Source organism: Zootermopsis nevadensis, unplaced genomic scaffold (assembly GCF_977971745.1).
Source record: "Zootermopsis nevadensis isolate Lab colony 2312 unplaced genomic scaffold, Znev_1.0 Znev_ptg000019l, whole genome shotgun sequence".
Lineage (NCBI taxonomy): Eukaryota > Metazoa > Arthropoda > Insecta > Blattodea > Termopsidae > Zootermopsis > Zootermopsis nevadensis.
In genome coordinates, this window is record NW_028259151.1 from 11,471,305 (window position 1) to 11,590,798 (window position 119,494).

The 119,494-nt window shown below is 39.8% G+C and overlaps 1 protein-coding gene and 1 pseudogene across 4 annotated transcripts; both read left to right on the forward strand.

Moving 5' to 3' along the window:
* Positions 1-6,705: 6,705 nt before the first annotated feature.
* Positions 6,706-15,040, forward strand: LOC147873397 (uncharacterized). Of its 3 annotated transcripts, none has more exons than XM_087351358.1 (5): positions 6,706-7,147; positions 7,494-7,569; positions 8,069-8,154; positions 8,955-9,154; positions 11,745-15,040. In XM_087351358.1, the coding sequence occupies exons 1-4, from the start codon at positions 7,105-7,107 to the stop codon at positions 9,125-9,127; spliced, it is 378 nt and encodes a 125-aa protein (XP_087207484.1). In that variant the 5' UTR covers positions 6,706-7,104; the 3' UTR covers positions 9,128-9,154; positions 11,745-15,040. The 3 variants fall into 3 exon arrangements, with proteins under 3 accessions (XP_087207484.1, XP_087207485.1, XP_087207483.1); XM_087351359.1 differs by having other exon boundaries at positions 6,744-7,147; positions 12,116-15,040; XM_087351357.1 differs by lacking the exon at positions 11,745-15,040 and having other exon boundaries at positions 6,756-7,147; positions 8,955-10,114.
* A 5,749-nt stretch (positions 15,041-20,789) lies between these two features.
* LOC147873398 (peroxisomal multifunctional enzyme type 2-like) lies at positions 20,790-61,280 on the forward strand (annotated as a pseudogene). The gene is made up of 24 exons (XR_015535876.1): positions 20,790-22,184; positions 34,308-34,391; positions 34,914-35,051; positions 35,447-35,591; positions 36,043-36,170; positions 36,399-36,521; positions 36,910-37,109; positions 37,498-37,558; positions 37,632-37,795; positions 39,100-39,221; positions 39,400-39,572; positions 39,978-40,135; positions 40,883-41,044; positions 43,491-43,632; positions 43,986-44,081; positions 44,509-44,671; positions 46,007-46,114; positions 51,405-51,834; positions 52,423-52,572; positions 53,057-53,154; positions 53,986-54,206; positions 54,568-54,776; positions 55,312-55,525; positions 57,714-61,280. The product of XR_015535876.1 is annotated as a peroxisomal multifunctional enzyme type 2-like (transcript).
* Positions 61,281-119,494: the final 58,214 nt, after the last annotated feature.

The following is a 119,494-nucleotide window of genomic DNA, read 5'->3' on the forward strand; positions in this document are numbered from 1 at the left end:
CCCCCAAAATATTAATCCATAAGACACCACAGAGTGGAAATAAGCAAAGTAAACTAGCTTTATAGTATCTATTGTCATGGGTGGTATGACTGTTCTGATGGCAAGGCACGCAGAGCTTAATTAGGGAATAATATACTCAGTGTGCTTCTTTCAATCTGAGGTGTTGTCAACTTGTAAGCCAAGGAAATTGTTTGTTTCAACTTCCGCGATTAATTTCTCATCACCGTAACCTCTCCTTTTGCCTCTGTACGTAGGTACATGCACATTCACAACATTCCCTAGGGTGGAATGCTCTCCTCGGGAGCTTACAGAGTTGTTCACGCCGACATTGTGGGTGCCCCGGCATATTCCTGCAGGCAGTCCACATCCCTTCTGTACTCACGTTTTCGGGCGTATGCATTGTGCAGTGTTGATGGTTGTCGTTCCGTGCGCCGTGATGTCCGCTCGCTTGCTCTGTGTTGGGGTACTGTAGTATGTATTTTCATTAATGTTCTAGGACACCGGCCATGCCGTCATCATGAAGTTACCTGCTTCAGTTCCCTCTGGGTGTTCTGTTTGACAAGGCTGGGGTGAAGAACCAGAACGATATTGGCCGCAGTTAGATGACCTGTTACTGGCGAGTAAAACCTCTGTGTTGTGCCCCTGACACGAGATAGGGCGTTGGACCAACATTTCTCAAAGAGAGAGCATATTAATTGGCTCACAAAGTGCAGCGTATGTATAGAGCTACAATAACTGGATGTGAGTGAGTGAGTGTGTGTGTCTGTCTGTTCATAAGAGGCACCAGTACAAGAAGTAGGACACTGTCTTCTGACTTCATATCACAAAGAATATTAACTGGATGAATATTCGGAATATGTACCAAGTTGGAAGAGGAATACTTTTTCTGCCAAGCAACGGTAATGCTCTGACAGAGGCTGACTGCATGTTGGATGTTTGTTCTTACGTGTCTAATCCCCTGTATGTCTATGAACGGCATTCCCCCCCGCCCCCATTTCAGATTAATTATTTGAATAAGCAGGAGGCACCCATTAGATAAAATAAGTTGGCATGAGATTGTTCCATTTCAGACGCCTTTGCCTCCAATGTCTGTGAAAGTGGCCCCTTGAGATTCTAGATTTCTTGTGTATCTTACACCTTTCCTGGTATATTGCAGGAGGAGTGCACCAACACTAGACAGACTGATATCCGAGAGAAGACCGCTTGTGTCCCCGATGGTTGGCCGTCCTGTTGCTGAGTGCGTACATGGAGAAGAGGACTGAATGCAGCGTGTAAATTTTGTGTGCCTCTGGAGAGGTGGTGGAGTTTTCTGTTATTTAACCCATTGACAAGGGCTTGCTCTGTTGTGGTAATTGTGTTGCAAGTGTGATAGCAACTTAGATATGAATCATGTGAACGTGTAAGGTGTGGATGTCTAGTTATGTGTGTGGGGTGTTCTACGGAGTGTAGTAAAATAGTAGAAATGTCGGCCGCAATCACATTGCGTTGATAAGAGTCTGCTTCATAGTGTGGTGGCCAACACATCTCGGAATGAGAGAGAGTTTGTCATGTGTGACAGGCTGTAAGTTGCAGGTGCTCTTGGCTTTGGCCGCAGCTTGTCACCAAAGATGTGATTCCTCTTCCTGGAAAGAATATGTTATTTCGTTTTATCTGCTTCATCCCATTTCACATTCTCAGTTCAAGCTAATGCCACAGGAAGATCCTCAAAACGTCGGTAATTCTGCATCTGTTCGGAAGCAGATGGGGGGGCTCTGCAGTTTCACTCGTTTAGGAAGTGCGGTGATGAAGATCTCTGGCATAGCTATACCGGACAGTCTTGATAATAGTGGATGTCCGTTCTCTGACCCAGGAGGGCTTTAAAAGTGTGCTGACCACGCATTACTTAGTTTGTATTTTCTCTATGTAAATCTGTAAAGAGATGTCAAAGCGGGAGGTAACGGGAATACTTGGTGATCATCACCGAGAGGGAGTTTCCAAACAGTCGTTAACGGGAGATGCGCAATAGCAGTTGTCCTATGATCGAAAAGTGTGACTTGCCAGTGATGAGATTGCTTTTTGTAAGTTAGGTAAGTGCAATGAGTTTTATGGATTGTGTGTGTTTTTCTGCAAGTGGTTTTCAGCGAATATTGCCGGCATTAATTTTGTTGGTAGTGTATTAAGTGTTGATTGCTGCATGTGCCAAAATGAAGTCTGACGAAGGGAAGTTGGTGTTGTTGAAGTACGGTCACCAGTGGGCTGGGTCGTTGGGTGTGTTATAGATGCTCGTGAAGTACAACCTGGTGGCAGAGGGGCTGTGTAGTGGCGACATATGCAATAATCGTTTATAGTGCTTCGTTCATTGAGCTGTAGTTTACGAAATCCCACCTGTTTTTATAAATGATGGAAGATATTTAGGTTATGGAAATGTTTATTAGTTGGTGTCTTATAGGTGATGTTGGTCGTACTTTTCAAATGACTCAGCTCGCGAGACGTTTTCGCCCTTCTGCAAAATTACTTGTGAGAAATTATCGCGCAGGGAGAATGTCGGTGCTGAATTTGCGTGATGTCTTGAGTGCCAACATGAAATGTGACGAGGATAAGTTCGTGTTGGAAAGGACGTGGACGATTTCACTGGGTGATTTATAGGTAGACGTGCAGGTATTCAAGAGTTGTGTCTGGTATCAATCTGAGCAGTAACATAACGGCGACCGACAGGTTATGTGACAAATGTGCCCTAGGATGTAGGCGATGTAGATGCAAATTGTGGGCTACTTGTTTCATAGTGCTAAGTTGATTGAGCTGTAGTTTATTGGGTGTGGTTGGATCCATAAATTATTTTATGATTTTTGAGGTTATGGAAGTGATTGGTAGTTGGTTTCTTATAGGCGAAGTTGGTAGCTCGTTTCGCCTTAATTTTTTTCTTTACTTCCTGTCCTTTTAAAGGAGAAGATGTGTCACTAATTGTATTCACGGAATAAAGTTTGAGGTCCTCATAATTTTACAGTGTTTGGAGTGGTATTTCAGTCAGCATTTGGTTCGGCAGTGCCGTGTAGTGTTTGCGGACGGGCATGTACCTCAGGTGTATTGTCGGTAGATGGTGCGCACATATTGGTCATTGAATATCCCTCATGCTCCGCCGGTGGCGGGATGTGTTCGCTGTTTTTCAGACGTTGCCGTCCCTGCGTGCGAGAAAATGGCGCAGCTCCTCTGCTGTTATTGTTTACTTCGGACGGCGTGATGGTAGGATGCATGGCCAGTCGAGTGCAGCTTTACTCTCTTATATTTCCAATGCTTGCAAGTTTATTTGAACTGATGTTTGTCATCTTTCTCCTGTGTGAAGTACGTAAAGTGGGAAATATTTTGGTTGCACGAAAGGCCGGATTAGTTGCCAGTAGGTTATTAATGTGGTGTAGAGTGCCTTCGTAGTAAGAATTAATACTGGTCTCTCAATGCGGATGTTTATTTCTGTACATGGTTTTGTTTCAGGTAGGCGTGAATGCAAGCATATGGGATACTTCAGCCGTTATGCAGTTTCGAGTCCATCATTACTACGGAGGTAGCAAGACTTTGCCCCGGTAGCTGACATGACCACTGTGCATGATGGACACAATTCATCAGTCGATGCGGTTGGGATGACCCACAGACTCGTGGTGGCAGCCTCTGTTTTTGTGACTTGCATGTGGAAATTCAGTAGCTGTTGATTTAAATTTGTGCAAGAGCTTATCGCAGTGAAGAAGCTAGAAGTAAGCAGCTAGGGTTACAGGTTGTAATGTTGGTTATGTGGCCACCACACCACACCACACCACACCACAGTTGCCCACTTTTGATTCCTAGTGACCAAGTATGGGGTGTTCGTAGCATGCCTCACAATGCCACAAGGAAGACCTCAGGCCCTCGTGCGATTATATACCTTGCTTTCCGAGGAGGTGTACTGTTATAGATTTAGTGGGAGTGCCTAGTCTGTCTCAAAGAGGAGTTTGAGATCAGGGGATGTGCTGAGTAGCAACTTTCATGTGAACTGTAGCTGTAGTGTGTGTTTACTGGCATCAACCAAGACATGGAGGACCAATTTGTCTGAATATCAGTGTTTCAGAAGATCAGTTGTGTGCGTGATGGGGAAGCAGCTTTTTTGGAGTTGGAGATGTGAAGAACGAGACAGAACGAAGCACCTGGAGTGTTTGTTACTTGGATAAGGAATTGCATTATTCAGGTATGTTAGAGAGTAGAGTTTGTTTGCATTCCATAGATCCTTCTTAGGAGTAATCCAAAGGATGCAGTACAAGTCATTTCATACAATAAACATAAACTTCAGGACTTCATTCAATATACGTAAACCTCGGTACTTTTGACACAATTACAAGAACGTGTTTCACATATGAATGTACATAACCTTCAGATTTTGCAATTCAAGTATGAAAGCTAATTTCAGTGCAGGCTTGAATACATTTATATCACAATTTAGAGTTTTAATTGTTGGTTGGTGATTATTAAATAACTTGACACGTGTAAAGTACACTCCTCTTTGACATTTAGCAGGGTTTACATCTTGTAATTAAATTATGTACATCTGTATTTCTTTTAAAATTATCCAACTTTTCCACCACAAATGATAGCAAGCAGAGTATAAATTCCCTTGCAAGTGGAAGTATATTAAATTTACGAAATAATTCTCTACAAGGTAAGCTGCTTTTGACACCTGCCATTGTTGTGATTATTTTCTTTTGCATGTAAAAAGCCTTATTACTGTCTGTTGAATTCCCCCAAAATATTAATCCATAAGACACCACAGAGTGGAAATAAGCAAAGTAAACTAGCATTATAGTATCTATTGTCATGGGTGGTATGACTGTTCTGATGGCAAGGCACGCAGAGCTTAATTAGGGAATAATATACTCAGTGTGCTTCTTCCAATCTGAGGTGTTGTCAACTTGTAAGCCAAGGAAATTGTTTGTTTCAACTTCCGCGATTAATTTCTCATCACCGTAACCTCTCCTTTTGCCTCTGTACGTAGGTACATGCACATTCACAACATTCCCTAGGGTGGAATGCTCTCCTCGGGAGCTTACAGAGTTGTTCACGCCGACATTGTTGGTGCCCCGGCATATTCCTGCAGGCAGTCCACATCCCTTCTGTACTCACGTTTTCGGGCGTATGCATTGTGCAGTGTTGATGGTTGTCGTTCCGTGCGCCGTGATGTGCGCTCGCTTGCTCTGTGTTGGGGTACTGAAGTATGTATTTTCATTAATGTTCTAGGACACCGGCCATGCCGTCATCATGAAGTTACCTGCTTCAGTTCCCTCTGGGTGTTCTGTTTGACATGGCTGGGGTGAAGAACCAGAACGATATTGGCCGCAGTTAGATGACCTGTTACTGGCGAGTAAAACCTCTGTGTTGTGCCCCTGACACGAGATAGGGCGTTGGACCAACATTTCTCAAAGAGAGAGCATATTAATTGGCTCACAAAGTGCAGCGTATGTATAGAGCTACAATAACTGGATGTGAGTGAGTGAGTGTGTGTGTCTGTCTGTTCATAAGAGGCACCAGTACAAGAAGTAGGACACTGTCTTCTGACTTCATATCACAAAGAATATTAACTGGATGAATATTCGGAATATGTACCAAGTTGGAAGAGGAATACTTTTTCTGCCAAGCAACGGTAATGCTCTGACAGAGGCTGACTGCATGTTGGAATTGCATTATTCAGGTATGTTAGAGAGTAGAGTTTCTTTGCATTCCATAGATCCTTCTTAGGACTAAACCATGGGATGCAGAGCAAGTCATTTCATACAGTAAACATAAACTTCAGGACTTCATTCAATATACTTTTGACACAATTACAAGAACGTGTTTCACATATGAATGTACATAACCTTCAGATTTTGCAATTCAAGTATGAAAGCTAATTTCAGTGCAGGCTTGAATACATTTATATCACAATTTAGAGTTTTAATTGTTGGTTGGTGATTATTAAATAACTTGACACGTGTAAAGTACACTCCTCTTTGACATTTAGCAGGGTTTACATCTTGTAATTAAATTATGTACATCTGTATTTCTTTTAAAATTATCCAACTTTTCCACCACAAATGATAGCAAGCAGAGTATAAATTCACTTGCAAGTGGAAGTATATTAAATTTACGAAATTATTCTCTATAAGGTAAGCAGCTTTTGACACCTGCCATTGTTGTGATTATTTTCTTTTGCATGTAAAAAGCCTTATTAGTGTGTGTGATAAGGAATTGCATTATTCAGGTATGTTAGAGAGTAGAGTTTGTTTGCATTCCATAGATCCTTCTTAGGAGTAATCCAAAGGATGCAGTACAAGTCATTTCATACAATAAACATAAACTTCAGGACTTCATTCAATATATGTAAACCTCAGTACTTTTGACACAATGCAAGGACGTGTTTCACATGTGAATGTACATAACCTTCAGATTCTGCAATACAGGTATTAAAAAAAATTACAAATTAATATACATAAACCTCAGAATTTTAAATAGAAATGCAAAACCACTTTAAATATAGATTATAGATATACATAAAACTGAAGAAATTTCAGCAGAGGTGAATTAAACTGCAGAATGGAAAGTGTGAGTGATGAGGTGACCTCTCAATGCACGCTTGAACACCTTTAAATCATTTAGAGTTTAAATTTTTGGTGGAAGATTATTAAATAACTTGGTACGCGTATAGTACGTTCCTTTTTGACGTTTATTAGGGTTAGCATAGACTATACAAAAATTATATGCTTGTAGTTAATTTTTATTTCAGTGTTGTTGAGATTTGTCAAACTTGTTTCCACTTGCAAAATAAAAGTCTAGGTGTCCATGAAACCCAAAGTTTCTGGAAATAAATATGACATGCGCCCTGATGTGGAGAAAAGGTGTTTAGAGTATTACAGTAAGTGCAGTACGTGAAAGTATTATAACAATGCCGCATGGAAGTTACTGTAACTAAAACATTTGACTTCCCTTACTCGTTATAACTTGAAACTGTTGGTTGTGTTTTCCAGTTCGTGGAGACAGCATCTAGTGCTCAGAAGTCAAGCACGACGGATCCGTTCTACCGTCGTCAGTGCTGGGAAATAATTTGCTGTTTCTTGGTGGCATCCCTGAATTTTAATGATGATGAGAATAGAGTGCAGCAGCTGTTCTCCTGTCCAAGGTATATAAGAGCAGTTGGAGGCAGTCTATGAGGCACTGTTATAGATTTTTCTCTGAGCACCCAGAACTCATCATTTACTGGTACAGTGAGCCCGTTAGAGGCTGTATCACAATTAGTTTGGGTTTAGTATCCTGTCAGTACCAGGAGGCTTCTACAAGTAATGTATTTCTTTGTCATATCATAAACCCAGATTTCCCATTTGCTCTGTGCCTCTTACATCAGTTGCTGATTTAGGAAGCAGCAACTGCATTGGCCACTGCTGTGACCATTGAACATTAGGATGTGAGTGTAATTGTCTTTACTCATTGTGATTCGCTGTTGCAGTTTTGATGATCCACATGTGGAGATCTCCGCAGTCCATGGGATTCCGTACAGATTGCAGGACAAGCAAGCCAGAGCCACTCACCAGATGGCAGTCACAGGTAAGTTCATCCATTTGAGTAAATTGTTTAATAAACTTCTTTTCTGAATTACAATGCCATTATTGAAAGAAGAAGACCTTTTTTCCTGAAAGGTAGCAAATGGTTTTAATGAAATGAAGAACTTGTCTATTTCTTCTATTGAGACTACAAAGAAACAATGAAGAACGTGATTTTTCTTTGCCAGTGTAAGGAACCACATTTTGAGGCTGACCTCCACATAGTTCTATAATTGAGAATGCATGGAGTTTACCTCCATGCTCCCACTGCCTCACGGCATGGCGCTTAGTCACAAGGATAACTTCAGCTGATATAGCGAACCATTAAATGTTTGAAAACCATAATCGGTGTTGGTTTTCTGTAAGTCCAAGTGGTGTTAGAACCCAAAGACCACTGTGAGAACCTGAAATCTCTCTTAAAACCACATTTAGTATGTGAACTTGTTGAAAGCGTCTGCTTCATATCTGGAAAAGCCAGTAAGGCCTGTTGTGTATGTTGGTAGGAGTGTTTGTTGCTGCAGCCATGAAAGAGTTATGACGGTGTTCCTTGTGTGTCACTACACAATGGTGGCGATATCACAGGAAGCTGGTGAGTTCAGTTTTATAAATTTAGATTGTTCAACATTGAAACAATTTATATTACTGATGGTGAAGTTTCCATCTTTGCTTCCAGAAGGCATTATAAAGTGGCATTACTGATGGTGATATGGAAAATAAATCTAATTGATACGGCTACCTCTTGCCCCTTGTCGGTTGAATTCACCTTAGTAGTAGAAGTGCTACAGATGTTGGCTGTGTTGTAGTGGCTTGCCATTTCTTAATCTTTCATTTACGTCCTTTCTTCATGACATCAAAACAGGCGAACCTGAAGGGCATGGGCCCTTCTGGTGTTTATAGACTCCCTCGCTGTCATAACGGGGCATGAGGAGAGGGAGCCGTGTAAGCCGGGACACCTCGGCTCCAAACAGACGGCAAGCGAACTGTTCGTAAAATATCCACTGAATCAGTGGCAAGGGAAGTTGCGTGGGTCTGACGTGATGTGTGTGAGTTGTAGAGTTTGTAGTTGCAGTATTATGACGTGTGGAATAATGGCCCACTTGGCGAATGTTTTAAATTTGCTGGGGGGGAGGAAAAAAAGGCTCCAGTATGAATCTGTAAGCGAGGGAGTTCAGAATTTGTCAGGTCGCTGGTTGTGACCCGTATTTAAAGTTAACTTGTGAATGGGTTTGTAATGAACTTGACAGAATTTGTCTTCTGAAAATGGAAGGTGCTTGTTCATTGGCTAAGGTAGGAGTGTTAACTGCTTGGTGAAGTAAAACTGTGTGTTCTTAGAAGAGTGTGATGTCTTGATTTCTTGAATGTGAATGTATTTTCTCTTTCTGGGAGTAGCAGATTACGAGAAACAGAATGATCCTTCAGATTGTACTGAGCACCACGTGACCTGCGTACTGCTAGCCAGAGAAGCGTTGAAGTACGTGCGGCAACAGTTGGCAGACCGACTTGATGTCAGAAGATTAAACCTGCTGGGACAAAGAAGGAACCTCGTATCCGCAAGAAACTGATATCAGTCTGAACCAGGCATTCGTTGTGTGAGTACATGAGCATTAGAATGTATTTGATGCGGTTGTCATGTGAGAGAGATGAGTCTGTCCAATTTTATTAGGTACTTTAGATGTTGTGAACTTAAATGTGAGATTTGATATGTTGAAAGACCTATGTGCGGTGAGAGATTGGCATAATTGCAGTATCTGTGGTATGCTAGAGACATTCATGATTCTCTAGTGAATATATTGTTCATAGGACATCGAAATTGGAGGTTAGGTGTAGCTTGTAGATGAGGGTGGTGACTATTTGTGATAAGGTTTTGTTACACGTGAGATGTGTGCAGTGCTGAGGAGCCTTTAATGTGGTCTGTTTACTAATTAATAAGTGAGCATTTGCCAGTGTAAGTAATTTAGTTTTGTGCACAGTGAGCGGAGCTGCCGGGATATTTTCTGTGTTTGTGCTTAATTTTAGAGTTTGCTGTGTTGAGCAAGGGGATCGGTTACAAAACTTGTAAGTTTGGGGTGTGGTGTTTGTTATGAATTTGGATTTGCTTGCAAAAATGGAGATGACTGTCAGAGGTTCCATTTATTTGAGACTTAACCATAAGTTGAGAGTTGTCAGGTGTCAGTCTCATGGACATGTGATGAGGCTCAGTATTACTTCTGGTATATTCCGTGGTTGTTGGTGGGGTAAGGGGATTTGCATTAGGATCGAGGAGTGGTGTGGTTGGTTGGAACCAAGTATAGAAAGGCAGTGCCACTTATGTGGGTCACAATGTACCAGTGGTGGTGTTCGTCAGGATTGTTATTTTATGTCTGTAAAATGGTTGTGAAGAGTTCTTGGCTTAGGAAAGACTAATTTGTTAGTGTTGTCAGTCAGAGTGTTCCTTAGGAAGAATGTAGAGATTGTGTTTTTGTGTGTGTGAGAGAGAGACAGGCTGAAGTTATTGACCATTTAGTTTGGTTAAAGATTGTTGACCTGGAAATGAAATGATATATGATGTCTGTTTGGTGTTCGTTGACCACCTTGGCTGCTCCCTCATAAATATATTTTTACATAACCCCTCCTTCCTCTCATCTTGGGCTCCCATATCGCACCCACGAAAACCCTCAGTTATTTTTTAGAGGGCAGAAATCAGGAAGGAAATGCATACAATACGAAACCCGTGTCTCCCCTCCATTCATTTCTAGAACTTATTACTACTGTAAGAATCCGTGCTGAAATGGAAGGGAGGGGACTTTAAGTGGTACAGCTCTTTTGCAGGATGTTTGTTAAAATATTAGATGTTCGAGCCGTCTGTGAGTGAAGATTCCTTTGCGTATGATTCTTGGAGGTAGAACGTAGCTTTGTTTGTTGCACGTTTTATTGATCTTGTTATTGGGTAGTCAATCAACATACGATTATGATGTTGAAGGGGTCCCGGGATCTTAATAAACATTGTGACCACAATCAGAAATTCTCGTGTAGACATGCTGGCAATTCCGTAATCAGCGTGCACTAAAACTCATCTCGTAAAACTGTTTATTGACGTAATGTCAGATACAAAATATTGTTTTGTAGAATTGCTTTCTTTATTTTGTTGTGTTTCTACTTGTTACATTGAGAGTGCTGCTGCTGGTGTCATGGAGAGATGTTTCCTCAAAGTAAGAAATTTTTGGTGGCTCCTTTACTTAGTGGGGAATCCCCACGTCCATATTACAGAATGTCTAAGTATTTGCGACCGGGTAGGTGGCCCCAGCACCCTGCCAGTTTCTTTAGCACTTACAGTCATCCTTCCATCATGTTATGTGAATTGGGTGTGGAGCGAGAGAGAGAAGGCAGGCAGTTGTCTTCTGGCAAACTGCTGCTTCTGTAATTGCTGGAAATGTGACCATACGAGTAACCAAGACTTTGAATAAAAATCTGCCCCAAGATGTGGGCGTAGGTGTGCGGATTGTTTTAAAAAGGGTAGCAGAAAAATTGAACGTAGTTTAGCGTAATGAATGGCGCGTTGCTTTGGTTAACAAGGAAATGATCATTTGTTTACCGTAACTGAAACAAATTATTTACGAACACACAGTCACGAAGGTCATATTGAACGGCTTTTCGCGTTTGCTTTACTTCATCGTTTTGTCGTCTGATTTGACTTCGTTTGTCCCCACCATTTTCCTACGTGATACGACCATAATTCGTTGCGTTGGATACGTTACTGGGCGGGGGAAAAGGGTCCCTTTGTAATTTATGAAAGTGACATTTGACAACTTGCCGAAGTGTAGCCTAGAACGTTTGTACATTGGCCGACAGAATTCGTGTATTTCTACATTGATTTGAGGTCTTGTTCGTCCTCGTAATCGTTAAAAAACAACTCGGCTCAATTTGAATACTAAGAAAAGTGTTAAAACTAGCTACTACATGTTTGTCCAGGAAGGCACTGATGTTTTGTAGTTGGTAGTATAGCCAGTATGATCTGAGTTTTTATCCATTTTTGTTGTCTGGATTTGGAAACAGTTATTATTGAAATATGATATTGTGTAATATTACCAGTTAGGATTCCAGTGAGACAGATTAGATGTTTGGAAGAAGAAGATGACAATAATGATGACAGTAATTGCAGTAAACTTGTCTTCGCGATGTGTGTGTTACTTTTTTTTTCAGAATTGTCACCTTTACTCAGAACACCTGATGTGATCTGGATATGCCATTCTGGTCGCTGCGGTGTGACAGCAGATAGGTTGCGGTGTTTAAATATCAGTGTTGTAATGCAGTTTGGAATAAGCAGGGTTCCTAATGACGTAGGATGTGGAAAGAGGCAACTCCATTCTGAATGAATCTGGTTACATGTGGAATGTCACGGACATAGCACTTTGGAATTTCCTGGAAACTCGGCTATGCTGTCAGAGGAATTTTGCACTTATCTTCATCCAAGATTGTTTCCTTCCACACAAAAGACTGAGCTACGCCGCAGTTTAAAATATAAGGTGACATTTTCATTGATCTGTCTTTTACACGAACATTTGTCATTTCAGAGTTGGTGACCATGAAATAATGACTTTTTGTACAGACTGGATGCAGCGGCTTGTTATCGTTTAGGTTCATTTGTAACAAGGTAAATGTTAGGTGGAAGGAATATGTTGTTTGTGGCAATTCTTACTAATATAGAATATCACAATTTCTTATCTTATACAAGAATTATTAAGAAATCTGTCAAACTGCCCTCCACTCTTTCCATTTTAGTTTTGATTAGATCGATCATTGCTGGTGGACGTCGTGGTCTCTTACAATTGAACAAAGTTTGAGGTAAGGGATTCCTATTTATTATTATTGTTCATCACATTTAATGTTTTCATCTGCATTTTTGAACTCGTGTACGAGAATTAGACTTGTCTTCTTTTTAACACAATTTCAATTAACATTAGATTGACTTGTGTGTGTTCACGGCAACATTGATAATAAAAGAATATTCCAGTAGGCAATTAACTTTTTACAATTTTAAAGGAATTAAACGTGTTTCGTGGCCCAGAATCTTAATAAAAATATGTTGATGCTAAGAAGTGGGGTACATATTCTGAATAATAATTCTAACACTTTACAATTCCTGATACATCGACATTATTAAAGCGTTTTAGGGAACTCTGAAGAATTTTTATTTCGGATTTAGAAGCCTAATTATCTACGAATCTCCCTCTCATTATCTCCCTACATCAGCAGATTAAATCCGGGGAATGTTTGCTATTATTGAGTGCAAAGTATTTATGGGTGCAAAACGTGGTCTTTCACTTTGAGGGAGGAACATAGACTGAGGGGCTCTGAGAACAGAGTGTTGAGGAAGATGTTTGGACCCAAAACGGGAGTGGGACAGATAAGAGAGAAAAATACTTGACGAGCAACTCACCCGATGTTGTTAGGGTGAGTTGAGTGTTTACAAGGCCTGAAGGGAGGAGACCTCGGCGTAGGTCGCAGGATAACATTAAGATGGATCTTAGGGAGACTCGATGTAGCGAATTGGCTTTCCGAACACGATAATGAATCTTCTGGTTCAGTAAAGGAAGTGGGATGTTCTTTGACAAGCCGAGAACCATAGAATATCTTGCTCATTGCAGGTTGAGAGTAGCGTGATGTAGGCCCGATCTGCGCATGCGTTAGAACGACTTTGAGATTTTGTGACTGTTCCCAACTGTAATTCTCGCGTTCATTTGATAAATTTAAATGACGTATTGTGCTCTTGGTTTATATAAACGTGTAACTTAGGCAGGAAAGTCCTTAATCATGTAAGCTCTTACGCACTTTTACTTCTACAGAGAGAGAAGAACTCGAAAATTTTATGCTTATGAAAAGGCGTAACCTTCTTTTTCCAAAATTTGTTTGTTAACTGCCCGGTTCTGCAACAAAGGTCGCATAATTTCTGTGGCATGTTTTTGTAAACCTTGACAAAGATGGCTTACTACATCGGCGAGCGGGAGGTCATTGCCCCGATCAGCTGGTAATGCCGCATGTGTTAGTAAATGACGTCATAGCCTCGCGTCACACCCAGGACAGAACAGGACTCTGAAGCCACGGATAGAGCGAGCGATACAATCCCATGTCAGCAGATGCGAGTCGAGAGACCGACGGAAACAAGGCCATGAGAATAAAGCCTCAGTGGGAGACCCGGAAGGGGCGAGGGAGCCATCTCAAGCGTGCGCCGTGGATCATAAAGCATCAAGGATTGGACTGCGAGACGCGGGATCAACATTTCTAGATCAACGATCACGCAGGTTATGAACTGGCCGTGACACCAAATGAGACTCGAGTCCATGCCTACCGATTCGCTAAGCTAATTAAGAATCCCTGAGACAACCCATCAAAACCCCTAAAAATCCCACCAGCTACGTCGCTCTCCGGGATGGGACGCAGTGTGCGACCAGCCACGTCGTAGCGGACGCCGCGATGTACGCGACAGACATTAAGGAGGCTAATAAGTCCTTTGAAAGTGTGACAAAGTTCAAATACTTGGGAAAAACAATAACGATTCAAAATGATGCTCACGAGGAAGTTAGGAGGAGATTAAATTCCGGAAATGCTCGCTACTTCTCAGTTCAAAATATTTTGTCTTCCCGTCTGATTTCTAAGAACCTGAAGATTAAAGTATACAAAATACTAATTTTGCCTGTTGTGTGGTATGGGTGCGAAACATGGTCAATTTCGTTGACATTACTGTGTTGAATATTTCGGGCACAAACCTGGGTCCACATTTTCGCCTTCCGCTGTTATGTTATGGCAGTGAGCGTCAGTGTGGACCCGGCTTTAAGAGGCCGAGAAGTGAAAATGAAACTTAAAGATAAAAAGAAGAAGAAGAAGGCAGAGCTAAGACTCGAGAACAAGTGTCCATATCCAGAAAATCATTCCGTACCGAGCATATTTTATTAGCCACGTGATCTAATTAGAGGTTTGTGGCGACTATTACCGATTGGGTACAAGAATGCTTTGTGGGGTGGAGTTATTTTATCACGTGCTCGTGACTGATTTTCAAAAGACATGCGTAATTTAGAATTTAAAAAGAACCGGTTATGACGACAGGCGTTTTACTTCTGTACGCTGTCAGAACTTTCGTTCACTGTTTAACGTTCAAATGCGGCAAGCAAACTTTTTAAATTTTGGGACTTTACTGAGTTACGATGCAACTGACCATGAATGCAGAATGCAACGTGCGTGTTATTTCAACAATTTTAGCGTTCCTGAATTTCTTGTCACAGTGAACTTACTAAAACTGCAGCTGTGGTAGCTTGCTTGGTGACACACGCTATGCGACTCCACCCCCATTTAAAAGAAGGTTGAGCTGAAACAGGGTGTTTCATGTTAATTGTCGTTGAAATAAAATTTACTGTGCGTTAGATGTATAACACACCTCTTTCGATCTTTACTTTTTATGTATTAGGGGATGGTTATTCATGTAATAAATGTTTCGAACCCCCTCTGAGCTTAAGATTATGGCAGAGCAGATCTCTATCTATCTACCTGTCCGAAAGTCCATCCACCTGTCTTTATTATCCAGAGTTTCCGCATAAAACACAGTAACTAAGTACAACAGCAGAGCATACAGGCTTGGATTCAAACCAGTAACCTGCCGAGTACGAACCCCATTCCACAGCGCCCAGTTCCCAAGCCGCGCGTCGATGCCTGTTCGTTGCTTGGTTCTCAGCGTCAATAACAAATATAATGCTCCATGCGCTGTGATCTAATAGGGCAAACCACGGAAGTCTAGAATACTTTTCCAGAAGTCAGATTTCTTGAATAGCCCAGCGACTATTACGTTGTCAAGAAGCATTCTGTTCTATAGTTTGTTTCGCAGTCAAATCTAGAGCTCATAACGTGACGAGAACAGTCCTAATGTATTTGAATACATTTATACAAAGACTGAATAATGGCTACAGATTTTCATGAAGCTAAACCTACGATGGCTCAATTTTGTGGGCCCTCAGATTTTAATTGGGAAACTTGGATGTTTCCAAGTTAATGTATGTTCAATAATTCTCTTGTGTTTGGATTATTTACGACGCGAAACTTGGTCAGTGGCATTTATGCAGTGTCACAAACGCCTACATTTTGCGTTTTGGACGAATGCTTTGTGTTGAAAAGCATGAAACATTGGGTACTTGGCTAGTAACAGCGGACATAGCGTGGGAACCGCGGCGCGCCATTTGCTTGTCTGGTCTCTGACGTCACTTACCCCAGGTTAAATTTTATATAATTTTATGTGTGTCGAACTTTAAAACCCAAATAATAGGCGTACTAAATATATTTAGTGGCGTCTGCACTTATTATTTTGATCATTAAATGCCGTCCATTTGTTAGATTTAGCTTTAACCGTCACAGGATGTCAGGTGGGGTGACATCTTACGGGCGAAATCGCTCTTCATTTTTTTAATCGCGTAGCATCAGAGAGCCATTAGCCTTCGTAAGGGTGAGACGTGAGCCTGCCTGCAGTCTATCTTGGCCTACAGCGTACGAATCTGGTATTGTAGAATAAGCAACTAGTGTCCATAAGTTGTATTAAATAGTTTACGTGAAATTAATTGTGATTTCGTATTAATAGAGACAAATTAAATGTTTTCGGACACTTCCAAAAGCTACTTCACTTTTCTTTGTATAGTTGGATAAAAAGTAGTTCGTGGTGTGTGCAAATTAGGTCGTGTGAAACAATGAAGAAGTGTTCACTAAAAACGTCGTAACAGTTTCGTGATTTGAAATAACTTCGACTTTGATTTCACGTTGCTCGGTCAACAATTGCAAAATCATTATTCACGATATTCATTCCAACATGGAAAATTACGTGCGAAGTTGGTAGCCATTATGGCGTCTTTTTGCGATGTAGAAATATTAAATATTCAAGTCATTCAGAAATGAAGAACTTTTCCAAAATATTAAATTTGTTTGCCGACTTTTGAGCACGTACACAAAATTACTGCTGACCAGTGGCTTTGTAATCCGCGTAGCCTATAGGAACTGTACCGAGTACACATTAATATGAATAATTAATTAGTTGCAAAAGTGGTAGACATTTTGATTTTTCCGACATGAATATTCAAGCTGATCTGAATTATATTACATATTAATAATGAATGAGTTTTGCAAAGTTTCTAGAAGTTTCTCTTCAAAATTCTGGCGAACGTTTGGGAATCAAATTACTGTAGGACATTAATTGTTGATTGTCATTCTTATGATTTAGTCTAAAAATTCAGTGGTCCCATTGTAAAGTTATTGTCGTAGTTTCATGAAAATAATTTTAAATGCACTTGAGGAGATACTTAAATAATTATTGTGATAATATTATGTCAGTTCGGTTTCATATAAATTGATGAGTACATTTCAGTCAAATAGGGTTACGATGCACTCAGATGTCATTGCTAATATTAAATAGTTTTGTTTTCATATTTATAATCAGCTATTTACATGTGACATTACCGTAAAATGACCTCGCTCGGCTCACTGCTTGTTGCATCCGGAAGGCTCTCGGATAGATTCCCGAGCTGGTACAGAAGGTTTCGTGTTTTTATCCAGTTTCTCAGCGCATAACTAGTCACTGTGTCTTATATTATACTTTATTTTCGAAGCTGCAAAATGATGTGAGCACTAATGTACCAAAGTTAAGTCGTGGGCAATTCTTTTGCTGATCCTGGGATTTGGGATTCGTGCAATAGAATGACGGACAATTGTCTTCCTGTGATTAAATGAAAAAGTTAATTACACTTGAGAAATGTGAAATTCATTTCTTAGGATGTCTGCACCATTCCACCCCTTCAAACTACGTTACATTTTATCTTTACGTCGACACGTTAAATGATTTGTTACATCTTTGCAGCTTTTCCTGTACTCTCGCGTAAAATATTCCCATTATCCATAGAGTCAGGAATTCTTCCACTATTTCATCTTCCAGGATAGGAAACCATGAACACTTTTCATCTCCTCGTAAACTCCCGTCGTTTGTTCTACTTAGGCTACGAAGTCTAAACTGCAGTGCGTTTAAAAAGTTCGGTTCATTGTGTTCAGAATTTGTACAAAACTTGAAACATGTTCGCCTGCACCAACAAATTATTCCCCATTATAGCCAAGGTTCTTGGATTGTGACTGAGTAAGAGCAGTAACTGTCAAATCCGCTGACGTCACGTAAATTAAACATTGATATAAAGTTATTTGATGGCAGACTCCACACACGAATCGTACAAATTATCATTCTTTCTGCATGACTAACTCACTAATAAACCTAATAATTCTTTCCTTCTGTGTGCATGGCCGGCGAACACTAACTTTTCATGATTTGTACGTTCTCGTGTGCCCCTGCCATCCGTTGCTTCTTTGAATGTAGACAAATTTTAAATTTCGTTTCGTGAAAGAGCTTAAGAATGAACTTCAGTCGAAATCACGACAGTAAATAAATGGGACCAAAGGCGTCCCCACTCACAAATTCAAGGAATATTATAAAGAGTAGTATGATAATATTAAAAATGTCGCTAAATATGTTACTTGTGATGGGTAGTTGGACAGAACCTTCTATTTAATGTGTTTTGTTCTGAAGTTTCGGTCAGGATTACCACAGTGAAGTTTGCAAATGTTGAACACAGCTTCCATATCAGGTGTTATGTTATCCTGACATATCAATAAGAGCTCTTAATTAATTTACATCTCGACGCTGAGGCTCTCTGTCCCTGTTCCAACTTCTCGATTCTCTTCCACGTCTTCATACATTACAACGTTCTCTGGAAATTCACTGCCACAAAAGAACACGGAAGTTAATTCTCGTCACCAGAAAAACCGAAATTCTACTCCTAGTCCGAACCATTTAACTTAAATTCGGATCTTAACTCCGTTTTAATAATATTCTCCTCCACTCCGAGGCCCCTTAGCTCGTGTCACGTGTTTCCGTGTCAAAGTTTTCTGCTAGGTTTCAAATTCCTTGGGCGTGGCCTTCTTGATGTAATCACAGGAAAGAATAAAATAAATGAAACTCCTTCAACTGATACATCGTTGTTATATCATCATGCTTCGAGTCGAGAATAATTTCAGTTATTGTAGAGTATGAACTTATGTAGGCGTTGCCTTAGTTTTCTAATTTGTTCTGTGCTAGAAAAGATGATTCCATGGACCCGGAATCAAAACTTTAAATAATTCATTTTGACCAAACATCGGACGGCCGTCTTCGCTATGTGAAACTGAATAAAATCACGAAACCAAGCAAAGAGGAGGTTTTTGATCAGAGGAGCTTATGAATGCAACCAGTGGTGGACGGAGCACGGAAAACCAAAACTGTTTTGTTATTGTTAAATTGAGATTTGCAGACATCAGCAACAAATCTTTTTAAAATTGGTTGTCTGTCCATTGAAGAGCCTCCCCCCCCCCACAGCTTATATTTTATACGCAACGTGTTATGTATGCTGTCTAAATGCCCAGCCAATCGTAACCATATTGATTTGTTTATGGCTGTGATGTTCTCACACTAAAAGGCCATGTTACACGATCATATAACTTGCCGAATTCGATGGCGCACGCATTCATCGCGAACTAACAGACATGTCGAAATTTCGTAGTTATATCGCGCGGTGTATTACAGGCAGGCAGGCTCTGGTCATTGCGGTAAGATTTTCGATAAACCAGGAAATATAAGAGAATATTTGCTCGTCAGGGATTTCGAAGTGTTTAGTGTTTAGTGTTCAGTAAAGATTGGCTCAGAGTTTCGAAAGAGTGTAAAGTCTGTGTGTGAGTGAAGCGGCCCTCTGAGTATTTGTGGTTGTGTTGTGTTGTGTTGTGCCAGCGAGAGACTTCGAACCAGGGACCATGGCAAGAGGAGCAACGCGCAAACAGTAAAGTTAAGAGAAAAAACCAGTGTCGGCCGAACCCCTAGTGGACGAGGACCCATCCGCTGGAGGATGGGCTGGGTGCTCGCGGCAGATCTTGTACGCCATAGCATAGGCACGGTCTTATCAGAGCAGCCAGGCCCCAGGTTGCCAACGATAACCACGTCGGTCCGTGCCAGGCAACTTGTATTTGACGCGGCGCCCGCCACGACTGAGGGCATGTTAGGTTAAGGTCAAGTTGGCAACCCTGTGCACTTTATACTTTTTTTATAGTTTGTAAGTGTCCTCCCTGCCCTCCCCGATAGGTGCCCAAGTTAGGTCGCGTGCACTTAGCTTTTGTGTCCATGGCAATGGACGTTCAGTTAGGAGGGTTTGATATTTCTGTGTGTTTTTTTTTTATCACAGGGTGCACAACTTGACAGGTTCGGTCGGCACGACCAATGAAATCAATGCGAGAAGGAGAGACAGACAAAAAGAACTTTTGCATTCTCTTCCTGTGAACAAATCGCATTGCAAGGAAAAAGATTCAGTAAAGCCAAAATACGTATTTTGGTTCTTCAGTCTTTCGCTTCAGTGCTGAAAGATTTGTCTGAATCTGTAAGGTTATTTATTGTCAGGAATTCTGAAGAGAAATATTATGTTTTGTTGTGTGTTTTATTCTGTGAACTGAATTACAGGTTATTCGACGTTAGAGAAAGACATCGATTGTGTTTTTTCTTAAGAAAGCGTAATTCAGCGTTATCGAACGCAGATCAGTTACACGAACATTTTGCGTTTCGTTTGTCCGCGAGAATCGCGGAATTGGCGCCGGAGTTAGGATTTTGCACGACGAAAACTTCGCCGACGTAATAACGCGCTTTGGTTTGAACAAATTAGGAGTTTCGTGTGTTGTTCCGGGCCGCGAATCCGTGTCGCTGTTATTTTTTTCAGGAAGGCGAACTCCTTGCACGGGCGTAAAGGTAAGTGACAGAATAAAGGTGGGTGAGAGGTTCGACGTTGTTTGGTCCTCGTTTCCGACGTTTCGTTCTTCGATTCAGTGAACCGTCATTCCAGCGCGACAAATCTGAATTTCGTGTTCTCGTTTCATTTCCGATCTTATTGCGACGTCGTAAAAGCTCGATAAATTTTAGTCCGCGTTTTCGTTCGCCGAAGTGGATGGCCTGCAGTCGTGTCGCTTCGAAGTTGCGCTTGTCAAAACGGACAACTGCAATGAGCAATCATAAATGGCTACTGAACTCTGCGCATGCGCACAGCAGAAGAGATGAGTCACGGAGTCAACGAACAGCACAGGTAAGTTTTCTGAGTTCGTGTTCTTACTTCCAATGTATGATTGTTGAGCCGTTCTTACAGAAGTCGTTTTGTTTGTTTGTTTGTTTGTTACAGGTCCCGCTCATTTCCTGTGCCTCAACGTGGCGAGCGGGTGAAACAAAGAACGATGCACGCCCGAAATTGGTTTTAGGTTTTACTTTGACGGAAATCCGTCCATTTTGGTCACACTGTTTCGTCTGTGTGCGGTTATGATTCGTGATTTGCCCAAGTTAATTGTCCTTTAAACGTTTCAATGTTATTTCGCGTCGCCTATTGACACGTGTTCGTCTGTCTTATTTTCTCCAGGTTGTGAGGATTTGAATAGGAGAGTCGACTTATGCACATAAGTGACGTGGAAATTATAATGGAAATGTCCGGGCAGTATTTTACGAAGTTGTGATTCATCGATTTTGATTAACATGGTTCGGGTAATTTGGACAATTACTCGCGGACGGATACGATGAGACTAATGGGTGGTCTTTAAAAAACACAGACGAGGGGGATTGTTTTGGTTTCTTAATTGTGACACTCTGTGGCACTTATAAAAGTGTCAATTATTTGCTTTCATGAATGTACAGAATTGAAAAATTTGACAGGGTGACCAAAAATGCTCGGAATGATGAAAGAACGTTTTGATATTTTGGCCAAGCAACGGAAGTGTGATGATACAAACTTCTGTTAAACCTCTGTTGTGTGACCACAGAGTTGTATTCGTGAATCTGGTAATTTAGAAATTATGGGGATGCATCGTTCCTTGGCCAAACAGGATGAACCTGATAATTTTAAATAATTTCCTGGTCACCAAGCCCTCGTTCACAGCTTCAAATGCATTCAGTATTTAGCTTTTCAAGAAGTTCCCTCTTACAAATCCTGCCATTTCAGTCTGAACCTGTAACCTAGCAACCTTAAATTTATTTTCATGTTAGCGATGTCACGTGTTGAATGTTAACCGAAGAGATTTTCTGAATCTTTCCGAAATTATTCACGTGTCTGTAGTAATAGCAGTGCCTGGATCCAGTTTCTGAAATTTAATGTCTGAAATATTCATTATTATAATAATTTCTCTAACTATACATGAGTCACTTAACTCGACTTTTATCACAAGAATACTTTTAACATTTGCCTTAACGTCACGTATAAGAATTGTGGAATGGAGGGCTTAATGTTCATCAAAAGGTTTCAGGTAACTCGTGTCATCACTAGCTCAATTTGAATTTTGACATTCTGTGAAAATGATGTACGTAAATCTGTGATTTATCGGAAGGTACTACGCTTGCAGGTACCTGGAGGAACTAACAAAAACCAGGACAGCTCATCCGCAGTCCAATTCTTGAGCACAGGACGTCCAGAACACAGAGCAGAGGGGCTACGCCTTCAACAATTCATCATCACGAAGTTTTGTTGTTAACTTGATGCATGTTTTTGGATATTTCCTGGGGATTGAGACGAGCTGCATCCAGTGAGTTTTTCTAGTGTTACAGGATACTGTAAGCAGAGCCAGCGTCTGAAATGTTGTTTTTTTAAAAAAAAATATATTTGTTTCGAAAGTGCAATTAGCCTCTTTACCGTCCAGTAAAATGTTAATTTTAACTTTGTCCAGTTAACACAATTTATTCCAGCAGTATCAATACAAATCACATTAAAATTACGCAGTTTATAATATTTATCTTTAGAGTAAATTAAATGTAAAAATACCTTCACGGCGACTACCAAAAACACGTAATTAAAACCGAGCGCCTTACTCCAGACTCCTCCCAGTTCCACAAGAGGCGCCACCATCACCTCGTTTTCATCTCGTGCTACCAAGGTCTCCTACGTCGCACTCGCATAGCAAATTGTGATGAGCATTGACTATTATATTAGGAGCAAACCTTCGTGTGTTTTTAAACATAATTCTCGTGTGTTCTAATTGTGGTGCAATGTATTCAGTACAGCTGTTTCTCTGTCGTTCAATATCCTAGAAACAAAGCGAGCTCCTGAAACGCTGAGCGATGGATGAACACAAATCTTAGTACTTAGTACATCGTATTTGATTCTGTGTAAATGTTGTTTTGAAATTGATGTTGCTAAAACTTCTGTCACTATTTACGAGATAAATTGTTAGTATTAACTGAAATTATGAATTGTAAAATGGTATAAAAGATACTGGACTGAGAGCTGTGTTTTAAGTCCACCTGACGTCATATTTTCAGGGGCTTAAAATGTCGCCTTTGATACATTTCATTGCCTCATCTTTATCAATTCCTCGTGGCGTCTGTTTCGATTCTGTCTCTGAGAGTTTGTTTCTGTTTTGTGCGGTCGAAATTGGAACTCCATTACGACAACGGAATCATCCAAATTCGAAAGAGTTCAGAGAAAGTTTCGTGCTTTGTGCCACGGTAATTACGAATGCATTTTAGTTACAGTAAATATCTCAGGCGGCGTCTTGATGACTTCCCTTTTCAATTCGTTTAAGAACAAAATTAGCTTTTTCCGTGTTTGATTTTGCTTTTGTCCTGACCTCTGTACATTTACGGTTAGTCTCAATTTCAAGGTCAGAGGCGTACTGCGTGTTTTTGTGCAGTAATTAAAGTTAAGATTCATCCGCGAAAGACTTGCTCGTGTTGTGTTGGTGGACGTGTATTCGCGTTACTAGACTTCTATGTTACTTTTATTAGATTCGATGTAAAACAGGGCAATTGATAGTACGAATTAAAATAAATGTATGCTTATAAAAAATCCGGACAATTTGTGACCGAATGTCAAAGTATCATAACAATTATGCACTGTCGTCTTCGTTACTTCAATGCAACACGAATATTCAAAATAATAACGTGTAAAATTTACTGCGATGTAACTTAATGAAGCTTCTACAAAGTACAGTCAAATAATTAAATAAATTTAGAGCGTGATGGAGCACGTACACACAGACGTAGTGTTCCGTGCTCCGTGACCGGAGAAACCTAAATGGAGAACAGCCCGTTAAATCGGAAAATGTTGTGGGAGATTTGTCGCCTGTTACGAGAAAAGCTTTGACCTTGGTAGTGCGCGCAGAGCATAAGGAAAATGTTTTCTCAGCTAGAATACGTTCTCACGGCGGGGAGTACGAAGACGCCCGTCTTCAGCGTTGTAGCGCCGCGAAGTCTGGTAGGAGGTCCCTCCTGCCTCCATCATCACGTCGTCTTATCGCCCTGACGATGGAGGCATCAAGCAGCGTCGGTTTGAAGCCACAGATTTACAACCCTCAGACTTCTACAGAGGTCAGAACTGCCGAGGTCAAATCTTTCGCCGTGAGTCAGGAATAATATGCATAGCAGATCGTTACAGATTGCACCGTCCTTTAATTACGAGTCGTAGTTCGTAAGTTTTTCTACGCACTTATTAAGTAGCTGAGCGTTGCCACGTTCAGCGCTGATTAGATCGCTATAGCCCTTATGTCCGGATCCCCTGTTTTCAGTGCACGTGCATCGTGTCTCAAGGTCCCCTCCCCGTCCTCCCCTGCGCCTCATCGTGGGAAATTGCAGGTGTCCGGAGTCTTTTTCTGTAACTTGTTTGTCAACTTGTTTTTCACCTGAAAATAAATAACTAAAGCCTCAGCTGAGGCGATCTTTAATTAAACCCCGTGAACCCAGCAAAAGAGTCTCATAAATCCCTTCATCGAACCCAAACCCACCTTGGCAACAATCTACAAAGAAGAAGGGAACTGTTTCACAACCTCTTCAAATGCCGTGCTTTCAGTTAACAGATGTGTTTATTTATTCACGGTATTTTTAGGTATTTTAATGAATAAGCACAAAATATTACCACAAAATACACAAAATTGAATTTCGTTAAGGCACATACAGAGTAACAGGAAAATGATACAGCTCTAATCAAAGGGGGAACTCAATTCATGTTTCCGAGATAAAATCAAATACAGAATCAGCTTAACAGATCGTAAGCCGGGCCTGAAAGAAGACTTCACGTCTTATAACTGCCTCGAACCTGGACAATACCTCACCAGAATGCGCCACTAACCAGGACGTGGTTAACATAACACATCATTTATTCCGGCCCGAGTCCATTGTGTTACAAGACAGAACAGTTTCATTTCTTCGAGGACACCAGCAGAATCTAAAGTTCTCACGGCGGTAAGAACGAAATTTCTTTCGTTCTGGATTGACCACTGATCGGCGCTGCAACCAAGGACACAGTCGTCATCCTCCACCTTTCCTTCCTCAAGCGCAGAAAAATCAATAACGTCCCGAAGTTCCTCGTCCGCCAGATGGCAGGAGAATGTTGATGTAGACCATGCACGCAGCTAGTTTCAGCTCGCAGACACAGATAGCGCGCGTGTCAACACTTCCACTTCCTGTTCGTACAGCGGATGTAATGGCGACGTATATTAATTTGCACGTGTTTAACCATAAGCATAATTCACTATGGCGTGTAATTAGCAAATGGTCATTTTTGGTCCAACAACACAAAGTTTATTCGCGGGAAATCTGTTGTCTCGTCTCAGTAAATAAAGAAATTAATTAATGCCAGACGGCATGACAAAATATCCAAAAGACAGTCGCCTTCCTTTGAATTTTAAGTTAATATTCTTTAACGATGCCATTTTATAATGACTCAACTTTTCGGTTCATAATTAATATATGATATAATGATTACCAGCCCATGAATATTGGTCATCTGGAGAGAACTTTTGACTGTGAAAGAGGCTTAGAGCCTGCCACTTCAAAACCATCGTCAGTACGGGCTTCTACTGCACATTTTTCACATAACCGGAAATCTTCTAGAACTATCTAAACAAAAGACGGGAGTCTAACGAAGGTTTATTGCGATTACATTCCAAATTCTTTTGCACTAAAAGGGCTATAAGCTGTGTCTATTTCTTGTTCCTACTTTTTAATTTCTGTTTTGCATGGATCAGAGTCCTTCATCGGAATCCGATAGCAACTTACTCACTCAAGAAATCCACCGCCTTTCATTGAATCCAAAGGTTCATCACCGCCTTCACAAGATTATCCTTATTCAAATTCAACCCACTCTCTAACATTTAACTTCATTACAATCCATTTTAATATTATCCTTCAACTTACTCTTATGTTTCATGGTAAATTTAAAGTGACATAGAAGATGCTGTAGAATTTACTTTTTCTTACAATCTCTGATTGGTTAATTAGGTTAATGGACCTATAATAACTTCACCTAGATTCTAGGTTGTCCCCAGACATTGTGGCAAAGGGAAGGAAACCCCCGTCCTGCCAAGAATTGAAGCCCGAACGCCCAGTTCGTAGCTAGTAGCCTGAAAGAGGCCCCAATCCGGATTGACGGAGGCGTTACTTATATACTTTGTATATCATCTTGGAAATTCAGCGGACGCCGACTTCCTTATGAGCTCGGCGTAAACCGTAGTCAGAAATGTGGGGCGTAAGCGATGCCTTTTCTATTTGTGTAACTTTTCTTTTGAATTCGAATCGTTTCATTGGAAAACAGAGACAGATAACGGCGAACGAATAAAATGTACGGAGAAGAAACAGGGAAGGAGAATAGGAAAAGATGGAGCTGAAACAAGAGGGAACACAATAATAATTGTGATGTTACCTCTCGTTCCATGTGTGGATTTTCCACGGATCTGCGTTCTGACATTCGACAACCGAAACCTCCCAATAGCCGCGATGTACGCGACAGACATTAAGGAGGCTAATAAGTCCTTTGAAAGTGCGACAAAGTTCAAATACTTGGGAAAAACAATAACGATTCAAAATGATGCTCACGAGGAAGTTAGGAGGAGATTAAATTCCGGAAATGCTCGCTACTTCTCAGTTCAAAATATTTTGTCTTCCCGTCTGTTTTCTAAGAACCTGAAGATTAAAGTATACAAAATACTAATTTTGCCTGTTGTGTGGTATGGGTGCGAAACATGGTCAATTTCGTTGACATTACTGTGTTGAATATTTCGGGCACAAACCTGGGTCCACATTTTCGCCTTCCGCTGTTATGTTATGGCAGTGAGCGTCAGTGTGGACCCGGCTTTAAGAGGCCGAGAAGTGAAAATGAAACTTAAAGATAAAAAGAAGAAGAAGAAGGCAGAGCTAAGACTCGAGAACAAGTGTCCATATCCAGAAAATCATTCCGTACCGAGCATATTTTATTAGCCACGTGATCTAATTAGAGGTTTGTGGCGACTATTACCGATTGGGTACAAGAAGACTTTGTGGGGTGGAGTTATTTTATCACGTGCTCGAGGCTGATTTTCAAAAGACATGCGTAATTTAGAATTTAAAAAGAGCCGGTTATGACGACAGGCGTTTTACTTCTGTACGCTGTCAGAACTTTCGTTCACTGTTTAACGTTCAAATGCGGCAAGCAAACTTTTTAAATTTTGGGACTTTACTGAGTTACGATGCAACTGACCATGAATGCAGAATGCAACGTGCGTGTTATTTCAACAATTTTAGCGTTCGTGAATTTCTTGTCACAGTGAACTTACTAAAACTGCAGCTGTGGTAGCTTGCTTGGTGACACACGCTATGCGACTCCACACCCTCGACCCCCCATTTAAAAGAAGGTTGAGCTGAAACAGGGTGTTTCATGTTAATTGTCGTTGAAATAAAATTTACTGTGCGTTAGATGTGTAACACACCTCTTTCGATCTTTACTTTTTATGTATTAGGGGATGGTTATTCATGTAATAAATGTTTCGAACCCCCTCTGAGCTTAAGATTATGGCAGAGCAGATCTCTATCTATCTACCTGTCCGAAAGTCCATCCACCTGTCTTTATTATCCAGAGTTTCCGCATAAAACACAGTAACTAAGTACAACAGCAGAGCATACAGGCTTGGATTCAAACCAGTAACCTGCCGAGTACGAACCCCATTCCACAGCGCCCAGTTCCCAAGCCGCGCGTCGATGCCTGTTCGTTGCTTGGTTCTCAGCGTCAATAACAAATATAATGCTCCATGCGCTGTGATCTAATAGGGCAAACCACGGAAGTCTAGAATACTTTTCCAGAAGTCAGATTTCTTGAATAGCCCAGCGACTATTACGTTGTCAAGAAGCATTCTGTTCTATAGTTTCTTTCGCAGTCAAATCTAGAGCTCATAACGTGACGAGAACAGTCCTAATGTATTTGAATACATTTATACAAAGACTGAATAATGGCTACAGATTTTCATGAAGCTAAACCTACGATGGCTCAATTTTGTGGGCCCTCAGATTTTAATTGGGAAACTTGGATGTTTCCAAGTTAATGTATGTTCAATAATTCTCTTGTGTTTGGATTATTTACGACGCGAAACTTGGTCAGTGGCATTTATGCAGTGTCACAAACGCCTACATTTTGCGTTTTGGGCGAATGCTTTGTGTTGAAAAGCTTGAAACATTGGGTATTTGGCATAAAATGAATTAATGGTTTCATCATCGCACTCAGCTGTGCTGATGCAGTGAAAGGTTTCGACGGACTGGACTCGTAGGTCGATTGAATCTGGTGTCAGAGTTGCAATATTAAGACGAAAATTCTCCGGGATGTCGCGCCGTATAATACAGTAGAAACTGGCCGACGTTTCAGAGGTGCTTACTTCCTGCATCATTGGGCACTCATCGCCCTGATGATGGTAGGTAATAAGCACCTCTGAAACGTCGGCCAGTTTCTACTAGATTACTTGCCGCTGTGAGAAGCTGAAATCTCACTTACAGCAAGGATGTTTCTGGCAAAGTGACAACTTGCAAGATCAAGAAGGAGATGGGGGATACCATTTTGGTTGGTTTTATGGAAATAAGTTGCGAGTACGTGGACTGGATCCGTGTGGCTTGGCACTGGGACAGACGGAGGATTCTGTTAAAGGCCTGCTTCGTGTTCGGCAGGTCCCGGATTCAAATCTCGGCTCAGAGCCCGGCTATCTCAGCCCCTCCAGGCAAATTCCGGGATGGTACCGTAAATTAGGCCACGACCGCTTCCTTCCACATCCTTTCTAATTCATTATTCATTGTCTTCCTCTCATTCGACGCTGTGTAATCCGTTGAATTGTAAAAAGATAATCACGAGGAGGTTTTATCATTATCGCAGCTGCGTCGTCTCACGCACGGCTCTGCCTGATTTCCGCTGGCCTTGACCTAAGTAATTGGTTCACGCGGCGATTTCTTGCTTCAGGCAGGATCCGGTACGAGAGCTCGTGGCAGAATTTCCTGAAGAGGACGTCTGCATTTTATGGCTGTCGACACGATCACTGTGATGGAAAAGTTCTCTTATCACGGAATGTTAAACTGCAGGTCGTGTCTCAAATATTTTTAGATGCATTTAACTCTTTGAAGCACAGTGGTAACTATATGTACCACCTGCAGTTATATTTATGGGGTCTTCTTAAGGTACAATTTGGCTGCACGCGACAGAGACGGACTCATCGCAGCTTCCCGCCACTCACTTTTGAGGTGACGACCGAGACATGCGGCAAAGTGTTTGTTTTGTTGAGACGCGTGCACATATTCTGTGAAAAATGAGTATAAAAATGCTTCTAAAAAGGTTACTCGAAGAAGAAGAAGAAGAAGATGTGTTGCTGTGTTATTTGTTGCGAAAGAAAGAAAGAAAGAAAACCTACGAGTTCAATATTCAAAACCAGACGCGAAGAAGGGTCTTTCTGTCTGTTAATAAAGAATCATTTATCATTAGAAGAAGAAAGTTTCAGGAGTTATTTCAGATTGAATCAAAAGCAGTTTGGTTACGCACTGAGTTTAATAGGAAAAACATACAAACAACAAAAACTGTCGCTCACGTTACGGTTAAGTTTCTTATATTGTATTATTACTAATTATGTCACAAATGTAATGACAATTGTCTTCATTCTGTGATGTTGGTTGGTTCGGGGGTCGAGGCAGTTCTTATAGGAGAATGTGCTGATACCTCAGATGAACTTGGGTTGGACATCCCATGTTGCTCCTCGCATATCCATCTGAATCACTTCATAGTGACTTAAAATGTTAGCTTGTATTTTCAAACGTGGAGCCTTTACGTGGTTCCCAAATGAAGCAATTTCGTCTTCAATTTCTGTATCAGTGTTGGCACTTAACTGTTGCACGAGATTATCAAGAATATCATCATGATTGTTGTTGCGTCTTTTTCGTCGTGGAGGCTGTGGTACAGAGGACTGCGATGCTTCATCTGGACAACCTTCGCTGTTTTCAGTCCGAGTCTCAAACTGTGCGTTTGCCGCTGAATCTGACTCAACATTAGATGCAGTAGGTCTTTCTGTTGAAACCGGTTCTAAGAATTGGAGTCTCTTGAAAAAATCCCACTTAGAATTTTTCGGTGGTGCAGCTGATCCGGTTGACATTTTTCTTTTGCGTTTAAATCGATTGTATGAATCCCGTATATACTTCCAGCGTTTTCTACAGTCTCCATATGAAATGAGAAAATACGCCCATTTTCGTGTGCGTGTTCTTTGTGTACGATATCACTTATTGAGTGATTGACAATTTTTTCCCTTCAGATTTATGGCGACTGGCGAAAGTTACGCTTCACTATCGTTTGCTTACCGTATATCAGCGCGTCATATTTCACCAATCGTGAAAGAGGTTCTTAGGTGTCTAAGAAACAAGTTGGTACCTCAACTCATGCCTGAACCTACGCAACGAGAGTTTCAACGCATTTCAAACGAATTTTGGATAAAATGGAATTTTCCGAACGCCGTTGGAGCCAATCTCTTTCAACTACAAAGCTTTCTTTTCTATCGTTCTTTTAGCCATCGTGGACGCTAATTACAAGTTTATTGCGGTCGACGTCGGTGCATATGGCAAAGAAGGTGATTATTGGAAATAACTTTAATCTTCCGGGTCCTGAGTGCCTTCCGGGAACCATTTCTAACTTTCAGGCGAAGCATCGGGTCTCGACGCGTATCTGATGAAGTTGCAAAGAATGACGTAACTGAACAGACATTCAATTATCGCCTTTGTCGTGCCGCAAGGGTATCGGAAAATGCATTTGGGTTGATTTGCCAAGTATTTTGAGTGTTTTATACACACATAAACATTTTGCCGGAGACATGTGATGATTTGATATTAGTCGCCTGTTACGCGATGGATTCCTAGTAAAAATCTGGAAAAACTTTCTATCACTTCAGTAATGACGTGGAAACAACGCCACCAAACACGCACTCCTTATCTCGAGCAGGAGGCGAGATAAGAGAAGAGTTGAGAAAATATCTCATGTCAGACGCTGGTGCAGTTTCTAGGGAAGTAGATCGCAAAAACCTGGTAATAATCCATTCATTGCATGACGTGTTTAAATCTAGAAGACGTTATATTGTATTATAAAAACGCAAACAACTAACCACTTTTGTCTAATTAGGCGAGCTTCGGGATTTAGAGGGTTAAGTCTGGCATTTATGAAAGCGACAGTGAACTTATGAGTCCTGCAAATTTCGTGACTGTCAGGCATCGAGCAGGACCCCGTTCCTTGGCGTATAAAAATGTATTCTGTGAAAGTTAAGTTGCCACCACGCCCCGCAGTAAAGCTGACAACCGATTTCAGACTACGTTGCCGATAACTGGGTTACACCGAACGCCTATTGATTGCAGCATCCTTGGCGATGTAAAAGTCTGACCAGAACGAGCTGCATGGAGCAGAGTCCATCTTCAGCCCTCGGTCGGTCGGCTAGTCAAATTCTGAACGAAATTCTTATCTCCTTATAACGCAGTTTCCTCCTCGCTCTTGTCACTTCATCCGTCTCGGGTCCAGATATTACCCTCAGCGCTCTCTTCTCAGACACCCCGAGTCTGTGTTTTCGCTTGAAGTGAAAGACCGGGTTTCACACCCATACAAAACAGTAGGAAACATTCGTTGTTAGAGAGGAGACGGGAAACAGAAGATTGTGAACTGCGGGCGGGAGAATGTGAAGGTGCGTCGTGCAGTTGTAATACGCTTGGAAGTGCCTGAGGTAAAGTTGGTAATCGGCTTCCTCAGACGTTGGTAGTATTTCGTAGGATTGGCGGGCAGATTGAAATAGCTGAAGGTTGTCAGTTTGTAGATAATAATATGAAGAGTTTTATTCAGTCTCAAGACAAGATCAAGTTCACGCGCCCTGGGACCATGAAGTTTATGTATAATATCGAAGAAGGTGGCGTGATGTCATTCTCTTTATGAGTGCGACCTCACACGTGATCTCGTTACAGGCGATGACATCATAAGGAAACTGTTATCACAGGAGGCGTTGCGAGCTGTGAGGGCGCTCTCATATTACATCTGCTTAATCTCAATACGTGGAACTTACACAGTGTCTGAATTTAATTCGGATGGAGTTCGGACCTCAGCTTCTGGGGAATGCGGTGATGATCCTTCGCGGAAGTGTAGGCAACTGTCAGTTGCTCGAGAGACGTGCTAATTCCTTTCTTGTAGCTCCTGAGAAATGCCGCCAGTCGTTTTTCTGGGTCTCTCCGACTGTCGGTTGTTTCCATGGAGACGGTTCCCTGACCTTGACCGCTATTTGTGATCTGGCCTTCGGCGTTGTGCGAGGGCTGGGCCTGCCAAAGAATTACGGAATGTTGGTCGTTCGCTTAATAACTCGCCCTGCTCGATTAATCCAGACCCGGGGACTAACAGGAATCTTTACTCGAATTTACCGCGGGCCGGCGAGGGAAGTAGGTTGTGTGGATAAAGCTGGCTCAGGAGGAGAATGCCCCGCGTAGCGAACTTTCGGGTTGCTGCCCTCAACAGCGCTGAACGGATTTTGATGAAACTGAACGCGAACTGGCGTCGGTAGGCATCGCTTCGGGAAATTCTCCGCTCCACATTTAGCTCATCTCTGGTTTTCAGAGTTCACTTGGCAAATGTTCACATTCGCTGGCTTCATATTTTAGGGTAACAAGTTTGAATCCACGAAGTCATTGTCATTATCGGAGATAGAATTGAAGTTGCTCAAAATCTGCCACCACGCGAGATCCGACATACAGACAATTGTCTCAGTTCCTTGCCCACGTAAAACCGACGTTTCGGGAACAAACCCTGAAGATGGGGACAGAGTTTGTTCCCGAAACGTCGGTTTACTACGGTAACCAGTTGATTATGTGTAATAAAATTGTTTGTATCTTGTGAATCACACAAAACATCATATTTGAATGGTTAGTACTCCTGCTACATGTTTGGCAGGTCCTGGGTTCAGATCTTGGCCTGCAGACTGGCTATCGTGACGAAGGCTTGTTGTGGTTTTCCTCAGTCCCTCCAGAAAATGCTTGGATAGTTCCTTAAATTAGGCCATGATCACTTCTGTCCACATGTTTTCCAATTCTCTGTTTACTATCATCCTCTCACTCGACATTATAAAGTCTCAGCTAGTGACAGCATCGTTAAATAAAGTATAAATAAATTGTGAGTCACATGAAGATGGCTGCCTTCTGGGTTGTAGCATTACAACACAGAAAACGAGTCATATTCGTACTCGCCACTGTGAGAACCTCAATTCTTACTGTGACTCGCATGCTTTTGTTGTGCTGTAACTTTGTGTGCCTGAAACTCGGGACTGTCAGTGTGATGGTATGAGATAAGAAATTCATGAACATGTGTCTGCACGACCTTGAATTTTAAGACATCCCATCTTACTAGTGACATCTTATAAATTGATCTGAAGTTGTCACTGACATGAAATCCCACAGTCTTGGACTGGGGACATTAAAATATCATAGTAATTTATAAAAAATACATTTAACACTGCTTTAGCTTTATTCAGCTTTCAGTATCACATTTAATTTTCATTGTTGCAATTTGCATGCTCTTTCCTAATGTTCTTCAGTAAGACACATCCTAGTTGCTGATTTAACTTCCTTGTGTAGAGCAGATGCTCATGGGAAAAGAGTGTGAAGATGACAGCGTTGTGGGATATTGCGCAGTGTAGTGTAATATAAATTGACACCATTATTAGGCGATCTCTCTGGTGATGAAGGCAGTAAGCATATTCCCCTTGTTACTTCATGCTTTTAAGTTAGTCATGTTTCTTTTCTGTATTAATAACATAGGCAGGAAAACTGTGACATGAGTTAAGAAAAATAAAAGCAGTAAGTACAGTTTCTATGGGATATTATGATACAATGTATAAAATGTGAAAGTAGGGCAAGGAAATATCTCAATTTGGGAACTCTACATTCAGACAGGTAAAATGCCATTTGTTGCTTTCGAACATTTTCGCTAGATCTACTGATACTATTGGTAGCACTGCATTAATCTAAATATATCGATATGGGAAAGAATGACTAGCGAAATTGCGTCGATCACTTTCGTAACCTGTTTTGAAGTACAGTACATATTTCTTGTACAGAGGTTTTGCAGTTATGTCAGACAGCAGACTGGCCGTATCTGATGCGAAGGTCTGAAAAAACAAGCACACAAACTGTGATGATCTCGTGGTAGTGGATTGTGTCTTGGAGTCTACGACTAGACAGCGGCGGATTTATCGTACGTAGTAAGATTTAGCAATTTGTGCGTTGTATTATAATTTTAACGGTTACATTATTTCTTGACGATGACTTCGCAGTTATACACACGAAAGTAAACAAGGTACGAAGTACTGGTTAATCTTGCACTTGTACTACCTTATCCGTGTGTTTGGTCACGTAACTTCGTCTTGTTTCAGGTTCGGACTTCTGTAGGGCCCTATTAAGCATGACAGATCTGCGATTCGATGGCCGAGTGGTTGTAGTTACAGGAGCTGGTGCAGGTGATTATCGTACACGAAAATAATGTTTGTGCCTGATCGCTTTTCTAGTATGCAAGACTTTCTTTCGGAAATATTTAATTCTTGTCGAAATTATTTTAGGTTATCGTTCTTGTCTTCGCGGTTTCAGCTTCATTAATGACTATATTGTACAAAAAAAATATAGTTCTTTCCCTCATTTGTTAAGACAAAAATATGAAATTGAAGGGTGTGGGCTGCTACAACAGTATGTTTCCAGTTTTAATTGTACCAGTTTGTGTGTGTCCATTTCCATGGATAAAAGTTGTCATGATAATATTAAAGTATGATGAGACTCCACATGCCATGTGATGTGTGCACTGCAGAGGTGAGTTAATACCCTTCTCTTTTATCATTTGTCTGTTTCCATTGTCTCATAATCGTATTAATCATGGCATTTGCTTACAACTTCTTGCAATGAACAGTTCTGTGTGTCGTTTCACCCACTTATCATTTCTTGTGTGCCAGTTCCTCATAATTCTGACCAGCCATGACTTTATGTTTCAGGCCTGGGTAAAGCATATGCCCTGCTGTTTGCGGAGCGTGGAGCATCAGTTGTGGTGAATGACCTTGGTGGTGGTCGCCATGGCGATGGGAAGAGTAGCAGTGCAGCAGACAGTGTTGTAGAAGAGATCCGGCACAAAGGTGGGTTTAGTGCATTATGATGCTTGTTGGCTGCTACTGCATTCGCATGTAAGTTTCTTGTTTGTCCTCTCACCTCTTCTCTTTCTCCTTCCTTCTTACAAACTGCTTTCTGCAGAGACTAATTCTGAAAGAGTTAAAATTCACAAGCGTCTATTCTCATTGTGGTTCTGACCAGTTTCAAGAGACTGTCCATGGCATTTGCCTAGAGAGGCTGAGGAAAACCTTGACAAATACTGTCTGCTATGCCAAGCTGTTTTGTCTGTTGTTGATTTTGTATAGGAGGCCAAAAGAAAAGGGACTATGGTAGATTTCTTGAGTTCAGGGATGGTTTTGCATGCTTTTTTGTCTAGTTACTAGTGCTGTTGAGGTTTAATGATCATTTGTTACTGTTGCAGGCTTAATTCAGGACGTACACCTAACAGGTGCTTTCAAGGCAACTCGAGCCGCGTGGCCTCACTTCCGTAAACAAAAGTATGGACGTGTCATTGTGACATCCTCCAATTCTGGTCTATATGGGAACTTTGGGCAGGCAAACTACAGGTCGGTGTTAGTGACACTTCAGTATATTTATCTTTCATAGGATTGATCATTTGTATAATGTGTGCGTGATATCTTGGACATTAATCTGTTCTGCTTTGAATATCTTTGGGATTTAAAAGTATTAATTACAATACACCCCTCCCCCCGCCTATGAAATATTGATTTAACATTCTGGTTATTTATAAAAATAAAAGTTTGTCTTTGGTTGCCAGAAATGGTAGAAACTGTTTTCCCCCACAGTTCCTCAAGACAGATGCTGGGTTAGTGTGTTATATAACCGAGGGTCACTTCTACATCCTCTCCAGTTCGTCATTCACCGTCGCTCTTCCTTTCAGGACTGTGTAATTCGTGCGGCTGAAAAGTTGTTCTCAAATAAGAAAGTTGGTGTGAGCGATGGCCGCTTTATGCATTTCTTGGGAGGAGTCCATGTATGTTTTTTTTATGGTTGCAGTGCTGCCAAGATGGGGCTGGTTGGTCTGAACAATACGTTAGCGATAGAGGGCAGGAAGGACAACATCCACTGCAATGTGATTGTGCCAACTGCGGCATCCCGGCTTACTGAAGACATCCTGCCACCTGGTGGGTGCTGCTGATACTAAAGCCTGACAGTGTGTCACTTCTGTTTACAATAAATGAACATCAAAATGATGCAAACAGTGCATTTTGGAAGTATATTCACCCTTTTGTCATATTATCAGTTGTAATAAATAGTTCATGTTTTGGAGATCTGTTATCAGCAGTTTTTAATATTGTCTCATGATTATAAACACTAATGTGATACTGATAAGTCACTTGTTTGTTGCACAGATTTCTTTGCGCAGCTGCGCCCAGAGCTGATTGCGCCAGTCGTCACGTGGCTGTGTCACGAATCCTGTGAGGAGACTGGCTCCATCATCGAGTCTGCTGCTGGCTGGGCAGGAAAATGTAAGGGTCAGTGGCACCCCTGTTCGGAATATGCTCGATGCCTGTAACGACACCACTGGTTCTGAGTCATGTGATGCCGTCCAAAACAGGACTGCATTTCATTAGGGTCATGAAGGTTGGGTCTGTTGTTGCTCTTTCAGTGAAATGCAGAAATGATTTTTTCACTGCAAATCACAATCGTAGATAAGTCGCAGAATCTGCATGTGGACTTCCGTAGATGTGTCAACAGCGGTAGAATGACCGGATTCATGTTTCAAGGGTCCTGATTTCAGTGAGACAGCTTGGAATAGCCATGAAGCGCAGTAATGATAGACAAGCAGAGAACCGTTTACCTCCCGTGCTGAGTGTCGGCAGAACTTTCCATCAGGATGCGTTCTTGTCTGACAACCTTCAGGTTATCTGGTGCGTTCACCGGGCGGCCTGCTGCGTGCACAGATGAATGAGCTGGTGACGCCAGAGGCTGTACGTGAGAACTGGGGCAAGGTGACAGATATGTCTGCTGCCGTTAAATTGGAGTCCATCCAGGAGGCATCTGGTACCCTGATGACCGTTCTGGAGCAGATGAAGTCGAACTCTGGGCTTTCTTCTGATGGCGTGAGTTATGACTCGATGTAGTTTTTTGCATATGCTTTCAGATAGTAATTCTTCAAGTTACCCCTGTGTCTAAGCACCATCCAGTGGAGGTGTATAGAGGGAGTGTAGTATAAGACGTATGAATGAGCAGAATTAATTTTGTTTATTGTGTACAGGATTTTAGCCCGTCGCCATAATTGTAGTACGTGGTTTACGTTACTTCAGTTGTGGCTTACGCCACTGGAGGTCCAGTATTTTGTTAAATGAGGTGTACATTAGTTTTGGCAATGGCTGGTGCTGCCATCCAAGTATTGATGGTGGCTAATCTTTGTGCAGACTTGAACTTCTTTTGTCTTCTTGGTGACACTTATTCTGTGAACATGGTTTAAGGTCCTGATTTCCTTTCCAGAAGAGTGTTGTGACAAAGTTCCAATACACTCCTCATGACCTGATCCTGTATGCACTGGGAGGTGAGTAATGTGCCCTTATGTGCGTGTGTTTGTGACAGTGTGACAGACAAGTAATGTGTTTGTTTTATTGCAGTTGGTAGCACTGTGACCAACCCAAGTGACCTGAGATTCCTGTATGAAGGCCACGCAGACTTCTCTGCGTTGCCGACGTTCCTCGTGTTGCAAGGCGTGTCTGCCGTGATGGAGTCTAGTGTTACTGCTGAGGTGTTCAGTGGCAGGGATTTCAATCCTGCCAGGGTAAGTGAGGTTATGTCTTGATAAGCAGACTCTTTTGAGGATAACCGCAAGGTTCAGCATCGGTCATTTCGAAGCCTGCCTTCGGATGCAACCCTGAGCCACCTCACAATCTTCTTGCTGTGTTTTCATCTCTGTATGTGCATTTCTTGCCTTCGCAGCTGAACATGTCCATATATCTTAACGCAAGGCACATTTTACTGCCTGTGCTTTGTCTATTACGAATATAATAGCCAGTCTCCATCGCACTTGACTTGTTTAGTTCACTGTACATGCAGTGAGGAAGAAATTAAAAGTCTGCTGGTCCTCATGGAATGAAAGCAGATCCAGCTTCTGCAAAAATAATACTGCAGTGAGTTGTTTTTCTGTTCAGTGCAACGGAGGATCATTCAGGTCGTATTCTATGCTAGTGAAGTTGTAATTGAGCAGTGTGGTGTGGACTCGGGGAATGCTTGCTATCATTCAGTCCAAAATGTTTTGTCCTCTCATCTCACATCAAGAAAACTAAAGATACAAAAGTTGTGCTGTATGGGTCTCCCACTTTGAGGGAGGAACATAGATTGAGGGTCTTTGAGAACAGAGTGTTTAGGATATTTCGACCTAAGAGGCAGGAAGAAAATTGCATTATGAGCTTCACGGACTGTACCCCTCACTTGATACTGTTAGGGCGATTAAATCGAGGAGGATAAGACGGGCGGGACATGCGGAACGCATTGTGGAGGGGTGGGGTGTTTACAAGATATTGGTTAGAAGGCCTGAAGGGAGGAGATTGTGGGTGAGACATTGGCGTAGGTGGGATGGCGTTAAGATGGACCTTTGGGAGATAGGAATCTATGGAGCAAACTGGATGCAGCTGGCTCAGGTTAGTCTTATGGCAGGCTTTTGTTAACTCAGTGATGAACCTTTGGCTTCTATAAAGAAAGTGTTCTATTTTTTAAGAAGCCAAGTATACAGTCAGTTTTTCAAAGAATATCCTGCACCATAGAGAGAGTGAGGATAGAATTCACACTGATTCAGTTAGCTGCACAGAGTGTAGATGCTTCCCACTGGCATGCCACTCGGTCATGTAAACAAATGACAGTATTCAGTTGTTTTTGCAGATATATCATAAAGTATTTCTTTCTTTCTTTCCACTAAATGGATTCGAGAAGTTCTGCTAACTTAAAGATAGTTCAGTGGTTTTGACGTAGAGACTGATTGGATTATGAACCTTAGGGTTGCTGATGAGGCACAAAGGAATGAGAAACGATTGAGTACATAATTGGAGTTGACTGAGGAGGATCGTGTTGCTGCTATGTTGCCAGATGTTGCATGGTGAGCAGTACTTGGAGGTTCTGCGTCCCATCAACAGTTGAAGGGACTCTTGAGGTGCACTGCAAGGTGGTGGATATGTTGGACAAGGGATCCGGGACTGTTGTGCTGGTGGAAGGTGAGATAAAATTGTGCAGTATGATCATTCCATTTGTAACTTCTGTCAACTTGGTTCGTGCAGTCGTAACGTGTCTCTTTTTCTTTGATCTGTCTAGGCTAGGGGGAATATAAGTGGTTTAAAAGTCTAGTCTTCAAGGTGATACAAATTCAGTTGCTGTCTGTTGTCATTATTGCAGTGGAGACATTTGATGAAAGTGGTGAGAAGGTGGCACAGTCCCTGCTGACAACATTTGCTGTTGGAATGAAGGGTGTTACAGACAAGCGTACTTCACCCTATGATGTGCCAACAGCAGAACCACCAAAGCGGATTCCTGATTTGTCTGTTGAGCAACACACGTCTCTTGATCAGGTCAGAATAGAGGGAAGCATATGTTACGTGTGAGGCTCTTTGGTTATTTTTCTTTGGGGGGGGGGGGGGGGGGGGGGTGTGAATGTAACTTTTCTTATTCTGTGTATGTATTTTTAGTTTCTTCTGTCAGTAGTACTAACATGTAAAATATGGAGAAGAAGCACAATCTAATTAAGATCTTGACATATTTGTGGTGATAGAGCTTTGTAAAATGTGCATCCTTAAGATTATTTGATGTAGACTGAAAATGCTGACTGCTTTGAATCTGCACTTATTGCTGTGTGTGAAAATTATGACTAATGAAACACTGCAGCTAAGTCTGTAGAATTTAGTATGGAGAGAGATCATAAACACACCTACAAATTAATTGTCAATGTTTCTTCACTTCAACATTATTTCCTGCAGGCTGCACTCTACCGACTGTCTGGAGACCGCAACCCACTTCACATTGACCCGAATGTGGCTGCATTTGGTGGATTTGATCGGCCCATCCTGCACGGTCTGTGTTCGCTGTCCTACAGCATTATGCGGATAATGATCCAACCAAATTCAAAGCCATAAAGGTGTGTAATAGAAACATCTCTTTTTGGGGCTTTCCTATTTTCACATTCTCATGATAACATTCCAGCACCCTCTTTCTGTTGTTCTATGGATTGTTTGTGTTCACAGCATTTTTCACTTGCCTCTTCCGTGTCTGATGTACAGTTCAGTTGATGTCAGTCATTGTACTTTCTTATTCTTTCCACATGCTTTCCTATTTTCTCGCATCCCTGTTGGAATACTTCATAACCGTGACTCCCATTCACAGTGGATATGTTAAGGGAGGCCTATGGTAAGTAAAAAAATATTCATGTGAAGCATGGTGCAATGGTGTGGCTTGATAGTAGATTTCTAAGTTGTAATTCCGGAGGACTGTTCATAACATTTTACCATTTCAGTCTCTTTTTTTTAACTTTATCATCTTGTTGCTTTGTAAGTTCTTTGTACTTTTTTTCCATCAGAGAGATTGTTAAATATGATGTTATTTCATGAATCTGTTTCATTTTCAGAGGTTATATAGCATCAGATAGAATGAGAGGATAATGAATGGGTATGAATTTGGAAAGGGGCAGTAATATTAATTTTCATGTTACTATGCTGGAAGTTCTTTGGAGGGACTGAGGAGAACTCTGATTAGCCTGAGAAGGATAGTCAGAAACTGGACTGAGATGCAACCTGATATCCCCATTAATATGGTTTAGATCGTTGCACTACACAGGCCATCAGAGTGTGAGGGTATGAAGAAAATGATGACTGTCACTGGTTTACAGGCTCGGTTCAGCAAGCCGGTTATCCCTGGGCAGACACTACAGACTGACATGTGGCAACAGGGGAACCGTATCCACTTTCAGACCAAGGTGAAAGAGACGGGGAGCGTGGTGATATCTGGCGCATATGTCGATCTCACCGAGGCATCCGTCCCGCAGCACAAGGTACGTTTTTGTGGCTGACTGATGGGCCAAGATCATCTTTGATTATGGTTGTTCTGCTGGTGAGAAATTTCGTTGCTGCTGGCCTTTCGTCACGTTCACATAATTCTGCCCTTATGCTCTGTCATGAGCTGGTTGAGTCCTATCTATCTCTTCACATCATATTTCTCTAAGGTGCATTTTAGTAATGTCTGTGTGTGTGTGTAGATCTCCCAAGTACTGTTTTCCTTTCAGCTTTTCCAATGAAATTTTTGTGTCAAATTTCATGTCTACGCAGTGGAAATAAAAAGTCACACATATTGCAGGTTCCTCACAGAAAAATGCAATTTGATTATGCAGTACACTGCTACTAAACAAGACGAAGCATTTGAGCTGTGTTGTTTGAATGTAAAGCTTACTTAATATAAATGTACATTTTGATGTAAATTCTGTAATTGTGTGTTGGAGAATGTTTAATTTAGTGTGGGTTTAATGAGCCAAATATAAGATTTAAGTCTGGATTTTTAGTAAAATGATAAGAAAGCTCTGATGGGCAGGGCATACAGCATGCATGAGCAAGACATGAAATGAGTACAGAATTTTGTGTGGAAAACCTGAGGGAAGAGATGGCTTCAGAGACCAACTCATAGATGGGAGTGTAATATTAAAATGGTTCTTTAAAATACTGGGTGTTAGGTTGTGGATTGTGTTCAAGTGGTTCAAGATAAGTCCATGAGGCAGGCCTGAGCTGTGTGGTGTTTGTGCCTACAGATTGCAAGTTGTGTTTATAATCGATATAAAGTGTAACTGATATTCTGTTATCTTGTGATAACCTGCATTGTTCAGCCTAGCAATTTCTTACTCTCAGTGACAAGGTTATGTTTCCTTTTTGTTAAGATCCCAAACATTACAGCATTGCTAGTATCACATCTTCAGTAAGATCCATTTTAACCCTTTAAAGCTGAGTTGTAACTGTATGTACCACCTGCTGTAACAGTCATTATCTCTGCATTTTGCCCACAGAATATATAATGTGGGTTTTATATTGCTCTCAGAATAAACAGTAATTTATTTCTCTAAGCAGCATTAACTAGTTTAGTGTTGTCGTGGAGACATGTTGTGTTTTCTTTGAGGTAACAATGGATTGATAGAATATTATGCACCTTCACTGTGGCTGAAGGGGTTAATTATTTTCTTTAATTATCTAGTTGGTCTTCAGAGGTTACTCAAGAGCTCTATGGAATTTCTTTGTTTTCTCTTTCCTAGTTACATTTCCAGCTTATGGTAAATATCTGCAAATCAATTTCTCAGGATATTTGCATCTTCAGTGGGCAAAGTGAGGAACAAACTTGACGATTTGTACAGTTCACTTAGTGCTTTTTGAATAGTGAACTGTGGGAGACAAAGAGAAGTTGTCACATGAATACATTGTTTCACTACACTTGTTTATGTAAAATGTCATTAGGTCAGAAATTGGCTTAGACTTGGAAAAAAATTTTGGCATGAAGCTGGGGGTGGAGCCGAGTCATGATATGGCCATTTGTGTGTGTTTTGTGTAACAGAATAATGAACCTTTGTTTTGTAAAAGCAGTAAGTTTTTTGACTAGCTGAGTCACTGTCAAGGAGGCAGGAAAGACTTTGCACTTTAGCCTACATGTAAGGTTGTCTTGATAACATGTACAGTACAGTACAGTAGCTGTGTTCAAGGTCATGGAAGAAACACAAGTGAGTAGCTCTGATGTATGCTGGTTGCATCAGTCAGTCACTATGCCTGCTGTGATGAGGTCCACCAAGGTGAGGAAAGTGAAAACTGGAATTTGTAGTTCAGAGGCACATCTCATGTCCTGACATAGAATGAAAATATGAACATTGTTTTGCATTTGTTTTTAAGCTAAAAATATAGTATTCATAAATATTTAACACGTTCAGGAAGTACTCATTATTGATTACAGAGTGTGTAACCATCGAAACTACTCTCAGTAATGCTAAAGATCAAATTACATCATATCCATATTTTTCCACTTTTGTATGGTTGTAAAATATGGTTTCTTTCTTTGTGTGAAGAACCTAAATTGTGTTTGAAAACAACCAAATATTATTTGGGATCTTGAAGGATCAAATAAGTGGATTCTTAGGATAGTGAACTAAAGGACTAAATGTGTTGTTCATAAGATGAAAACACATAATGTATGCATAGTTTGGTGGGAATCCTGTTAAAAAAATTGGACATAAGTAAGACTGAGAATTTAAGGGGAGGATAATATTAAGCTGGATCTTAGACAAATACAGATGTGTTTGAACTGTGCCAAAGTGGCTTGGTCCTGCAGCTAGTGATACTGTTTGGTATTGGCAATGTTCGACCTTCGTTTTCTATCACCAGAGAGTTAACAGGTTCCTAGAGACATGCAGAAATGGTGTATGATGTTGGTGGCTTTGTAAACTGTAATGTGAGGTTGCATTGTTGGTGCAGGCATCCACATCAGCGCTGGATTCGGATGGTGTGTTTGACTTGCTGAAAAAGCGGGTTGCGGCAAACCCAGAGCGTGCCAAGAAGATCGGTGGTGTGTTCCAGTACAACATCACCAAAGATGGCAATACTGTTGCCACCTGGAGTATGTATCACACAGTTGTCATGGATTTACAGCACTGTTAGAGAGTAAATTTTATACAGACTAACTTAAAACTTTCATCTGTTAAACGTTTTGTCTGTGCGGTTAACTCTCCTACTTCATATCTGGCAGATCTTGGGTTTGTATCTCATTTGAGAGACAGGGTTTTCTTATCATAGTCACGGAAGGCAATGATGAGACCCTCGCCGGGTTCGCTTGTCACGGCCACTTGCAGCTGAAACGGAAAGACTTGTTATGCATTTCTGTTGCGTCCTACAGGAGCAGTGTGTGACGATGTTAACAGAAACCCAAAAAACAAAACAAGAGATAAACTTAGGAATTTTACATGATTACAGGCTTTGTGGCATATGTATTTGTCAAGAAGTTCTGGAAAAATGAAATGTATGCAGAAATTTGATGGTGAAACCTGAGGAACACCACTTGGAAGACTTGTAAGAAGTTTGGAGATTAATATTCAATTTTAGCTTTGATGTTAGCTATATTCAGTCCTCAGTTCATTTTAATTATGAGCTTTGAATATCAGAGAAGCAGACAGAAACAAGTATGGTGTCCATAGATGGATTTTCCAAGTAATATTTAAATGTTTCAAAATGAAAATCATTTTATCAATCTGAAGAATTTGTGTTTTATGCTCATTATTTTACAATGGCTTCCTGTACATTCTAAATATATAATTTAGGACCAGCACAATGGAAATTACAAACATTTCTATAAATTTTGACCACGGTCCATGCAAGTGATAACTCACTTCAGAGGCATCCTCTGTTGGTCTGTAGTTGACTTCTGCAGCTGTGAAGTTGAAGTATCCATATTTCCTTGGTCTGACAACTACTACATGAGATACATTTGTCCCTGCAGGGATCCTGTCAATCTTGATGTTGAGCTGACCACCCACCAAAGTGAAGGCCTCTTTGTGAAAGCTACTGTCACTCAGCTTAACACCAAGAGCAGTACTTGTGCCAACATTATATAGTGTGTACTGCAAAGAATGTTGTGTGTTATAATCAAACAAGTTTATGAGGTATGTTGGTATTATATGGGTACTAAATACAATATTATCATGAGATGCTCCATATTCTTTGGCTTGTAACATAAACGGCCTATGATATGTAAAAATTTCTATTCTGCAAAAACAACCGGACGATAATTTTTCTGAAACAATATGACATCTAAATATCCCAGCTACTATGTCCATGTCTTCAACCAGATATCTATTCAGTATCTGTTTCGAAATTAGCAATCTGGCACCCGTTTCTTCTTCCTCATTACCATCTACATAAGCAGCTAGGGCTGCGAGAACAAAAATACTTAGAAATTTCATTCTTTCAAGACTTTTAACGAAATATTAATTTATACACTCCCCAACGTGTTGTACGCACGAGTACTTTGAATCTTTCCCAACGGAATGGCACTTCTTTATCAAAACTTCCAACTCGTTGCCAACTCACAAGCAACAAAGCATGTAATTCGACTCCTACTGGCAATGACCGCACTTAAAAATTAGTTCCGGTTCCCTTCATTGTCACCAATTTAAAAGTTAATGACGATAAAATATACCGTTCCAGCCGTTGCCAATGTTAAAATGAAACTGTTTTGGCTTCACTGTTAAACACGGAAGTTTAGAAGTTCCATAGTTTGTAACATGCTTTGTAACTCAGAACTGTAGTTTGTTAATCGGCTGTACTTCGTATGCGATTATTTGGAATAATTATTAGGCACATATGGATGTGCTTTGTTATCGGTAATATAACGTAACTGTGTTGAGAATCATGTCGATGTCTCTGTCATCAGACCCGGAATTGGAAATGAAAGTTAAAAAAGGTTTGAAAACGTGTCAAACATGGATTGAGTTGTTTATGTTGAACTTATATACGTAACATTGCAAAGCACTGCCCCCGATGGTGGAGAAGAGGGTAGAAGTTACCAGACTGCATCATGAGTTGCAGGGACGTTGCTACGATGTGGAGTATGCCATTGGGTAAGGTTTAAAGGAAATTCTGTTCGTTCACTAGTATTCAAGAGGAACCTTGTTCCCAAGTGAATACTTTTCCACAGGCTTGTAGCAGCATCTTGCTCATTTCTAGTTGACATTTTGAATTATGTGAAGTGTAATTTCTTTATGTTACAAGGAAAGCTTATTATTTAATCAATTAACTTAGTGATTTTAGACCTTCATTCATTTGACATTTCTGCCTGGCAAAGGAATAAGATCCTGAGTCCTGACACAAAGTCGCCAAATATGGTGTGTGTGCGTGTGTCTATCTATCTATATATATATGATTTGGAAGAAAAGTGAGAATCACAAGACCTTCCCAGAACTTTGTGTAGTTTTTTCAGCAGTTGTATTGTTCTCCAGGGCAGTGAAGTCTATGGAGGGGGCAGAGGATAACCTTGGTAACATACAGGAACTGCTGAAGAATGCGGTGTTCTTGCGACAGCAGATTAAGTACGAAGAAGCTCGCAGGTGAGTGTTATTGTGAATGTTGTGGACGTGATTTCTGTGGTCTGTCTGTGCCTTCTCTCAGGGTTCTTCCCATTTTATTCATATGTGAACTGAATGTAAGATGAGCAAATGTGTTTCAGTTGGAAAAGAATGTACTATAGCAAGTACAGAATGCTAAATTTGTGGGTTACCTGTGTTTTAGAATACATGAAGGAAATAGGGTTTGGGGAATTTGGGACACAAACTTGTTTTATAGCAACAGGAAGGAAGTCTGTCACTAGTGTAAATCCCCCATAAATAAATATATCCTATGTGTAAGGAAGAAATGATCTGAATTGTTGTGTAGTACATGGACAAAACTATTCTGTGCAAATCCTCGTTTGGGAAGGAGTGATTCTACCAGTAAATTATAGCAGTGTGGTGTTAGCACTCCTGTTTCTCAAATGAATTGCGTCCTATGCACAAGTCTCAGCAGGGGATTTGCTGTCCTGACTGAAGAGGGTTTTTTTTGTCAGTTTCCTCAGATCTTCCAGTTGAATCTGATCATAGTGTATCAGAATATGCCAGTTGATCCAGTGGTTTTTGAATGACTTATAAAGCAGTCTTATTAATTAAGTACGCTGCATGTGTATGTCCATCTAGCCTGATTCAGTTACACAGCAGTTGACTGGTTTTTGTGAAATTTGGTGTGAATATCTACCATTTCAGTTCTCTTGATCTTCTGTTCATTTTAACTTTGTCATCTGCCATTACTGAATTGAGTTTTGAGGTTCTTATGATCGTGAATATGGAGGTGGCTGTCTTGCAGGTTGTTGCACCATTTAATGTAAAAATCAGTTTGTGCAACGTCGCAGGCAACCATCTTTGTAATGAGTTGTTTTGTAGGACACTAAATTAATTTTATTGCTCTGTGGATCACTGTTTCATTCACAGTAGTGTAGAATACCGGTCAGACAGTGTGTTAGTGATTTTTCACCTTGCTGTGATTCTTCATGTGTGTTAGAATTGTGTTTTGTTCTTGTGTGCTGATCCAAGAACATTTGGATTGGCATGCGCATATGCGCAACGCATGTGATTTATGTTGCATGTCTTGTCTGTGTAGGCTCCCCCACTAATGCTGTGAGATGCCAGGTAATTGCTGTTTATTATGTTGGTAGTATATTATGGTAAGCAGTCACTACATGATCATGATGAAATTGGGGACATCACATGGCCTTAGAATTGTTACTGTGTAGGAGAAAGAGTGCATGGTCACATGGACATAATGTTTCATTGATACAGAGGACACTACAGAACAAGGGAACTGTGGTCCTATAAGTGGGAAATATTAACCTGTCAGTGTGGGCTGTGTCGAATGGACGTCTTTGCACGGTGTGATAGGTGCCATGTATGTTTCCAACATCAGAGTGAAAGAAATGACTATATTTATTCAATTGTGAGGTGATACTGAACTGTGCAATATCGTTATACTAAGAGACAGTATATTTAAGACATTTATTTCCTCTATTAGGTTGAAGGCCAGTTCATGCTTCATTGTTCAAAGTTCCTGCTTTTGGAAAAGTTCTTAATTACAGATAATAATGGCTACTTATTTCACCTGCTGTTTTGTGTGGGTGTTAAACTTGGTGTCTTGCACTGATGTCTGTGATGAGCAGAATACATGTAACTAAGAGAAACATACAGGCAGCGAGAGAAAATTACATAATGAGGAGCTTCATGAATTGTGCTGTTTTTTTGGGAAAGTGTTCAAATCAAGAAACCAGTGGGTGGTTGGTGTTGCCCAAGGAATGTAGTGGCACTTTAGTATTAGCAGTGGATAGTTATATAATCAATATTGTTTGTGCATGTTTTTTTTCCTTCAAATTAGCCATTTAATTACTATGTATTTGCATCGCTGTTTGTTTAATTTTGTTCAGATTACAATTTCATGTCTTGGATCCTCCATTCACAATAATCCTAATCCCATTTAGTATTAAGTAATTTGTACGGTTGAAATATAATTATTAAATAGCCTACGAATCAATTAGTCAGTTCATTCACCCTTTTAGCCACTTGATCTCTTAATCACAGTCAGGCGGCTAAGCAACCAGTGGATCAATCAACTGCTCATTCTGTTCAAAGATATTTGTTCGTACAGGAACAAGAAGGAGTCATACTAAATTAAGGATTTGGTGCAGTCTTTACTGTATGATCTACTATTAGCTTCTCAAGGACTCTGCTTCATGAAAATTTTATTTACAATCACAAAATCATGTTTGGATCTTCAAGGACACTGGTTGACCACAGTTTGTTGGGAACAATACTGGTGATTCATGGTTAGGATCATTTTTGTTATATTTTGAGGATAAAATTCATATTTTGGGTATGAAATTCTTACTTGAAACTACATTTCTCGGGCATTTACAGTGAATCCTTCATTTAGTTCAGATGCCAAAAGTGGTGTTCTGAAAGTGCAAAGTTAAGAGCTTTCATTAAAGATTTCGGTGAGGAATATTTTAGTTCTGATGGAACAATTCTGTTCTGTAAACTTTGTGAAGTTAATGTTACAGCTGGTAAGGGATTTAATGTGCAACAACATTGTGATACGGCAAAACATAAAAATAAATTGAGCAAGCAGTAGGCAGGTCAGGTTTCTGTTGCGATATGAAGTGAGCCTGCCAAGTGTACTGAACATACTCCACTGATTTCCTGGCAAGCAGTAGGCTGGTCAGGTGACAGACAGCTTTTCCCCGAGTAAAATCCCAAGGATCAATTAAGCTTCTTCTCTCAGCTATTCCCAGAAAGACAAAATGCATTCACTTTTAACTAACACAAATGCAAAAATAAACAGCATTCTGATGACGCAGTTGATTGAACATGTACTTTTGTTCTTGGGGAGGGGGGCACACCACACACACTTCTGAGTATATAAATGTCACTTATCAATGCCGTAAACGCCTCATGGCGTTTATTTATTTGATTCCTCGGGAATCATCGACACACAACCTCAACCGTTAAACGAGAACACCCTATCATTCCGTAACCTGATGACAGCCCACCTAGATCGCTGTTCGCACACATAAACTTACAGCACCTCCAAGACTCCGAAGACTAGATTCACGCAACAAATTTTACCAACTCTCTCTCTATCTATCTCTGCGCGAACTTGACCACAGCGAATTCTAGTAGCGAACCTAATGAACTACGTGTTGAGCGGGAAAGAGCAGGATATATCAGGAAGATCCAGAATCGTAATCTTGTAGGAGCCTGGTAGCCGAATGGATAGCGTGCTGGCGTGCGGAGGACGACATCGGCGGTTCGAGACCCAGCGGATTCTTACAGTAGTATTAATTCTTACTTAAGTATTAAGTATTAAGTTCTAAATATAAAACGAGGGCAGGACTCAGGACTCAAAACGATTTCTGATTTCTGATTTCTGCCCTCTAAAAATAATTGTGGGTTACCGGGAGGGTGGGGCGCCTAATATGATAGAATGAGGGGGGTTATGCACAAATATATAAAAGGGGGCTCAGTTGGGGGTATACCAAACATACAGACATCAAAGCATATGAGTCGAAAAAGAAACAATACAATCCAGCGAAATAAATTAAACCTGCATGCTTGTCATGTAAGCTGTTGAGTGTGTTCGCAGACTGACTTGATATCTGAACAGGAAACCTGATGGGACAATGAATGAAGTGTGTAATTACCTGACCTATAGGATGTACTTTAAATGTTGTGATTGTAAGTGTGAGGTGATATGTTGACAGAAGTAAATGCAGTTTGGGATTGACATTATTGCTGTTTCCAGTTGGTATAGGTATCGTTTGTAGGCGTGGGTGGAGACTATTTGTGAAGTGATTTCGGTTTTTGTTATGTAGTGCTTTGATCGGAGCTGCAGGGGTATTTTCTGTGCTTGTGGTTAATTTTGAGTCTGCTGTGTTAAGCAAGGATAAAGGTTATAAAACTTGTAAGTTTGGCGTGTGGTGTTTGTTATGAATTTGGATTTGCTTGCAAAAATCTCATGCCCAGTAGATGACAGATTTGTTGATTTATTTGGCTGGATTTTTTCTTTCGACTCAAGTGCTTTGAACACATTTTGGTTAAAGATTGTTGATTGATATGATGTCTGTTTGGACCACCTTAACCCTCAATTATTTTTTTAGAGGGCAGAAATCAGAAATCGGTTCAGTCCTGCCCTCGTTTTATATTTAGAACTTAATACTACTGTAAGAATCCGCTGGGTCTCGAACTGCCGATGCCATTCGGCTGCCCTTCTGTTCCCGCTCAATACGTAGTTTACTGGGTTCGGTACTAGAATTCGCTGTGGTCAAGTTCGCGCAGAGAGAGAGAGAGAGAGAGAGAGAGAGAGAGAGAGAGAGTGTGAGTGAGTGAGAGAGAGTGAGTGTGTGTGTGTGTGTGTGTGTGTGTTGGTAAGCGTGAATCTAGTCTTCGGAGTCTTGGAGGTGCTGTAAGTTTATGTGTGCGAACAGCGATCTAGGTGGGCTGTCATCAGGTTACGGAATGATGGGGGTGTTCTCGTTTAACGGTTGAGGTTATGTGTCGATGATTCCCGAGGAATCAATAAATAAACGCCATGAGGCGTTTACGGCATTGATAAGTGACATTTATATACTCAGAAGTGTGTGTGGTGTGCCCCCCTCCCCAAGAACAAAAGTACATGTTCAATCAACTGCGTCATCAGAATGCTGTTTATTTTTGCATTTGTGTTAGTTAAAAGTGAATGCATTTTGTCTTTCTGGGAATAGCTGAGAGAAGAAGCTTAATTGATCCTTGGGATTTTACTCGGGGAAAAGCTGTCTGTCACCTGACCAGCCTTCTGCTTGCCAGGAAATCAGTGGAGTATGTTCAGTACACTTGGCAGGCTCAATTCTTATCGCAACAGGAATTTTGCACGTGGAAGATTGTTTTTTGTCCAACAGTTCTCAGACTTTTCCTGCGTAAGACGTAGTTTACTACTACTCTGCTATGACAAGGAGGTCGGATGAGTTCGCTGTTTTTCAGACGTTGCCGTCCCTGCCTATGATAAAATGGCGTGGGCGTTCTGCCCCTCTGTATTTCTTTGGTTGCTAGGATGCATTCTGAGTCCAGTGCAGATTTACTCTCATATATATTGCCAGGGCGTGGAAGTTAATTTGAATTGATGTGTGTCATCTTTCCCTTGTGTGAAGGACGTAATGTGTGAAATATTTTGGTTGCATGGAGGGTTGGTTTAGTTGGCCAGTTGATTATTGATGAGGTGTAGAGTGCATTCGTAGTAGCAGTTACGACTGGTGTCACAATGCGGATATTTATTTTGGTATTGTTTCAGGTAGGAGTGCCTGCAAGCATGTGGGATACTATAGCCGTTGCCCACTTTTGATTCCTAGTGACCAAGTATGGGGTGTTCGTAGCATGCCTCACAATGCCACAAGGAAGACCTCAGGCCCTCGTGCGATTACCTTGCTTTCCGAGGAGGTGTACGGTTATAGATTTAGTGGGAGTGCCTAGTCTGTCTCAAAGAGTAGTTTGAGATCAGGGGATGTACTGAGTAGCAACTTTCATGTGAACTGTAGCTGTAGTGTGTGTTTACTGGTATCAACGAAGACATGGAGGACTAATTTGTCTGAATATCAGCGTTTCAGAAGATCAGTTGTGTGCGTGATGGGGAAGCAGCTTTTTTGGAGTTGGAGATGTGAAGAACCAGACAGAACGAAGCACCTGTAGTGTTTGTGACTTGGATAAGGAATTGCGTTGTTCAGGTATGTTAGAGAGTAGAGTTTATTTACATTCCATAGATCCTTCTTAGGACTAAACCAAAGGATGGAGAACAAATCATTTCATACAATAAATATAAACTTCAGTACTTTTGACACAATTACAAGGATGTGTTTCACATGTGAATGTACATAACCTTCAGATTCTGCAATTCAAGTATGAAAAATAATTTAAATGCAGGCTTGAACACCTTTAAATCATTTAGAGTTTTAATTGTTGGTGGAAGATCATTAAATGACTTGATACGCGTATAATACGTTTATTAGGGTTAGCATAGACTATACAAAAATTATATACTTGTAATTAATTTTTATTTTATTGTTGAGATTTGTCAAACTTGTTTCCACTTACAAAATTAAAGTCTAGTCAATGATATGTTGGTGTCCATGAAACCCAAAGGTTCTGGAAATAAATATGACATGCGCCCTGATGTGGAGAAAAGGTGTTTAGAGTATTACAGTAAGTGCAGTACTTGAAAGTTACTGTAACTAAAACATTTGACTTCCCTTACCAGTGAATCTGGCCTGCGTTGTCACTCGTTATAACTTGAAACTGTTGCTTGTGTTTTCCAGGTCGTGGAGACAGCATGTATTGCTCTGAAGTCAAGCACGACGGATCCGTTACCGTCGTCAGTGCTGGGAAATAATTTGCTGTTTCTTGGTGGCATCCCTGAATTTTAATGAAGATGAGAATACAGTGCAGCAGCTTTTCTCCTGTCCAAGGTATATAAGAGCAGTTGGAGGCAGAAGAATATTGTAAAACTAACCTCATTCTTGATATTAAAAAAGTGTACAAAATAAAAGATGTTTTTCCAGCCTGATGGTACTAACATGACATAACAGATTGTTAATCACTGGCTTTTCAACGCAGAATTGTAAGCGAGTCCCATGGCAGTCTATGAGGCACTGGTATAGATCTTTCTCTGAGCACCCAGAACTCATTATTTACTGGTACAGTGAGCCTGTTAGAGGCTGTATCACAATTAGTTTGTGTTTAGTATCCTGCCAGTACCAGGAGGCATCTGCACGTAATGTATTTCTTTCTCATATCATAAACCCAGATTTCCCATTTTCTCTGCCCCTTTTACATCAGTTGCTGATTTAGGAAGCAGCTACTGCATTGGCCACTGTTGTGACCAACATTTTGTACACTGAACATTAGGATGTGAGTGTAATTATCTGTACTCATTGTGATTCGCCGTTGCAGTTCTGATGATCCACATGTGGAGATCTCCGCAGTCCATGGGATTGCGTGCAGATTGCAGGACAAGCAAGCCAGAGCCACTCACCAGATGGCAGTCACAGGCAAGTTCATCCATTTGAGTAAATTGTTTAATGAACTTATTTTCTGAATTGCAATGCCATTATTGAAAGAAGAAGACCTTTTTTCCTGAAAAGTAGTAAATGGTTTTAATGAAATAAAGAACTTGTCTATTTCTTCTATTGAGACTACAAAGAAACAATGAAGAACGTGATTTTTCTTTGCCAGTTTAAGGAACCACATTTTGAGGCTGACCTCCACATTGTTCTATAATTGAGAATGCATGGAGTGTACCTCCATGCTCCCACTGCCTCATGGCATGGCGCTTAGTCACAAGGATAACTTCAGCTGATATAGCGAACCATTAAATGTTTGAAAACCATAATCGGTGTTGGTTTTCTGTAAGTCCAAGTGGTGTTAGAACCCAAAGACCACTGTGAGAACCTGAAATCTCTCTTAAAACCACATTTAGTATGTGAACTTGTTGAAAGCGTCTGCTTCATATCTGGAAAAGCCAGTAAGGCCTGTTGTGTATGTTGGTAGGAGTGTTTGTTGCTGCAGCCATGAAAGAGTTACGACGGTGTGTTCCTTGTTTGTCACTACACAATGGTGGCGATATCTCAGGTAGCTGGTGAGTTCAGTTTTATAAATTTAGATTGTTCAACATTGAAACAATTTATATTACTGATGGTGAAGTTTCCACCTTTGCTTCCAGAAGGTATGATAAAGTGGCATTACTGATGGTGATATGGAAAAAAAATGTAATTGCTACGGCTACCTCTTGCCCCTTGTCGGTTGAATTCACCTTAGTAGTAGAAGTGCTACAGATGTTGGCTGTGTTGTAGTGGCTTGCCATTTCTTAATCTTTCATTTAGGTCCTTTCTCCATGACATCAAAACAAGCGAACCTGAGGGGCATGGACCGACTGGTGTTTGTAGACTCCCTTGCTGTCATAATGGGGCACGAGGAGAGGGAGCCGTGTATCTTGGAGACAGCGATCAACATCCTCGGCTCCAAACAGACGGCAAGCGAACTGTTCGTTAAATATCCACTGAATCAGTGGCAACAGAAGTTGCGTGGGACTGACGTGATGTGTGTGAGTTGTAGAGTTTGTAGTTGCAGTATTATGACGTGTGGAATAATGGCCCACTTGGCGAATGTTTTAAATTTGCTGGGGGGGGAGGAAAGAAAGGCTCCAGTATGAATCTGTGAGTGAGGGAGTTCAGAATTTGTCAGGTCGCTGGTTGTGACACTGTCGTGACCCGTATTTAAAGTTATCTTGTGAATGGGTTTGTAATGAACTTGACAGAATTTGTCTTCTGAAAATGGAAGGTGCTTGTTCATTGGCTAAGGTAGGAGTGTTAACTGCTTGGTGAAGTAAAACTGTGTGCTCTTAGAAGAGTGTGATGTCTTGATTTCTTGAATGTGACTGTATTTTCTCTTTCTGGGAGTAGCAGATTACGAGAAACAGAATGATCCTTCAGATTCTACTGAGCACCATGCTGTTTGTCACGTGACCTGCGTACTGCCAGCCAGACAAGCATTGAAGTACGTGCGGCAACAGTTGGCGGACCGACTTGATGTCAGAAGATTAAACCTGCTGGGACAAAGAAGGAACATCGTATCCGCAAGAAACTGATATCAGTCTGAACGAGGCATTCGTTGTGTGAGTACATGAGCATTAGAATGTATTTGATGTGGTTGTCGTGTGAGAGAGATGAGTCTGTCCAATTTTATTAGGTACTTCAGATGTTGTGAACTTAAATGTGAGATTTGATATGTTGAAAGACCTATGTGCGGTGAGAGATTGGCATAATTGCAGTATCTGTGGTATGCTAGAGGCATTCATGATTCTCTAGTGAATATATTGTTCATAGGACATCAAAATTGGAGGTTAGGTATAGCTTGTAGACGAGGGTGGTGACTATTTGTGATAAGGTTTTGTTAATGAGTGGTTTTGTTACATGTGTGATGTGTGTAGTGCTGTGGAGCCTTTAATGTGATGTGTTTACTAATTAATAAGTGAGTAATTGCCAAGGTAAGGAATTTAGTTTTGTTGACGTGTGAGTATTGTGCACAGTGACCGGAGCTGCTGGGATATTTTCTGTGCTTTTGGTTAATTTTGAGCAAGGGGATCGGTTATGAAACCTTTAAATTAGGTGATGTGTTGAATGTGATTGCATTTTTTTTTCTGGTAATAGCTGCAGAGAAGAAGCTTGATTGATCCATGGGACTTTACTGAGGTTGAAGGATGCGTCACCTGACATGACTACTGCTTGCCAGGAAAAGAGTGGAGTATGTGCAGAAACACTATGGTGGCTCACTGATATGACGACAGGAAATCAATCGGCTGTTATCACGAAGGACCTCATGTCTGCGAGAGATTTATCTCTGTGTCAACTTGACATGCATTGTGTAAGTATACGAGAAATATGATTATCAGATGTGCTAATTCATGATTCACACAATCAAATTCTTTGGCAAGATAGCGAAATATTCCACCAACATGCTCTTCATTATTTAGTTTACTTAAGATTTTGTGTGTAAAATTCAATAGCACGTTGTTGCATGTCTTTTTGAAATTTTTTTAGAGAATGCCGTTGGTAATGAAACTGGTCTGTAAGTAGAAATACCTGTCAATTTAGGTAAAGATCTTGTTTATGTTTACAAGATGTTTTGATATCTGCATTGGAACAAGTTTCACAGTTTGAAGGACAGTATTAGGGTGTGGTGTGGAGTACTGGCAGACCTAATAATATAAGGTTGCTTCACTGTCTTAACCTAAAATAGACCCATGACAAAAAATGTCTTCTCAAAATGGAATGTGAATTTATTTGCTTTACATGAGGTGTAGGGGCCGTCAAAGACATGTATTTCTTTAATTATTTGATGTTAGTATTCTACCATACTGACTAAAAGACTAGAAAAGAAGAGTGATGGGAGACGACCAATTTGGATTCAGGAGAGGAAGAGGAACCAGAGATGCCATCGGAGTTATGAGAATAATTTCAGAGAGAGTTCTCGATGTCAAGGAAGAAGTATGTGCCTGCTTCATCGACAGGAAGAAGGCTTTCGATCGAGTAAAATGGAAGAAATTAATGAGGATCCTACAGAGAATTGGAATTGATTGGAGAGATAGAAGACTAATCGAAAACCTGTACATGCAGCAGAAAGTCAACGTGAGACTGGACTCAGGAGACACCAACAGCGTTGAGATAGGTAGAGGTGTAAGACAGGGATGCTGCGTATCACCACTTATTTTTAACCTGTACGGGGAATGGCTTGCCAAGGAAGCTGTGGAGACTTCAAAATTGGAGGAAGATGATAATGACTGTAAAGTATGCAGACGACTTGGTAGTATTGGCGAAGGAAGAGGAGGAATTACAGAACATGATGGACAAGTTAGTGGTAACAGGTAGAGAGTATGGAATGGAAATCAACATTGAAAAATCAAAGGTAATGAGGATGGCATCGAGAGCAGAACCATTGAACGTTGTAGTTGGAAACCAACGGCTGGAGAATGTGGAGAATTTCAAGTACTTGGGAAGCATAATCACGACGGACGCCCTATGCACCAAGGAAGTAAAAGCAAGGATAGCCATGGCCAAGGCAGTTTTCCGTCAAGAAGAGGATACTTCTCACTAACAAGTTGGGATTGGAGATGAAGAAGAAACTAGTGAAGTGTTACGTATGGAGCAGAGACCTGGACACTCAGGATGAAGGAACAGAAATACCTGGAGAGTTTTGAAATGTGGTGTTGGAGAAGAATAGAGAAGATCAGGTGGACGCATCGAGTTACCAACGAAGAAGTATTGAGGAGAGTCGACGAGCAAAGAAACATTCTGCAGGCGATTACACGAAGGAAAGCTAACTGGCTCGGACATTACGAGAAGGAATGGGTTACTGAGTGGCATCATCGAAGGTCAGGTTGAAGGAAAGCGAGGACTGGGAAGAAGACTGATACAGCTAACCGACGATCTGAAACAAGGAAAGAAGATGAAGTTCCAGGAATTAAAATGAGAAGCTGAGAATAGGGAAAACTGGAGAGTTCTTTTTGGGCAAAGCAATGGACCTGTTGTAAGACAGAACACTGAATAATAATAATAATAGTATTCTACCATGTTTTCCATTGGAGGTAGCTCTGCCTTCATTTTATGTGTTTGGCATTGGTATTTTAATTTGGTCAAGAAAGGGGCTTTCTAGGATAGGTAAGATAGCTGCCCTATCTCTCGGTGAGAGACTGAGGCCGAGTTTCTCTTTTTTGAGAGAGTGTTTTATTTATTTCTTGTGAGAGGTTGAGATATCGTTTGAGTCTTCGTTGTCGTGGTTTTGAACTTTGTAAATGTTTGCTCATGTTTGATTCTTTTGAAATTGATATTGTATTTATATCTCCTTATCATTGTTCATTTACATCCAGTTTACATAAAATGGGATTGCCGGTGGATGTAATGACACCAAGAACCTCCCCATTTTAACTTCAGAAAGGCCGATACTGTTAAAAGGTTTGTTTTCTTTCCATTTTATCGATGTCATTTCTGAGCATTGGCGATCGGTGGTTGGTATGTTTGACTTATATTCTGTGTTTGTGTTTCATGTACGCCAGTGCATCGGACACGTACCAGTGGACGCGGCGTGTTCTGGAGGGGACTCGAAGCGAAGGGCTCTTTGTGCGTGTGTTGCGGTATCGTTCATTAGCTTACTTTGAATGGCGTATGGTGCAGTACTTGGTGCAACGTGCAAAGGTAGTTGATTTTTTCGATCACGTAGAGTTATTATTGTCTCTAACGGAGTCCGACGAACGCAAAGGAATTTTGAAATTTCATTCTGATTTGAAATCAGACATTGACATGTGCCCTCTGTTGGCTGTTTAGAACGGTCAAAGATGTAGGCAGATTGCGTGTAGCCCCATTAAATGTAGAGTATGACACACTCTGAGTAGGTAAAGTATTTGAGTTTGGTTGACCACGAGGCTCACCACGGCAAGTGTCAGCCTCAAGGAGAGACTGAGGCAGAGTGACTTATTTTTTAATTTATTTTAAGAAGCAGAGATATGGATGGAAGGAAATTGGTTGCATTGTGCATTTCGCTCTGTTTACTTGCCCCCTGGACCACCACCATGAGGCACGTGGAAGATTGTGCTGTCAATTTTGTTTTTTGGCGAACACTTCTCAGACATTTCCTGCATAAGACATAGTTTACTACTACTCTACTATGACAAGGAGGTCGGAAGCGTAGGCATGTATCCATCAGCCTTTAGTCTTTTCTGCTTGCGAAGAGGCACACCTACTTTCTCACATGTCACGCCACCTCTACCGAAATGTTCACTAGCATATGTATGTTTTTATTGTGGATTCGTTTGAATCAGGCCACCCGAAAAGGGTCACGGTGTAGTTTGCGTATGCTGCGTCTTCGAGATTTTCAGCTCTTGGAGGATAGCTTGGATTTACTAGGAGTAGGAGCAGCTGCGTTGGAATCAGGCTAAAAGAAAATGGTGATACATCATGTTCTGTAGGTTATAGAAACAGCAAGGTACGTGCTCTGCGTGAATAGGTAGCAGGATGCTGGCTCACTTGCATGAATTGTTGAGGGTGCGCCGTGTCCGTAGTTGGCTACGATCTCAGGTACACACTTTCGTTCGGCTATCCCGCATCTGCAGGGCTTAAGAAGTCTGGGTTAGAGTGCGTCAGTAGCTGGCCATCAGGCTAGTGGTCGACATGTATAGTTTTGTTGGGCGATGCTTCGTCCATGCCAGGCGACTGGTTGACGTGAATATCTTGCTTAGCCTAGGCTGCGTCTGTAGCCGTGTGCCTTGTCAGTTGTATGGGTTTGTTTGGTAATGCTGCATGTGCAGTGCTGTACCAGTTAGGTTTATGTTTGCTTGCCTACTTTGTGTCTGAAATAGGCCACCACTGTAGAGGTTTGTTATTAATCCTAGGTTGCTGCGGTAGCAATAAATCTTTTCACGTGCTTAGTTTGGCCCAGCTGTGGCCGTAGAAGGCAACAAGACCACAGGCAAACATTGGTCAGTCTGGGTTGCGTACATAGATTCCTAGTGGCTGAATAAATCACAGGTTGGGTTGACAAGGCTCTGTCCGAAGAGATCGACTGTGTTGAAGGCCGCGTCCATAGCAGCTTACTGCCTTACTTGCATAGGTTTGTTGTGTCAGGCTTCGTCCAGAGGAGGATAATTTGTAACGTGGATATTACGATAGTACTAGGCAGTGTCCTTTGCTATGCTGCGTCCGTAGCTGGCTAATTGCTCACTATAATTGATATCTTAGGAAGTCTATCACAAGAATGATTGAAAGAAAGTGATTTAAGAAGAACTGGAGTGCACGGAAGCACAGAAAAGAATGTTTAAGAGCACATGAAATTTTGAAATATAATAAATTGTTTCAAATACAGAAAAATTGAATTAAATTAATTCTTAACGTTTAATTTAGATAGAAGAAAAATAAAGAAATTTATTTAACTTGTTCACTTTACTATGGTAATCTTTAAGCGTTAAAACATTTCTGGCAAACACTTATTAAAGTTGAAGTAGTACATTATGTTCATGAGATGGGAAGCCATAAATGCAACAGATGATGCTTACATACACATTAACAGATCACTCTTAAAGATATTGTGTGTCTATTAACTGACTAACAAAGTTCTAATTCTTCCTTCTACTGGTGATGGGTTCCTTATGTTGCTTATGCATGGCCGGCGCACTGTAGCAGTAACATTAAGTGATCTGTAAATGTGTTTGTATTGTCATTGCTTCTTGTTTGTGCGAGGAAGCAGACAGGCAACTTATTTAAGAAGATACAAGATGATTTATAGTACAATACAACTGATAAAGATACAGAAGGAAAGATGCAATTAAGTAAAACTGAATTTAAAATTGTAGTATCATACAGTTGATATGTAGTTATGATAAAGTGAGGTCTGATGACAACTCCCTAAAATGCTACATTCTTAGAGGCATAGGTTGGTGTGGCTAGGCTACGTCCACAGCAAGGTACTTTCTCGAGTGTATTGGGTGATTGGGCTATGCTGTGTCTAAAACAGGCTACCACCTGATTGGCATAGGTTGTTTACTTTAGTGTGCGTCCAAAGCGTGAATAGGTTCTTTAGCCGAGGCTGCATCAAGTACGTGGGAGTCGTATGTTGGTGAAGGCTGCATCTGAAGCAGGTTAAGGCTATCGGTAATTTTTGCGAGGCAAGCGAGCTACATCCTAGCGTGTTTAATTTTCTGATAGTTGGCTGCGTTCTAAGCAGGATACAGGCTCAATTGCATAGATTGGTTGGAGTAGGCTACGTCCGTCGCAGGTTACGTGCTCAGTTCCAGATATGTTTGGCCATACTTTTTGACGTGAAAACGTTCGAACATTCGAACTAGAATATAATAGTGACGAAAATTTAGAACTCTGATGTGCGTACCTTCAGAAATTCTTTAAACTTGAACTAGTGAATAATTTGGACAAACCAACCACGCAAGGGAAAACTTGTATAGATTTGACATTTGCAAGAGGTATTCAAATAATTTCAAAGCCATATGTATCCTACTTCTCATACCACTACCCTGTATTCAATAAATGTAAGTTGCAAATGAATTAAACGATTCAAAACAAAAATTTTGTTTAATTTCAATATACACGATTTTTTCTGCAGCGATCTGCTCTGTTATGGGCATAATTTAGTTTGGCTGTGCTCTATGCTCAGGAGGCTTCTTACACATACTTGACAGGTCACCACCATTCACCGACCTCACTACGAACATATGTTGGTTAGGCAAGGCTTTGCTCGAAGCAGAGTTATTTTCCGTAAACCGCGTACGAAACAGATTACTGGGAGATGGCTGCGTCCGAAACGGGATACTACTGCATACGCTTTATTTAGTTGGGCTAGGCTGCGTCCACAGTTGTCTTCATTCGTTCGTCTAATCCGCTTCAGGTTTGTTGGGCTAGGCTGTGTCCGTAACAGCATACGTCCTTAGTAACTTAGGTTTGTTGGGTTTGGTTGCGTCCAAAGCAGGGTACTTTCTCATGTGGATGAGTTGATTTGGCTTGTCTGTGTTCTTAGCTAGCTACCAGTTCAGTGGCATAGATATTGTTTGACTAGGGTGCATCGGGTGCATCTGTAGGTGGCTGTATATTTGTTGTGCTAAATAAAAGCCATATATCCATTTCGTTACTTTTATTTCATTCCCATATCGCAAAGAAAATATTACCCGCAAACGCAGACATATTCGTAATGCTATAAAGCGTTGCACTAGATGGTATACCAAGTTATTATTAAGGGTTCTGAAATCCTTGCTACTATTCTTAAATTTATTTTCAATTTTAGCTTCTCTCAGCAACAATTTCCCACTTTGTGGAAACAAGCAGCTATTGTTCCAGTTTTCAAAAAAGAAGACAAAACTATTTCTGTTATAAACTATAGACCTACTACCATAATTAATAATGTTTCCAAAATATTTGAAATTATTGTACATACCATGTTTCTTATAATTTTAATTCTAAATGAATCCCTTGTCAACATGGTTTTAGTAAATCCAAATCCACCACTTCTAATCTGGTTACGTTTTTGGATTTATTTTCCCCTATAGCTTGTTCCCAGTCTCAAGCTGATGCATTTTATGTTGATTTTATCATTTATTTACTTCCATCATTTTGTTTTCTATATTACTCCATATTTATTAATGTTTTCTTTAAATCATTGCTTTACAGACTAATAATGAACATCAGATGAACCACGCCATATAAAAAACAATACCTTCGTTCTAATATATAAGAGTAATTCTGATAAGAACATCTTCCATAAACTGCATAACATTGTAAAGGGTTGTAATTCGAGTTTTAAATTTACCAATCTAATTTATACCTGAAGACGGTTAAATATAACCGAAACATGTCGTAAGAGACGTTCCAATTTCTAAATCGATCATTCGATGCGGAACGTGAAATGATATTTTAAATATTTTATCATCTTATTATAAATTGTGATTTGACATTTATCAGTGTTGTTTCGCATGTCTTACGTTTGCACAAACTTGGTGACTATGAACTGTCTGCTGGTTATATGATTGATTTCTTAGTTACCTAACCAGCAGACATTCGCAAGTACGTTATTCTGGAGTTTTGTCATTTCCTTTTGATTTATTGTCTGGGGGTTTGGTGCCAAGCAAAACAGAAAACTACCGCGCGCCGTCTGACTTTGCCTCAGAACGGGACCTGCTGACTACGACGCACCGCCGGACATTGACTCGGAACTCGACCGACCAAGTAGCATGCACCGCACTCGCGCGCACACACAGAACCCACGGCAACGTAATTTATGTGATTTCTTATTATATTATGTTTTTACTCTTTTTTGATTCTACCCAAATTTCTTATTCTCTCAAAAATATATATCCATATTTATATACACATGCGTATATATATTCTTAATTTTATTCTTATGTAGTCGGTATCGCCGAGGGACTTGTGCTGTCAGGCAACGCGGAAAGTAGCACGCACCGAAGAAGTTAGCCAGTCAGATATCACGCACCGTGTGACTTTGACTCAGGCAGCCAACTACCGCACACCGCACACAAACGAGACACGGTAAGCTGCTGATGTTTATTTATATTTTAATTTGGAGTTCCCCCCCTTCTCTTATTGATTCATTCTTCGCACTGCGTCGTACATGGACGGTCGAGCTCTGCGGCTATGTCCCACGGTGCGTGGTAGTTAAGACAGTCGAGCAAAATCCGTCATAAATAAATCTGAATCTGCCTTCAATGTGTGGATAATGGCAACCCATATCAACATGAGTACCATCAGACATACATGAATGTACAAAAGAAATGTATTTAATCTCTATCTTATGTGTACATGGGATATACGGATGTCCGCACGTAGGAACGTTGAAACTTCGATATCAGCAGACGTGCGTGATTACACCAAACGCACTGATGGTAATGTTTGGCATGTATTGCCTTACGTCAGTGGTCCCCAACCTTTTTTTGCCCAAGGGCACATTTCAGAGTTTATGAGCGGGCGCCAACCAATTAACAAAGCCAAATTTTCTTTTCTCTGGACAAATAAGATATGGACACCAAATAATACACAAAACAACACGACGTTTATTGATACAAGAAACCACGCAATCAAAAATACGTACTTTTATAAGTACAATTATTATTACTCAAGTGGGAAGTTAGTGTGATGTTTGGCACTGCATTTCAGCGGCCAGTTTTTCAAATTTGGGAGAGTAGGATGATGTTGCTGCTCGCAATCGTCAAGATGGGCATTGGTACGTAGAGAACTGTGCTTTGATTTTATAATGTTCATGGTTGAACGGCCTTTATTATTCAGTATAACCTCTTTACGTATCAACGCGGGCACCGCGTTGGGGACCACTGTTGTACATTATTTCGCCCTCACATCTTCATCAGTTATCAGAGTGATTATTCTCTTGTAACATTGATGTCACTGTTAGGTCAAGGTCATGACACAGACACTACCACTTCCAAGACAAGGCAGGGCTTTCTTTTAGCAATGACGTGCGTGATTCAACCGAGACACTACCACTTTTAATACAAGGCAGAGGTTTGTTTTGGCAATTACGTACAAGATTCACACAAGACACTACCACTTCCAAGTCTTGAGAAGTTCTTGTCCCAAGTCTTGAGAAGTTCTTGTCCCAAGTCTTGACAAGTCACTCGTCCCAAGTCTTGAGAAGTTATTGTCCCAAGTCTTGTCTGCTTGTTTAGGGCTGTGCCTCACCTGTCTTAGCTGAATTCAAATTTTTTCGAAAATTCTTAGTTTTCTTCGCGTTTCGCGCCATTTGCAGTCGTTTTTAATTTTTTTAAAATTTCGAAAAATTTTGAAAATTTCAATTTTTTCGAAAAATTTAAAAAAATCGAAAAACGTAGCAAATCGTCCAAAAAGCGCACAAAACTAAGAATTTTTGAAAAATTTCAACTTTTAATTTTTTTCCGAATATTCCGAAAATTTTTGGTTTTGTGCGCATTTCAGAAGGTTTGCAGCGTTTTTTGATTTTTCGAAAAATTTGAAAATTTTTCCTTCTAAATTTGACCTGTCCCATCCTTATCAGGACTAGACTCCCAAGTCTTGAGAAGTCACTTGTCCCAAGTCTTGAGAAGTCCTTGTCCCAAGTCTTGAGAAGTTCTTGTCCCAAGTCTTGAGAAGTCACTTGTCCCAAGTCTTGAGAAGTCACTTGTCCCAAGTCTTGAGAAGTTCTTGTCCCAAGTCTTGAGAAGTTCTTGTCCCAAGTCTTGAGAAGTCACTTGTCCCAAGTCTTGAGAAGTCACTCGTCCCAAGTCTTGAGAAGTTCTTGTCCCAAGTCTTGAGAAGTTCTTGTCCCAAGTCTTGAGAAGTTCTTGTCCCAAGTCTTGAGAAGTTCTTGTCCCAAGTCTTGAGAAGTTCTTGTCCCAAGTCTTGACAAGTCACTCGTCCCAAGTCTTGAGAAGTTATTGTCCCAAGTCTTGTCTGCTTGTTTAGGGCTGTGCCTCACCTGTCTTAGCTGAATTCAAATTTTTTCGAAAATTCTTAGTTTTCTTCGCGTTTCGCGCCATTTGCAGTCGTTTTTAATTTTTTTAAAATTTCGAAAATTTTTGAAAATTCTCAAAGGGGTACCCCTTTGAGAAATTTCAATTTTTTCGAAAAATTTCGAAAAATCGAAAAACGTGGCAAATCGTCCAAAAAGCGCACAAAACTAAGAATTTTTGAAAAATTTCAACTTTTAATTTTTTTCCGAATATTCCGAAAATTTTTGGTTTTGTGTGCATTTCAGAAGGTTTGCAGCGTTTTTTGATTTTTCGAAAAATTTGAAAATTTTTCCTTCTAAATTTGACCTGTCCCATCCTTATCAGGACTAGACTCCCAAGTCTTGAGAAGTCACTTGTCCCAAGTCTTGAGAAGTCCTTGTCCCAAGTCTTGAGAAGTTCTTGTCCCAAGTCTTGAGAAGTCACTTGTCCCAAGTCTTGAGAAGTCACTTGTCCCAAGTCTTGAGAAGTTCTTGTCCCAAGTCTTGAGAAGTTCTTGTCCCAAGTCTTGAGAAGTCACTTGTCCCAAGTCTTGAGAAGTTCTTGTCCCAAGTCTTGAGAAGTGCTTGTCCCAAGTCTTGACAAGTCACTCGTCCCAAGTCTTGAGAAGTTATTGTCCCAAGTCTTGTCTGCTTGTTTAGGGCTGTGCCTCACCTGTCTTAGCTGAATTCAAATTTTTTCGAAAATTCTTAGTTTTCTTCGCGTTTCGCGCCATTTGCAGTCGTTTGTAATTTTTTTAAAATTTCGAAAATTTTTGAAAATTCTCAAAGGGGTACCCCTTTGAGAAATTTCAATTTTTTCGAAAAATTTCGAAAAATCGAAAAACGTGGCAAATCGTCCAAAAAGCGCACAAAACTAAGAATTTTTGAAAAATTTCAACTTTTAATTTTTTTCCGAATATTCCGAAAATTTTTGGTTTTGTGCGCATTTCAGAAGGTTTGCAGCGTTTTTTGATTTTTCGAAAAATTTGAAAATTTTTCCTTCTAAATTTGACCTGTCCCATCCTTATCAGGACTAGACTCCCAAGTCTTGAGAAGTCACTTGTCCCAAGTCTTGAGAAGTCCTTGTCCCAAGTCTTGAGAAGTTCTTGTCCCAAGTCTTGAGAAGTCACTTGTCCCAAGTCTTGAGAAGTCACTTGTCCCAAGTCTTGAGAAGTTCTTGTCCCAAGTCTTGAGAAGTTCTTGTCCCAAGTCTTGAGAAGTCACTTGTCCCAAGTCTTGAGAAGTCACTTGTCCCAAGTCTTGAGAAGTTCTTGTCCCAAGTCTTGAGAAGTCACTTGTCCCAAGTCTTGAGAAGTCACTCGTCCCAAGTCTTGAGAAGTTCTTGTCCCAAGTCTTGAGAAGTTCTTGTCCCAAGTCTTGAGAAGTTCTTGTCCCAAGTATTGAGAAGTGCTTGTCCCAAGTCTTGACAAGTCACTCGTCCCAAGTCTTGAGAAGTTATTGTCCCAAGTCTTGTCTGCTTGTTTAGGGCTGTGCCTCACCTGTCTTAGCTGAATTCAAATTTTTTCGAAAATTCTTAGTTTTCTTCGCGTTTCGCGCCATTTGCAGTCGTTTTTAATTTTTTTAAAATTTCGAAAATTTTTGAAAATTCTCAAAGGGGTACCCCTTTGAGAAATTTCAATTTTTTCGAAAAATTTCGAAAAATCGAAAAACGTGGCAAATCGTCCAAAAAGCGCACAAAACTAAGAATTTTTGAAAAATTTCAACTTTTAATTTTTTTCCGAATATTCCGAAAATTTTTGGTTTTGTGCGCATTTCAGAAGGTTTGCAGCGTTTTTTGATTTTTCGAAAAATTTGAAAATTTTTCCTTCTAAATTTGACCTGTCCCATCCTTATCAGGACTAGACTCCCAAGTCTTGAGAAGTCACTTGTCCCAAGTCTTGAGAAGTCCTTGTCCCAAGTCTTGAGAAGTTCTTGTCCCAAGTCTTGAGAAGTCACTTGTCCCAAGTCTTGAGAAGTCACTCGTTCCAAGTTTTGAGAAGTCACTCGTCCCAAGTCTTGAGAAGTTCTTGTCCCAAGTCTTGAGAAGTCACTTGTCCCAAGTCTTGAGAAGTTCTTGTCCCAAGTCTTGAGAAGTCACTTGTCCTAAGTCTTGAGAAGTCACTCGTCCCAAGTCTTGAGAAGTTCTTGTCCCAAGTCTTGAGAAGTTCTTGTCCCAAGTCTTGAGAAGTTCTTGTCCCAAGTCTTGAGAAGTCACTTGTCCTAAGTCTTGACAAGTCCCAAGTCTTGAGAAGTTATTGTCCCAAGTCTTGTCTGCTTGTTTAGGGCTGTGCCTCACCTGTCTTAGCTGAATTCAAATTTTTTCGAAAATTCTTAGTTTTCTTCGCGTTTCGCGCCATTTGCAGTCGTTTTTAATTTTTTTAAAATTTCGAAAAATTTTGAAAATTCTCAAAGGGGTACCCCTTTGAGAAATTTCAATTTTTTCGAAAAATTTCAAAAAATCGAAAAACGTAGCAAATCGTCCAAAAAGCGCACAAAACTAAGAATTTTTGAAAAATTTCAACTTTTAATTTTTTTCCGAATATTCCGAAAATTTTTGGTTTTGTGCGCATTTCAGAAGGTTTGCAGCGTTTTTTGATTTTTCGAAAAATTTGAAAATTTTTCCTTCTAAATTTGACCTGTCCCATCCTTATCAGGACTAGACTCCCAAGTCTTGAGAAATCACTTTTTCCCAAGTCTTGAGAAGTCCTTGTCCCAAGTCTTGAGAAGTTCTTGTCCCAAGTCTTGAGAAGTCACTTGTCCCAAGTCTTGAGAAGTCACTTGTCCCAAGTCTTGAGAAGTCACTCGCTCCAAGTTTTGAGAAGTCACTCGTCCCAAGTCTTGAGAAGTTCTTGTCCCAAGTCTTGAGAAGTCACTTGTCCCAAGTCTTGAGAAGTTCTTGTCCCAAGTCTTGAGAAGTCACTTGTCCTAAGTCTTGAGAAGTCACTCGTCCCAAGTCTTGAGAAGTTCTTGTCCCAAGTCTTGAGAAGTTCTTGTCCCAAGTCTTGAGAAGTTCTTGTCCCAAGTCTTGAGAAGTCACTTGTCCTAAGTCTTGACAAGTCCCAAGTCTTGAGAAGTTATTGTCCCAAGTCTTGTCTGCTTGTTTAGGGCTGTGCCTCACCTGTCTTAGCTGAATTCAAATTTTTTCGAAAATTCTTAGTTTTCTTCGCGTTTCGCGCCATTTGCAGTCGTTTTTAATTTTTTTAAAATTTCTAAAAATTTTGAAATTTCTCAAAGGGGTACCCCTTTGAGAAATTTCAATTTTTTCGAAAAATTTCAAAAAATCGAAAAACGTAGCAAATCGTCCAAAAAGCGCACAAAACTAAGAATTTTTTAAAAATTTCAACTTTTAATTTTTTTCCGAATATTCCGAAAATTTTTGGTTTTGTGCGCATTTCAGAAGGTTTGCAGCGTTTTTTGATTTTTCGAAAAATTTGAAAATTTTTCCTTCTAAATTTGACCTGTCCCATCCTTATCAGGACTAGACTCCCAAGTCTTGAGAAATCACTTTTTCCCAAGTCTTGAGAAGTCCTTGTCCCAAGTCTTGAGAAGTTCTTGTCCCAAGTCTTGAGAAGTCACTTGTCCCAAGTCTTGAGAAGTCACTTGTCCCAAGTCTTGAGAAGTTCTTGTCCCAAGTCTTGAGAAGTCACTCGTCGCAAGTCTTGAGAAGTTCTTGTCCCAAGTCTTGAGAAGTTCTTGTCACAAGTCTTGAGAAGTTCTTGTCCCAAGTCTTGAGAAGTCACTTGTCCCAAGTCTTGAGAAGTTCTTGTCCCAAGTCTTGAGAAGTTACTCGTCCCAAGTTTTGAGAAGTTCTTGTCACAAGTCTTGAGAAGTTCTTGTCCCAAGTCTTGAGAAGTTCTTGTCCCAAGTCTTGACAAGTCACTCGTCCCAAGTCTTGAGAAGTTATTGTCCCAAGTCTTGTCTGCTTGTTTAGGGCTGTGCCTCACCTGTCTTAGCTGAATTCAAATTTTTTCGAAAATTCTTAGTTTTCTTCGCGTTTCGCGCCATTTGCAGTCGTTTTTAATTTTTTTAAAATTTCGAAAATTTTTGAAAATTCTCAAAGGGGTACCCCTTTGAGAAATTTCAATTTTTTCGAAAAATTTCGAAAAATCGAAAAACGTGGCAAATCGTCCAAAAAGCGCACAAAACTAAGAATTTTTGAAAAATTTCAACTTTTAATTTTTTTCCGAATATTCCGAAAATTTTTGGTTTTGTGCGCATTTCAGAAGGTTTGCAGCGTTTTTTGATTTTTCGAAAAATTTGAAAATTTTTCCTTCTAAATTTGACCTGTCCCATCCTTATCAGGACTAGACTCCCAAGTCTTGAGAAGTCACTTGTCCCAAGTCTTGAGAAGTCCTTGTCCCAAGTCTTGAGAAGTTCTTGTCCCAAGTCTTGAGAAGTCACTTGTCCCAAGTCTTGAGAAGTCACTCGTTCCAAGTTTTGAGAAGTCACTCGTCCCAAGTCTTGAGAAGTTCTTGTCCCAAGTCTTGAGAAGTCACTTGTCCCAAGTCTTGAGAAGTTCTTGTCCCAAGTCTTGAGAAGTCACTTGTCCCAAGTCTTGAGAAGTCACTCGTCCCAAGTCTTGAGAAGTTCTTGTCCCAAGTCTTGAGAAGTTCTTGTCCCAAGTCTTGAGAAGTTCTTGTCCCAAGTCTTGAGAAGTCACTTGTCCTAAGTCTTGACAAGTCCCAAGTCTTGAGAAGTTATTGTCCCAAGTCTTGTCTGCTTGTTTAGGGCTGTGCCTCACCTGTCTTAGCTGAATTCAAATTTTTTCGAAAATTCTTAGTTTTCTTCGCGTTTCGCGCCATTTGCAGTCGTTTTTAATTTTTTTAAAATTTCGAAAATTTTTGAAAATTCTCAAAGGGGTACCCCTTTGAGAAATTTCAATTTTTTCGAAAAATTTCGAAAAATCGAAAAACGTGGCAAATCGTCCAAAAAGCGCACAAAACTAAGAATTTTTGAAAAATTTCAACTTTTAATTTTTTTCCGAATATTCCGAAAATTTTTGGTTTTGTGCGCATTTCAGAAGGTTTGCAGCGTTTTTTGATTTTTCGAAAAATTTGAAAATTTTTCCTTCTAAATTTGACCTGTCCCATCCTTATCAGGACTAGACTCCCAAGTCTTGAGAAGTCACTTGTCCCAAGTCTTGAGAAGTCCTTGTCCCAAGTCTTGAGAAGTTCTTGTCCCAAGTCTTGAGAAGTCACTTGTCCCAAGTCTTGAGAAGTCACTCGTTTCAAGTTTTGAGAAGTCACTCGTCCCAAGTCTTGAGAAGTTCTTGTCCCAAGTCTTGAGAAGTCACTTGTCCCAAGTCTTGAGAAGTTCTTGTCCCAAGTCTTGAGAAGTCACTTGTCCTAAGTCTTGAGAAGTCACTCGTCCCAAGTCTTGAGAAGTTCTTGTCCCAAGTCTTGAGAAGTTCTTGTCCCAAGTCTTGAGAAGTTCTTGTCCCAAGTCTTGAGAAGTCACTTGTCCTAAGTCTTGACAAGTCCCAAGTCTTGAGAAGTTATTGTCCCAAGTCTTGTCTGCTTGTTTAGGGCTGTGCCTCACCTGTCTTAGCTGAATTCAAATTTTTTCGAAAATTCTTAGTTTTCTTCGCGTTTCGCGCCATTTGCAGTCGTTTTTAATTTTTTTAAAATTTCGAAAAATTTTGAAAATTCTCAAAGGGGTACCCCTTTGAGAAATTTCAATTTTTTCGAAAAATTTCAAAAAATCGAAAAACGTAGCAAATCGTCCAAAAAGCGCACAAAACTAAGAATTTTTGAAAAATTTCAACTTTTAATTTTTTTCCGAATATTCCGAAAATTTTTGGTTTTGTGCGCATTTCAGAAGGTTTGCAGCGTTTTTTGATTTTTCGAAAAATTTGACAATTTTTCCTTCTAAATTTGACCTGTCCCATCCTTATCAGGACTAGACTCCCAAGTCTTGAGAAATCACTTTTTCCCAAGTCTTGAGAAGTCCTTGTCCCAAGTCTTGAGAAGTTCTTGTCCCAAGTCTTGAGAAGTCACTTGTCCCAAGTCTTGAGAAGTCACTTGTCCCAAGTCTTGAGAAGTTCTTGTCCCAAGTCTTGAGAAGTCACTCGTCGCAAGTCTTGAGAAGTTCTTGTCCCAAGTCTTGAGAAGTTCTTGTCACAAGTCTTGAGAAGTTCTTGTCCCAAGTCTTGAGAAGTCACTTGTCCCAAGTCTTGAGAAGTTCTTGTCCCAAGTCTTGAGAAGTTACTCGTCCCAAGTTTTGAGAAGTTCTTGTCACAAGTCTTGAGAAGTTCTTGTCCCAAGTCTTGAGAAGTTCTTGTCCCAAGTCTTGACAAGTCACTCGTCCCAAGTCTTGAGAAGTTATTGTCCCAAGTCTTGTCTGCTTGTTTAGGGCTGTGCCTCACCTGTCTTAGCTGAATTCAAATTTTTTCGAAAATTCTTAGTTTTCTTCGCGTTTCGCGCCATTTGCAGTCGTTTTTAATTTTTTTAAAATTTCGAAAAATTTTGAAAATTCTCAAAGGGGTACCCCTTTGAGAAATTTCAATTTTTTCGAAAAATTTCAAAAAATCGAAAAACGTAGCAAATCGTCCAAAAAGCGCACAAAACTAAGAATTTTTGAAAAATTTCAACTTTTAATTTTTTTCCGAATATTCCGAAAATTTTTGGTTTTGTGCGCATTTCAGAAGGTTTGCAGCGTTTTTTGATTTTTCGAAAAATTTGAAAATTTTTCCTTCTAAATTTGACCTGTCCCATCCTTATCAGGACTAGACTCCCAAGTCTTGAGAAATCACTTTTTCCCAAGTCTTGAGAAGTCCTTGTCCCAAGTCTTGAGAAGTTCTTGTCCCAAGTCTTGAGAAGTCACTTGTCCCAAGTCTTGAGAAGTCACTTGTCCCAAGTCTTGAGAAGTTCTTGTCCCAAGTCTTGAGAAGTCACTCGTCGCAAGTCTTGAGAAGTTCTTGTCCCAAGTCTTGAGAAGTTCTTGTCACAAGTCTTGAGAAGTTCTTGTCCCAAGTCTTGAGAAGTCACTTGTCCCAAGTCTTGAGAAGTTCTTGTCCCAAGTCTTGAGAAGTTACTCGTCCCAAGTTTTGAGAAGTTCTTGTCACAAGTCTTGAGAAGTTCTTGTCCCAAGTCTTGAGAAGTTCTTGTCCCAAGTCTTGACAAGTCACTCGTCCCAAGTCTTGAGAAGTTATTGTCCCAAGTCTTGTCTGCTTGTTTAGGGCTGTGCCTCACCTGTCTTAGCTGAATTCAAATTTTTTCGAAAATTCTTAGTTTTCTTCGCGTTTCGCGCCATTTGCAGTCGTTTTTAATTTTTTTTAAAATTTCGAAAATTTTTGAAAATTCTCAAAGGGGTACCCCTTTGAGAAATTTCAATTTTTTCGAAAAATTTCGAAAAATCGAAAAACGTGGCAAATCGTCCAAAAAGCGCACAAAACTAAGAATTTTTGAAAAATTTCAACTTTTAATTTTTTTCCGAATATTCCGAAAATTTTTGGTTTTGTGCGCATTTCAGAAGGTTTGCAGCGTTTTTTGATTTTTCGAAAAATTTGAAAATTTTTCCTTCTAAATTTGACCTGTCCCATCCTTATCAGGACTAGTCTCCCAAGTCTTGAGAAGTCACTTGTCCCAAGTCTTGAGAAGTCCTTGTCCCAAGTCTTGAGAAGTTCTTGTCCCAAGTCTTGAGAAGTCACTTGTCCCAGGTCTTGAGAAGTCACTCGTTCCAAGTTTTGAGAAGTCACTCGTCCCAAGTCTTGAGAAGTTCTTGTCCCAATTCTTGAGAAGTCACTTGTCCCAAGTCTTGAGAAGTTCTTGTCCCAAGTCTTGAGAAGTCACTTGTCCTAAGTCTTGAGAAGTCACTCGTCCCAAGTCTTGAGAAGTTCTTGTCCCAAGTCTTGAGAAGTTCTTGTCCCAAGTCTTGAGAAGTTATTGTCCCAAGTCTTGTCTGCTTGTTTAGGGCTGTGCCTCACCTGTCTTAGCTGAATTCAAATTTTTTCGAAAATTCTTAGTTTTCTTCGCGTTTCGCGCCATTTGCAGTCGTTTTTAATTTTTTTAAAATTTCGAAAAATTTTGAAAATTCTCAAAGGGGTACCCCTTTGAGAAATTTCAATTTTTTCGAAAAATTTCAAAAAATCGAAAAACGTGGCAAATCGTCCAAAAAGCGCACAAAACTAAGAATTTTTGAAAAATTTCAACTTTTAATTTTTTTCCGAATATTCCGAAAATTTTTGGTTTTGTGCGCATTTCAGAAGGTTTGCAGCGTTTTTTGATTTTTCGAAAAATTTGAAAATTTTTCCTTCTAAATTTGACCTGTCCCATCCTTATCAGGACTAGACTCCCAAGTCTTGAGAAGTCACTTGTCCCAAGTGTTGAGAAGTCCTTGTCCCAAGTCTTGAGAAGTTCTTGTCCCAAGTCTTGAGAAGTCACTTGTCCCAAGTCTTGAGAAGTCACTTGTCCCAAGTCTTGAGAAGTTCTTGTCCCAAGTCTTGAGAAGTTCTTGTCCCAAGTCTTGAGAAGTCACTTGTCCCAAGTCTTGAGAAGTTCTTGTCCCAAGTCTTGAGAAGTCACTTGTCCCAAGTCTTGAGAAGTCACTCGTCCCAAGTCTTGAGAAGTTCTTGTCCCAAGTCTTGAGAAGTTCTTGTCCCAAGTCTTGAGAAGTTCTTGTCCCAAGTCTTGAGAAGTTCTTGTCCCAAGTCTTGACAAGTCACTCGTCCCAAGTCTTGAGAAGTTATTGTCCCAAGTCTTGTCTGCTTGTTTAGGGCTGTGCCTCACCTGTCTTAGCTGAATTCAAATTTTTTCGAAAATTCTTAGTTTTCTTCGCGTTTCGCGCCATTTGCAGTCGTTTTTAATTTTCTTAAAATTTCGAAAATTTTTGAAAATTCTCAAAGGGGTACCCCTTTGAGAAATTTCAATTTTTTCGAAAAATTTCGAAAAATCGAAAAACGTGGCAAATCGTCCAAAAAGCGCACAAAACTAAGAATTTTTGAAAAATTTCAACTTTTAATTTTTTTCCGAATATTCCGAAAATTTTTGGTTTTGTGCGCATTTCAGAAGGTTTGCAGCGTTTTTTGATTTTTCGAAAAATTTGAAAATTTTTCCTTCTAAATTTGACCTGTCCCATCCTTATCAGGACTAGACTCCCAAGTCTTGAGAAGTCACTTGTCCCAAGTGTTGAGAAGTCCTTGTCCCAAGTCTTGAGAAGTTCTTGTCCCAAGTCTTGAGAAGTCACTTGTCCCAAGTCTTGAGAAGTCACTTGTCCCAAGTCTTGAGAAGTTCTTGTCCCAAGTCTTGAGAAGTTCTTGTCCCAAGTCTTGAGAAGTCACTTGTCCCAAGTCTTGAGAAGTTCTTGTCCCAAGTCTTGAGAAGTCACTTGTCCCAAGTCTTGAGAAGTCACTCGTCCCAAGTCTTGAGAAGTTCTTGTCCCAAGTCTTGAGAAGTTCTTGTCCCAAGTCTTGAGAAGTTCTTGTCCCAAGTCTTGAGAAGTTCTTGTCCCAAGTCTTGACAAGTCACTCGTCCCAAGTCTTGAGAAGTTATTGTCCCAAGTCTTGTCTGCTTGTTTAGGGCTGTGCCTCACCTGTCTTAGCTGAATTCAAATTTTTTCGAAAATTCTTAGTTTTCTTCGCGTTTCGCGCCATTTGCAGTCGTTTTTAATTTTTTTAAAATTTCGAAAATTTTTGAAAATTCTCAAAGGGGTACCCCTTTGAGAAATTTCAATTTTTTCGAAAAATTTCGAAAAATCGAAAAACGTGGCAAATCGTCCAAAAAGCGCACAAAACTAAGAATTTTTGAAAAATTTCAACTTTTAATTTTTTTCCGAATATTCCGAAAATTTTTGGTTTTGTGCGCATTTCAGAAGGTTTGCAGCGTTTTTTGATTTTTCGAAAAATTTGAAAATTTTTCCTTCTAAATTTGACCTGTCCCATCCTTATCAGGACTAGACTCCCAAGTCTTGAGAAATCACTTTTTCCCAAGTCTTGAGAAGTCCTTGTCCCAAGTCTTGAGAAGTTCTTGTCCCAAGTCTTGAGAAGTCACTTGTCCCAAGTCTTGAGAAGTCACTTGTCCCAAGTCTTGAGAAGTTCTTGTCCCAAGTCTTGAGAAGTCACTCGTCGCAAGTCTTGAGAAGTTCTTGTCCCAAGTCTTGAGAAGTTCTTGTCACAAGTCTTGAGAAGTTCTTGTCCCAAGTCTTGAGAAGTCACTTGTCCCAAGTCTTGAGAAGTTCTTGTCCCAAGTCTTGAGAAGTTACTCGTCCCAAGTTTTGAGAAGTTCTTGTCACAAGTCTTGAGAAGTTCTTGTCCCAAGTCTTGAGAATTTCTTGTCCCAAGTCTTGACAAGTCACTCGTCCCAAGTCTTGAGAAGTTATTGTCCCAAGTCTTGTCTGCTTGTTTAGGGCTGTGCCTCACCTGTCTTAGCTGAATTCAAATTTTTTCGAAAATTCTTAGTTTTCTTCGCGTTTCGCGCCATTTGCAGTCGTTTTTAATTTTTTTAAAATTTCGAAAAATTTTGAAAATTCTCAAATTTCCCTTTGAGAAATTTCAATTTTTTCGAAAAATTTCAAAAAATCGAAAAACGTGGCAAATCGTCCAAAAAGCGCACAAAGCTAAGAATTTTTGAAAAATTTCAACTTTTAATTTTTTTCCGAATATTCCGAAAATTTTTGGTTTTGTGCGCATTTCAGAAGGTTTGCAGCGTTTTTTGATTTTTCGAAAAATTTGAAAATTTTTCCTTCTAAATTTGACCTGTCCCATCCTTATCAGGACTAGACTCCCAAGTCTTGAGAAGTCACTTGTCCCAAGTCTTGAGAAGTCCTTGTCCCAAGTCTTGAGAAGTTCTTGTCCCAAGTCTTGAGAAGTCACTTGTCCCAAGTCTTGAGAAGTCACTTGTCCCAAGTCTTGAGAAGTTCTTGTCCCAAGTCTTGAGAAGTTCTTGTCCCAAGTCTTGAGAAGTCACTTGTCCCAAGTCTTGAGAAGTTCTTGTCCCAAGTCTTGAGAAGTCACTTGTCCCAAGTCTTGAGAAGTCACTCGTCCCAAGTCTTGAGAAGTTCTTGTCCCAAGTCTTGAGAAGTTCTTGTCCCAAGTCTTGAGAAGTTCTTGTCCCAAGTCTTGAGAAGTTCTTGTCCCAAGTCTTGACAAGTCACTCGTCCCAAGTCTTGAGAAGTTATTGTCCCAAGTCTTGTCTGCTTGTTTAGGGCTGTGCCTCACCTGTCTTAGCTGAATTCAAATTTTTTCGAAAATTCTTAGTTTTCTTCGCGTTTCGCGCCATTTGCAGTCGTTTTTAATTTTTTTAAAATTTCGAAAATTTTTGAAAATTCTCAAAGGGGTACCCCTTTGAGAAATTTCAATTTTTTCGAAAAATTTCGAAAAATCGAAAAACGTGGCAAATCGTCCAAAAAGCGCACAAAACTAAGAATTTTTGAAAAATTTCAACTTTTAATTTTTTTCCGAATATTCCGAAAATTTTTGGTTTTGTGCGCATTTCAGAAGGTTTGCAGCGTTTTTTGATTTTTCGAAAAATTTGAAAATTTTTCCTTCTAAATTTGACCTGTCCCATCCTTATCAGGACTAGACTCCCAAGTCTTGAGAAGTCACTTGTCCCAAGTCTTGAGAAGTCCTTGTCCCAAGTCTTGAGAAGTTCTTGTCCCAAGTCTTGAGAAGTCACTTGTCCCAAGTCTTGAGAAGTCACTTGTCCCAAGTCTTGAGAAGTTCTTGTCCCAAGTCTTGAGAAGTTCTTGTCCCAAGTCTTGAGAAGTCACTTGTCCCAAGTCTTGAGAAGTTCTTGTCCCAAGTCTTGAGAAGTCACTTGTCCTAAGTCTTGAGAATTCACTCGTCCCAAGTCTTGAGAAGTTCTTGTCCCAAGTCTTGAGAAGTTCTTGTCCCAAGTCTTGAGAAGTTCTTGTCCCAAGTCTTGAGAAGTCACTTGTCCTAAGTCTTGACAAGTCACTCGTCCCAAGTCTTGAGAAGTTATTGTCCCAAGTCTTGAGAAGTTCTTGTCCCAAGTCTTGAGAAGTTCTTGTCCCAAGTCTTGAGAAGTTCTTGTCCCAAGTCTTGACAAGTCACTCGTCCCAAGTCTTGAGAAGTTATTGTCCCAAGTCTTGTCTGCTTGTTTAGGGCTGTGCCTCACCTGTCTTAGCTGAATTCAAATTTTTTCGAAAATTCTTAGTTTTCTTCGCGTTTCGCGCCATTTGCAGTCGTTTTTAATTTTTTTAAAATTTCGAAAATTTTTGAAAATTCTCAAAGGGGTACCCCTTTGAGAAATTTCAATTTTTTCGAAAAATTTAAAAAAATCGAAAAACGTAGCAAATCGTCCAAAAAGCGCACAAAACTAAGAATTTTTGAAAAATTTCAACTTTTAATTTTTTTCCGAATATTCCGAAAATTTTTGGTTTTGTGCGCATTTCAGAAGGTTTGCAGCGTTTTTTGATTTTTCGAAAAATTTGAAAATTTTTCCTTCTAAATTTGACCTGTCCCATCCTTATCAGGACTAGACTCCCAAGTCTTGAGAAGTCACTTGTCCCAAGTCTTGAGAAGTCCTTGTCCCAAGTCTTGAGAAGTTCTTGTCCCAAGTCTTGAGAAGTCACTTGTCCCAAGTCTTGAGAAGTCACTTGTCCCAAGTCTTGAGAAGTTCTTGTCCCAAGTCTTGAGAAGTTCTTGTCCCAAGTCTTGAGAAGTCACTTGTCCCAAGTCTTGAGAAGTTCTTGTCCCAAGTCTTGAGAAGTCACTTGTCCCAAGTCTTGAGAAGTCACTCGTCCCAAATCTTGAGAAGTTCTTGTCCCAAGTCTTGAGAAGTTCTTGTCCCAAGTCTTGAGAAGTTCTTGTCCCAAGTCTTGAGAAGTTCTTGTCCCAAGTCTTGAGAAGTTCTTGTCCCAAGTCTTGACAAGTCACTCGTCCCAAGTCTTGAGAAGTTATTGTCCCAAGTCTTGTCTGCTTGTTTAGGGCTGTGCCTCACCTGTCTTAGCTGAATTCAAATTTTTTCGAAAATTCTTAGTTTTCTTCGCGTTTCGCGCCATTTGCAGTCGTTTTTAATTTTTTTAAAATTTCGAAAATTTTTGAAAATTCTCAAAGGGGTACCCCTTTGAGAAATTTCAATTTTTTCGAAAAATTTAAAAAAATCGAAAAACGTAGCAAATCGTCCAAAAAGCGCACAAAACTAAGAATTTTTGAAAAATTTCAACTTTTAATTTTTTTCCGAATATTCCGAAAATTTTTGGTTTTGTGCGCATTTCAGAAGGTTTGCAGCGTTTTTTGATTTTTCGAAAAATTTGAAAATTTTTCCTTCTAAATTTGACCTGTCCCATCCTTATCAGGACTAGACTCCCAAGTCTTGAGAAGTCACTTGTCCCAAGTCTTGAGAAGTCCTTGTCCCAAGTCTTGAGAAGTTCTTGTCCCAAGTCTTGAGAAGTCACTTGTCCCAAGTCTTGAGAAGTCACTTGTCCCAAGTCTTGAGAAGTTCTTGTCCCAAGTCTTGAGAAGTTCTTGTCCCAAGTCTTGAGAAGTCACTTGTCCCAAGTCTTGAGAAGTCACTTGTCCCAAGTCTTGAGAAGTTCTTGTCCCAAGTCTTGAGAAGTCACTCGTCGCAAGTCTTGAGAAGTTCTTGTCCCAAGTCTTGAGAAGTTCTTGTCACAAGTCTTGAGAAGTTCTTGTCCCAAGTCTTGAGAAGTCACTTGTCCCAAGTCTTGAGAAGTTCTTGTCCCAAGTCTTGAGAAGTTACTCGTCCCAAGTTTTGAGAAGTTCTTGTCACAAGTCTTGAGAAGTTCTTGTCCCAAGTCTTGAGAAGTTCTTGTCCCAAGTCTTGACAAGTCACTCGTCCCAAGTCTTGAGAAGTTATTGTCCCAAGTCTTGTCTGCTTGTTTAGGGCTGTGCCTCACCTGTCTTAGCTGAATTCAAATTTTTTCGAAAATTCTTAGTTTTCTTCGCGTTTCGCGCCATTTGCAGTCGTTTTTAATTTTTTTTAAAATTTCGAAAATTTTTGAAAATTCTCAAAGGGGTACCCCTTTGAGAAATTTCAATTTTTTCGAAAAATTTCGAAAAATCGAAAAACGTGGCAAATCGTCCAAAAAGCGCACAAAACTAAGAATTTTTGAAAAATTTCAACTTTTAATTTTTTTCCGAATATTCCGAAAATTTTTGGTTTTGTGCGCATTTCAGAAGGTTTGCAGCGTTTTTTGATTTTTCGAAAAATTTGAAAATTTTTCCTTCTAAATTTGACCTGTCCCATCCTTATCAGGACTAGTCTCCCAAGTCTTGAGAAGTCACTTGTCCCAAGTCTTGAGAAGTCCTTGTCCCAAGTCTTGAGAAGTTCTTGTCCCAAGTCTTGAGAAGTCACTTGTCCCAGGTCTTGAGAAGTCACTCGTTCCAAGTTTTGAGAAGTCACTCGTCCCAAGTCTTGAGAAGTTCTTGTCCCAATTCTTGAGAAGTCACTTGTCCCAAGTCTTGAGAAGTTCTTGTCCCAAGTCTTGAGAAGTCACTTGTCCTAAGTCTTGAGAAGTCACTCGTCCCAAGTCTTGAGAAGTTCTTGTCCCAAGTCTTGAGAAGTTCTTGTCCCAAGTCTTGAGAAGTTATTGTCCCAAGTCTTGTCTGCTTGTTTAGGGCTGTGCCTCACCTGTCTTAGCTGAATTCAAATTTTTTCGAAAATTCTTAGTTTTCTTCGCGTTTCGCGCCATTTGCAGTCGTTTTTAATTTTTTTAAAATTTCGAAAAATTTTGAAAATTCTCAAAGGGGTACCCCTTTGAGAAATTTCAATTTTTTCGAAAAATTTCAAAAAATCGAAAAACGTGGCAAATCGTCCAAAAAGCGCACAAAACTAAGAATTTTTGAAAAATTTCAACTTTTAATTTTTTTCCGAATATTCCGAAAATTTTTGGTTTTGTGCGCATTTCAGAAGGTTTGCAGCGTTTTTTGATTTTTCGAAAAATTTGAAAATTTTTCCTTCTAAATTTGACCTGTCCCATCCTTATCAGGACTAGACTCCCAAGTCTTGAGAAGTCACTTGTCCCAAGTGTTGAGAAGTCCTTGTCCCAAGTCTTGAGAAGTTCTTGTCCCAAGTCTTGAGAAGTCACTTGTCCCAAGTCTTGAGAAGTCACTTGTCCCAAGTCTTGAGAAGTTCTTGTCCCAAGTCTTGAGAAGTTCTTGTCCCAAGTCTTGAGAAGTCACTTGTCCCAAGTCTTGAGAAGTTCTTGTCCCAAGTCTTGAGAAGTCACTTGTCCCAAGTCTTGAGAAGTCACTCGTCCCAAGTCTTGAGAAGTTCTTGTCCCAAGTCTTGAGAAGTTCTTGTCCCAAGTCTTGAGAAGTTCTTGTCCCAAGTCTTGAGAAGTTCTTGTCCCAAGTCTTGACAAGTCACTCGTCCCAAGTCTTGAGAAGTTATTGTCCCAAGTCTTGTCTGCTTGTTTAGGGCTGTGCCTCACCTGTCTTAGCTGAATTCAAATTTTTTCGAAAATTCTTAGTTTTCTTCGCGTTTCGCGCCATTTGCAGTCGTTTTTAATTTTCTTAAAATTTCGAAAATTTTTGAAAATTCTCAAAGGGGTACCCCTTTGAGAAATTTCAATTTTTTCGAAAAATTTCGAAAAATCGAAAAACGTGGCAAATCGTCCAAAAAGCGCACAAAACTAAGAATTTTTGAAAAATTTCAACTTTTAATTTTTTTCCGAATATTCCGAAAATTTTTGGTTTTGTGCGCATTTCAGAAGGTTTGCAGCGTTTTTTGATTTTTCGAAAAATTTGAAAATTTTTCCTTCTAAATTTGACCTGTCCCATCCTTATCAGGACTAGACTCCCAAGTCTTGAGAAGTCACTTGTCCCAAGTGTTGAGAAGTCCTTGTCCCAAGTCTTGAGAAGTTCTTGTCCCAAGTCTTGAGAAGTCACTTGTCCCAAGTCTTGAGAAGTCACTTGTCCCAAGTCTTGAGAAGTTCTTGTCCCAAGTCTTGAGAAGTTCTTGTCCCAAGTCTTGAGAAGTCACTTGTCCCAAGTCTTGAGAAGTTCTTGTCCCAAGTCTTGAGAAGTCACTTGTCCCAAGTCTTGAGAAGTCACTCGTCCCAAGTCTTGAGAAGTTCTTGTCCCAAGTCTTGAGAAGTTCTTGTCCCAAGTCTTGAGAAGTTCTTGTCCCAAGTCTTGAGAAGTTCTTGTCCCAAGTCTTGACAAGTCACTCGTCCCAAGTCTTGAGAAGTTATTGTCCCAAGTCTTGTCTGCTTGTTTAGGGCTGTGCCTCACCTGTCTTAGCTGAATTCAAATTTTTTCGAAAATTCTTAGTTTTCTTCGCGTTTCGCGCCATTTGCAGTCGTTTTTAATTTTTTTAAAATTTCGAAAATTTTTGAAAATTCTCAAAGGGGTACCCCTTTGAGAAATTTCAATTTTTTCGAAAAATTTCGAAAAATCGAAAAACGTGGCAAATCGTCCAAAAAGCGCACAAAACTAAGAATTTTTGAAAAATTTCAACTTTTAATTTTTTTCCGAATATTCCGAAAATTTTTGGTTTTGTGCGCATTTCAGAAGGTTTGCAGCGTTTTTTGATTTTTCGAAAAATTTGAAAATTTTTCCTTCTAAATTTGACCTGTCCCATCCTTATCAGGACTAGACTCCCAAGTCTTGAGAAATCACTTTTTCCCAAGTCTTGAGAAGTCCTTGTCCCAAGTCTTGAGAAGTTCTTGTCCCAAGTCTTGAGAAGTCACTTGTCCCAAGTCTTGAGAAGTCACTTGTCCCAAGTCTTGAGAAGTTCTTGTCCCAAGTCTTGAGAAGTCACTCGTCGCAAGTCTTGAGAAGTTCTTGTCCCAAGTCTTGAGAAGTTCTTGTCACAAGTCTTGAGAAGTTCTTGTCCCAAGTCTTGAGAAGTCACTTGTCCCAAGTCTTGAGAAGTTCTTGTCCCAAGTCTTGAGAAGTTACTCGTCCCAAGTTTTGAGAAGTTCTTGTCACAAGTCTTGAGAAGTTCTTGTCCCAAGTCTTGAGAATTTCTTGTCCCAAGTCTTGACAAGTCACTCGTCCCAAGTCTTGAGAAGTTATTGTCCCAAGTCTTGTCTGCTTGTTTAGGGCTGTGCCTCACCTGTCTTAGCTGAATTCAAATTTTTTCGAAAATTCTTAGTTTTCTTCGCGTTTCGCGCCATTTGCAGTCGTTTTTAATTTTTTTAAAATTTCGAAAAATTTTGAAAATTCTCAAATTTCCCTTTGAGAAATTTCAATTTTTTCGAAAAATTTCAAAAAATCGAAAAACGTGGCAAATCGTCCAAAAAGCGCACAAAGCTAAGAATTTTTGAAAAATTTCAACTTTTAATTTTTTTCCGAATATTCCGAAAATTTTTGGTTTTGTGCGCATTTCAGAAGGTTTGCAGCGTTTTTTGATTTTTCGAAAAATTTGAAAATTTTTCCTTCTAAATTTGACCTGTCCCATCCTTATCAGGACTAGACTCCCAAGTCTTGAGAAGTCACTTGTCCCAAGTCTTGAGAAGTCCTTGTCCCAAGTCTTGAGAAGTTCTTGTCCCAAGTCTTGAGAAGTCACTTGTCCCAAGTCTTGAGAAGTCACTTGTCCCAAGTCTTGAGAAGTTCTTGTCCCAAGTCTTGAGAAGTTCTTGTCCCAAGTCTTGAGAAGTCACTTGTCCCAAGTCTTGAGAAGTTCTTGTCCCAAGTCTTGAGAAGTCACTTGTCCCAAGTCTTGAGAAGTCACTCGTCCCAAGTCTTGAGAAGTTCTTGTCCCAAGTCTTGAGAAGTTCTTGTCCCAAGTCTTGAGAAGTTCTTGTCCCAAGTCTTGAGAAGTTCTTGTCCCAAGTCTTGACAAGTCACTCGTCCCAAGTCTTGAGAAGTTATTGTCCCAAGTCTTGTCTGCTTGTTTAGGGCTGTGCCTCACCTGTCTTAGCTGAATTCAAATTTTTTCGAAAATTCTTAGTTTTCTTCGCGTTTCGCGCCATTTGCAGTCGTTTTTAATTTTTTTAAAATTTCGAAAATTTTTGAAAATTCTCAAAGGGGTACCCCTTTGAGAAATTTCAATTTTTTCGAAAAATTTCGAAAAATCGAAAAACGTGGCAAATCGTCCAAAAAGCGCACAAAACTAAGAATTTTTGAAAAATTTCAACTTTTAATTTTTTTCCGAATATTCCGAAAATTTTTGGTTTTGTGCGCATTTCAGAAGGTTTGCAGCGTTTTTTGATTTTTCGAAAAATTTGAAAATTTTTCCTTCTAAATTTGACCTGTCCCATCCTTATCAGGACTAGACTCCCAAGTCTTGAGAAGTCACTTGTCCCAAGTCTTGAGAAGTCCTTGTCCCAAGTCTTGAGAAGTTCTTGTCCCAAGTCTTGAGAAGTCACTTGTCCCAAGTCTTGAGAAGTTCTTGTCCCAAGTCTTGAGAAGTTCTTGTCCCAAGTCTTGAGAAGTCACTTGTCCCAAGTCTTGAGAAGTTCTTGTCCCAAGTCTTGAGAAGTCACTTGTCCTAAGTCTTGAGAATTCACTCGTCCCAAGTCTTGAGAAGTTCTTGTCCCAAGTCTTGAGAAGTTCTTGTCCCAAGTCTTGAGAAGTTCTTGTCCCAAGTCTTGAGAAGTCACTTGTCCTAAGTCTTGACAAGTCACTCGTCCCAAGTCTTGAGAAGTTATTGTCCCAAGTCTTGAGAAGTTCTTGTCCCAAGTCTTGAGAAGTTCTTGTCCCAAGTCTTGAGAAGTTCTTGTCCCAAGTCTTGACAAGTCACTCGTCCCAAGTCTTGAGAAGTTATTGTCCCAAGTCTTGTCTGCTTGTTTAGGGCTGTGCCTCACCTGTCTTAGCTGAATTCAAATTTTTTCGAAAATTCTTAGTTTTCTTCGCGTTTCGCGCCATTTGCAGTCGTTTTTAATTTTTTTAAAATTTCGAAAATTTTTGAAAATTCTCAAAGGGGTACCCCTTTGAGAAATTTCAATTTTTTCGAAAAATTTAAAAAAATCGAAAAACGTAGCAAATCGTCCAAAAAGCGCACAAAACTAAGAATTTTTGAAAAATTTCAACTTTTAATTTTTTTCCGAATATTCCGAAAATTTTTGGTTTTGTGCGCATTTCAGAAGGTTTGCAGCGTTTTTTGATTTTTCGAAAAATTTGAAAATTTTTCCTTCTAAATTTGACCTGTCCCATCCTTATCAGGACTAGACTCCCAAGTCTTGAGAAGTCACTTGTCCCAAGTCTTGAGAAGTCCTTGTCCCAAGTCTTGAGAAGTTCTTGTCCCAAGTCTTGAGAAGTCACTTGTCCCAAGTCTTGAGAAGTCACTTGTCCCAAGTCTTGAGAAGTTCTTGTCCCAAGTCTTGAGAAGTTCTTGTCCCAAGTCTTGAGAAGTCACTTGTCCCAAGTCTTGAGAAGTTCTTGTCCCAAGTCTTGAGAAGTCACTTGTCCCAAGTCTTGAGAAGTCACTCGTCCCAAATCTTGAGAAGTTCTTGTCCCAAGTCTTGAGAAGTTCTTGTCCCAAGTCTTGAGAAGTTCTTGTCCCAAGTCTTGAGAAGTTCTTGTCCCAAGTCTTGAGAAGTTCTTGTCCCAAGTCTTGACAAGTCACTCGTCCCAAGTCTTGAGAAGTTATTGTCCCAAGTCTTGTCTGCTTGTTTAGGGCTGTGCCTCACCTGTCTTAGCTGAATTCAAATTTTTTCGAAAATTCTTAGTTTTCTTCGCGTTTCGCGCCATTTGCAGTCGTTTTTAATTTTTTTAAAATTTCGAAAATTTTTGAAAATTCTCAAAGGGGTACCCCTTTGAGAAATTTCAATTTTTTCGAAAAATTTAAAAAAATCGAAAAACGTAGCAAATCGTCCAAAAAGCGCACAAAACTAAGAATTTTTGAAAAATTTCAACTTTTAATTTTTTTCCGAATATTCCGAAAATTTTTGGTTTTGTGCGCATTTCAGAAGGTTTGCAGCGTTTTTTGATTTTTCGAAAAATTTGAAAATTTTTCCTTCTAAATTTGACCTGTCCCATCCTTATCAGGACTAGACTCCCAAGTCTTGAGAAGTCACTTGTCCCAAGTCTTGAGAAGTCCTTGTCCCAAGTCTTGAGAAGTTCTTGTCCCAAGTCTTGAGAAGTCACTTGTCCCAAGTCTTGAGAAGTCACTTGTCCCAAGTCTTGAGAAGTTCTTGTCCCAAGTCTTGAGAAGTTCTTGTCCCAAGTCTTGAGAAGTCACTTGTCCCAAGTCTTGAGAAGTTCTTGTCCCAAGTCTTGAGAAGTCACTTGTCCCAAGTCTTGAGAAGTCACTCGTCCCAAATCTTGAGAAGTTCTTGTCCCAAGTCTTGAGAAGTTCTTGTCCCAAGTCTTGAGAAGTTCGTGTCCCAAGTCTTGAGAAGTTCTTGTCCCAAGTCTTGAGAAGTTCTTGTCCCAAGTCTTGACAAGTCACTCGTCCCAAGTCTTGAGAAGTTATTGTCCCAAGTCTTGTCTGCTTGTTTAGGGCTGTGCCTCACCTGTCTTAGCTGAATTCAAATTTTTTCGAAAATTCTTAGTTTTCTTCGCGTTTCGCGCCATTTGCAGTCGTTTTTAATTTTTTTAAAATTTCGAAAAATTTTGAAAATTCTCAAATTTCCCTTTGAGAAATTTCAATTTTTTCGAAAAATTTCAAAAAATCGAAAAACGTGGCAAATCGTCCAAAAAGCGCACAAAGCTAAGAATTTTTGAAAAATTTCAACTTTTAATTTTTTTCCGAATATTCCGAAAATTTTTGGTTTTGTGCGCATTTCAGAAGGTTTGCAGCGTTTTTTGATTTTTCGAAAAATTTGAAAATTTTTCCTTCTAAATTTGACCTGTCCCATCCTTATCAGGACTAGACTCCCAAGTCTTGAGAAGTCACTTGTCCCAAGTCTTGAGAAGTCCTTGTCCCAAGTCTTGAGAAGTTCTTGTCCCAAGTCTTGAGAAGTCACTTGTCCCAAGTCTTGAGAAGTCACTTGTCCCAAGTCTTGAGAAGTTCTTGTCCCAAGTCTTGAGAAGTTCTTGTCCCAAGTCTTGAGAAGTCACTTGTCCCAAGTCTTGAGAAGTTCTTGTCCCAAGTCTTGAGAAGTCACTTGTCCCAAGTCTTGAGAAGTCACTCGTCCCAAGTCTTGAGAAGTTCTTGTCCCAAGTCTTGAGAAGTTCTTGTCCCAAGTCTTGAGAAGTTCTTGTCCCAAGTCTTGAGAAGTTCTTGTCCCAAGTCTTGACAAGTCACTCGTCCCAAGTCTTGAGAAGTTATTGTCCCAAGTCTTGTCTGCTTGTTTAGGGCTGTGCCTCACCTGTCTTAGCTGAATTCAAATTTTTTCGAAAATTCTTAGTTTTCTTCGCGTTTCGCGCCATTTGCAGTCGTTTTTAATTTTTTTAAAATTTCGAAAATTTTTGAAAATTCTCAAAGGGGTACCCCTTTGAGAAATTTCAATTTTTTCGAAAAATTTCGAAAAATCGAAAAACGTGGCAAATCGTCCAAAAAGCGCACAAAACTAAGAATTTTTGAAAAATTTCAACTTTTAATTTTTTTCCGAATATTCCGAAAATTTTTGGTTTTGTGCGCATTTCAGAAGGTTTGCAGCGTTTTTTGATTTTTCGAAAAATTTGAAAATTTTTCCTTCTAAATTTGACCTGTCCCATCCTTATCAGGACTAGACTCCCAAGTCTTGAGAAGTCACTTGTCCCAAGTCTTGAGAAGTCCTTGTCCCAAGTCTTGAGAAGTTCTTGTCCCAAGTCTTGAGAAGTCACTTGTCCCAAGTCTTGAGAAGTCACTTGTCCCAAGTCTTGAGAAGTTCTTGTCCCAAGTCTTGAGAAGTTCTTGTCCCAAGTCTTGAGAAGTCACTTGTCCCAAGTCTTGAGAAGTTCTTGTCCCAAGTCTTGAGAAGTCACTTGTCCTAAGTCTTGAGAATTCACTCGTCCCAAGTCTTGAGAAGTTCTTGTCCCAAGTCTTGAGAAGTTCTTGTCCCAAGTCTTGAGAAGTTCTTGTCCCAAGTCTTGAGAAGTCACTTGTCCTAAGTCTTGACAAGTCACTCGTCCCAAGTCTTGAGAAGTTATTGTCCCAAGTCTTGAGAAGTTCTTGTCCCAAGTCTTGAGAAGTTCTTGTCCCAAGTCTTGAGAAGTTCTTGTCCCAAGTCTTGACAAGTCACTCGTCCCAAGTCTTGAGAAGTTATTGTCCCAAGTCTTGTCTGCTTGTTTAGGACTGTGCCTCACCTGTCTTAGCTGAATTCAAATTTTTTCGAAAATTCTTAGTTTTCTTCGCGTTTCGCGCCATTTGCAGTCGTTTTTAATTTTTTTAAAATTTCGAAAATTTTTGAAAATTCTCAAAGGGGTACCCCTTTGAGAAATTTCAATTTTTTCGAAAAATTTAAAAAAATCGAAAAACGTAGCAAATCGTCCAAAAAGCGCACAAAACTAAGAATTTTTGAAAAATTTCAACTTTTAATTTTTTTCCGAATATTCCGAAAATTTTTGGTTTTGTGCGCATTTCAGAAGGTTTGCAGCGTTTTTTGATTTTTCGAAAAATTTGAAAATTTTTCCTTCTAAATTTGACCTGTCCCATCCTTATCAGGACTAGACTCCCAAGTCTTGAGAAGTCACTTGTCCCAAGTCTTGAGAAGTCCTTGTCCCAAGTCTTGAGAAGTTCTTGTCCCAAGTCTTGAGAAGTCACTTGTCCCAAGTCTTGAGAAGTCACTTGTCCCAAGTCTTGAGAAGTTCTTGTCCCAAGTCTTGAGAAGTTCTTGTCCCAAGTCTTGAGAAGTCACTTGTCCCAAGTCTTGAGAAGTTCTTGTCCCAAGTCTTGAGAAGTCACTTGTCCCAAGTCTTGAGAAGTCACTCGTCCCAAATCTTGAGAAGTTCTTGTCCCAAGTCTTGAGAAGTTCTTGTCCCAAGTCTTGAGAAGTTCTTGTCCCAAGTCTTGAGAAGTTCTTGTCCCAAGTCTTGAGAAGTTCTTGTCCCAAGTCTTGACAAGTCACTCGTCCCAAGTCTTGAGAAGTTATTGTCCCAAGTCTTGTCTGCTTGTTTAGGGCTGTGCCTCACCTGTCTTAGCTGAATTCAAATTTTTTCGAAAATTCTTAGTTTTCTTCGCGTTTCGCGCCATTTGCAGTCGTTTTTAATTTTTTTAAAATTTCGAAAATTTTTGAAAATTCTCAAAGGGGTACCCCTTTGAGAAATTTCAATTTTTTCGAAAAATTTAAAAAAATCGAAAAACGTAGCAAATCGTCCAAAAAGCGCACAAAACTAAGAATTTTTGAAAAATTTCAACTTTTAATTTTTTTCCGAATATTCCGAAAATTTTTGGTTTTGTGCGCATTTCAGAAGGTTTGCAGCGTTTTTTGATTTTTCGAAAAATTTGAAAATTTTTCCTTCTAAATTTGACCTGTCCCATCCTTATCAGGACTAGACTCCCAAGTCTTGAGAAGTCACTTGTCCCAAGTCTTGAGAAGTCCTTGTCCCAAGTCTTGAGAAGTTCTTGTCCCAAGTCTTGAGAAGTCACTTGTCCCAAGTCTTGAGAAGTCACTTGTCCCAAGTCTTGAGAAGTTCTTGTCCCAAGTCTTGAGAAGTTCTTGTCCCAAGTCTTGAGAAGTCACTTGTCCCAAGTCTTGAGAAGTTCTTGTCCCAAGTCTTGAGAAGTCACTTGTCCCAAGTCTTGAGAAGTCACTCGTCCCAAATCTTGAGAAGTTCTTGTCCCAAGTCTTGAGAAGTTCTTGTCCCAAGTCTTGAGAAGTTCGTGTCCCAAGTCTTGAGAAGTTCTTGTCCCAAGTCTTGAGAAGTTCTTGTCCCAAGTCTTGACAAGTCACTCGTCCCAAGTCTTGAGAAGTTATTGTCCCAAGTCTTGTCTGCTTGTTTAGGGCTGTGCCTCACCTGTCTTAGCTGAATTCAAATTTTTTCGAAAATTCTTAGTTTTCTTCGCGTTTCGCGCCATTTGCAGTCGTTTTTAATTTTTTTAAAATTTCGAAAATTTTTGAAAATTCTCAAAGGGGTACCCCTTTGAGAAATTTCAATTTTTTCGAAAAATTTAAAAAAATCGAAAAACGTAGCAAATCGTCCAAAAAGCGCACAAAACTAAGAATTTTTGAAAAATTTCAACTTTTAATTTTTTTCCGAATATTCCGAAAATTTTTGGTTTTGTGCGCATTTCAGAAGGTTTGCAGCGTTTTTTGATTTTTCGAAAAATTTGAAAATTTTTCCTTCTAAATTTGACCTGTCCCATCCTTATCAGGACTAGACTCCCAAGTCTTGAGAAGTCACTTGTCCCAAGTCTTGAGAAGTCCTTGTCCCAAGTCTTGAGAAGTTCTTGTCCCAAGTCTTGAGAAGTCACTTGTCCCAAGTCTTGAGAAGTCACTTGTCCCAAGTCTTGAGAAGTTCTTGTCCCAAGTCTTGAGAAGTTCTTGTCCCAAGTCTTGAGAAGTCACTTGTCCCAGGTCTTGAGAAGTTCTTGTCCCAAGTCTTGAGAAGTCACTTGTCCCAAGTCTTGAGAAGTCACTCGTCCCAAATCTTGAGAAGTTCTTGTCCCAAGTCTTGAGAAGTTCTTGTCCCAAGTCTTGAGAAGTCCTTGTCCCAAGTCTTGAGAAGTTCTTGTCCCAAGTCTTGAGAAGTCACTTGTCCCAAGTCTTGAGAAGTCACTTGTCCCAAGTCTTGAGAAGTTCTTGTCCCAAGTCTTGAGAAGTCACTCGTCGCAAGTCTTGAGAAGTTCTTGTCCCAAGTCTTGAGAAGTTCTTGTCACAAGTCTTGAGAAGTTCTTGTCCCAAGTCTTGAGAAGTCACTTGTCCCAAGTCTTGAGAAGTTCTTGTCCCAAGTCTTGAGAAGTTACTCGTCCCAAGTTTTGAGAAGTTCTTGTCACAAGTCTTGAGAAGTTCTTGTCCCAAGTCTTGAGAAGTTCTTGTCCCAAGTCTTGACAAGTCACTCGTCCCAAGTCTTGAGAAGTTATTGTCCCAAGTCTTGTCTGCTTGTTTAGGGCTGTGCCTCACCTGTCTTAGCTGAATTCAAATTTTTTCGAAAATTCTTAGTTTTCTTCGCGTTTCGCGCCATTTGCAGTCGTTTTTAATTTTTTTAAAATTTCGAAAAATTTTGAAAATTCTCAAAGGGGTACCCCTTTGAGAAATTTCAATTTTTTCGAAAAATTTCAAAAAATCGAAAAACGTAGCAAATCGTCCAAAAAGCGCACAAAACTAAGAATTTTTGAAAAATTTCAACTTTTAATTTTTTTCCGAATATTCCGAAAATTTTTGGTTTTGTGCGCATTTCAGAAGGTTTGCAGCGTTTTTTGATTTTTCGAAAAATTTGAAAATTTTTCCTTCTAAATTTGACCTGTCCCATCCTTATCAGGACTAGACTCCCAAGTCTTGAGAAATCACTTTTTCCCAAGTCTTGAGAAGTCCTTGTCCCAAGTCTTGAGAAGTTCTTGTCCCAAGTCTTGAGAAGTCACTTGTCCCAAGTCTTGAGAAGTCACTTGTCCCAAGTCTTGAGAAGTTCTTGTCCCAAGTCTTGAGAAGTCACTCGTCGCAAGTCTTGAGAAGTTCTTGTCCCAAGTCTTGAGAAGTTCTTGTCACAAGTCTTGAGAAGTTCTTGTCCCAAGTCTTGAGAAGTCACTTGTCCCAAGTCTTGAGAAGTTCTTGTCCCAAGTCTTGAGAAGTTACTCGTCCCAAGTTTTGAGAAGTTCTTGTCACAAGTCTTGAGAAGTTCTTGTCCCAAGTCTTGAGAAGTTCTTGTCCCAAGTCTTGACAAGTCACTCGTCCCAAGTCTTGAGAAGTTATTGTCCCAAGTCTTGTCTGCTTGTTTAGGGCTGTGCCTCACCTGTCTTAGCTGAATTCAAATTTTTTCGAATATTCTTAGTTTTCTTCGCGTTTCGCGCCATTTGCAGTCGTTTTTAATTTTTTTTAAAATTTCGAAAATTTTTGAAAATTCTCAAAGGGGTACCCCTTTGAGAAATTTCAATTTTTTCGAAAAATTTCGAAAAATCGAAAAACGTGGCAAATCGTCCAAAAAGCGCACAAAACTAAGAATTTTTGAAAAATTTCAACTTTTAATTTTTTTCCGAATATTCCGAAAATTTTTGGTTTTGTGCGCATTTCAGAAGGTTTGCAGCGTTTTTTGATTTTTCGAAAAATTTGAAAATTTTTCCTTCTAAATTTGACCTGTCCCATCCTTATCAGGACTAGTCTCCCAAGTCTTGAGAAGTCACTTGTCCCAAGTCTTGAGAAGTCCTTGTCCCAAGTCTTGAGAAGTTCTTGTCCCAAGTCTTGAGAAGTCACTTGTGCCAGGTCTTGAGAAGTCACTCGTTCCAAGTTTTGAGAAGTCACTCGTCCCAAGTCTTGAGAAGTTCTTGTCCCAATTCTTGAGAAGTCACTTGTCCCAAGTCTTGAGAAGTTCTTGTCCCAAGTCTTGAGAAGTCACTTGTCCTAAGTCTTGAGAAGTCACTCGTCCCAAGTCTTGAGAAGTTCTTGTCCCAAGTCTTGAGAAGTTCTTGTCCCAAGTCTTGAGAAGTTATTGTCCCAAGTCTTGTCTGCTTGTTTAGGGCTGTGCCTCACCTGTCTTAGCTGAATTCAAATTTTTTCGAAAATTCTTAGTTTTCTTCGCGTTTCGCGCCATTTGCAGTCGTTTTTAATTTTTTTAAAATTTCGAAAAATTTTGAAAATTCTCAAAGGGGTACCCCTTTGAGAAATTTCAATTTTTTCGAAAAATTTCAAAAAATCGAAAAACGTGGCAAATCGTCCAAAAAGCGCACAAAACTAAGAATTTTTGAAAAATTTCAACTTTTAATTTTTTTCCGAATATTCCGAAAATTTTTGGTTTTGTGCGCATTTCAGAAGGTTTGCAGCGTTTTTTGATTTTTCGAAAAATTTGAAAATTTTTCCTTCTAAATTTGACCTGTCCCATCCTTATCAGGACTAGACTCCCAAGTCTTGAGAAGTCACTTGTCCCAAGTGTTGAGAAGTCCTTGTCCCAAGTCTTGAGAAGTTCTTGTCCCAAGTCTTGAGAAGTCACTTGTCCCAAGTCTTGAGAAGTCACTTGTCCCAAGTCTTGAGAAGTTCTTGTCCCAAGTCTTGAGAAGTTCTTGTCCCAAGTCTTGAGAAGTCACTTGTCCCAAGTCTTGAGAAGTTCTTGTCCCAAGTCTTGAGAAGTCACTTGTCCCAAGTCTTGAGAAGTCACTCGTCCCAAGTCTTGAGAAGTTCTTGTCCCAAGTCTTGAGAAGTTCTTGTCCCAAGTCTTGAGAAGTTCTTGTCCCAAGTCTTGAGAAGTTCTTGTCCCAAGTCTTGACAAGTCACTCGTCCCAAGTCTTGAGAAGTTATTGTCCCAAGTCTTGTCTGCTTGTTTAGGGCTGTGCCTCACCTGTCTTAGCTGAATTCAAATTTTTTCGAAAATTCTTAGTTTTCTTCGCGTTTCGCGCCATTTGCAGTCGTTTTTAATTTTTTTAAAATTTCGAAAATTTTTGAAAATTCTCAAAGGGGTACCCCTTTGAGAAATTTCAATTTTTTCGAAAAATTTCGAAAAATCGAAAAACGTGGCAAATCGTCCAAAAAGCGCACAAAACTAAGAATTTTTGAAAAATTTCAACTTTTAATTTTTTTCCGAATATTCCGAAAATTTTTGGTTTTGTGCGCATTTCAGAAGGTTTGCAGCGTTTTTTGATTTTTCGAAAAATTTGAAAATTTTTCCTTCTAAATTTGACCTGTCCCATCCTTATCAGGACTAGACTCCCAAGTCTTGAGAAGTCACTTGTCCCAAGTGTTGAGAAGTCCTTGTCCCAAGTCTTGAGAAGTTCTTGTCCCAAGTCTTGAGAAGTCACTTGTCCCAAGTCTTGAGAAGTCACTTGTCCCAAGTCTTGAGAAGTTCTTGTCCCAAGTCTTGAGAAGTTCTTGTCCCAAGTCTTGAGAAGTCACTTGTCCCAAGTCTTGAGAAGTTCTTGTCCCAAGTCTTGAGAAGTCACTTGTCCCAAGTCTTGAGAAGTCACTCGTCCCAAGTCTTGAGAAGTTCTTGTCCCAAGTCTTGAGAAGTTCTTGTCCCAAGTCTTGAGAAGTTCTTGTCCCAAGTCTTGAGAAGTTCTTGTCCCAAGTCTTGACAAGTCACTCGTCCCAAGTCTTGAGAAGTTATTGTCCCAAGTCTTGTCTGCTTGTTTAGGGCTGTGCCTCACCTGTCTTAGCTGAATTCAAATTTTTTCGAAAATTCTTAGTTTTCTTCGCGTTTCGCGCCATTTGCAGTCGTTTTTAATTTTTTTAAAATTTCGAAAATTTTTGAAAATTCTCAAAGGGGTACCCCTTTGAGAAATTTCAATTTTTTCGAAAAATTTCGAAAAATCGAAAAACGTGGCAAATCGTCCAAAAAGCGCACAAAACTAAGAATTTTTGAAAAATTTCAACTTTTAATTTTTTTCCGAATATTCCGAAAATTTTTGGTTTTGTGCGCATTTCAGAAGGTTTGCAGCGTTTTTTGATTTTTCGAAAAATTTGAAAATTTTTCCTTCTAAATTTGACCTGTCCCATCCTTATCAGGACTAGACTCCCAAGTCTTGAGAAGTCACTTGTCCCAAGTCTTGAGAAGTCCTTGTCCCAAGTCTTGAGAAGTTCTTGTCCCAAGTCTTGAGAAGTCACTTGTCCCAAGTCTTGAGAAGTCACTCGTTCCAAGTTTTGAGAAGTCACTCGTCCCAAGTCTTGAGAAGTTCTTGTCCCAAGTCTTGAGAAGTCACTTGTCCCAAGTCTTGAGAAGTTCTTGTCCCAAGTCTTGAGAAGTCACTTGTCCTAAGTCTTGAGAAGTCACTCGTCCCAAGTCTTGAGAAGTTCTTGTCCCAAGTCTTGAGAAGTTCTTGTCCCAAGTCTTGAGAAGTTCTTGTCCCAAGTCTTGAGAAGTCACTTGTCCTAAGTCTTGACAAGTCCCAAGTCTTGAGAAGTTATTGTCCCAAGTCTTGTCTGCTTGTTTAGGGCTGTGCCTCACCTGTCTTAGCTGAATTCAAATTTTTTCGAAAATTCTTAGTTTTCTTCGCGTTTCGCGCCATTTGCAGTCGTTTTTAATTTTTTTAAAATTTCGAAAAATTTTGAAAATTCTCAAAGGGGTACCCCTTTGAGAAATTTCAATTTTTTCGAAAAATTTCAAAAAATCGAAAAACGTAGCAAATCGTCCAAAAAGCGCACAAAACTAAGAATTTTTGAAAAATTTCAACTTTTAATTTTTTTCCGAATATTCCGAAAATTTTTGGTTTTGTGCGCATTTCAGAAGGTTTGCAGCGTTTTTTGATTTTTCGAAAAATTTGACAATTTTTCCTTCTAAATTTGACCTGTCCCATCCTTATCAGGACTAGACTCCCAAGTCTTGAGAAATCACTTTTTCCCAAGTCTTGAGAAGTCCTTGTCCCAAGTCTTGAGAAGTTCTTGTCCCAAGTCTTGAGAAGTCACTTGTCCCAAGTCTTGAAAAGTCACTTGTCCCAAGTCTTGAGAAGTTCTTGTCCCAAGTCTTGAGAAGTCACTCGTCGCAAGTCTTGAGAAGTTCTTGTCCCAAGTCTTGAGAAGTTCTTGTCACAAGTCTTGAGAAGTTCTTGTCCCAAGTCTTGAGAAGTCACTTGTCCCAAGTCTTGAGAAGTTCTTGTCCCAAGTCTTGAGAAGTTACTCGTCCCAAGTTTTGAGAAGTTCTTGTCACAAGTCTTGAGAAGTTCTTGTCCCAAGTCTTGAGAAGTTCTTGTCCCAAGTCTTGACAAGTCACTCGTCCCAAGTCTTGAGAAGTTATTGTCCCAAGTCTTGTCTGCTTGTTTAGGGCTGTGCCTCACCTGTCTTAGCTGAATTCAAATTTTTTCGAAAATTCTTAGTTTTCTTCGCGTTTCGCGCCATTTGCAGTCGTTTTTAATTTTTTTAAAATTTCGAAAAATTTTGAAAATTCTCAAAGGGGTACCCCTTTGAGAAATTTCAATTTTTTCGAAAAATTTCAAAAAATCGAAAAACGTAGCAAATCGTCCAAAAAGCGCACAAAACTAAGAATTTTTGAAAAATTTCAACTTTTAATTTTTTTCCGAATATTCCGAAAATTTTTGGTTTTGTGCGCATTTCAGAAGGTTTGCAGCGTTTTTTGATTTTTCGAAAAATTTGAAAATTTTTCCTTCTAAATTTGACCTGTCCCATCCTTATCAGGACTAGACTCCCAAGTCTTGAGAAATCACTTTTTCCCAAGTCTTGAGAAGTCCTTGTCCCAAGTCTTGAGAAGTTCTTGTCCCAAGTCTTGAGAAGTCACTTGTCCCAAGTCTTGAGAAGTCACTTGTCCCAAGTCTTGAGAAGTTCTTGTCCCAAGTCTTGAGAAGTCACTCGTCGCAAGTCTTGAGAAGTTCTTGTCCCAAGTCTTGAGAAGTTCTTGTCACAAGTCTTGAGAAGTTCTTGTCCCAAGTCTTGAGAAGTCACTTGTCCCAAGTCTTGAGAAGTTCTTGTCCCAAGTCTTGAGAAGTTACTCGTCCCAAGTTTTGAGAAGTTCTTGTCACAAGTCTTGAGAAGTTCTTGTCCCAAGTCTTGAGAAGTTCTTGTCCCAAGTCTTGACAAGTCACTCGTCCCAAGTCTTGAGAAGTTATTGTCCCAAGTCTTGTCTGCTTGTTTAGGGCTGTGCCTCACCTGTCTTAGCTGAATTCAAATTTTTTCGAAAATTCTTAGTTTTCTTCGCGTTTCGCGCCATTTGCAGTCGTTTTTAATTTTTTTTAAAATTTCGAAAATTTTTGAAAATTCTCAAAGGGGTACCCCTTTGAGAAATTTCAATTTTTTCGAAAAATTTCGAAAAATCGAAAAACGTGGCAAATCGTCCAAAAAGCGCACAAAACTAAGAATTTTTGAAAAATTTCAACTTTTAATTTTTTTCCGAATATTCCGAAAATTTTTGGTTTTGTGCGCATTTCAGAAGGTTTGCAGCGTTTTTTGATTTTTCGAAAAATTTGAAAATTTTTCCTTCTAAATTTGACCTGTCCCATCCTTATCAGGACTAGTCTCCCAAGTCTTGAGAAGTCACTTGTCCCAAGTCTTGAGAAGTCCTTGTCCCAAGTCTTGAGAAGTTCTTGTCCCAAGTCTTGAGAAGTCACTTGTCCCAGGTCTTGAGAAGTCACTCGTTCCAAGTTTTGAGAAGTCACTCGTCCCAAGTCTTGAGAAGTTCTTGTCCCAATTCTTGAGAAGTCACTTGTCCCAAGTCTTGAGAAGTTCTTGTCCCAAGTCTTGAGAAGTCACTTGTCCTAAGTCTTGAGAAGTCACTCGTCCCAAGTCTTGAGAAGTTCTTGTCCCAAGTCTTGAGAAGTTCTTGTCCCAAGTCTTGAGAAGTTATTGTCCCAAGTCTTGTCTGCTTGTTTAGGGCTGTGCCTCACCTGTCTTAGCTGAATTCAAATTTTTTCGAAAATTCTTAGTTTTCTTCGCGTTTCGCGCCATTTGCAGTCGTTTTTAATTTTTTTAAAATTTCGAAAAATTTTGAAAATTCTCAAAGGGGTACCCCTTTGAGAAATTTCAATTTTTTCGAAAAATTTCAAAAAATCGAAAAACGTGGCAAATCGTCCAAAAAGCGCACAAAACTAAGAATTTTTGAAAAATTTCAACTTTTAATTTTTTTCCGAATATTCCGAAAATTTTTGGTTTTGTGCGCATTTCAGAAGGTTTGCAGCGTTTTTTGATTTTTCGAAAAATTTGAAAATTTTTCCTTCTAAATTTGACCTGTCCCATCCTTATCAGGACTAGACTCCCAAGTCTTGAGAAGTCACTTGTCCCAAGTGTTGAGAAGTCCTTGTCCCAAGTCTTGAGAAGTTCTTGTCCCAAGTCTTGAGAAGTCACTTGTCCCAAGTCTTGAGAAGTCACTTGTCCCAAGTCTTGAGAAGTTCTTGTCCCAAGTCTTGAGAAGTTCTTGTCCCAAGTCTTGAGAAGTCACTTGTCCCAAGTCTTGAGAAGTTCTTGTCCCAAGTCTTGAGAAGTCACTTGTCCCAAGTCTTGAGAAGTCACTCGTCCCAAGTCTTGAGAAGTTCTTGTCCCAAGTCTTGAGAAGTTCTTGTCCCAAGTCTTGAGAAGTTCTTGTCCCAAGTCTTGAGAAGTCACTTGTCCCAAGTCTTGAGAAGTTCTTGTCCCAAGTCTTGAGAAGTCACTTGTCCCAAGTCTTGAGAAGTCACTCGTCGCAAGTCTTGAGAAGTTCTTGTCCCAAGTCTTGAGAAGTTCTTGTCACAAGTCTTGAGAAGTTCTTGTCCCAAGTCTTGAGAAGTCACTTGTCCCAAGTCTTGAGAAGTTCTTGTCCCAAGTCTTGAGAAGTTACTCGTCCCAAGTTTTGAGAAGTTCTTGTCACAAGTCTTGAGAAGTTCTTGTCCCAAGTCTTGAGAAGTTCTTGTCCCAAGTCTTGACAAGTCACTCGTCCCAAGTCTTGAGAAGTTATTGTCCCAAGTCTTGTCTGCTTGTTTAGGGCTGTGCCTCACCTGTCTTAGCTGAATTCAAATTTTTTCGAAAATTCTTAGTTTTCTTCGCGTTTCGCGCCATTTGCAGTCGTTTTTAATTTTTTTTAAAATTTCGAAAATTTTTGAAAATTCTCAAAGGGGTACCCCTTTGAGAAATTTCAATTTTTTCGAAAAATTTCGAAAAATCGAAAAACGTGGCAAATCGTCCAAAAAGCGCACAAAACTAAGAATTTTTGAAAAATTTCAACTTTTAATTTTTTTCCGAATATTCCGAAAATTTTTGGTTTTGTGCGCATTTCAGAAGGTTTGCAGCGTTTTTTGATTTTTCGAAAAATTTGAAAATTTTTCCTTCTAAATTTGACCTGTCCCATCCTTATCAGGACTAGTCTCCCAAGTCTTGAGAAGTCACTTGTCCCAAGTCTTGAGAAGTCCTTGTCCCAAGTCTTGAGAAGTTCTTGTCCCAAGTCTTGAGAAGTCACTTGTCCCAGGTCTTGAGAAGTCACTCGTTCCAAGTTTTGAGAAGTCACTCGTCCCAAGTCTTGAGAAGTTCTTGTCCCAATTCTTGAGAAGTCACTTGTCCCAAGTCTTGAGAAGTTCTTGTCCCAAGTCTTGAGAAGTCACTTGTCCTAAGTCTTGAGAAGTCACTCGTCCCAAGTCTTGAGAAGTTCTTGTCCCAAGTCTTGAGAAGTTCTTGTCCCAAGTCTTGAGAAGTTATTGTCCCAAGTCTTGTCTGCTTGTTTAGGGCTGTGCCTCACCTGTCTTAGCTGAATTCAAATTTTTTCGAAAATTCTTAGTTTTCTTCGCGTTTCGCGCCATTTGCAGTCGTTTTTAATTTTTTTAAAATTTCGAAAAATTTTGAAAATTCTCAAAGGGGTACCCCTTTGAGAAATTTCAATTTTTTCGAAAAATTTCAAAAAATCGAAAAACGTGGCAAATCGTCCAAAAAGCGCACAAAACTAAGAATTTTTGAAAAATTTCAACTTTTAATTTTTTTCCGAATATTCCGAAAATTTTTGGTTTTGTGCGCATTTCAGAAGGTTTGCAGCGTTTTTTGATTTTTCGAAAAATTTGAAAATTTTTCCTTCTAAATTTGACCTGTCCCATCCTTATCAGGACTAGACTCCCAAGTCTTGAGAAGTCACTTGTCCCAAGTGTTGAGAAGTCCTTGTCCCAAGTCTTGAGAAGTTCTTGTCCCAAGTCTTGAGAAGTCACTTGTCCCAAGTCTTGAGAAGTCACTTGTCCCAAGTCTTGAGAAGTTCTTGTCCCAAGTCTTGAGAAGTTCTTGTCCCAAGTCTTGAGAAGTCACTTGTCCCAAGTCTTGAGAAGTTCTTGTCCCAAGTCTTGAGAAGTCACTTGTCCCAAGTCTTGAGAAGTCACTCGTCCCAAGTCTTGAGAAGTTCTTGTCCCAAGTCTTGAGAAGTTCTTGTCCCAAGTCTTGAGAAGTTCTTGTCCCAAGTCTTGAGAAGTTCTTGTCCCAAGTCTTGACAAGTCACTCGTCCCAAGTCTTGAGAAGTTATTGTCCCAAGTCTTGTCTGCTTGTTTAGGGCTGTGCCTCACCTGTCTTAGCTGAATTCAAATTTTTTCGAAAATTCTTAGTTTTCTTCGCGTTTCGCGCCATTTGCAGTCGTTTTTAATTTTCTTAAAATTTCGAAAATTTTTGAAAATTCTCAAAGGGGTACCCCTTTGAGAAATTTCAATTTTTTCGAAAAATTTCGAAAAATCGAAAAACGTGGCAAATCGTCCAAAAAGCGCACAAAACTAAGAATTTTTGAAAAATTTCAACTTTTAATTTTTTTCCGAATATTCCGAAAATTTTTGGTTTTGTGCGCATTTCAGAAGGTTTGCAGCGTTTTTTGATTTTTCGAAAAATTTGAAAATTTTTCCTTCTAAATTTGACCTGTCCCATCCTTATCAGGACTAGACTCCCAAGTCTTGAGAAGTCACTTGTCCCAAGTGTTGAGAAGTCCTTGTCCCAAGTCTTGAGAAGTTCTTGTCCCAAGTCTTGAGAAGTCACTTGTCCCAAGTCTTGAGAAGTCACTTGTCCCAAGTCTTGAGAAGTTCTTGTCCCAAGTCTTGAGAAGTTCTTGTCCCAAGTCTTGAGAAGTCACTTGTCCCAAGTCTTGAGAAGTTCTTGTCCCAAGTCTTGAGAAGTCACTTGTCCCAAGTCTTGAGAAGTCACTCGTCCCAAGTCTTGAGAAGTTCTTGTCCCAAGTCTTGAGAAGTTCTTGTCCCAAGTCTTGAGAAGTTCTTGTCCCAAGTCTTGAGAAGTTCTTGTCCCAAGTCTTGACAAGTCACTCGTCCCAAGTCTTGAGAAGTTATTGTCCCAAGTCTTGTCTGCTTGTTTAGGGCTGTGCCTCACCTGTCTTAGCTGAATTCAAATTTTTTCGAAAATTCTTAGTTTTCTTCGCGTTTCGCGCCATTTGCAGTCGTTTTTAATTTTTTTAAAATTTCGAAAATTTTTGAAAATTCTCAAAGGGGTACCCCTTTGAGAAATTTCAATTTTTTCGAAAAATTTCGAAAAATCGAAAAACGTGGCAAATCGTCCAAAAAGCGCACAAAACTAAGAATTTTTGAAAAATTTCAACTTTTAATTTTTTTCCGAATATTCCGAAAATTTTTGGTTTTGTGCGCATTTCAGAAGGTTTGCAGCGTTTTTTGATTTTTCGAAAAATTTGAAAATTTTTCCTTCTAAATTTGACCTGTCCCATCCTTATCAGGACTAGACTCCCAAGTCTTGAGAAATCACTTTTTCCCAAGTCTTGAGAAGTCCTTGTCCCAAGTCTTGAGAAGTTCTTGTCCCAAGTCTTGAGAAGTCACTTGTCCCAAGTCTTGAGAAGTCACTTGTCCCAAGTCTTGAGAAGTTCTTGTCCCAAGTCTTGAGAAGTCACTCGTCGCAAGTCTTGAGAAGTTCTTGTCCCAAGTCTTGAGAAGTTCTTGTCACAAGTCTTGAGAAGTTCTTGTCCCAAGTCTTGAGAAGTCACTTGTCCCAAGTCTTGAGAAGTTCTTGTCCCAAGTCTTGAGAAGTTACTCGTCCCAAGTTTTGAGAAGTTCTTGTCACAAGTCTTGAGAAGTTCTTGTCCCAAGTCTTGAGAATTTCTTGTCCCAAGTCTTGACAAGTCACTCGTCCCAAGTCTTGAGAAGTTATTGTCCCAAGTCTTGTCTGCTTGTTTAGGGCTGTGCCTCACCTGTCTTAGCTGAATTCAAATTTTTTCGAAAATTCTTAGTTTTCTTCGCGTTTCGCGCCATTTGCAGTCGTTTTTAATTTTTTTAAAATTTCGAAAAATTTTGAAAATTCTCAAATTTCCCTTTGAGAAATTTCAATTTTTTCGAAAAATTTCAAAAAATCGAAAAACGTGGCAAATCGTCCAAAAAGCGCACAAAGCTAAGAATTTTTGAAAAATTTCAACTTTTAATTTTTTTCCGAATATTCCGAAAATTTTTGGTTTTGTGCGCATTTCAGAAGGTTTGCAGCGTTTTTTGATTTTTCGAAAAATTTGAAAATTTTTCCTTCTAAATTTGACCTGTCCCATCCTTATCAGGACTAGACTCCCAAGTCTTGAGAAGTCACTTGTCCCAAGTCTTGAGAAGTCCTTGTCCCAAGTCTTGAGAAGTTCTTGTCCCAAGTCTTGAGAAGTCACTTGTCCCAAGTCTTGAGAAGTCACTTGTCCCAAGTCTTGAGAAGTTCTTGTCCCAAGTCTTGAGAAGTTCTTGTCCCAAGTCTTGAGAAGTCACTTGTCCCAAGTCTTGAGAAGTTCTTGTCCCAAGTCTTGAGAAGTCACTTGTCCCAAGTCTTGAGAAGTCACTCGTCCCAAGTCTTGAGAAGTTCTTGTCCCAAGTCTTGAGAAGTTCTTGTCCCAAGTCTTGAGAAGTTCTTGTCCCAAGTCTTGAGAAGTTCTTGTCCCAAGTCTTGACAAGTCACTCGTCCCAAGTCTTGAGAAGTTATTGTCCCAAGTCTTGTCTGCTTGTTTAGGGCTGTGCCTCACCTGTCTTAGCTGAATTCAAATTTTTTCGAAAATTCTTAGTTTTCTTCGCGTTTCGCGCCATTTGCAGTCGTTTTTAATTTTTTTAAAATTTCGAAAATTTTTGAAAATTCTCAAAGGGGTACCCCTTTGAGAAATTTCAATTTTTTCGAAAAATTTCGAAAAATCGAAAAACGTGGCAAATCGTCCAAAAAGCGCACAAAACTAAGAATTTTTGAAAAATTTCAACTTTTAATTTTTTTCCGAATATTCCGAAAATTTTTGGTTTTGTGCGCATTTCAGAAGGTTTGCAGCGTTTTTTGATTTTTCGAAAAATTTGAAAATTTTTCCTTCTAAATTTGACCTGTCCCATCCTTATCAGGACTAGACTCCCAAGTCTTGAGAAGTCACTTGTCCCAAGTCTTGAGAAGTCCTTGTCCCAAGTCTTGAGAAGTTCTTGTCCCAAGTCTTGAGAAGTCACTTGTCCCAAGTCTTGAGAAGTCACTTGTCCCAAGTCTTGAGAAGTTCTTGTCCCAAGTCTTGAGAAGTTCTTGTCCCAAGTCTTGAGAAGTCACTTGTCCCAAGTCTTGAGAAGTTCTTGTCCCAAGTCTTGAGAAGTCACTTGTCCTAAGTCTTGAGAATTCACTCGTCCCAAGTCTTGAGAAGTTCTTGTCCCAAGTCTTGAGAAGTTCTTGTCCCAAGTCTTGAGAAGTTCTTGTCCCAAGTCTTGAGAAGTCACTTGTCCTAAGTCTTGACAAGTCACTCGTCCCAAGTCTTGAGAAGTTATTGTCCCAAGTCTTGAGAAGTTCTTGTCCCAAGTCTTGAGAAGTTCTTGTCCCAAGTCTTGAGAAGTTCTTGTCCCAAGTCTTGACAAGTCACTCGTCCCAAGTCTTGAGAAGTTATTGTCCCAAGTCTTGTCTGCTTGTTTAGGGCTGTGCCTCACCTGTCTTAGCTGAATTCAAATTTTTTCGAAAATTCTTAGTTTTCTTCGCGTTTCGCGCCATTTGCAGTCGTTTTTAATTTTTTTAAAATTTCGAAAATTTTTGAAAATTCTCAAAGGGGTACCCCTTTGAGAAATTTCAATTTTTTCGAAAAATTTAAAAAAATCGAAAAACGTAGCAAATCGTCCAAAAAGCGCACAAAACTAAGAATTTTTGAAAAATTTCAACTTTTAATTTTTTTCCGAATATTCCGAAAATTTTTGGTTTTGTGCGCATTTCAGAAGGTTTGCAGCGTTTTTTGATTTTTCGAAAAATTTGAAAATTTTTCCTTCTAAATTTGACCTGTCCCATCCTTATCAGGACTAGACTCCCAAGTCTTGAGAAGTCACTTGTCCCAAGTCTTGAGAAGTCCTTGTCCCAAGTCTTGAGAAGTTCTTGTCCCAAGTCTTGAGAAGTCACTTGTCCCAAGTCTTGAGAAGTCACTTGTCCCAAGTCTTGAGAAGTTCTTGTCCCAAGTCTTGAGAAGTTCTTGTCCCAAGTCTTGAGAAGTCACTTGTCCCAAGTCTTGAGAAGTTCTTGTCCCAAGTCTTGAGAAGTCACTTGTCCCAAGTCTTGAGAAGTCACTCGTCCCAAATCTTGAGAAGTTCTTGTCCCAAGTCTTGAGAAGTTCTTGTCCCAAGTCTTGAGAAGTTCTTGTCCCAAGTCTTGAGAAGTTCTTGTCCCAAGTCTTGAGAAGTTCTTGTCCCAAGTCTTGACAAGTCACTCGTCCCAAGTCTTGAGAAGTTATTGTCCCAAGTCTTGTCTGCTTGTTTAGGGCTGTGCCTCACCTGTCTTAGCTGAATTCAAATTTTTTCGAAAATTCTTAGTTTTCTTCGCGTTTCGCGCCATTTGCAGTCGTTTTTAATTTTTTTAAAATTTCGAAAATTTTTGAAAATTCTCAAAGGGGTACCCCTTTGAGAAATTTCAATTTTTTCGAAAAATTTAAAAAAATCGAAAAACGTAGCAAATCGTCCAAAAAGCGCACAAAACTAAGAATTTTTGAAAAATTTCAACTTTTAATTTTTTTCCGAATATTCCGAAAATTTTTGGTTTTGTGCGCATTTCAGAAGGTTTGCAGCGTTTTTTGATTTTTCGAAAAATTTGAAAATTTTTCCTTCTAAATTTGACCTGTCCCATCCTTATCAGGACTAGACTCCCAAGTCTTGAGAAGTCACTTGTCCCAAGTCTTGAGAAGTCCTTGTCCCAAGTCTTGAGAAGTTCTTGTCCCAAGTCTTGAGAAGTCACTTGTCCCAAGTCTTGAGAAGTCACTTGTCCCAAGTCTTGAGAAGTTCTTGTCCCAAGTCTTGAGAAGTTCTTGTCCCAAGTCTTGAGAAGTCACTTGTCCCAAGTCTTGAGAAGTTCTTGTCCCAAGTCTTGAGAAGTCACTTGTCCCAAGTCTTGAGAAGTCACTCGTCCCAAATCTTGAGAAGTTCTTGTCCCAAGTCTTGAGAAGTTCTTGTCCCAAGTCTTGAGAAGTTCGTGTCCCAAGTCTTGAGAAGTTCTTGTCCCAAGTCTTGAGAAGTTCTTGTCCCAAGTCTTGACAAGTCACTCGTCCCAAGTCTTGAGAAGTTATTGTCCCAAGTCTTGTCTGCTTGTTTAGGGCTGTGCCTCACCTGTCTTAGCTGAATTCAAATTTTTTCGAAAATTCTTAGTTTTCTTCGCGTTTCGCGCCATTTGCAGTCGTTTTTAATTTTTTTAAAATTTCGAAAATTTTTGAAAATTCTCAAAGGGGTACCCCTTTGAGAAATTTCAATTTTTTCGAAAAATTTAAAAAAATCGAAAAACGTAGCAAATCGTCCAAAAAGCGCACAAAACTAAGAATTTTTGAAAAATTTCAACTTTTAATTTTTTTCCGAATATTCCGAAAATTTTTGGTTTTGTGCGCATTTCAGAAGGTTTGCAGCGTTTTTTGATTTTTCGAAAAATTTGAAAATTTTTCCTTCTAAATTTGACCTGTCCCATCCTTATCAGGACTAGACTCCCAAGTCTTGAGAAGTCACTTGTCCCAAGTCTTGAGAAGTCCTTGTCCCAAGTCTTGAGAAGTTCTTGTCCCAAGTCTTGAGAAGTCACTTGTCCCAAGTCTTGAGAAGTCACTTGTCCCAAGTCTTGAGAAGTTCTTGTCCCAAGTCTTGAGAAGTTCTTGTCCCAAGTCTTGAGAAGTCACTTGTCCCAGGTCTTGAGAAGTTCTTGTCCCAAGTCTTGAGAAGTCACTTGTCCCAAGTCTTGAGAAGTCACTCGTCCCAAATCTTGAGAAGTTCTTGTCCCAAGTCTTGAGAAGTTCTTGTCCCAAGTCTTGAGAAGTCCTTGTCCCAAGTCTTGAGAAGTTCTTGTCCCAAGTCTTGAGAAGTCACTTGTCCCAAGTCTTGAGAAGTCACTTGTCCCAAGTCTTGAGAAGTTCTTGTCCCAAGTCTTGAGAAGTCACTCGTCGCAAGTCTTGAGAAGTTCTTGTCCCAAGTCTTGAGAAGTTCTTGTCACAAGTCTTGAGAAGTTCTTGTCCCAAGTCTTGAGAAGTCACTTGTCCCAAGTCTTGAGAAGTTCTTGTCCCAAGTCTTGAGAAGTTACTCGTCCCAAGTTTTGAGAAGTTCTTGTCACAAGTCTTGAGAAGTTCTTGTCCCAAGTCTTGAGAAGTTCTTGTCCCAAGTCTTGACAAGTCACTCGTCCCAAGTCTTGAGAAGTTATTGTCCCAAGTCTTGTCTGCTTGTTTAGGGCTGTGCCTCACCTGTCTTAGCTGAATTCAAATTTTTTCGAAAATTCTTAGTTTTCTTCGCGTTTCGCGCCATTTGCAGTCGTTTTTAATTTTTTTAAAATTTCGAAAAATTTTGAAATTTCTCAAAGGGGTACCCCTTTGAGAAATTTCAATTTTTTCGAAAAATTTCAAAAAATCGAAAAACGTAGCAAATCGTCCAAAAAGCGCACAAAACTAAGAATTTTTGAAAAATTTCAACTTTTAATTTTTTTCCGAATATTCCGAAAATTTTTGGTTTTGTGCGCATTTCAGAAGGTTTGCAGCGTTTTTTGATTTTTCGAAAAATTTGAAAATTTTTCCTTCTAAATTTGACCTGTCCCATCCTTATCAGGACTAGACTCCCAAGTCTTGAGAAATCACTTTTTCCCAAGTCTTGAGAAGTCCTTGTCCCAAGTCTTGAGAAGTTCTTGTCCCAAGTCTTGAGAAGTCACTTGTCCCAAGTCTTGAGAAGTCACTTGTCCCAAGTCTTGAGAAGTTCTTGTCCCAAGTCTTGAGAAGTCACTCGTCGCAAGTCTTGAGAAGTTCTTGTCCCAAGTCTTGAGAAGTTCTTGTCACAAGTCTTGAGAAGTTCTTGTCCCAAGTCTTGAGAAGTCACTTGTCCCAAGTCTTGAGAAGTTCTTGTCCCAAGTCTTGAGAAGTTACTCGTCCCAAGTTTTGAGAAGTTCTTGTCACAAGTCTTGAGAAGTTCTTGTCCCAAGTCTTGAGAAGTTCTTGTCCCAAGTCTTGACAAGTCACTCGTCCCAAGTCTTGAGAAGTTATTGTCCCAAGTCTTGTCTGCTTGTTTAGGGCTGTGCCTCACCTGTCTTAGCTGAATTCAAATTTTTTCGAATATTCTTAGTTTTCTTCGCGTTTCGCGCCATTTGCAGTCGTTTTTAATTTTTTTTAAAATTTCGAAAATTTTTGAAAATTCTCAAAGGGGTACCCCTTTGAGAAATTTCAATTTTTTCGAAAAATTTCGAAAAATCGAAAAACGTGGCAAATCGTCCAAAAAGCGCACAAAACTAAGAATTTTTGAAAAATTTCAACTTTTAATTTTTTTCCGAATATTCCGAAAATTTTTGGTTTTGTGCGCATTTCAGAAGGTTTGCAGCGTTTTTTGATTTTTCGAAAAATTTGAAAATTTTTCCTTCTAAATTTGACCTGTCCCATCCTTATCAGGACTAGTCTCCCAAGTCTTGAGAAGTCACTTGTCCCAAGTCTTGAGAAGTCCTTGTCCCAAGTCTTGAGAAGTTCTTGTCCCAAGTCTTGAGAAGTCACTTGTGCCAGGTCTTGAGAAGTCACTCGTTCCAAGTTTTGAGAAGTCACTCGTCCCAAGTCTTGAGAAGTTCTTGTCCCAATTCTTGAGAAGTCACTTGTCCCAAGTCTTGAGAAGTTCTTGTCCCAAGTCTTGAGAAGTCACTTGTCCTAAGTCTTGAGAAGTCACTCGTCCCAAGTCTTGAGAAGTTCTTGTCCCAAGTCTTGAGAAGTTCTTGTCCCAAGTCTTGAGAAGTTATTGTCCCAAGTCTTGTCTGCTTGTTTAGGGCTGTGCCTCACCTGTCTTAGCTGAATTCAAATTTTTTCGAAAATTCTTAGTTTTCTTCGCGTTTCGCGCCATTTGCAGTCGTTTTTAATTTTTTTAAAATTTCGAAAATTTTTGAAAATTCTCAAAGGGGTACCCCTTTGAGAAATTTCAATTTTTTCGAAAAATTTCGAAAAATCGAAAAACGTGGCAAATCGTCCAAAAAGCGCACAAAACTAAGAATTTTTGAAAAATTTCAACTTTTAATTTTTTTCCGAATATTCCGAAAATTTTTGGTTTTGTGCGCATTTCAGAAGGTTTGCAGCGTTTTTTGATTTTTCGAAAAATTTGAAAATTTTTCCTTCTAAATTTGACCTGTCCCATCCTTATCAGGACTAGACTCCCAAGTCTTGAGAAGTCACTTGTCCCAAGTGTTGAGAAGTCCTTGTCCCAAGTCTTGAGAAGTTCTTGTCCCAAGTCTTGAGAAGTCACTTGTCCCAAGTCTTGAGAAGTCACTTGTCCCAAGTCTTGAGAAGTTCTTGTCCCAAGTCTTGAGAAGTTCTTGTCCCAAGTCTTGAGAAGTCACTTGTCCCAAGTCTTGAGAAGTTCTTGTCCCAAGTCTTGAGAAGTCACTTGTCCCAAGTCTTGAGAAGTCACTCGTCCCAAGTCTTGAGAAGTTCTTGTCCCAAGTCTTGAGAAGTTCTTGTCCCAAGTCTTGAGAAGTTCTTGTCCCAAGTCTTGAGAAGTTCTTGTCCCAAGTCTTGACAAGTCACTCGTCCCAAGTCTTGAGAAGTTATTGTCCCAAGTCTTGTCTGCTTGTTTAGGGCTGTGCCTCACCTGTCTTAGCTGAATTCAAATTTTTTCGAAAATTCTTAGTTTTCTTCGCGTTTCGCGCCATTTGCAGTCGTTTTTAATTTTTTTAAAATTTCGAAAATTTTTGAAAATTCTCAAAGGGGTACCCCTTTGAGAAATTTCAATTTTTTCGAAAAATTTCGAAAAATCGAAAAACGTGGCAAATCGTCCAAAAAGCGCACAAAACTAAGAATTTTTGAAAAATTTCAACTTTTAATTTTTTTCCGAATATTCCGAAAATTTTTGGTTTTGTGCGCATTTCAGAAGGTTTGCAGCGTTTTTTGATTTTTCGAAAAATTTGAAAATTTTTCCTTCTAAATTTGACCTGTCCCATCCTTATCAGGACTAGACTCCCAAGTCTTGAGAAGTCACTTGTCCCAAGTCTTGAGAAGTCCTTGTCCCAAGTCTTGAGAAGTTCTTGTCCCAAGTCTTGAGAAGTCACTTGTCCCAAGTCTTGAGAAGTCACTCGTTCCAAGTTTTGAGAAGTCACTCGTCCCAAGTCTTGAGAAGTTCTTGTCCCAAGTCTTGAGAAGTCACTTGTCCCAAGTCTTGAGAAGTTCTTGTCCCAAGTCTTGAGAAGTCACTTGTCCTAAGTCTTGAGAAGTCACTCGTCCCAAGTCTTGAGAAGTTCTTGTCCCAAGTCTTGAGAAGTTCTTGTCCCAAGTCTTGAGAAGTTCTTGTCCCAAGTCTTGAGAAGTCACTTGTCCTAAGTCTTGACAAGTCCCAAGTCTTGAGAAGTTATTGTCCCAAGTCTTGTCTGCTTGTTTAGGGCTGTGCCTCACCTGTCTTAGCTGAATTCAAATTTTTTCGAAAATTCTTAGTTTTCTTCGCGTTTCGCGCCATTTGCAGTCGTTTTTAATTTTTTTAAAATTTCGAAAAATTTTGAAAATTCTCAAAGGGGTACCCCTTTGAGAAATTTCAATTTTTTCGAAAAATTTCAAAAAATCGAAAAACGTAGCAAATCGTCCAAAAAGCGCACAAAACTAAGAATTTTTGAAAAATTTCAACTTTTAATTTTTTTCCGAATATTCCGAAAATTTTTGGTTTTGTGCGCATTTCAGAAGGTTTGCAGCGTTTTTTGATTTTTCGAAAAATTTGACAATTTTTCCTTCTAAATTTGACCTGTCCCATCCTTATCAGGACTAGACTCCCAAGTCTTGAGAAATCACTTTTTCCCAAGTCTTGAGAAGTCCTTGTCCCAAGTCTTGAGAAGTTCTTGTCCCAAGTCTTGAGAAGTCACTTGTCCCAAGTCTTGAAAAGTCACTTGTCCCAAGTCTTGAGAAGTTCTTGTCCCAAGTCTTGAGAAGTCACTCGTCGCAAGTCTTGAGAAGTTCTTGTCCCAAGTCTTGAGAAGTTCTTGTCACAAGTCTTGAGAAGTTCTTGTCCCAAGTCTTGAGAAGTCACTTGTCCCAAGTCTTGAGAAGTTCTTGTCCCAAGTCTTGAGAAGTTACTCGTCCCAAGTTTTGAGAAGTTCTTGTCACAAGTCTTGAGAAGTTCTTGTCCCAAGTCTTGAGAAGTTCTTGTCCCAAGTCTTGACAAGTCACTCGTCCCAAGTCTTGAGAAGTTATTGTCCCAAGTCTTGTCTGCTTGTTTAGGGCTGTGCCTCACCTGTCTTAGCTGAATTCAAATTTTTTCGAAAATTCTTAGTTTTCTTCGCGTTTCGCGCCATTTGCAGTCGTTTTTAATTTTTTTAAAATTTCGAAAAATTTTGAAAATTCTCAAAGGGGTACCCCTTTGAGAAATTTCAATTTTTTCGAAAAATTTCAAAAAATCGAAAAACGTAGCAAATCGTCCAAAAAGCGCACAAAACTAAGAATTTTTGAAAAATTTCAACTTTTAATTTTTTTCCGAATATTCCGAAAATTTTTGGTTTTGTGCGCATTTCAGAAGGTTTGCAGCGTTTTTTGATTTTTCGAAAAATTTGAAAATTTTTCCTTCTAAATTTGACCTGTCCCATCCTTATCAGGACTAGACTCCCAAGTCTTGAGAAATCACTTTTTCCCAAGTCTTGAGAAGTCCTTGTCCCAAGTCTTGAGAAGTTCTTGTCCCAAGTCTTGAGAAGTCACTTGTCCCAAGTCTTGAGAAGTCACTTGTCCCAAGTCTTGAGAAGTTCTTGTCCCAAGTCTTGAGAAGTCACTCGTCGCAAGTCTTGAGAAGTTCTTGTCCCAAGTCTTGAGAAGTTCTTGTCACAAGTCTTGAGAAGTTCTTGTCCCAAGTCTTGAGAAGTCACTTGTCCCAAGTCTTGAGAAGTTCTTGTCCCAAGTCTTGAGAAGTTACTCGTCCCAAGTTTTGAGAAGTTCTTGTCACAAGTCTTGAGAAGTTCTTGTCCCAAGTCTTGAGAAGTTCTTGTCCCAAGTCTTGACAAGTCACTCGTCCCAAGTCTTGAGAAGTTATTGTCCCAAGTCTTGTCTGCTTGTTTAGGGCTGTGCCTCACCTGTCTTAGCTGAATTCAAATTTTTTCGAAAATTCTTAGTTTTCTTCGCGTTTCGCGCCATTTGCAGTCGTTTTTAATTTTTTTTAAAATTTCGAAAATTTTTGAAAATTCTCAAAGGGGTACCCCTTTGAGAAATTTCAATTTTTTCGAAAAATTTCGAAAAATCGAAAAACGTGGCAAATCGTCCAAAAAGCGCACAAAACTAAGAATTTTTGAAAAATTTCAACTTTTAATTTTTTTCCGAATATTCCGAAAATTTTTGGTTTTGTGCGCATTTCAGAAGGTTTGCAGCGTTTTTTGATTTTTCGAAAAATTTGAAAATTTTTCCTTCTAAATTTGACCTGTCCCATCCTTATCAGGACTAGTCTCCCAAGTCTTGAGAAGTCACTTGTCCCAAGTCTTGAGAAGTCCTTGTCCCAAGTCTTGAGAAGTTCTTGTCCCAAGTCTTGAGAAGTCACTTGTCCCAGGTCTTGAGAAGTCACTCGTTCCAAGTTTTGAGAAGTCACTCGTCCCAAGTCTTGAGAAGTTCTTGTCCCAATTCTTGAGAAGTCACTTGTCCCAAGTCTTGAGAAGTTCTTGTCCCAAGTCTTGAGAAGTCACTTGTCCTAAGTCTTGAGAAGTCACTCGTCCCAAGTCTTGAGAAGTTCTTGTCCCAAGTCTTGAGAAGTTCTTGTCCCAAGTCTTGAGAAGTTATTGTCCCAAGTCTTGTCTGCTTGTTTAGGGCTGTGCCTCACCTGTCTTAGCTGAATTCAAATTTTTTCGAAAATTCTTAGTTTTCTTCGCGTTTCGCGCCATTTGCAGTCGTTTTTAATTTTTTTAAAATTTCGAAAAATTTTGAAAATTCTCAAAGGGGTACCCCTTTGAGAAATTTCAATTTTTTCGAAAAATTTCAAAAAATCGAAAAACGTGGCAAATCGTCCAAAAAGCGCACAAAACTAAGAATTTTTGAAAAATTTCAACTTTTAATTTTTTTCCGAATATTCCGAAAATTTTTGGTTTTGTGCGCATTTCAGAAGGTTTGCAGCGTTTTTTGATTTTTCGAAAAATTTGAAAATTTTTCCTTCTAAATTTGACCTGTCCCATCCTTATCAGGACTAGACTCCCAAGTCTTGAGAAGTCACTTGTCCCAAGTGTTGAGAAGTCCTTGTCCCAAGTCTTGAGAAGTTCTTGTCCCAAGTCTTGAGAAGTCACTTGTCCCAAGTCTTGAGAAGTCACTTGTCCCAAGTCTTGAGAAGTTCTTGTCCCAAGTCTTGAGAAGTTCTTGTCCCAAGTCTTGAGAAGTCACTTGTCCCAAGTCTTGAGAAGTTCTTGTCCCAAGTCTTGAGAAGTCACTTGTCCCAAGTCTTGAGAAGTCACTCGTCCCAAGTCTTGAGAAGTTCTTGTCCCAAGTCTTGAGAAGTTCTTGTCCCAAGTCTTGAGAAGTTCTTGTCCCAAGTCTTGAGAAGTTCTTGTCCCAAGTCTTGACAAGTCACTCGTCCCAAGTCTTGAGAAGTTATTGTCCCAAGTCTTGTCTGCTTGTTTAGGGCTGTGCCTCACCTGTCTTAGCTGAATTCAAATTTTTTCGAAAATTCTTAGTTTTCTTCGCGTTTCGCGCCATTTGCAGTCGTTTTTAATTTTCTTAAAATTTCGAAAATTTTTGAAAATTCTCAAAGGGGTACCCCTTTGAGAAATTTCAATTTTTTCGAAAAATTTCGAAAAATCGAAAAACGTGGCAAATCGTCCAAAAAGCGCACAAAACTAAGAATTTTTGAAAAATTTCAACTTTTAATTTTTTTCCGAATATTCCGAAAATTTTTGGTTTTGTGCGCATTTCAGAAGGTTTGCAGCGTTTTTTGATTTTTCGAAAAATTTGAAAATTTTTCCTTCTAAATTTGACCTGTCCCATCCTTATCAGGACTAGACTCCCAAGTCTTGAGAAGTCACTTGTCCCAAGTGTTGAGAAGTCCTTGTCCCAAGTCTTGAGAAGTTCTTGTCCCAAGTCTTGAGAAGTCACTTGTCCCAAGTCTTGAGAAGTCACTTGTCCCAAGTCTTGAGAAGTTCTTGTCCCAAGTCTTGAGAAGTTCTTGTCCCAAGTCTTGAGAAGTCACTTGTCCCAAGTCTTGAGAAGTTCTTGTCCCAAGTCTTGAGAAGTCACTTGTCCCAAGTCTTGAGAAGTCACTCGTCCCAAGTCTTGAGAAGTTCTTGTCCCAAGTCTTGAGAAGTTCTTGTCCCAAGTCTTGAGAAGTTCTTGTCCCAAGTCTTGAGAAGTTCTTGTCCCAAGTCTTGACAAGTCACTCGTCCCAAGTCTTGAGAAGTTATTGTCCCAAGTCTTGTCTGCTTGTTTAGGGCTGTGCCTCACCTGTCTTAGCTGAATTCAAATTTTTTCGAAAATTCTTAGTTTTCTTCGCGTTTCGCGCCATTTGCAGTCGTTTTTAATTTTTTTAAAATTTCGAAAATTTTTGAAAATTCTCAAAGGGGTACCCCTTTGAGAAATTTCAATTTTTTCGAAAAATTTCGAAAAATCGAAAAACGTGGCAAATCGTCCAAAAAGCGCACAAAACTAAGAATTTTTGAAAAATTTCAACTTTTAATTTTTTTCCGAATATTCCGAAAATTTTTGGTTTTGTGCGCATTTCAGAAGGTTTGCAGCGTTTTTTGATTTTTCGAAAAATTTGAAAATTTTTCCTTCTAAATTTGACCTGTCCCATCCTTATCAGGACTAGACTCCCAAGTCTTGAGAAATCACTTTTTCCCAAGTCTTGAGAAGTCCTTGTCCCAAGTCTTGAGAAGTTCTTGTCCCAAGTCTTGAGAAGTCACTTGTCCCAAGTCTTGAGAAGTCACTTGTCCCAAGTCTTGAGAAGTTCTTGTCCCAAGTCTTGAGAAGTCACTCGTCGCAAGTCTTGAGAAGTTCTTGTCCCAAGTCTTGAGAAGTTCTTGTCACAAGTCTTGAGAAGTTCTTGTCCCAAGTCTTGAGAAGTCACTTGTCCCAAGTCTTGAGAAGTTCTTGTCCCAAGTCTTGAGAAGTTACTCGTCGCAAGTTTTGAGAAGTTCTTGTCACAAGTCTTGAGAAGTTCTTGTCCCAAGTCTTGAGAATTTCTTGTCCCAAGTCTTGACAAGTCACTCGTCCCAAGTCTTGAGAAGTTATTGTCCCAAGTCTTGTCTGCTTGTTTAGGGCTGTGCCTCACCTGTCTTAGCTGAATTCAAATTTTTTCGAAAATTCTTAGTTTTCTTCGCGTTTCGCGCCATTTGCAGTCGTTTTTAATTTTTTTAAAATTTCGAAAAATTTTGAAAATTCTCAAATTTCCCTTTGAGAAATTTCAATTTTTTCGAAAAATTTCAAAAAATCGAAAAACGTGGCAAATCGTCCAAAAAGCGCACAAAGCTAAGAATTTTTGAAAAATTTCAACTTTTAATTTTTTTCCGAATATTCCGAAAATTTTTGGTTTTGTGCGCATTTCAGAAGGTTTGCAGCGTTTTTTGATTTTTCGAAAAATTTGAAAATTTTTCCTTCTAAATTTGACCTGTCCCATCCTTATCAGGACTAGACTCCCAAGTCTTGAGAAGTCACTTGTCCCAAGTCTTGAGAAGTCCTTGTCCCAAGTCTTGAGAAGTTCTTGTCCCAAGTCTTGAGAAGTCACTTGTCCCAAGTCTTGAGAAGTCACTTGTCCCAAGTCTTGAGAAGTTCTTGTCCCAAGTCTTGAGAAGTTCTTGTCCCAAGTCTTGAGAAGTCACTTGTCCCAAGTCTTGAGAAGTTCTTGTCCCAAGTCTTGAGAAGTCACTTGTCCCAAGTCTTGAGAAGTCACTCGTCCCAAGTCTTGAGAAGTTCTTGTCCCAAGTCTTGAGAAGTTCTTGTCCCAAGTCTTGAGAAGTTCTTGTCCCAAGTCTTGAGAAGTTCTTGTCCCAAGTCTTGACAAGTCACTCGTCCCAAGTCTTGAGAAGTTATTGTCCCAAGTCTTGTCTGCTTGTTTAGGGCTGTGCCTCACCTGTCTTAGCTGAATTCAAATTTTTTCGAAAATTCTTAGTTTTCTTCGCGTTTCGCGCCATTTGCAGTCGTTTTTAATTTTTTTAAAATTTCGAAAATTTTTGAAAATTCTCAAAGGGGTACCCCTTTGAGAAATTTCAATTTTTTCGAAAAATTTCGAAAAATCGAAAAACGTGGCAAATCGTCCAAAAAGCGCACAAAACTAAGAATTTTTGAAAAATTTCAACTTTTAATTTTTTTCCGAATATTCCGAAAATTTTTGGTTTTGTGCGCATTTCAGAAGGTTTGCAGCGTTTTTTGATTTTTCGAAAAATTTGAAAATTTTTCCTTCTAAATTTGACCTGTCCCATCCTTATCAGGACTAGACTCCCAAGTCTTGAGAAGTCACTTGTCCCAAGTCTTGAGAAGTCCTTGTCCCAAGTCTTGAGAAGTTCTTGTCCCAAGTCTTGAGAAGTCACTTGTCCCAAGTCTTGAGAAGTCACTTGTCCCAAGTCTTGAGAAGTTCTTGTCCCAAGTCTTGAGAAGTTCTTGTCCCAAGTCTTGAGAAGTCACTTGTCCCAAGTCTTGAGAAGTTCTTGTCCCAAGTCTTGAGAAGTCACTTGTCCTAAGTCTTGAGAATTCACTCGTCCCAAGTCTTGAGAAGTTCTTGTCCCAAGTCTTGAGAAGTTCTTGTCCCAAGTCTTGAGAAGTTCTTGTCCCAAGTCTTGAGAAGTCACTTGTCCTAAGTCTTGACAAGTCACTCGTCCCAAGTCTTGAGAAGTTATTGTCCCAAGTCTTGAGAAGTTCTTGTCCCAAGTCTTGAGAAGTTCTTGTCCCAAGTCTTGGAAGTTCTTGTCCCAAGTCTTGACAAGTCACTCGTCCCAAGTCTTGAGAAGTTATTGTCCCAAGTCTTGTCTGCTTGTTTAGGGCTGTGCCTCACCTGTCTTAGCTGAATTCAAATTTTTTCGAAAATTCTTAGTTTTCTTCGCGTTTCGCGCCATTTGCAGTCGTTTTTAATTTTTTTAAAATTTCGAAAATTTTTGAAAATTCTCAAAGGGGTACCCCTTTGAGAAATTTCAATTTTTTCGAAAAATTTAAAAAAATCGAAAAACGTAGCAAATCGTCCAAAAAGCGCACAAAACTAAGAATTTTTGAAAAATTTCAACTTTTAATTTTTTTCCGAATATTCCGAAAATTTTTGGTTTTGTGCGCATTTCAGAAGGTTTGCAGCGTTTTTTGATTTTTCGAAAAATTTGAAAATTTTTCCTTCTAAATTTGACCTGTCCCATCCTTATCAGGACTAGACTCCCAAGTCTTGAGAAGTCACTTGTCCCAAGTCTTGAGAAGTCCTTGTCCCAAGTCTTGAGAAGTTCTTGTCCCAAGTCTTGAGAAGTCACTTGTCCCAAGTCTTGAGAAGTCACTTGTCCCAAGTCTTGAGAAGTTCTTGTCCCAAGTCTTGAGAAGTTCTTGTCCCAAGTCTTGAGAAGTCACTTGTCCCAAGTCTTGAGAAGTTCTTGTCCCAAGTCTTGAGAAGTCACTTGTCCCAAGTCTTGAGAAGTCACTCGTCCCAAATCTTGAGAAGTTCTTGTCCCAAGTCTTGAGAAGTTCTTGTCCCAAGTCTTGAGAAGTTCTTGTCCCAAGTCTTGAGAAGTTCTTGTCCCAAGTCTTGAGAAGTTCTTGTCCCAAGTCTTGACAAGTCACTCGTCCCAAGTCTTGAGAAGTTATTGTCCCAAGTCTTGTCTGCTTGTTTAGGGCTGTGCCTCACCTGTCTTAGCTGAATTCAAATTTTTTCGAAAATTCTTAGTTTTCTTCGCGTTTCGCGCCATTTGCAGTCGTTTTTAATTTTTTTAAAATTTCGAAAATTTTTGAAAATTCTCAAAGGGGTACCCCTTTGAGAAATTTCAATTTTTTCGAAAAATTTAAAAAAATCGAAAAACGTAGCAAATCGTCCAAAAAGCGCACAAAACTAAGAATTTTTGAAAAATTTCAACTTTTAATTTTTTTCCGAATATTCCGAAAATTTTTGGTTTTGTGCGCATTTCAGAAGGTTTGCAGCGTTTTTTGATTTTTCGAAAAATTTGAAAATTTTTCCTTCTAAATTTGACCTGTCCCATCCTTATCAGGACTAGACTCCCAAGTCTTGAGAAGTCACTTGTCCCAAGTCTTGAGAAGTCCTTGTCCCAAGTCTTGAGAAGTTCTTGTCCCAAGTCTTGAGAAGTCACTTGTCCCAAGTCTTGAGAAGTCACTTGTCCCAAGTCTTGAGAAGTTCTTGTCCCAAGTCTTGAGAAGTTCTTGTCCCAAGTCTTGAGAAGTCACTTGTCCCAAGTCTTGAGAAGTTCTTGTCCCAAGTCTTGAGAAGTCACTTGTCCCAAGTCTTGAGAAGTCACTCGTCCCAAATCTTGAGAAGTTCTTGTCCCAAGTCTTGAGAAGTTCTTGTCCCAAGTCTTGAGAAGTTCTTGTCCCAAGTCTTGAGAAGTTCTTGTCCCAAGTCTTGAGAAGTTCTTGTCCCAAGTCTTGAGAAGTTCTTGTCCCAAGTCTTGAGAAGTCACTTGTCCCAAGTCTTGAGAAGTTCTTGTCCCAAGTCTTGAGAAGTCACTTGTCCCAAGTCTTGAGAAGTCACTTGTCCCAAGTCTTGAGAAGTCACTCGTCCCAAGTCTTGAGAAGTTCTTGTCCCAAGTCTTGAGAAGTTCTTGTCCCAAGTCTTGAGAAGTCACTATCCCAAGTCTTGAGAAGTTCTTTTCCCAAGTCTTGAGAAGTCACTCGTCCCAAGTCTTGAGACGTTCTTGTCTTGAGAAGTTCTTGTCCCAAGTCTTGACAAGTCACTCGTCCCAAGTCTTGAGAAGTTATTGTCCCAAGTCTTGTCTGCTTGTTTAGGGCTGTGCCTCACCTGTCTTAGCTGAATTCAAATTTTTTAGAAAATTCTTAGTTTTCTTCGCGTTTCGCGCCATTTGCAGTCTTTTTTAATTTTTTTAAAATTTCGAAAAATTTTTAAAATTCTCAAAGGGGTACCCCTTTGAGAAATTTCAATTTTTTCGAAAAATTTCAAAAAATCGAAAAACGTAGCAAATCGTCCAAAAAGCGCACAAAACTAAGAATTTTTGAAAAATTTCAACTTTTAATTTTTTCCCGAATATTCCGAAAATTTTTGGTTTTGTGCGCATTTCAGTAGGTTTGCAGCGTTTTTTGATTTTTCGAAAAATTTGAAAATTTTTCCTTCTAAATTTGACCTGTCCCATCCTTATCAGGACTAGACTCCCAAGTCTTGAGAAGTCACTTGTCCCAAGTGTTGAGAAGTTCTTGTCCCAAGTCTTGAGAAGTTCTTGTCCCAAGTCTTGAGAAGTCACTTGTCCCAAGTCTTGAGAAGTCCTTGTCCCAAGTCTTGAGAAGTTCTTGTCCCAAGTCTTGAGAAGTCACTTGTCCCAAGTCTTGATAAATCACTCGTCCCAAGTCTTGAGAAGTTCTTGTCCCAAGTCTTGAGAAGTTCTTGTCCCAAGTCTTGAGAAGTTCTTGTCCCAAGTCTTGAGAAGTCACTTGTCCCAAGTCTTGAGAAGTCCTTGTCCCAAGTCTTGAGAAGTTCTTGTCCCAAGTCTTGAGAAGTCACTTGTCCCAAGTCTTGAGAAGTCACTTGTCCCAAGTCTTGAGAAGTTCTTGTCCCAAGTCTTGAGAAGTTCTTGTCCCAAGTCTTGAGAAGTCACTTGTCCCAAGTCTTGAGAAGTTCTTGTCCCAAGTCTTGAGAAGTTCTTGTCCCAAGTCTTGAGAAGTCACTTGTCCCAAGTCTTGAGAAGTCACTCGTCCCAAGTCTTGAGAAGTTCTTGTCCCAAGTCTTGAGAAGTTCTTGTCCCAAGTCTTGAGAAGTCACTCGTCCCAAGTCTTGAGACGTTCTTGTCCCAAGTCTTGAGAAGTTCTTGTCCCAAGTCTTGACAAGTCACTCGTCCCAAGTCTTGAGAAGTTATTGTCCCAAGTCTTGTCTGCTTGTTTAGGGCTGTGCCTCACCTGTCTTAGCTGAATTCAAATTTTTTAGAAAATTCTTAGTTTTCTTTGCGTTTCGCGCCATTTGCAGTCTTTTTTAATTTTTTTAAAATTTCGAAAATTTTTGAAAATTCTCAAAGGGGTACCCCTTTGAGAAATTTCAATTTTTTCGAAAAATTTAAAAAAATCGAAAAACGTAGCAAATCGTCCAAAAAGCGCACAAAACTAAGAATTTTTGAAAAATTTCAACTTTTAATTTTTTCCCGAATATTCCGAAAATTTTTGGTTTTGTGCGCATTTCAGAAGGTTTGCAGCGTTTTTTGATTTTTCGAAAAATTTGAAAATTTTTCCTTCTAAATTTGACCTGTCCCATCCTTATCAGGACTAGACTCCCAAGTCTTGAGAAGTCACTTGTCCCAAGTCTTGAGAAGTTCTTGTCCCAAGTCTTGAGAAGTCACTTGTCCCAGGTCTTGAGAAGTCACTCGTTCCAAGTTTTGAGAAGTCACTCGTCCCAAGTCTTGAGAAGTTCTTGTCCCAAGTCTTGAGAAGTTCTTGTCCCAAGTCTTGAGAAGTCCCTTGTCCCAAGTCTTGAGAAGTCCCTTGTCCCAAGTCTTGAGAAGTCCTTGTCCCAAGTCTTGAGAAGTCACTTGTCCCAAGTCTTGAGAAGTCACTTGTCCCAAGTCTTGAGAAGTCCTACGCAGAATATATTTATTTTGTTTTCAGTTAATTTTATTTGCTTTGATTGAAATTAATGTTTGTTTTTTGATTTTGTTCAGGTGATGATACTTTTTTCCAGTCGAGATTAAGAAGATGAAATAAGTGAATGAATTATATTTTGTAAACTGATGTACAAACAGAATTTTTTTGCATAATAAAGACTTTTTTATTTTGAATAATGTTATCATTTAGGAATCCTGAATTCCTTCCATACACTCTAGGTAGAACTGAGAATTTCTTCGAACAGGTCAGGTCAGGTCAGGTCAGGTCAGGTCAGGTCAGGTCAGGTCAGGTCAGGTCAGGTCAGGTCAGGTCAGGTCAGGTCAGGTCAGGTCAGGTCAGGTCAGGTCAGGTCAGGTCAGGTCAGGTTAGTGTTAGGTTAGGTTAGGTTAGGTTAGGTTAGGTTAGGTTAGGTTAGGTTAGGTTAGGTTAGGTTAGGTTAGGTTAGGTTAGGTTAGGTTAGGTTAGGTTAGGTTAGGTTAGGTTAGGTTAGGTTAGGTTAGGTTAGGTTAGGTTAGGTTAGGTTAGGTTAGGTTAGGTTAGGTTAGGTTAGGTTAGGTTAGGTTAGGTTAGGTTAGGTAGGTTAGGTTAGGTTAGGTTAGGTTAGTTAGGTTAGGTTAGGTTAGGTTAGGTTAGGTTAGGTTAGGTTAGGTTAGGTTAGGTTAGGTTAGGTTAGGTTAGGTTAGGTTAGGTTAGTTAGGTTAGGTTAGGTTAGGTTAGGTTAGGTTAGGTTAGGTTAGGTTAGGTTAGGTTAGGTTAGGTTAGGTTAGGTTAGGTTAGGTTAGGTTAGGTTAGGTTAGGTTAGGTTAGGTTAGGTTAGGTTAGGTTAGGTTAGGTTAGGTTAGGTTAGGTTAGGTTAGGTTAGGTTAGGTTAGGTTAGGTTAGGTTAGGTTAGGTTAGGTTAGGTTAGGTTAGGTTAGGTTAGGTTAGGTTAGGTTAGGTTAGGTTAGGTTAGGTTAGGTTAGGTTAGGTTAGGTTAGGTTAGGTTAGGTTAGGTTAGGTTAGGTTAGGTTAGGTTAGGTTAGGTTAGGTTAGGTTAGGTTAGGTTAGGTTAGGTTAGGTTAGGTTAGGTTAGGTTAGAGGTTAGGTTAGGTTAGGTTAGGTTAGGTTAGGTTAGGTTAGGTTAGGTTAGGTTAGGTTAGGTTAGGTTAGGTTAGGTTAGGTTAGGTTAGGTTAGGTTAGGTTAGGTTAGGTTAGGTTAGGTTAGGTTAGGTTAGGTTAGGTTAGGTTAGGTTAGGTTAGGTTAGGTTAGGTTAGGTTAGGTTAGGTTAGGTAGGTTAGGTTAGGTTAGGTTAGGTTAGGTTAGGTTAGGTTAGGTTAGGTTAGGTTAGGTTAGGTTAGGTTAGGTTAGGTTAGGTTAGGTTAGGTTAGGTTAGGTTAGGTTAGGTTAGGTTAGGTTAGGTTAGGTTAGGTTAGGTTAGGTTAGGTTAGGTTAGGTTAGGTTAGGTTAGGTTAGGTTAGGTTAGGTTAGGTTAGGTTAGGTTAGGTTAGGTTAGGTTAGGTTAGGTTAGGTTAGGTTAGGTTAGGTTAGGTTAGGTTAGGTTAGGTCAGGTTAGGTTAGGTTAGGT

What these genes read in the sequence shown, in the direction of transcription:
- LOC147873397 (XM_087351358.1), top strand. Translation starts at nt 7,105, where the DNA reads ATGATGATGAGAATAGAGTGCAGCAGCTGTTCTCCTGTCCAAG. An exon ending in CAGCTGTTCTCCTGTCCAAG is followed by an intron (nt 7,148 to 7,493) that starts GTATATAAGAGC and finishes CCACATGTGGAG; the next exon opens with ATCTCCGCAGTCCATGGGAT. An exon ending in GGCGATATCACAGGAAGCTG is followed by an intron (nt 8,155 to 8,954) that starts GTGAGTTCAGTT and finishes TTCTGGGAGTAG; the next exon opens with CAGATTACGAGAAACAGAAT.